Consider the following 144,179-nt stretch of genomic DNA (forward strand, 5'->3'; position numbering starts at 1 on the left):
CATATAATAGCTTAATAAACAAATTATGGTAAATATTCTGCAGTTCAGCCATTTCCCAATGATGGCGCTACAATCTAATATGGCAGAACTGTTACCCCCCCCCCCCTTGGGAAAACATTGGATAAATCTATCTATCAAGCGTGATTTTCATACATTCTCAAATAGCGCCATCATCTGAAAATGCCTGAATTAGATTATTTACCTCTTGGGGAAAGATTGGATCATATATCAATCTTAAAAGTGTGATTTTATTATGATTGTAGCACCATCATCGGGAAATGGCTGTACTGCAGATTATTTACCTCCCTTGTGGAAAGATTGGATATCTCAATCTTAAAAGCGTGATTTTAATATATTCGATTACAGCGCAGTCATCGGGAAATGGCTGAACTGCAGATTATCTCCCTTCGAGAAATGGATATCTCCATCTTAAAAAAAGTGATTTTAATGTATTCGATTGTAGCGCCATCATCGGAAAATAGCTGAACTGTTTTCTAGAGGGAAGATGTAGTTCAGACATTTCCCGATGTTGGCGCTACAATCGAGTAAATCTTAAGAGCGTGATTTTAATAGAGAGATGCAATCTCTCCCCAAGGGAGGTAAATAATCTGTAGTTCATCCATTTCCCGATGATGGCGCTTCAATCGAATATTTTAAAATCACGCTTTTAAGATATAGGTATCCAATCTTTCCCCAAGCGAGAAAATGATCTGTAGGTCAGCTATTTCCCGATGATGGTGCTACGATCGACTGTATTAAAATCACGCTTTTAAGATGGAGATATCCAATATTTTCCAAAGTAGCATATGCAGGATTTTATCAAGAGGGGCTTATTTCTAAAACTTTCTCCAAATTCACACTACCATTGTTTTATTATGCTTTAATTAAATAATACTCATAATTAATTAATAATAATTAGTTAATTAGCTGAATTACTACTAATAATACTACTAATACGGTGTAATACCACTACTACTATTAAATAGTAGAGATCTACGTAAATTTAGTATTTATGAAAGCAATAGATCGATTTTTATCAAATTCTGGGAGCATCTTTTTGTTTCTTTGTTACGAAATAATTGTCTGGTTAACGAGGTGAGACATTGTAAGTGTGAAGAAAATCCACAAAAAGAAGAAAATATATTAAAATAAATTGAAATAATCAAAGTATGGAACTCATCCAAGGAGCTGCGGTGGTCTGGTCGGTATAGGGTGTCCAGACACACACATTCAAAAAAGAGGACAGAGCATGACGAAAAAGGAGGATAAAGCCATAAAAAAAGAGGACACCGCAAAAATCACAACACATTTGCCATTATTCTTAATTAATCAATATAAAAAAAATCTTACCAACACTTTGCTCACAGATACTTTTCAGATGATCTCTTTCAATAACTTCCTCTTACCTTTAAGCAAAGAAAGCAATCTTCTAATATGCTACTCCCTCTGTCCCATAATTATAGTCCGGTATGCCAAAATGGTAACTTTTTATTTATGTTCTTTTGGATACTTGATCGGCCAATTTGTACTGATCCTTGAGTAATAACGTTGTATGACTCATTCCCGTGTTTCATTTTCTTCTTCTGTATACACAAGTGTGACAGTTTGAATATCGGACAAGTATTTTGTGACGACAAACAAAAGTGTACCGGACAATAATTATGGGACAGAGGGAGTATTTAACAAATGACAAGGAATATCTACAATTTGAAGCACATAATTTTACTCCTTTTCTAATTCTTGGATATTAGAATGAAATTCGCTTTAAATTATTTAAAAAAAAAACGAATTAAAATATTAGGCAGTTTAGATTGGGTAGAGAAATATGATTTTAATGCCACGAATATTTCTAGCATTATTTCAAGAGCAGGGAAAGGTGACAGCCACCTTATGCACTTTACCTCATATTCGTTTCTTCCATCTTTTAAAAGCTGGACATTTTCTTGCAAGATCATTGATGAATTTACACTTTCGCTTCGTTATTTCATGAAAGTAAATATCACTTAATAATCGAAATTCTCACTATGCGTATCTGTATCGCGTATGCATAACTCGAAAAGAAACTTGTCGACCTCCCAACGCCAGCGGTCCAGGATTCGAACCCGGCCTGGACATGATGTTCTTTGTGAGTGTCCCTTCATGAAAATCATCATATCATCGCTCATACACCTTCGCGATTAGCCAAAAGTGGCAGGAAAGCGATGTAAAGTAAAGCAAATAAATCAATCAATCAATCGAAAAGGAAGTGAACAGACCACATGCGTTCCAGCAGTCTCAGAGGGCGAAGCATCGAGTTAGAATAATACTAATGACTAGGGTGATAGGCGGAAATTTGCCTTTTCTATTTCTTTGTAGTAAAACATAGGCTTTAATGTTTATAGTTAGTTTCATGGTGTTTCTAGTCCAAAAACGCATTCTTGTAGTGCCTATATATGCCTATTTTGCTTAATTGTGCCAAAAAAATTGTTATTCTGCATTTTTTGCATACTTAAGGTTTCTTTACGTGCCTTTGCCTTTCCCTATATTAAAGGCCGTAATGCTTTGTTGATGTTGTACTGACTGAAATCTGGTATTCGCCAGATTTGAGAGTCTCAATTGGAACATTGGTATAAGTATGTTTGCGACAATAGTGCAAATTGTTTATTGATAATATGTGCAAATTCGCACAGTCGTTAGCACAAGCTCTTTTTGTGAGAACTACTTTGATGATTCCCCGCAAATGTGAATTTCGATCAAAAGAGTATTAATAGTTTGTTAATCGTTAGCGCACTTTTATGTAAGTGCTAATACAGTATAACTAAGAAAATTGAAATAAGTTCACATTCATTGCCTATTTTAATGTCTTCTTTTAATTTTAGGGTGCCTTTTAAGTGTCTATTTTTATGTCTCTTCTTAATGTATACAGCGCCTATTTTAATCATTTTGGTGCCTATTTCAGAGGTTTTTAGTGCCTATAAATCTGCACCCTACTAATGACTCAGTCGGGAAAGTGACCGTGTTCAGCTCCCAGAAGCTAGGTGAGCATTGCTCGAATACTTAACGCACCCCAAGTGATATGCTATAAATGATGATCGTTATGCGTTCAAGCATTCTCCACGCAACACATTTGCTATGGTCAATGCTATACTCTTTCCATAAGAGGAGGACATTTACCGATGTATAAGAAATCCGCCCGGACGCTGGACAGACACCTAAAAAGGAGGACATGTCCGGATAAAAGAGGATGTCTGGTCACCCTAGGTCGGTAGAGCGTCTGACAACCACGTGGAAGATCCGGGTTAGATTCCCGGAATTGGAATTTTTCCGGCTTCTTCCCCACATAAATGTTCCCGATAATTCACATCTGGATTGTCTCGCTGTTCTTACCAACAAAACATTTTCAAATAGTTAAGCTTATTGTTGTTTGAATAATTGTCTAGTCAACAAGGTGAGACATTTTAAAGAGACACATTCAAACGTGTTGCGGTAAACAATGGGAAGGTGGACTGGTGACTATTCTTATCCGCCTAGCCTTTGTCTATACATTACAACGAACCAAGAACTTTCTTTAGTTAATTCTCATTGTTCACACAAAAATTACCTGTTCATTGAACACTGGCGTGCGTAGAGGGGTGGCTGATGGGGTTACAGCCCCTACTGAAATTTTGAGAAAATCAAAATTTTCAAATAAAGATCCGTTAAGAACTTTAAAAAATCAAAATGTGTAAATGCAAAACCTCTTTTCAAGTGAGTCCCGATTACCATTTTTGTCTTTGAATACAATTTTTATAGACTGAAAAGCTCCAAAAATATGAAATATTTTATTATGCATCCTGCCCTCCAAAACGAAGCCATGTACTATCAACATTTACTATTCCAGCCCCTCCCGAAAAAAAATCCTGCGTACGCTAGTGTATTGAACATTGTCGCAACTGAGATACAAAACAACTTTCTCTTAAATCATAGTTGCTCTCATATTTTATTTTCAAGAATTTGTGTTTATTTTCAAGGCATTCACTCTGAAAGACGCGTGTGTTTGGAATGATGTGCATTTCTCCGGGCTGCATGGAAATAATAATTCAAATTATTATTATTAGTAGTAATAGTAATTGCATTGTCGCAGATCTTTGACTGTGATAAATTGGCCATTTTGAATTTTTCCACAGCATTTTTCATAATATTTTACAAGCTCAAGGGGGCACTGCATTTTTCTGTGGTTTAGTTAATTCCCGATGATTGTATTAGCAAAAATTCACGTTTTAAGTTTGATATTTCCCTTTTCTCCCAAAAGGAGGTAAATCTGTAGTTCAGTCATTTCCCGATGATGACGCTACACTCGAATATATTAAAATGACTGATTTAAGATGGAAATTTCTAATCGTTCCCCACCAAGGGAGGTAAATAATCTGTAGTTCAGCCATTTTCCGATGATTGCGCCACAATCGTATATATCAAAGTCTCGCTTTTACGAGGGTCACTATTTATATTTTGAGCCTTGGCAACACTGATTGAAGTTAGGCGCGATGTGACGTTTGCACGGAATCGTCTGGCATTATTGACCATAACGTACTTCAAATGTTTTGTCAATAGCTTCATTTGTGTTGTTTATGTTGCCTCGGAAATTACGCGACAACAATAAAATGGAATTAACTCGTGAACATTTTCGTGCGATGAGTTTTTACGATTTTAGACGTGGATTATCAAGACAAGAGTGCATCGATCAACTTACTTCCACATTTGGCGATGAAGCCCCATCCTTTGCCACTGTGAAACGCTGGTATAACGAATTTAATCGTGGCCGCCATTCGCTCACCGACGAGATTCGCGAAGGTCGTCCAAAATCAAGAAAACATTGATGCTGTGCAAAACCTAATACTGCAAGATCGTCATGTGACATACTGTGAGATTGAGGCAACCATAGGCATTAGTTCCACCAGCATATATAAAATATTACATGATCATTTAGCTGTGAGAAAGGTATGTTCTCGTTGGGTCCCACACAATTTGACAAAAACTCAAAAAGACGCTCGCGTCAATTGGTGCAAACAAATGCTCAATAAATACAATCGTGGTGCTTCAAAAGACGTATATAAGATTGTAACAGGTGACGAATCATGGATATATGCATATGAGCCGGAACGTAAACAGCAGTCGACTGTATGGGTGTTTCAAGATGAACCCAATCCAACAAAAGTTGTTCGCGCTCGAAGCACATCGAAACAAATGGTCGCCTGTTTTTTCGGGAAAACTGGTCATGTGGCAACTGTGCCTTTAGAGGAACGTAGAACGGTCAACTCTGAATGGTACACAACAATTTGTTTGCCAGAGGTCTTCGGTCAAATATGGAAAACAAACAAACGCCGTCGGATCATTCTTCATCAAGACAATGCCAGCTGTCACACATCTCGTCTAACAACCGACTTTATGAACAGTCAAAAAATCGAATTGATGGGTCATCCGCCGTACAGTCCTGATTTGGCACCCAATGACTACTTCTTGTTCCCGAATGTCAAGAATAAATTTCGTGGACAACGATTTTCGTCGGCGGAAGACGCCGTTGATGCGTTCAAAAACCATATTATGGAGGTGTCTCAAGAAGATTGGAAAAACTGCTTTGACAAATGGTTCGAACGAATTCAAAAGTGTATTGACCATAAAGGAGAATACTTCGAAAAACAATAAAGCAGTTTTCAATGCCAAATTCCTGTTTTTTCATTGTTAGGCTCAAAATATAAATAGTGACCCTCGTAAGCTTGAGATATCCAATCTTTCCTTAAGGGAGGTAAATCTGTAGTTCACCCATTTCCCGATGATGGCGCTAAAATCGTATATATTAAACTCACGCTTTTCAGCTTGAGATCCAATCTTTCCCCAAGGGAAGTAAATAATCTGTAGTTCACCCATTTCCCGATGATGGTGCTGCAATCGGATCTATTAAAGTCGCGCTTTTAAGATGGAAATATCTAATATTTTTCAAAGGGGGATACACACTCTGTACTTCAGTTAATTCCTGATGATGGCACTAAGCAAAAATTCAAGTTTTAATTTGGATATTTCCTTTGTTTCCCAAAAGGAGTTAATAATCTGTACTTTTCAATTGTCATTTCCCGATGATGGCACTACAATTAAATCCATTTATATAACGCTTTTAAGATTGGGAATATACCATCTTTCCCCAAAGGAGGCAGATAATCTGTAGTTCAGAAATTTTCCGATGTTGGCGCTGCAATCGAATTTATTAAATCACGTTTTTAAGCTTGAGATATCCAATCAGTACTCTGCATGTCAGCTGTTTCGTAGTAATAGCAATAGAATATAATGACGGAGGGGGGTCCGAGGTCCTCAGTTTTCGTTTTGGCCCCTCCGTATGGCTTTGAACATAATTACATATTGAAAAAAATATCTGATGAAAATTTTATAAATTAATTGATAATTCTATGTGAGAACATTGTAGGTTTTTTTCTGAAATTTCTAACATTAATTGTTTATTTTTATTTAAGATTACAAAACTACTGCACACAGCTTTCCATACAAAGAGGCGGAAAATTACACACCCTAATCAAGAAATTAACAATGTGGAGTCTTATCGCCAGTTTATTTGCCTGTGCTTTTACTATATTTCATTATTTCTCCTTTCGAGCGTACATTAAGAAAAACAAATAGTTTCTTATGATTTTAAAATACAACATAGCATAGCCTTCTTGTGGTGACCCTACATCCAATATTAAATACATGTATATATTGACCAAAAAAAGATTGCTAGTCTCGCCTATTTTAAGGAAAATACAGCAATATGGATTTGTTCTATCTGCTCTTGAATTTATGACGAAATAGTCCAGAAGCAGCTCTGTTGCCCTGCGGGAATGTTTCATAGACATTGGCTTGAGAATGCTATGGATGTTTTCAGTTCTTTGTAAAATCTTAACCGGAGTGTGCAAGGTAAGCAGAAAAACACTTCAGGTACACTTTCAGGTACTGAAGCTGTACATTTATTGTTTCAAGGAGTAAGAAAAGATGATTATTTCGAACACAGCTTCCCTTCACGCAGCTTTCCATGATCTTGGCTCGATGTAGTCTCCCACAAAAAAAACAACCACCGAAGTGATAGTAATGCCGAGTGTTTCTTTCAGGTTGACCAGAAATACTATTTTAGAATTCAGTGTGTATAGAAAATCATACGTGGAAAAGTTATTTACTTTTATTCTCATTTTACGTCGCTTTTCTAGCTCTTTTGATTAATCACGACGATGAAGATGAACGATGATGAAATAAAATTGATGAAAGGAAAACATGTCCAGGGTGGGACTGGAATCCAGAGCATTCAGAGGGGAGAACGCGAGTAGTTTGCTCAATGCATGTCAAAGTAGTCTTACGTATACCAGGGTGGTATTTGTAGGGAGATGAGTAGGGTTTCCCCCCTCTGGGTACTTCTGTCCCCCTCTGCTTGATAAATTTTATCCATGGGGGGAAATGTTACATGGCATAAAATCATTATCTCATGCTGTCCTTAGACAATCATTAGAATTTACCCCTCACTGGAAACTTCTTAAACACCACATCAAAGTTTGGTATTTGTACAAACTTTATTAACATTATAGCTTTAAAATTATAATTCTTAAACTTTGAGCCAAGAATATACAAGCATTAACATGTCACTACCTCTTGAAAGAAAAATTACGTTTCGGATGAAAGGTAGTAGTAAGGTGAAGTATTTTGTCCACTATTTCATTTGTAAAGTCTAATAACACTGTTCTACAAATTTTCACTTTTTTTTCTGTTACAGAAAGGAAAGTAGCTGTTTCTTACTGAAATTGACCTCCTGAACACGAGTATGCACTTAGTTTTCTAAGATTGGCTCTTAATTTGAAGTTACGGCATAATTAATTTTAAAAATAAGCAATACATGGGCTCTTATTTTCAAGATAAGCATAATTCATGTTACATAACAATTAATCATAAGCAATGTAGGCATAACTTGATAAAATATACTAAGATCGCCTGCAAAATGAGGTCAAGGGTGCACTTGTTCCCACTCCCAAGAGATATCTGGGAAGAATTAATACAAATTAAATTTTGAAATTATGGCGTGAAAACATAGATGAGAGGTGGCGTGAAAGACAGATTAAGCGTCTATGCAAATTAACTTAGTGCTGGTGATGCTTTATGATAATTGTCTTAACTGGCAGAAAGAATAAAGCTTGTCGCGCACTGAGACTGAAAAAATCCGGCAACAGAACCTCTGTTGTCTGCTTCTATTGAAATCAAGTGGTGTAATGCCCACTACAGCGAAAAGCGCGGACCCGAAGTCGCAATTTCCTGACGGAAGTACCCCAGGCCCCTGATTCCAAGGGACCCCCACAGCTCTCAACGTTTTCTTAGTTTCCACAAAAGTTGCTTATGTAAGAAAGTAGAAAACATTTCTAAAAAGAGAAATTCTGTAGTCATAAGAGCTAAGGGGTCTCCCAGTTTTGTATTTTATCTTATGTTCTACAGTTCTGACATTCTGAACACATCACTTCCACTGTGAGCGACATCGATAATGTGTGGAGCCCTACCCCCAACACCCCCTGTATGCCTGCAAAGCATGGTGAAATGCACAGACGATAACTTATTTTTACCCTTGTTACCTTTAGTCGTGAGTGAGAAGGTTGTTTTGTAATAATAATGTACATCTGTTTAATGAAAGTTAGTTGCTTTCCTTGTTTTGTTTTTGTTGTTTAGAAGAAAAATAATTAAGTTCCATGAAGTTTAAAGAAAAATTGTTTTAAAAAAATAAAGAACGTTTGCATGGCACAAACATCTATATATTTTTTAATTGTCTGAACTCATAAGACCGATTCCAACACTTCCCAGTTTATAGTATATCTATATATATATATATATATATATATATATATATATATATATATATATAAAAAGAGAAATAACTTAACTGAGACATACAGCAAATCTTTCTTCTCTAGGTTCACAAGTTCGTACAATTTTTATTGGGACATTCGAAAGTAGTAAAAAAATCTCGTACGATCTTGGAATAGATCAGGAACAAAATTATGGAACTCTCCGTAAATTTCTCTTTTTTCATTTATTTTATGAACCCAAACTTGTCTTTTGCACTTTTCTTCTTCACTAGCAAGGATTGCAGCAGCAAACAACAAGTCTTCGTCTGACTTCGTTCTCATCCTGGTTCGGCGCGGTACATGTGCGGAGTTCCCTCTGAAAGGAAAAACTTAAGTTTCCACTCGTAGTAGGTTTCGGGTAGCGCGGTTCCGGCGTCTCAGTGCGCGACAAGCTTTACTCTGTTTCCTCCACTTTAAACACTGCCGCCCTCCACAAAATATCCTGCGGGCGGCCTCTAAATAAATTGTTACTGAATCCTCGACAAGATTGTTTTTCTGTTGTGTAGGAGAAAGTACCCTTTCTTTACTGAAATAGCTCCCTTGAACAGTAAAAACTACTAACAGAAAAGCACTAATAAAGAGAAGTAATTAAGCGATACTATGAATGTTGAATTCCCACCCAGTCTTCTCGTAAGACGTCAGAAGATTCTCCACGAGTTGCTCATAGCTCTTTGCTCTCCTGTTCCGCAGAAAACTATGACACTTGTCGAAATGCATTCCATACAGTTCTCACAATCACCGAATAATTTATTTCATGTTTTCATAAGTTCCTTTAATGTCAACTACATGGACAACAGGAATTGAAGTTAGAACATAACGGTTGTGCAGCAAAACTGCTTTAAGAGAGAACTTGGAGGAATCAATCTAGTTGGCTGCACTTTTTGACTGACTCTTTGCACAGAGGCGTCTAGTTGGTTACACGGTGCAACACCGAGTCGTCTAGTTCGTTGATTTGGAGTCAAGTAGTATATTTGGTGTCTGCACAGTTTGCACTACCTTCCGGACCGGTGTTGTGTGGTGTATGGTCACGTGGTGAGTACTAACTAATCAAATGACCGTTTAAAGCAGCAGACAGGCATTTGTTGAATCTTCTGAACTTTAACATCGCTTTCCGTCTAGTTGGTTGAACGTCATTTCCTTGCACCACCCTGACACTGGATACACCTGTAATGCACCGAGTGTCAAAAAGTGCAGCGAACTAGACGGGGCTATAAAGTCTCCAGTATGTGATATATTAATCTATGCAAAGCAGCCTTTGTTATGGCATACAGTCAGGTCCCTTTTTGTTTAGAAAAACTGAAGAAATTCTTTGTCTGTAGGGAGTAGTAACTTCACATCATTCGCCAGGTGATTCCATTATTGCAGCCGTAAGGCCAACAATTCGGCTTTATTTTTGGGAAGTTTTAAGCCCCTGATTAGGTTATTTAATTCGGCCTGTGTTCTCATGGTTTACAGGATAATTGTTGGGAAACCCTATAGGCCTCTTGCCATCAGAAGGCCAAGGCAAAGATTGAGGGATAGCGTTGATATGGACCTAAAGGAAATCGGTAAAGAATGGAAAAGATTGGATTGATCTTGCCCAGGATAGGGACAGATGGAAGCTTGTGTTGCTGCAGCCATAAACCTTCGGTTTAAGAAGGCTAGAGAGTTAGTTAGTTATCTTGTGGGGTTCGCTAGCAGCCAAAGGTGGTGAAATACTTCCCTGAATACATAACATGTCGGAATGAAGTGCTGTTGTTGGGTGGGATGCTACGTTGCCAAACAGCCACCAGTGCTGCCACGTCGCTGTAGTATATACAGCATATACGAAATCTAACAATACTCTGGAAACTCTGCACAACTGAATACAAACTGGCCAATGTTGAGAGGGATCTGAAACAGCAAATGATATACTGGAATGCCACGTGCCATACCGTCAGCAGTGTTGCCATATATACTCTGTTACGCCAAAACGAAAGCCAATCGAACTTTTTTAATGTCATTTTCGTGTTCAGCATCCTCAAATTAGTAAAGAATTTGGTACTCTCATTTCTGTAACAAAATATGTGTAGGACAGTGTAATTAAAATATTTACAAGTAGCATAAGTTATCTCCATCCTAAATTAGTGATTTTAATGTATTTGATTCTAGCTCAATCGGGAAATTGCTGAACTACAGATTATTTACCTCCCTTGAGATATATTCATCTTAAAAACAGGATTTTAATGTATTTGATTCTAGCACCATCACCAGGAAACACATGAACTACAGATTATGTATGTCCCTTTGAAAAAGATTGCGTATCTCCATTCTAAAATCGTAAATATAATGTATTTTTTTTAAAGCCATCATCGGGAAATTGCTAAACTAGCGATTATATACCTCCCGTTGGGAAAGATTGGATATCGCCATCTTAAAACGTGAATTTAATGTATTTGCTTCTAGTGCCATCATCGGGAAACAGCTGAACTACAGATACCTCCTTTGTAGAAGGATTGCAGATCTCCATCTTAAAAGACTGATTTTAATTAGATTTATTAGATTCCGATATTTGCGGGACCTTAAAGTAAAGCATAAAATGTCATAAAAAGCTATTCTCAGCTTCACTTTCAAAAAGAATTGCAATATTAGAATTAGTCTTTCCCTTCTTGCTACAAAATTGAAAATAATATATATTATATATATAATATCGGTTATTTTAATATTCCTATGCATACTAACACATTTCTTGAGAATCTCATATTGAATTTCGAATACATTATTTCAAGGTTCAGTGTTGAAAACAATCTCTGGTGTTCTAGTTGAAACTGGCAGTTTAGCCAAGTCACCAACAATTTGTGCAAATTTGGGTAGAAGAGCTCGTCACAATTTTCTACTATCTATAATGCACACCCTGGATCTGACCTTTCAATTACTGTTTGCCACTTCTTTTGCCACATTTGTCATTCAGATTTAAAAATTTAAAAATTATCAACCAGGCCATCCAACATTTTGACACTGATCCAATGAATGAGGTATAGCCATTTCACATTTTTGGAAGAAGTTGTTGCAATTTTCCAATGTGTTGACTGTTCAGAGAAACGGGAGTTCATTTCTATTACAAATGGTCCAAAAATGAACGACAGAGGTTTAGCTTGTAATATTATTTTGTGCTCTCAGTTTGCGAATTGTTTCCTCAGATTTGACGTCTGCGTGTTCTAGGTCTCTACATTTCTTCATCATGGTTTCTAAGTAGTTTCTCTGTTTTGGAATAAATTTAATTAAAATTCTAGCGAACTTGTTTCACACAAGAGAGCGTATGCCGACTAAAGGACAAGCTTTTACAATCACATGCCAGTCCATCCTCTTGATTTAATCTTTTCTTTATCCTCCCCGATTATGAAATGAACATTATATGAAAGGAAATCAGTAAAAAGTTGGGAGTCTCCAACTTTTTCAAGCACACAATACTGAACCCCTCTTTCCCAACCAGACAAACAATCAGTAACACAATGACTTACAGATCAAGGTTGTCACACAAGTACAGTTTGGTGCTTCTTATTTACACTCAATTCTTGGAAGTATCCGAATAGTGCCGTATTCCGCAAATTACAAAGTTTTCAAATTTCCTATAATTTTCTTGACGGCCCCCGTGGCGGAGTGGTTAGCACATCGCGCTACGACGTTAGGGATCCCGGGTTCGAATCCCGGCCTGGGTGTGGATGTTTGCGAGTGTCCATTCATCAATTTCATCATGTCTTCACTCATCTCCATCTTCGCAAATTAGCCAAAAGTGGCACAAAAAGCGAAGTAGAATAAAGCAAATCAATATGAAAAAAATCAAAACCTTTCATTTATCATTGAGCAGCCATGAAAATTCGGGTATCGGGACGTCTGGTAGCCTTCCGTCAATGGTCATAAACAGCGGTGGCGATTGGGTCCCAAAACCGGGGAAGGACAAGGTGCCAAAACTGGGAGGGGCAGACATATTTTCTTTGGTAGATAAAGTTTAGCATAGTGCGGGGAGAAAAGTGACGAAAAGTGGGGGTAACTGCCCCCATCGCCCCCTCCTGTTCATAAAATTAAAACGACCAAAAACTGCAGACTGCAGACTTCTGGAGCTTACCTATCTCTACAAACAACCCATTCATTCACTAAAGAGAGAAATCTAAATTCTATCACAATCTGAAAAATTGTAAATTTTATTTTGGTATGTATTTTTAAGATCGAATATAAATATTTTTCATTGTAAGAGGGGCATGGCCCCCTTGAGTACAGGCTTGTAGCTAATATTCTAAATGCAATGGATAGTACAAGTGACCCGTGGGCCTGTTTAATTGAACGCACTTTCGAAGCCTTCCTCGGTCTGTTTACTATAACTTCCTACACCTAAAAAAAGACACCGAGTCGCCACTGCTTTTGAGGTGTACAACATAATCTTGTACTGCATGAAAACAATTTGGTTAGAACAAGTGAAGATGTTTCAAACTCCCCACAGGTTACACAGTGAAGAAACTGAAGAGCTTGCTGAAATATTTCTCTTCTGGGGCGGCGCCAGAAATTTTCGACCGGGTGGGCAGAAGCTGTATATTGATAGATATATAATATATATATATTGTAGCGTGACGTCGGGTAAGGTACGGGATCGAGTCACGCCGGGACGTAGCTCAGATAAATACAATAGGTCTTAAGTTTGACTTGGCTAACCACCTCTACCCTTAAGGAGGCTGATGAAGGATTGTTGGGAGCCTGTGTTGTTGAACGCTACTCACCCCTTGCTGTTGGTCTGGCCCTCGGCTTCTGGCGTCGGCGACGGTGACAGGTGTCCGCTGGAGAGATCGAAGATGACGATAAGAGACGGCAGGCAATTCGGCGACTTGTTTTATTCTTGCAGATTCTTCGGTTGGCTTAATCCGGACTGCTTATGGACTTCTCGCTTGTTGCCGCCTCGCAGTGTCGCGATCTCTCAGCAGGCCGTCGTCCTCTTCTCGTCGATCAGTTTGGTGGTGATATTGGAGCGAAGTGAGAGATCGATTTACTGTCTCCAGCGGTTTTATACATTGGATTTGAGTCATAGGTTGGAGGACTTTGCACCTCCACTGTGCACCTGGGGTATCCCTGGATGCAGATGGAAATTTACAGTGGAGGTGCACTCACCGCTGGCGAGGGCCGTTGCCTTGCTGACTGTGCAGAGCCGAGTGGAAAATTCTTGTTGCTCGGCTCTGCATCCGGTGGAATGTGGGGTGAATGAGCGTTCAACTTGCGAGCTTCTGAGCGATGTTTGAGGCAAATTAATGTTTCGACTTTTATGCTCCCAATTCCTTCATCAATATATAAGGCACATACATGCATATGTTTCCCCTTCTCTCTTATACTCACGATTTCCCTTCACTTCTTTTCCCTTTCCTTTTCATCTCTTCTATTTTACTCCCTAATGCCTTTTTATATCATCTTTCTTTCTCAGCTTGTTACCTCTTTCTACCTTTCACTTTCTCTCGTTCCATTCTTCAAATGTTTCTCTTAACTACCATGCACACACACATTACATGTATGTCTGTTTGGAGTCTTTCCTCTTCCTTTTCTAATCTATTCTAGCTTTTTTTTTCCACTTTTCTGTCACCGATGGACACAATTATTCCAAGGTAAGTGTTTGTGTGTGTGCAGCCATACATTCTAATCAGTAATCACATTCTTTCCTTCATGTCAATGTAGTAAAATAAATGTGAATTGGTTGCGTCACATTTTGTCCTTCAAGTGCAAAAATACAAGGCACGTACCCACTCCACTTTATACATATTAGGCGACAGTGATAGTGGTGAAGGATTAAATTACTTTTTCGTAATTTAAATGCATGTTCCTGATCATATTAATTTCATCATATCTGAATGTTTGCAGTAATGGCTATCGGGTACCAAAACTTGGGGACAGTTCACTTTCTTGGTAGAAAAGTCAAAGCATTAAGCCATAGTGCGGGTGAAACAGTGGCAAAATGTGGTGGGAGAGGGGGATCTACCCCTTTGCTCCTCCTAACCACCGCCACTGGATATTTGGATTAAAATTAATGTCTTATTGGGAATGCAAACACACACTCACGGAGAAACCAATTCTTTGTTCATTCTGCATAAAGTATCCCCAGCCTTATGAGAGGCTATTTTGACAAAATATCGCCCAAAAGTAATAATCAAGTAATATTGAAAAATCCGTTAGTTAAGTTGTTATTCGTTTTCTGAAGTAAGTCTTTGTTACTCATGCGGGAGAAGTAACGCACGTATGGTTAGATGAACACATGCACTGAGCATCGTCGCCTTGTAATCAAGGGATCCCTGGTTCGATGCCCGGTGGAGGCACATAGTGGTTCGGATCCCACTTTAAACTGTAGGTCCAGTTCCAATTAGCCTTACTGTGCATAAAGTGGACTTACACACCAAATCAATCAATCAATCAAAAACATGCACTGAGGTAACAAATAGTTTACATTTTGTAGAATGTGATTTTGGACACAAGGAATTCATAGAGACTGATCACCATACCCGATAATTTGTCTTTTTCACAGACGACTTGGCTTGATGATGATATGTGAACATTTCTAGTATAGATAATATTCATTAGTACATGTAATGAACACCAGAATACACTTATTTATTGGAACATTCACATATGTCTAAGTATATGTACTTAGTGAATTTGATTGGGTGGGCAATCGGGTGGGCACAGAAAATTTTGGGTGGGCGCTTGCCCACCCGTGCCCACCCCTGTCGCCGTCCCTGACTACTATTAAATTGTAATGTCTGTAAAGTTTCTACAATTAGTGAATACAATATCACACGTCACGCTACTTAGTATTGATACTTTTCTGTCCATCTTGTGTCAAACAACTTGAGAATGTTACGGCGTGGCGTTTCCCTGGTTTTCTTGCACTGCGTTTTTTAAAACCAAAGTCCCAATGCAGTTTCTTGTTGCAGAAATTTCAAACTATCAAGAAATTTCAGACATTTGCTCTGCAATCCAATCTTGTGTGTGGAATTGATTTCTTTCCCACCTGTATCCCGTTCTGGGCGCTTCTAATTTAGAACAAAATAAGTCCGAATAAGTTTTTACTAACAAGTCACTCCGTATTGCGGATAGAACAGGTAATCTAGTAATTTTACTAAGCCAAAGGTAGAGTTGGACCCGTTGAACCCCCTTTAAATATGCCCATGATTATAAGCATACCTAATATAAGTAATAAAGATAGTGCATGCCAGGTTTAAATTAATGGAAACCTGTGTTTTGGGGAACTATTGCTAAACCTCTAAGCTTATGGTGGTAATAAACCTACTAAGATCATTCCTTCCTTTCATAAAATTGTTTTAATGTCTATGTTCACTGCTCCATTTCAATTAGTAATGGTATCGAGATGAGACGAGTCGAGACTTGTCACAGCCTCGTATCGTCTTAGTAAACAATATAAACTATTTGTGTTGAGGTATTAGAAAATAGGGTAACTGTTCAGATTGTTTTCCTGGTACTAGTTTACTATCCTTCGGACACATTTATTTATTTTTACAGAAGAAACTACTTACCGTAATAAGTTCCTGTAGCATTGTCGAACATCGGGAAAGTGTTTTGTGTGATGTGGGAATGTTTCATAGCTGAAATTCATGTTGTTCGTTGAAAATTAATTCTCCGACGGAGAATAGCTAGCCCCACGAACCATTGGCGCGTGGATAGGTTAGTTCTGTTAGGTTAGGAAACATAGTTAAAATTTGGTGTCGTGTTAGTATCAGGATCTAGAAATTGGAAATAATTGCGAACCATTGGCGCTGGCCCCACGAACCATTGGCGCGTGGTTAGGTTAGTTCTGTTAGGTTAGGAAACATAGTTCAAATTTCATCAAAACAACGTTGATACACCTTCAGGAATGTTCCGCGAAGCAGATACGTAAGTACGAATGTCAAAAATTGACGAAACGAAAAAATTAGAGGTGTCCGAAGGATAGTAAATTTTTACCGTTACCCCACTGTGAATACTAAATAAAAACACTCGGTGTTAACTATGCCGAAGGTAACCGTAGGCATAGGAGGAAAGTTTGCCCTCACAGTCAGTCATTACACAATTACAGCAATACCTATGTGTATCTACACTACTTACCGCCTCGTTTGACGCCCTTAGAACTCAGCAGCAGAAACCACAGACACCTGCTTCCTCAGCCTGTTCTGTTTCAGTTGCGTTTTCTCCGTGCAATTACGCCACACCCCCCTCCTACCTGAATAACTATATTCCTTGAACTGAAACGACAAGCGAGAGCCGAGCCTGGCCGAGCGCTGTACATACCAGCAACTGACGTTATTGCAGAGGAAAGCAGACGAATGCTAACATTTCGATGAAAATTACAGCGAGGAAAAATATTACTTTGATGAGTTATACGTATATGGTTGTACTCCGGGATGGTATTGAGACTTTCTTTTAATGAAAAGTAACATAGAAAGCGCGTTAATTTTAAGAGTACAATACACACTTGTAATAATAATAATAAAAAAAGACGTGAAAATCCATGTTTCTGAAGCTTTCTTAGCGATGTGCTCCTTAGAAAGTTAACCATATTTTAATTTGGCATCAGATCATTTGGTAACTCTTACCATCACTTTCAGCAAAAATGGTCACATCCCAAACAAACATTACACAAATGAAACGTTTGATAAGAGTACAAGCAACAAATTCCAATCATGTGACAACCGATCCTTTTGAGCGCAGGAAACCTTACGAGAAAATTATCGGAGTAAAATGAACATTCAATGTCAGCTTTTACTATGTAATAGAAATCTTTCCCAGAAAGGAGTAAATGATCTCTAGTTCAGGTGATGGCCTAAAATATGAAAATTAACAACATTGCATTTAGTCTATTAACAAATTCAACTTCCCAAACTTTCCCCGAAGGGACTAAATGACGAGCAGTTAGCGACAGCCTTAGCAACTTGGGAGATGTACGCTAATAGCACCAAACCTAGCCTCCTGTCCTAACCTATCCATGCAGGCATATAATAGAAGAAATATGCATGTAAATAGGAGTCAGGTTAAGTTATGTTTGTTTAAGCTATTATATGCATACGTGCATTGGTTAGGCAGGTTACCAAGTTGCTAATGATGTCGTTAGCCGTTCGTAGTATCGTAGTAAATTATCATAGTTCAGCTTGTCCCTTGGCGTAAAATATTCAAAATATCGACATTGAATTCAGTCTTTAAACATATATCTTCCAAACTTTCCCCGAATGAAGTAAATAGTTCAACTGGTCCCCGATGATAGCGTAAAAAATTAAAATGATCGACATTGAATTTAGACCATTAACATAATCTTCCCAAAGTTTCCCCGAAGGGAGTAGGCTAAATGGTTCCCGATGATGACATAAAATCCATCAAAACCATGCGATTCCATCTTTTAGCACATGCACAGCACAGCAGTACCTTTACCTTAGAAAGGAGTAAATTATCTGTAGTTAACTAGTCCCCGATGATGGCGTGAAACCAGAAACATTCAATTCCATCGTTTAACATGCACATTAGAACGCTTTCCTCGAAGGGAGTAAATGACGAGGGACTAGCGAGAGCTTTAACAAGTTTGGAAATGATTAAATTTTTGTTATTTAGCGTTTATTTTCTGCCACTTTTGGCTAATCGCTAAGATAAGAATGAACGTTGATATGATTAAATTGATGAAGACGGGTCACCTGGCGTCGTATTGCGATATACTAATTCCTCCGCCACGGAGGGCGGCAGCAAGTTGGGAAATATACTATCATCAGTGATGTTATGAGGTCAGATACTATTTATTGTGTGCTGAGAAAGCACTAAAAGCGTTAAGAGCATTAAACCTAACCTGCCTAACCTATTCACATATTCATTTCTGCTATCATATGAGAGGCGTGGGGGGTAGATGTCCCCATCCACGTTTTGCCACTTTGCCCCCCCCCCTACTATGCTAAACCTTATATACCAAAGAAAAGTAAAATTTCCTTGCTCCCTCCCGTTTTGGAATCCAATCGCCGCCACTGATTATATGCATACATGAGTTGGTTATATGCTGTTAGAATATATCTTCAAGTTGTTAAAGCTGTCACTATAGTCGCTCGTGAGTAAGTGATATGTAGTCCGGCCTGTTCCATATGGTGGCGTAACAAAAATTGAAATTGAAATCAGTTTATCAAACATATTTTATCAATTCCTCCCGAAAGGCAGTAAAGGACGAGCGGCTAGGGACAGCATTAGCAACTTGGAAATACATGCTAACAGAACCAAACCTGACCTGCCTAACCTATCCACGCAGGCAGTCAGATCTACAAATTTTGCCCCCCCCCCCCCCGCAAAATATTACCAAGGGGCCCCTCTACATAACTACCTTCACACACACACACACATATTATATAGACGTACATATATAATGAATGTGTGTGTGTGTATGTAATTTTTTATCTCATGTTGACAAAATCACATACAAGGACCTACAGGGTGATTCAAAAGTCCCTTAACACCCCCTATGATATGTGAAGGAGTTAGGCTGGGTACAATTGGTCATGGCAGAAACAAGTTAGGCTTAGAGGGAACTTCATTGGTGTGTTCCAAGCATTTGCTTCCAAGAGCACGTCCGCCCTATTGGTGGTCGGCATATTGAATTCAACTCAAAATGTCTAAGTGGAAAGGGGGTGATGTGCATAGACGCCGATTTCTTCAGTTATTTGAGGGAAGGCAAAGCTAAATAAAGCATAAATACCGTTTTCTTTCTGTTTTCGAGGGGTGCAAAGTTTTTTTGATTGTTTTTTTAATATAGTTGGGACCTAATACACTTGAGCTAACCTTTGAAAAATTGTAATTACAAAACTAGTTTTGATCAGTGGCGTAGCATGAGCATTTCGGATGGGAACGCCAAGTTAGAAGGAAGGGTAGGCCTTTTTTTTTTTTTTTTTTTTTGCTTAAGAGTTTACTTATGGAATTAGCCGACATATGTATTGTCTATTTAAAATCACAATCTCCTTGTGTTTATTACATTAAGTCAGCCGGGTTCCGATAAAACATGATCCATGCTTGTTTTATGTAGAAAATAAGATGCCTTAGTGTGCAATAAATGCTTGGAGCACTGGTGTTTTATACCATTTTTAATTAGATTGCTCAAGTCAGAAACACCGCACACCATTCGGAGTATTTTGCTCCACACGTAACACATGTGTAGCAAAACAGTATTTTATAATCAAGGAAACCTTTCGGCATGACGCAAGTAATTAAAAAACCTACCTCAATCACAAGCACCTTTAGAACAACAGTAGACTTCATTGTTGTGGATGATACAACTATTGAATGATTTGGTTTATTTTACTTCGCTTTCTATCACTTTTGGCTAATTGCAAATATGAATATGAGTGATGATATTGATAAAGTTGATGAAGGGACACTCACAAAGAACAAACATGCGTAGGCTCGGGATTCGAACCGGAAACCTCTCGCGCTGTGCAAAATACACTGACACGAAGGGGGGTGGATGATCCAACAATCGTACACTCTACTGACGTAACAGTGCTTATTAGTAGTAATTCAGAGTTTCAGACCACTGTTTATTGTATCTTGAGAATGCTGATAAACATTTTAAAATAATTTTGTCAAGAGATCATACAATGTTAAGAGTTTTGTAACGAATACTAAACATTTCCACTGGCACAATATTAGGCAGTTAGATACTAACGAAAACATATTTTTTTAAATAAATAGTTTTGTGGGTTAGGTGGTAGAGCAGCCATAGGCTGAACTTCTACCACGAGGACTTTATCAACTTGTTTGACAAAAACTTTTTTGTTATTTTAGTTTTTAATGCACTTCACTGTTCTTGCGATAAATTACACGATGCAGTGGTCATTAAAGAAAGATACGTCAGTCAATATTGCTTATTGTAGCATCACACAGCATGAGCAGAGGCACGAGCGCGAAAAACCGGGTAGGAATTCACTTCTGTCGTCTGCATCGGAAGTACAGCGCCTTGAATCGGAAGGCAGGAAAGGTCACACGTCCCCTAGAACCAATCAGGTCTCCGTACGCCCGCGTATGGCGAGAGCATTTCGCCCGTGCTGTAGAGATCCAAGCCACAAGCTTTCCCTCCTTCTCTCTGCCTACAGGCAGGCATGGTCCTGTACAGTCGGAGAAAGAATTACGTGGGCCACGGGACCTAAAATTTCGTAACGTCTTAAAGCCTGTTGTTGATGCAACCCAAATAACAAAATATTCCCTTAAGTTTGCCTGGAGGATCTGAGTTCTCGGGGAGGATTGAGCATTGATAGCATGAGTCACGTGACTCATGCCCCAGCCACAACAAACAGCATCTGTTTGCTACGTGGCCTCAAGAAGAACATTTCAGCAATTGGTTTCTTAACAAGAGCTTCTCGTAAGGAAATATTCTTTTGAGTGATACTAGTCATTGTCAAGAAGGTTTACTGAAATGATGGTTCTCATCACCGACCACATGCCACACGTTAAATGTTTAAGTCTAGTTTATGCACTGAACCTACAGATTAAAGTGGGATCCGAACCAAATGTTCCTCTATCTGGTATTCAATTCGGAAGCCTTTGATTACATGTCGAAGACGTTACCACTACGCCATCGGAGAGGCAATAAAACGCCTTGAGAAAGAGAAGAGTGAATCCATATTTGGCGTAAATTTTAAAAATAATACAATATTTTGTGGTGACTGTTTCGAACCGTGGGAGAGGCATAGATATTTTTGTCCCATCGTCCAATTTACGAGTTTATAATTTTTCCTCACCGACACGATTAACAGGAGTGGTAGAAGAAAAGCGAAGTAAAATAAGTGAAACAGAAATAAAAGGAGAAAGCGAAACAAATTTTATCCATAATATTCTGCAGTAGCTTCAGTCGTATTCACGGAATGTTACCTTTAAAGAGAGCCGTGGTCTTTAACTTGTCTTTTCCCCTTCCTTTGAGCTCTCGATTCCCTCTGTCACGATTGGTCTAAAACTAATTAATGCGACGTTCATTAAACAATCCAAACAACGAAACAATGCACAATCAACTGCTCAACATTCCATTTGTTTTCGAACCGGAAAACAATTGAGATGCTGTAAAATTAAGCAAGATGCAGTAATAAAGTGGGAATTTGGTACGGTATAGAATTAAATCGGTGAAGATGTTCGATTTCATTGGATGTTTGTTATTTAGTGTCGATATTCTTTCACTTTTGACAAATAGCGACGATGAAGATGAGTAATGAGTGATGATATGATGACATTGATTAAGGGACACTCACCAAGAACACCCATGGCCAAGCCGAAATTCGAACCAGGGGCCCATGCTGTCGTAGAGTGCTGTGCTAACCACTCCCACACGGAGGTCGGTTGGGAGTGGACATTATAGCATATTTTGTGTGCGCAATTGGGATCAATGAATGGAATGACTAGGCTATTCTATTACGTATTAATATATTCATATCATAATATCACGTCATATTATTCGGCACGAAGTAACATCAGAGACATTCAATCTTACATTTTTGCCTTTCAACTAATTCTTCGACTTCAGGTTAATCACATCAATAAGATAAATTATGAAACAAATGATAATGAATGTGGGATATTGACAGTTATTATGAATTACCAGACACAAGCAACATTAAGCAGACTCGGTGGGCAAGCTCATTAAGTGGTCGACATTCGACCTCGTCAACAAAGTTCCCGGGTTTGAGTAGCGTCCTTGTAACACGTGTTTGACTATTTCGTCATTAATTTCATGTAATGGCCACTCGTCCAAGGCTGGGAAGAAAAGTGATGTTACGTAACAAAAATAATAAAAATAAACATGATCGAAGAGTACTTATTTCATCTCTCACGAAATCTCCTACAAAACCGGGATATATGAAATATATGTATCTTCACATACGTTTTCGATTTCTAAATTTAACTAGTCGAGACCGAGAACGGGAGAGCAATTTTCAATTCGAGAAACCGAGAGGCGGAGACACTGTCAAGTTTTGTTTCTTTCTTGACATCTCCCTAATAGAGTTGTTGTTCTGTTTGTTATTGGCTGTGTATTGGTAATTATTGTCATGATTCTTCCCCTGTAGGTAAACCATTACGATGATTTATGATGAAATAGAGCAGATAAAAGGGCAAGAACAAGAGAGGCATGCCTGCCCGGGACTTCAACCCAGAACCTTACGTAACGAGATTTCAAATTCTGGAGAAGGAATCCGTGTTTCGCTTGGCTTTCTCTTTCCTTTACTTCTGTTATTTTATCATACACGTATAATTAAAATGGATCTGAGAAAATATGTTGCGATCCATTATTGTGTTGGTTGCTACAGATGTGAATTCCAACACGGAATTGTTTGTTTTTTTCGTATTTTGTTGAACATGAAATTTTCTTACACTGTGACAGTTTATTATTTTAGTTTTTGTTTTGTGCACTGATAAGCTAATCGGAACTGGATCTTCAGTTTAAAAAGGGATACAAACCACTACGTGCCTCTACTGTGTATCGAACCCGGGATTCCTTGATTACAAGGTGATGACATTATCATTACTCCACGGGGAGGCCCCGTGACAGAATGTTATTCATTCAATCTATACAATAATTTATTTCTTCTTTCTTTTTTGTTAACTACTCTTATACATGCAGGCTGTATACCACCCCCCCCCCTCCGTGCAAATAGATAGAAAGCTCACTCTCGAGAACTAATTTATAAATAACGTAACCATTAGGAAACTATTCGAACATTAACTGATATAACTGCAGATGAAACAATACTTACAGACGCTAACGAAATATCTATTTTTGTATAAGCTCACAGGCAACAGGTATCTGTTGAGTCATTCACTCTTGCTAACTACGAGCGAAGGTCACTGAATCAAACGGTAGCAAAAAGGCGTCTGCTCTACGAAACTAGGGTTAGCAGACGAGGCCCGTCTTCCTGTTATCAATGACGTACGAAATAAGGAGGAACACAGCTTTCATATCAAACTAGACGTATGTTTGGTCCCGTCGTGGCCTTGAAGGCCTACGTAAAGGCTTCTCTGCAAGAAGTATAGCTTACCATTGAGGGGAGGAAAAGTGTGTGTGTGTGTGTGTGTGTGTGTGTCGAGGTCCTTCAACTTTCGTATTCTTTTTCATTTCAGAACGCGTGCTGTATCGTCGACTTAATCCAATCTATCCGTTGTAGGTTTTAAGTTCTGTTTTTGTTCGGTAATTTCACATTGTCTTCCTGCTTATGTTATTCGCGGCGAAGGTTCTGGATTCGATAATTTGGACAATAACGGGATTGTGTTGGTTGGTTGATTTGGTGTCTTAAGTTCACTTTATGCACAGTAAGACTAATCGGGAATGCACCTACAGTTTAAAGTGGGATCCGAACCACTATGTGTGCCTACACATTACTTTGCTACTAGATATTTGCATGCTAAGATGTAGGAAGTGCTACATTTTCAGTGTATGGAATAGAGAGTTATTTTGGATACGAAGGATCGGACAATGGAGTAGTGGGAAAAGGATCACCTCACATGTTTGAATTATACCCTCCCTTCCCCCCCCCCACACACAGCATATCGGCCGTGGTTTTTATAACGAAATATAACATGGATGAATTGTGTCAAGAAAAACTGGAGACTATTTACATCCCTACGGAACTTGCTTGTTTGATTGAATTGTTGTTTTAAGTCAACTTTTTGCACAGTAAGGCTAATTGGGACTGGACCTACAGTTTAAACCACTATGTGCCTCCACCGGGTATCGAACCCGAGACCCTTTGATTACAAGGCGACAACACTACCACTGCGCCATCGGAGAGGCCACCCTACGGAACTTGGAAGAAAGTTCAGGTAGAGATTAGAAAGTTCTGTTCCGACAAAATCTGACGTATAGTAAATGAAAAAGCAAAGTGCTAACTTGTGATTTGCACCAACTCATGAAGGCGTGTAGGGGGTGTGGATTTAGGGCCTCACACTTTCTTGTTACGGCCGAAGGATAATGTGATCAGCACCACGCTCCTGGTCCCTTTACGCCCCCTCCCCCCGAGTTTCCTACAGGTACCCACTTTGTACGAAGCTGGGTGGGCGCCGGAGCCACTTGAATAGGTGGACAAAATTCCAATTCTCCCCAGTCGGGGATCGAACTCAGATCTCTCGCCTGGTAATTAAACGCCCTAACGACCGAGCTACCGCGGCCCATATAATATAGTAGCCTTTGTAATTAAGGCAATAATTATTTTAGCGTTTCGTTCAACGCTTTTAGGTGAATCATTTTCGGACATGTAACGTGTAGCTCTTGTCGGTTCTGCGACTTGCATTGAGAACAGGCGATTTTCTGACGAACAACATTCCACCTAACAAGTCACGTGACTTTCCTACATTTCCTGTGTCTGTTGGCTATTGCATGAAAGACGAGTTGCTCCTTGAGACAGACAGAATCACCCGATCACCTAAAGGTGCAATGTGTGTTGCCTACCCTTCCGGCATTATTTACTGGCATTAAAGTCTTATGGGGAAGAACTTTTTTCCACCACTGTACACCAAACCTAGCCGGCGTCCGGCAATCAAAGACATTAGAGAAATGCTACAAGGAGAGCTGTTAGTGGAGCGTTGTAGACGGATCGCGAAAAATAGCTTTTATAATGCCATTATGCTCGAACATGTATATAATTAGTCACGTTTTACTTTATATTTACAGCATTTACGCATTTTTAAAATTTTAAATCAGGGAACGCCGGGCGTATGGGCGTATTAGGACGCTACGCTACTGGTTTTGATTGATTGATTTGCTTTATATTACTTCGCTTCTTGTGCCACTTTTGGCTAATTTGTGAACGAGTGATGATATGATGAAATTAATGAATGGACACTCACAAACATCCATGCCCAGGCCAGGATTCGAACCCGGGACCCCTGGCATCGTAGCGTGATGTGCTAACCACTCCGCCACGGGCGCCGGATTTGGCAACAAAATATTATCAGGGTACATTGAACTTTATTAAAATTAAAAATTCACTGTACTACTGTGATTATGTAATTATACAACATAATACTTTACATGTAACTTTTGACTGAGAATTTGATTATCATATTCGGTTTATAATATCTTCACAGACATTTACATAAAAAGGAAGGCCTAAGATAAAATTTTCACCCAGTCGAGGTCGATTTTTGGCACCCCAACTGTCCAACCTGTCACCCCCGCTTCAACTTTCTACCCTGATCCCACAACTTTCCACCTTCAGCCAATAAAAAACATGACCTTGTATATTTACGGTTTTAACGACGATAAATAATAAATATCCTTGTTTTTTCAATGCCTTAGTGTCAAAGAAAGTGTATATTGTAGGTTGATATCAAAAGAACAGTAGTCTCTTAGTTTAAATTACTACATGATTTTGCAATATATATTTGTCATTGAGAAGTAACTTCAATTAATTTTTCTCTACACAAATCCAACTTTTTATAAAACAAATATCGACATTTATGTAATCAGAAATAAGGATTTGGCTCTACTAAATCTGGATGCACGGTCTGACGCCGTCGAGGGCGGTGCCCCGGCCCGGGCAATCGCTTGGGTCTCCAAGCCCCTTGAGCCGCGCCCCTTCCCCCCCTCACACGTGTATTGCTTTGAACGTTGGTTAAGCATTGGTATAAATATGTAACACTGCAACTTTCAGCCACATTAATGCAGTATGAAGTAGCCCACACATGTTTACAGGTACATGTAAAAAAAAAAAAAAAAAAAAATACTAATCCTCATTATATAAAACAGTGGCATATTGAAAACAGAATATTTTCAACGTCTGCTTGACTTTTCCGAAGACAAAAAAGGTGCCTATTTTGCAATGGACTGAGCGTGAAGACTACAGTATTTCCACGCTTCTTCCTCTATTCTCGCACATATTCATTCAAAATATACCATGCGTTTCCTTAATTCATTGTCGGATTGAAAAAGGAAATACTGAAATAGTAAACGCACAAGCACAAGAAAGACACTCAAACTGAGTGATAGTTCCACATTATTGAATTGATTGATCAATTGAGACGTTGCGGATACGAAGGGCGAACTCAACAAACGTACATGGTGAGGGAAATGCGTTTCAAGTTGTCAGGCACAGTGCGAACTCCACAAAAACTTGGTAACAGTAGATCAGAATGTTTCATACGTGATTTCCAAAGTTTTTTGTGGAGTTTACACTGTGCCTGACAACTTGAAACGCATTTCCCTCACCATGTACGTTTGTTGAGTTCGCCCTTCGTATCCGCAACGCCTCAATTGAATTGTTGTTTTAAGTCCACTTTATGTATAGAAAGGCTAATCGGGACTGGCCTTACAGTCTAAAGTATGATCCGAACACTGTGTCATGTTCGTCCACCGGGTATCGAACCAGCGACCTCTTGATTACAAGGCGACGACGTTACCACTATCCCATCAGAGAGGCCTTCCTTCATATTATTGATTTTCTCCATTTCAGAGCAGAATACTTTGTAACTTCCGACCTGTTGTGTGGAAAGTTTCTGTGTGCAAAATTTATGGAACATGTTGAAAGATATACATTTGGGCCCCTTATAGATGAGAGCCAAACGAGAACTGGAGGGCCCCTGTCACCAAGCCCCCCCCCCCTCCCCGTTTCGGCGCCCGTGGTGAGGTGATATTTGTATATATATATGACAATCTTTTCTCACACCTGGAAAATGATACATTTGTTACAATCATGCAGTCATAACTTTTTCCTGATTAAAGATAGGTTGAAGAAACCTTCACCATTGCATTTCTAGTGAAATTCTAGCCTGATTTGATTCTGGTCTGACTACTACGTGGGAAACCCGGGGTGGGTGATCTAAGGTCGGAATTTTTCCGGCTTTGTCCCCGCATAAATCGGCTCCATGGTCCAATCAGTCTCAAAAAGGCGGCCGGAGAGTAGGACATCACCTCCAAGGTGTCCGATATCGAAAATATGTGGGGCCCTAGCCTCACATACCCTAAATGTGCCATCATTGCACGGAGCTGTATGCACAGGGAATTTTAAATTCACCTTTACCTGTACATATTGTATTCGTTTCTGTTCCCCTGAGTAACTACGTTTATTTTTTACATACGCATATACGAACCATCTACTATGCCGATGGCTGAGGGCCCCCTAAAGTCTTACTTCCCCCCCCCCCCCGCACTGCGGGAATTTGCGGCTTGTAGATCCGGCACTGCACGCACGTATATAATAGCTGAAATAAGCATGTAAAAATGTTACGTAGTTAAAATTTTGTATATTTAAGCTATTATATGCATACGTGGATACGTTAGGCAGGCCAGGTTTGGTGATGTTATAGCATGTATTTCCCAAGGTGCTAATGCTGTCCCCAGCCGCTCGTGAGTAAAGGATCCGTAGTTCAGGTGGTCGCCGATCATGGCGTAAAAAGAAAAGCAACTTTGAATTCAGTATATAACGTAAATCTGTTCTAAGAGGAGCATAAACACTTTCATAATTATGAAAAATTTATTATGTCTATGTACCTCATGTTTTTATTTGACCACTATCCTGAACGTCAAATTTAAATGACGCAACACAATTCACAGACACGGGACACGTCGTCACAACGAACTTGACATTCCTCACCATTCGACTACGCTATATACATCATCCTTTTCTATATCTGCCCCGAAAGCATGGAATGCGCTATCAACAAATGTTAAATCCATAAAACTCAATAAGAGTTTCAAAATTAAATTGAAAGAAATGCTTCTACAGGAGCAGCAGCAGAACAGTAGCACATACTACAAGTGAACTGGCACTCAACAAACGACAAAACACTCATATTCTATAACTGTAACTATTGGAATTTTATTAATATCTTCAAATTATTATTATTATTATTTACTTAAATGCAGCCTTATGTTAACATTTACATTTATATTTTTTTCTTTTCACATTTGTATTTTTTTTAAATATTTTCTTGTTCTTTCACATTTATATCATCCTATGACTAATATTACTGAAATGAGAATATTCGTAATTGTAGGTAATGTGAATTTTTATTTCTCTTTAGTGTAATCAAGCTTTCCATCTGTATTCATATGTTACCATATTATACTATATATACTTATATTTTCTTATGTAGCTCATGACAAGGGTTAGGTGGCAGAGCAGCCTACGGCTGAACCTCGCCCGCTAAATAAAGGAATTATTATTATTATTATTATTAAATGATAAACTATGAATAAGGCTGAGCCGTTACCGATGGTTAGCGTCGTCGCCTTGTAATCAAGGGGTCCCGGGTTCGATACCCGGTAGAGGCACAAGTGGTTCAGATTCCACTTTAAACTGTAGGTCCAGTCCCGATTACCCTTACTGTGCATAAAGTGGACTTGAAACACCAAATCAACCAACGTTACCGATGGCGAGATATCGGTATCGGCTGAAACCAGTGATATCGGTATCGGAAAGTGCCGGTTGGAATTCATCTACCGATACCATCCAATTCTTTCCGGTATATTGGTCTTCCAAGGGTCCACAAAAAATGCTACGTGACATTTTCACAGTCTAATTATCCTGGAACTTATGCAAAATTCAAACTTTCTTTTTATTTTGCATAAATTTTGCACAAAAAATTGTATTTTTTATTACATAACGTCTATTTTAATATTTTGATGTAATTTTTGAATATTCTAAAGCAAATTTCTTGGTAAATTGATACGTATAATTGGAGAATATTTACACACCAATATTTATCAATATTTTGAACAAATTTTAAATATTGCAATTTTCAAGTATCGGCATCGGTGGGAATCGGTAAGAGTATCGGTATCGATTCAGCCCTAACAACGAATCATATAAGTGACATGTAAATCAGTGTGCGATTATTACTATTAATCAAATCAATATAGGCTTATAAGAAATTCGGACTGAACCATAGTTACATTCGATATCCTCCAACACAACGTGTATATACACATCATTGTCAGCCACGATGATAAAGGTAAGTCGCTATTCTTTGTTTCAAACAAACTTTTGTTTTAGTCAGTTCTGAATTTAGTGAGGTAACACAAGTAATTGTCATTACCTTTGAAAAAAAACTAAGGCGTCATCGTTACTGGTACGTACAAACCAAGTAACGTGCTGTACTTGCATTAAGTTAGTCTCCCGCTCTGGTAGAGGGCAATGTACTGTCCCCGTGATGAAATCTAAATCTTTTACGACAAACAGGGACGTTGACATGTACACATGTACATGTAAGAGAAACCTGAGGTTAATCATAAACACTCATCAAGAACGATAAACGGTCCATTGCCCTCTACATGGTGTCCCATTTTCAATTGTCACGAGTCAAGGTTGCTTGAGGAAGAAGAACAAGAGATCCATATTGATTAATATTGAAGACTTGTTATCAGTAGTTTCAGGATATTACGTCAATTCAGAGAATACCATGAGACCATGATATATGACTATTCGCGACATTACAGCTGTTACATAAATGAGATAAATCATGGGGCATCGACAGAAGTGTGAGTGATAGATAACTTAACTTTGAAGGTAGATGAACCTCAATTAGCACGATCGTTATTAATACCCGTATATAGGCTGAGAATGGATAGGTAGCCTACTATAACTGTCAAAATGAACAGGTAAAAGCGCACAAAAATGACGAAATAGGCACTTAAAAGGGCACTAAAACTGACGGGCGTGAGCAGAAGAATGAAAAGAAAATGGAAGCCCAATCAAAATATGTAAATATTCAACCGAATCGATTCCCATTTCAGGCACTCCAAAGGCATTTATCTTCGAAACAGGCAAAAGTAGGCACTAATCCGCACTATAAAACTTATTCTGTTCAAAAATGGATTTATTTTTTAAATACTAAAGGAACTGCACGAAGAACATAAACGCAAAAGAAGAAAGCCTGAAGAAGAACTGGCTTGCAAAAAATGTCAAAACATTACTCTGATTAGAGAAAACTTTAATTTGAAGAGGGTACGCTTCTATAGAACGTGGGAAAGAGAAGCTAGAAGATGGACATTCTCTGGTTTCCCACCCCCTTGGAATTCGAATAATTTGTGTCACTATAACAAAATTACGGTGAAATTTTGTTAAATTAATATACTCATTAAATATTTATTTTATTGCATTTATTCTAAATGAGCAAGTGAAGCATGTTAACTTTGTCTGCCTCCAGAGATAATATATTTACACGAAACATTTAATTTCGGTATAATTATATCACAAACTTTGCATCGCAATTTGTTATAGGCATTATTCTCCAACATTGCTTTGTTCTGTTGCTATATTTTCATTTCATAGTTATTTATTTACACATTTAAATTTTGAAATATCTATTTCACTGTGAATTTTTTAGCCGCGAATTCTCCTTTACAACCTCCACAAATATACTTAAACTTCCCAGTTAAAAATTCTTGGTACAGCCTATGGCTTCATATAATGGTCTAAATTACAAAGTTTGCAAAGCGACAAAGATTAATTTCTTGGTATCGGCATGAAATGTAATCAAAAGAAGATGAATAGATTTCTCTCGGTCCATCGATATGTAGCTATGACGTAGCGTTCCAGCCTGAACGCGGGGATCTTAAAATAGGGATGTAACTTGCCCCTCCCAATTAATACTTGTTGATGGTAGAGACAGGTACAAATATCTAACTTATCATTAAAATAGACTTATGATTCGGTTTAGACTGAAGTGAGCAATGCGAACACTGCGAACACTGAAAAACACGAGTTCTTAAAGGTCAACAAACTTCAGATTCAAGGATACATCTTCCCGGATCATTTGGCAGTCAAGGAATAACACCTATCTTAATAGTTGTTATCTAACTGATAAGGAGGTGGCATGTACTGATCTGTCAAATCGAGCGACTATAAAATTGGCCAGTTCCAGACACTTTCACTACATCACTGAACTTGCAAACATCGACGCAGATTCACATATCACGGCATGCTTCACATATCCTTTATTCTCTTCCTCTCGGCCAATCTTCAGTTGATCGAGGTATCTTCTCGCCGTCCAGATTTCGAATCATCCTTTCTCGATGGATCTCCGATGCAGTCCATCGTTGATCTCCCGACAGAAGATCACAGAATGCTACTCGATTCGCCACTCCTGGATTTAGTCTTGAAGATGTCAATGGAATGGTACGCACCTATTCAAGCAAAAGGCGAGCTATGTAGAAATCACAGTAAGATATACATTGACTCTGTCATTAGGAAGAAGATGTGGGCCTTGCGAAGTAAGTATTGAGAAAAAGCAATTTCTCTTCGTTATGTTAAGATCATGACGTGCTTTTAGAAAGGATCTTTCCCATTCTGTGTAACTTGCTTTGAAATGAAATACTTGAGGATATTTTCCCACTAAAAGCAGTGCTTAAAGTGGAAATTGTTAGTTCCGGGGATGATTGTTCGAGAGGAGGGGGGCAGCTGTGGGATGCTCCTAGGGTTTAACATAGTGACAATGAGACAGCTAGACTATTCTTTGCGAAACTTTTGCTAGCTCCACCTTCACCTTCGAGTACTGACTCCTTCAGCTGTATTCAGCACAGTGACGACCAGGCACACACTGATAATCAGTTGATAATTTGCAAACTTGATTCCTATTTTTTTTTATATATATATAGTGCCGAAGAAAGTCAAAAGACGTTGAAATTTCAGACCGATACAGTAAAATATGGACTGTGTGCTTCTCAAGACATCGAAGAAAAGCGAATCTATAACCCAACCATATTTCATACATGTCGTGCTTACAGGTTTAAGATGTGGCGGGGAGAAACGGGTGTGGGGTGATAGGTTACTGAACCTTATGCCAAGTTCTTTTTGATTAACTACATCGGGTGTGTAATGGTCTACCTAAGACTCTAATTTTAAAGACCAAAACGACAGCTAAGATCAACTGTGTAAGCCTAAGCATGAACTGTTTTTATTTCTTAGAAAAAATAATTTGTCTTGACAAGTTGAAAGATACGTGTATATTATTGTCTAGGAATAAAATTTGTGCGAGTATGGATGGATGGAATAGAGCCCAATGAAGTGCCGACTGTGTATAACATGACTCATGCTTACGGCATGGCTCAACATCAACACACACTCACACACACATTACGGTGTCAGAAACATTGTTAATTGTGATGAAATGGGTAAGACATCAGCATCGACTCGTTAGCCGGTTCTAACCCAGGGCTCGTGAGTTAGCATTACAACAACCACACCACACCAATAATAGCATCACAGAACACTATGAAATTTTGTGGAGCTATGGTTAAGTACTTTCCTATCCGCATCTTCCCTTCTTTCAGTGTTCGATGCCTCAACTAAAATTCCCAGCGGCCTCCTGGAAGGAAACATCAGACAGCTTGGAGATTTCGACGAGTGCTTGAAAGTTGACATTGAACTGGACAAGACGTTCGAACTGGAGAATCACCATCTTACAGGGCAACACTGCCTGGCTCACTTTACTGCAGAACTCACGAGCGTCGGAGCAGCGGGAAATATCTTGAGTTCAATGATCGGGAACGCTGCTCAAAACAGAGTAAGTGGTGATATTTCAAACAAACAAAACCGATCAAAAACAGATTACTTCATTGAATATATTTTCGAAAGTACTTCACGTATCATGGTATCTTCTGTTCTTTAGCTCATCTCACACTCTCATCAAGTGATTCCCCGTTTTACTTGTGTTCGGGTGTAGATGCCTAACATTGCCATGGTCTTCTGTACAGTTACTCTGCGGCCCTCTTAAGCACTGCACTTGTTCTTTCTCCTTTATTATCCTCATCATTCCTTCTAAAATAATTCCATACACTGTCCTCTCTAGTTATCTCTCTCCCACGCACCTCACTTCACATCATATCACACATATTTTGCTCTAATATACTTACCTAGCCAATATTCTGAGGGTTGATATTGCAGTTTCCATATGTATCCACCGTGGTCCGAGTCCTTCAAAATTGAATTTGGCGCATATGATTTAATATGTTTATTTTTTTAAAACTTGAATAATCAAGATGGGGGCTCAATGTACAAACTTCACTAAAGTCGTTATTTGTTCAACAGTTCTGATAATTCGTTCAACCTCAGGTTATCTTTACTTGTGATAACTGTTATGAACCCTTGTCTTATATTGTTACTGTCTAGAAAACAATTCTAACACACTGACACACTTTTTCAAAACTGTGAGAGATATGCAGGTAACTTCTGCACAGATAAGTGCAACATAGGTCATTGTACGAAGGTATTTTTGTTTTGTGATAACGTATTTCTTATCTTCACAATTCTCTTAGAGGCCTCGAGGTTGATTGGATTTCAGCTTGAGGTAGATATTGATTTGTGATAGACGTATTTCGTGTATATATCAAAACGTATTAAAAATTTTGCCTTTCAACATTTCCTCTTAACTGATCCAATCAGAGTATTAGTTCTAATTGCCAATGTTGTAAGAGTGATATGTTATTTCGATTATATACTTTACTTTTGTATGAGACAGTTACTTCGCTAGATTAATTCTGTGGCGGAGTTGTTAGCACAGCGCGCTACAATGTTCCAGGGTTCGAATCCCAACTTGGGCACGGGTGTTCTTTCTGAGTATCCTTCATCACTTTCATCATATCAAGACTCATATTCAGCCATAGAGGTCGGCTACATGATGAAGCGATCGAAGAAGAATGCTGTTGCAAAAATTACATTATATAGCCATGTCTTTTTTATAGGAAATAACCAATGTACAGCGAAAAAGGCATCTAGAATAAATCTATGTGGGGCATCAGGTCAACTTTGGCATTTGATTTTATTGATTTGCTTTATTATACTTCGCTTCTTGTGCTACTTTTGGCTAATTTGTGAAGATGGGGATGAGTAATGATTTGATGAAATTGATGAATGGACACTCACAAACATCCATGCCCAGGTCAGGATTCGAACCCGGAACCCTTGGCGTCATAGCGCGCTGTGCTAACCACTCCGCCACTGGGGCCGGCAACTTTGGCATTTGGTTGGGCGATTGGAAATAATTTTAAATTTACGGTCTCAAACGTAAAACAGCTTAAGAATATCATTCATCTATTGGTGGAACTTTTCCTTACAAATCAAATAAATATTTAGGAAATTACTATTTTCATTAAAAAAGAACCATGTCAAAGATTTTGACAAAAGTACACGAATACATTAGTCTTAATATTAGATTGGTAAGTAACGTGTTGATTGTTAGCAAACGACATCAGTTTGTTGTGCCTTCAGTCATTTACAGTATATACTGAATCAATGTATAACATCCTGTGAATGACAAACAATGATTCTCTTGCTTTAGGATGCCAGCGTGAATAAACACCTCTCCAGCACAGCTCTTGGTACCTCAGGCGTCCAGTTGGCATTCTGCATTCCGTCGTCCTGTTCGGCCGAAGAACTGCAGGCGCATTGGCAAAATAAATTAGGGCCCAGCATTAATGTTGAAGTTGATCCCAGAACGTGCAATCTTCGAAAGGAAATTGCCTTTGAAGCAAAAGATTGGAATATGGTGTAAGTAGTAGCGTATGTTGAAAGTTTGGGTGATTGTGGGTGCGAGAGCCTGGAGAAAAATACTGTTTTTATTTTTTAATGATGAAGCTTTATGAATCTGTGATGATATTTAAGGCAGTTCAAAGATCGCTTTGTATAATAATTTTATGAAGAAAGAATAAAGAAACAAGCGGAAAATATTTAATACATTTTATGAATTCCTTCATACTTAAACCAGTGACACATTCACGCTTTCATTTCTTTTGGTAGTAAGATTTGTCGGGTTTGTGAATGAGTATGTCTTCACTAAGAACATCCCACAATTACATGTTAGTCACAATACAATGGATAGGGCTTTTACAGAATAATTATTTGCAAGGCAACGAGTGATAGCAACAACAATAATGCTTTGGTTCAAGAAAAATTTCAGAGGGTCTTAACTCGGATATACACCTAACATATTGTAGCGATTCAGCTTTGTACAAATATTTGTGATAAACATCCATCATAATGCTATTTATGAATTACATTAACATTCTGAGTACTGACAATTACAGTTATCTGTTACTTTCTTTCAGGATGTTCCTTGCAGTGTTAGCTGTGCTAATCATTGGAAGCACTGGGTATGATCTACTGATCTACCAAACAACTAACAAAGAAGGTAAATTTTCCTAATGTTCTGAATGGACTGGTATTTTTCAGTCGCGTATGTGTAATGTAGTAACATAAAACTATCTCAGCTAACTGACGAACATTAAACTAGAAGATTTATTATTGGAAGAACATAACACAATTACCCTATTGTGTATTTTGACATGTAGAACTAATGACAAAATCATCATTCATTATAGCAAACAATATTTTATAGCATCCTACTTTTAATAAGACGTACGCTCATTCTGTACACTTGAAAAATCACATCTTTTCATGGTTTCTTATTTTCAGATCAGCTATCCTCAGCCTTGATTGCGTTTTCAATTTACTCAAACGGCAAACGGTTGTTGAGTACCACATCGTCTGCGCAAACTATGGGTTGCCTCAATGGACTGAGATTCCTGAGTATGGCATGGGTCATCATTGGCCACAAGTATTACTCAATCGTCTCGAGTCCTGTCTCTAACTCCAAAGTTTTTCTTGATGTAAGTATTATCCAAGTTCACCATTGTTAGATGGCCATTGTGTATTCCTCGCAAATGGTTCTTTACACAAATCTACGAGGGCCATTTGAAAAGTTTTCGAAATGATCCTTAGATTACACAGCCCCCGATCTGTCCTAGAAACGACAGCACAATGTTTTTTTTTTCTGAAAAGCTTTTGTGCTTACAGCTACTTGGTGCAGTTCAGATGCCATGTGCACTCGAAAACGTGAAAAAATTAACCATTCTCTCATTGTAGCAATTAATGTAGAGATAGTTTTTAAATATATATAGGAAAATAGTTTCTCCTGGTGTGTGTGTATGTAACTTTTCCTAGAATGTATTTTACCATTGGATTTGCTAATTGTCTATGTCACCTGTGCAACTGTAACTTCTTTCTATTTACAGCTACCAAACCATTGGTATAACATGACTTTGATGAACGCTTTTGTGTCTGTGGATACATTCCTGTTCCTAAGTGGCTTTCTTCTCACCTTCATGTTCTTCAAGGAAACTGAAAGAACGAGGACATTCAATATTATTCGCTTCTACGTCTATCGTTACTTAAGGTAAGGATGACACTCGTAATGCACCCACGTGCACATATAAAATGAAGCCCACACTATAACTACTATTGAGATATTAATCATAAGTTAAACACTTAGATGCCATGCTAAATTATATATTTTTACCACTTCTTTCTCTCTCTTTCTGATACAATGTCATTAAATATTATGCAAGCATGCTTGAACATAACTTTGCATAATCATACGTGAATCGCATGTTTGTATGTGCAAAACTAAAACTGTTTAGCGAAAGAAATAGTACGAGGTGTGTTTGATAAGTTCCCGGTTTAAGATGGAAGGAATCTCAGTAGCATCACTTGTTCTCAGTCTGCTACCACTTCCATCGTGATCTGAAAAACTTATCAATCTCTCTCTCGTACACATGAGTGTCTTATTTCCAGGTTAACACCAGCTTTTGCGTTCGTGATGGGAATATACGCCACTCTGTTCTACTACGTTGGGGATGGGCCCATGTGGGAGTCAGTGGTTGGGACCATCAGAGGCAACTGCTCGCTGTCCTGGTGGAAGAGCCTCACCTACTTAAACAACTACCCGTTCATGGCCAATATTGATTCTTCTCAAGAGGTATATGAAACTCAACCTTAGATGATGTAATGTGGTAAATTTTAATAACTTTTTCACTCACAATATTCTGGTTGATATTTGAAGGGGGTGATGGAAATTTCCCCTTTTGGTTGCGGAAATTGTGAATGTAATTCTTTGGATAATAATTTATGTAATATTCCGATGTAAATGTAATATAAAGGGGGTATGTGATTTAATTGTCAGTAGTCATATTTTCTTGTCAATATATGGCTTGACAAAGGGAAGTTATAAATCCACACCGTAAAGGCCAAGAATTAAAACAATGTCAATAATATGTGTTAAAAGTTATTCAAACACCATTACTTTTTGTAAGGGTAATTTATGAAAAAGCCCTATATAATTCATATACATTTAAATTTTTTTAGTACATATACAATATTATTTTCGGGATACTAAAGAGTTAAATAATATTACAATTTGACAAAATACAAACTTAGAAAAAAAATATGTACGCACTGGACACACACATACACACACGCACGATGGAAATGGGGTAGATAATGGCACACACACGCATGCACATTTAAAAGTTAAAGCTACTCCATGCACATGCCAAAAAGGCATATGGGGACCCCAGACACTAACAATCTCGGTCATTTGTGCAGGTTTGCCCTCAGGTACCCGTTTACTATTCGCTGGATGAACCGCAGAGCTGCTCTACGCAGGGATATTGCGCTAAATATTCCCACCTGAAGTCACCAACCCGGGAATCAGACTACTACTAATGGGCTACCCCAGACGTGTGTGTGTGGACATATTTTTAGTGTTCTAATATTCAACACAGATGAACAGTATGGGCGATGTTTACTAGTCGATGGACCTTGCCTAGTTAATATTTTAACGAGAATTATAATGGGTAACATGCCATATAACACGCATTCTCAATATTGTTTTCCTTTCATTTCTGTAGTGTGTAGTCCAGGCCTGGTACCTGTACGTGGATATGCAACTCTATTGGCTCTCCCCGCTGTTCCTGTATCCTCTATGGAGATGGCCCAAGTACGGGTTAGTTGCTCTCTCAGTTGCCATAGTTGGCTCCATTGCTATTCCCTTCACGCTAACCCTGGAGAAGAACCTACCATGGACCGTCGATTACTTCAGGTAAGACTTGCTGAACAGTAATTCAAGTTTATTTCTGCAGTAATGTGCGTGTTTCGAGTTCCTGTCGAGAGAAGTAACTCTTCTTTCAGGATGCTTTGTAAAGCTATGCAGCTTGGTGAGGAGAATATTATGTGTAAAGATATTGCACAAAGTATTAATTGCTTGTAATTTCAATGTTTTAATGCGTCGTTCCAACTTCCTTTTATCCTATTTTAATAGTTTGACTTTCATTATTCATCTATCGTTCGTTTCCACATATCTTCTTGTCACTTCACAAATCATTTTTATTTTTTTGTTGTTATTTAATTTTTTTTTTAGTTATTTTCTCTTTATTTTGTTTCACTTCCTTGATGGAGTGGTTATAATAGAACGCTGTGACACCAGTTATCTTAGATTCCAATTCCCTGTAAGGTGCATACGAATGAGCTTATTTCTTAAAATACCTATATTTATCAATTCATCATTCGCGCTCATTGTCGAAATTAACCTAAGAAGATTGAAAGAGATGTGAGGAAAAAAAACATTGTATATACTTTTCCTGTTATTATTTTCTTTCCACGCACATTTTTCGATTTATATTATTTTTGGTTTTTATTATGCAATTAAAGTAACGTATCTTTAGTTAAATGCATCAGAATGCTCGAGGACTTACACGAGTATGTGAATGGTAAAACAGTGGCTGATGTAAAATTGTACACATCAACTTGAAAAGTTTACATTTATGTCCCGAAATGACAATTACCTTACATGAAACATACAAATTCGGCCTCTATCTTACCTATACAACTGGCTACTACCAACCACTAACATGTATTTAATTTCTGTTTTGTTCTTTAGTGCTGCCAATTTCTACGAATTTATGAAGTACATATATGTTGCAACATACTCTAGAGCAACGCCATACCTCGTGGGTGCCTTATCTGGCTACATGCTGCACGGATATAGAAAACGGCCTTTTAGGATATTCAAGGTAAATCCCAGAACGACTTCAACAAAATTTATGATTAGGAATACCATACACAGCATTTGTAAGACCTCTGCTTGCGATATGCATTAGTTCAGCAAGAACTTGACATATTTTTAGTCTTTTGTTGCTTATTTTGTGTTTCAATGCTCTTTACCGTATAAACGTTCATACGTTAAAGGTTTAGCAAGTATTTCAATTACTAAAACAACTGTGTGAATGTGGATGTGCGAAATAATAATTCAAATTAAGAAAATGTATCTATTTTCTTACCACTATATAGTTTGTAAATAACATGTTTGTAATAATAGAATAAGTAGCTTAATTATATTTATTCTCCTTTCTTCTAGTTTGTTATCTACGGCGGGTGGACGCTGTGCACGGCTGTGTGCCTGACGGTCGTCTACAGCCTGAGCATCTACTACAACGAAGGACACGAATACAACGCTCTGGAAGCCGCTTTCTACGCTGCTTTCCATCGTTTTGCGTGGGCCGTCGGTATTGGCTGGTTGGTGTTTGCTTGCGTCACTGGCCACGGTGGTAAGCTAGCGTGTATCTCTATTTTTACAATATATTGTAATTAATGAAAATAATGTAAAGTTTAAGTCCGGTTTATGCTCAGATGAACTAATCAAGACTGAAATATACAGTTTAAAGTGAGGTCGGAACCATTGTCCAATGTTCCTCCTTGGCGATCGAACCCGGAACCCTTGATTTTATGGTGATAGCATTGCTACTACCTCACTGCGGTCGATTTGTTTTTCTTTTTAAAAAATAATCCTTAGGAAATTTCCATAATTTCTTATTACATGATGCAATGGCATGTGTCCTCCCTGAGATCTTTGTACGCATGTGTGTATCTCATACATGAACTCGCAATGTGTTTTGCCATGGTGTTTGATTTTTGTTATTTAGCGTCGCATTTCTGCCACTTTTGGTGGCGATCGTGACGATGAGGATGAGTGATAATGCGATGAAATCGATGAAGGGACACCCGCAAATAACTTGTTTAAAACCGAGTGCAAGCAGTGCAGGGATTCAAACCCGGGATCCCTGTTTTGCCATTATGTGTACGCATATACTCTAGTACGTATATGCATCTCGAATACATTAGATAGTTCGTGTCTAACGTTCTCTTCTGGTACCACATTGCCTTAAACTAGCTATACAGGTTCATATGAGCCAACCTCAGTGGCGACGTGGCTAGAACACCGCTCGACGACGCCAGATATCCCGCGTTCGAATCCTAGCCTGGGCATGGGTGTCCTATGTGAGTGTCCGTTCACCAATTTTATCATATCATCACTAGTCATCATCTTCGCGATTAGCCAAAATCATCAGAAAAGCGAAGTAAAATAACCAATCAATCAATAACAAGTTCAAATGAAGTGGATACATACCTTGAACATTCAGACCATTACATGTGACCAATTCACTTTAGAATGACACCTAAACTATCATCCCATACATGATAAAAACTTTGCATCAACCTGACCTCATAGGTAAACTTTTAAAACAATATTGATGAAGAAAACGAACTGATAAGTGACAAATAGAAAAATGTTATTCCTAAGACGATTGCCCTGTTCACACATCTACCATTGGTGATGGTTTCGTTTTACAGGTCCCGTAGATACGTTCCTGTCTTGGAAAGGCTTCCAACCATTGAGTAGACTAACGTACTGTGGATACCTGACCCACTTCATGGTTTTCTACTACGAAATGGCCACTGCAAGGGCGCCAGTGCACTATTCTTTTTATTCTGTGGTAAGTTGAAAACGTTCACCTCATTTAACAAATTTAACCAACCAGTCTTTTCATCTTGCAGCACAACGTGTCAGGAGCCGACACTAGGTGGTGTTGGGTGGCCTCATTGATCTAAGTAAAGGCTTAGCAAAATCGAGCAAAATATCCAGTTTTCATTCATATTTTTGACATATTTTTCTGTTTCCGCACAATATGTGATCCTAAGTGTCACACGTCCACCTCTCCTAACTCGCTGACAACGCAGGCCACCACTCGGTGGCGTCTCATATAACAGGAGTATTATCAGAAATGAGTCTATTTCGTTATTGCATTATATTGGAACCGGTATCCAAAAGCGTTTTCTGCACGCTTACTTGAACTTGCTAATCGCCACTATAGTAGTTCAAGATTATGATGATGACTTCTTAAGTGGCCATATCATGGGCAGCAGAAAACAGAGCTTCATTCGAAACACTTTTTCTCGAAAAACCATTTGAGACATTTGAATCAACTTTGTGGTAAATTGATTAGACAGGATGTATCTTAACAGTGAATATTTTTCTCACTTATATATTTTAAAAGATATTAGCTGTCAAATATCTCAGTTTTTGAATCGACGTATAAAGCCCGATTCTAAGTTACTGTAAAAATTTAATTTTTCAAGACTTTCTTGCATCCTTCCTGAGTAAACTGGTTGTTCTTTTATTCAAATTGAGTGGCCGATTATGACAATATGACATAGCAAGTATTGATATGAATTTTGAAAAACCACGAAATTCCAGTAAAATGTCCTGTAAAAATCGCTTGATTCAAGTCCAACAAGTGAAGAGACTTATTGAATGTCAATGATCCTTCCTTGGTGACAAGGCTGAGAGTGAGAATCTAATGGATGAGATCAAATTGTGTGGAGAGATGTTGTTGAAGACGGCTGCTCAAGACACCTTTGGAAACAGTGATAGAATGGGATGCTGTCTTCGAGTGTTTTGTCACACTCCCTGTGAGTGTTGCTAGGGATGGAAGGAACTTTTGTAACCTCCAATGTCTCAAAACTTGGTTAAGATCCCGCACAGGCGAAGAGCGACTCACAGAACTGGTTCTACTGGACATTCATTTTTATATAATTCTAATTTTAAGTCCATTTTATGTACAGACAGTTTAAACAGGACTGTCCGATTGCGTAGCGGTAACGTCGTTGCCTTGTATTCAAGCGGTCCCGGGTTCGATTCACGCTGGAGGCACATGGAACAGTGGTTCGGATCCCACTTTAAACTGTAGGTCCAGTCCAGCTCAGCCTTCTGTGCATAGTAGACTTGAAACAACAATTCAATCAATCAATCAATCAGTTTAAAGTGGGATCCCAACCAATATGTACCTCCACCGGGTATCGAACGTCGGAACTCCTTGATTACACTAAGCCATCGGGGAGGCAATATTTAATTCCAAGTGTTGACGAAATAATCCAGAGGTTTTCAAAGGACAATAAGAGGAGATTAGGCTTTCTTCTCTAGATGTAAGGCTGTGTTTTTTTGTCAAGATCCAGAAATGTTAATTCTTGGTTTATGTTAATTAAATAGATGACCGATTTAATATCGCTATACTAAAATATTAGAAAGAGAGTTTGAAGAATGGAAATAACCAGTGCTTAAAGTAGCCCAGCATTTGTATTAGAAATGTTTGTAATTCGCTACTTAGCGACACTTTTGTACCTTGCTCGGTTAATGATCTTGACGATAAGAATGAATGATGATTATGTGAAATTAGGGAACGGAAAAACACAACAGCCCTCCCCGATGACGCAGTGGTAGCGTCGTCGCCTTTTATTCAAGTGGTCCCGGGTTCGATACCCGGTGGAGCCGCATACTGTTTCGGATCCCAGTGTAAAATGTAGGTCCAGTCCTGGTTTGCCTTTCTGCGCATAAAGTTGACTTAAAACAACGAATCAAAAGGAAAACACAACACATTCTTGGAATCGAGAACAGAGATTATGAGTGTCTAACATCCTACGCTGTCCGGTACAGAGGCAACTCAAACGCCATATAAATTTGTGACATTATGTTTAGGCTATATATACCAAATACACATCTGTTCAAGTGAGCAATATGCACATATCAAGAGAATAATGGAAATATAGTGGGTTCCTTGTTGTTTTGTCCACACAATTTTCTGGAACATTTTCACATACATCATTAACGCTTTTCTGGACACTGAGTGTCACATTATTAAAAACAGAATGGGAGGAAATACATACAAACAGACACGTACACACTTTAAGACATAAAAATACAAATGGCTCATTTACAGATTTTATTAATTACCGGTAGAATGATTAAAATTAAGTCAAAATATTACTCAAAACGTGATATTATCTACAAAATATTAAATTATTTTCCAGATCAATTCATATCTTGGGAATATGGTACTGATTCTTGTTTTGGCTGCCATCATGTCGCTGACGTTCGAGTCACCTATTCTTGTAATTGAGAGAGCATTACTGGGGAAAGGCAAGTCTTTTTGTAATTGAACTTCACAGTACTCACTGCTTCAATGTGAACATAAGTACAATACATCAAACCTCGATTTTACGTTTTTCAGGAGACAAAGGTGTAAATATTTAAAACTCTGTAAAATGTAATAACTGGGAAAATGTTTATTTTATTTTAAAAACTGAGTGTATAATGTGTGGAAAATGTAAAATCCAGGAACGTAAAATCGGGATTCCACTGTATATAGTTTGAAGTGTAGCAACAGCCTGAAAGATTTCTAGCGTTTGTTCAAATATTATCTTAAGGAAAGCCAAGTATAAAGATGAAATCTAAAATGTATTTGTGTTCAATTTTTTTTATTTATTTTTCATTTTAATTTTATTTATTTATTTTTTGTAACAGTCCCCCAGAGTCTTCCGAAAGCGCCGCGGGTCAAGACCGGACACCAAGAGGGGCATGACAATGTTGCTTTCACCACCGACAGCCTTCTACAATCAGAAGAAGAAAATTTGTTGAACCAAACTCACTAAAACCCCCCAAAACGCAAGCATTTTTTATATTTGTTCCTTAATTTGTAAAAGAGGAAGCAATTTTATGACTTTATGACAATAAAAACTTAAATTATTCAATTCCTTACATTTAGTTTTATTAAGGTGATATCGAGATGAGACGTTCTCGTCTCGATTTATAATTATCGTGTCGTTCTCGGCACGATCTCGAAGGATAAGTCTCAATTTCGTCTCCACCCTCCAAATTTGTAGTCTTTAAGAGGTCTTTAAGCTAAACAACTTATTTCAAAATACTTTCTATTTATAAACTATGCACAGCGCTACAATTCATTGATTTATTTGGTTTATTTTACTTCGCAACCACTCCGCCACAGAGGACGGCCTCGACGCTACAAGCTCTCGAAAACTTACCTTTATCCTGAATATATGCAACCACGTCGAACAGGCTCACAATTTCCATTAATGGACTGACTTTACTATTACTTTAAACAAAATGTATAGCTTTTGGATATGCGATTGGCATGTCGAAAGAAATTTCATGGTAAAGTAATTTTGATTTTGGTATTTTTTTTTCCAAATATTATACCAAATTATCTGAGACCGACACTTTAGAATGTCTCATCTCGATTTTGCAAAGATCTGTCTCGTCTCGACAAATATCGAAGGTCTCATCTCGCTCTCTTCTCGATTATAATTATCGTTAGGTCTTTCTGAGCCAACCAAAACCATTCTGTTCTCTTGTTGTAAGAATTACTAAAATAAAATAGGTAATTAAAAAGCGCACTAATATTATTCAGATGAAAGAAAAACAAATAGTAAGGATAATGTAAGAAATACCTAGTTACGCGTATAATGTTAAAATTTGCATAATGACACACGAGAAGTGTGTGTACATAGGAGAAACAAAAAAGAGGCTGAAAGACAGATTGAAACAACATAGAGATGATGTACGACTTAAGAGAGAGAGAAATGCGATATTGAAACACACGAGAGAAACAGGACATGACATAGAGTGGGATGAGGCTAAGCAGATAAAAAGGGAGAAGAGAGTACTAGTGAGAAAATGGAAGGAGGCCAAGGAAATAGAGAAGAAAGGAGAAGAAAACACAATGAACTGGAATGGGGGACTCAAGATAAACAAAGAATGGAAGAAGGTGTTAGAGAGAGTGGAAAGAACAAGAGCGAAAGAGGAGAGAAGAAGGAAGCGGAATGAAGTAAGAAGGGATAATGAAAAAGAGCATGAGATAAAGAGTCCAACCACTTTCCAGATGAAAGGAAATGTTTAGCTAAATCGCCTGTCAGGTGAAAGTACAGTTGGCAAGGGAAGGCCACCTGCTGGAATGTTCCAGAAACAACTTTCTAATAATCTTGTGTCTGAAGGGGAGTGAGTTTTGTGTATATATATCTTCCTGTTTTGTACCTTGTTTCATTCGTACTTGGTACAGAGTCTGAAGAAGACCTTGCTAGAAGATTGAAACGTTACGTTTAGTTTATGTTTTAAAATAAAATGAATTTCTGCCTTGGTCAGCATATTGAATTTTTTATATCATGGAAACAAGGCTTAATGGTGTTATAATCAAGACAGCATAGTAACGTGTACATATTTAAGAAACCAATTTTGTCAACTATTAATAACTTTTCACATCGCAAATTATTGTAGAATATGTAAATATGTAAGAGAGCTTTTTGTAACTTTCGAAAGAAATTGTAAAAAAAAAAGCGTCTACAGAAAGAATAATCGAATGAAAATACATAGCTACTTTTTTACTTTTTGTACAAGGGAACATACTATGTAACTCGCTACGTACAGGAAAGCAGATTTCTTGTCCACCGATGCCAATTTCTAGGTGCTTTGCCTAAACCTAAAAACGTAACGAAAATATGTAACCAGAAAAGGGAGGGGGGACAAACTTCAGCATATTTCGATAAATAACAGTTGTTTTTTGTCTTCAGTCTGAATTTCGACTTGGCAGTCAATTTTAGGTGACCATAAGCATTTTGCATCTCATTGATTAGAAAATATGACATCACGTGAGCTACAAATTTTCTTCTTCATGTTTCAGAGATGTAAAATGTAGGAAAAAGGATCAAGATAGGAAAGAATTACCAAAATATGTTGCTTTATGTAAAGTAGCCAATATGTAAAATATGTGATATCCAGGCAAATATGTAAAAGTATATAACTTAAAACTTACGCAAAATGATGTTGACATTTTCCTGTTCAAGGTATGTATCTAGAAAGGAATAGAATATGTAATTACATTCAAATCCGGGCTCTACTCATCGTATGTCAAATAACATCACCTTCGTACAAAAGTAAAGAACTTCCATCAAGAGTATTTTTTTCAAAATAGCGACAAATTTTCACAATGGCCGTCCTTCCTAATCTTCATTTTGCCTGTTTTGTGCAACAAATATGCAGGGTGTCTAGAAATGATTGAAGCGGTTTCATGATCTTGTATTATTGAACGTATCACGAAGTAACTTTGCAGTTTTGTAGAGAAACTCAACAAGTCTTGTGACACATTACAAGTTATGGGGGTTTTCTATTCCCGTTGAGCTTATTCGTGACTTTCCGAAACTCAATGCTATTTGTGCAATCTCAAAATTTAGAGTTTACGGCCCATTCTTATTCAGCGAACAACCATTACAGAAGACATGTTAGAAAATTGGCTCATGCCACAGTTGGGGACAGACAGTAAGAGCTTTATCCACCAGATGGATGGTGCTCCGCCCCAGTTCCATCACGATGCCCATTTCTTAACCACCGGACTGTGAAACCGATCGATCGGTCGTTGTGGAAATGATGATCAACAACTGCTGTCATTACCTCACGCTGCTCTGACTTAACTCCGTGTGACTTTTTTGTGTGGGGAGTTATGTTTAGGATTTAGTGTTTATGCCTCCATTACCGAATGATCTAGCAGAACTGTGGGCTTGTATCATCAGTGTTCTTGATCGAATTTATAGGGACATGCTGCATCGCGTTTGGGAAGAACTTGATTTTGAAGTTCATGTTTGCAGAAAAACGAAGAGGGGACATATCGAACACTTGTAATGTGTCACAAAACTTGTTGAGTTTCTCTACAAGACTGTAAAGTTACTTGACGATATGTTCAATAATACACGTACAGTAACATCGTAAAACCGCTAAATAGATTTTGTTAATGACTGAAGAGCACTGTGCGAACTAAGCTTTCTGCTTTGGGGGGAATGCCCATCAGTGGCATATTTGAGATTTCATTCCGGGAGGATTGTATGCAAATTTGTATATGTTACCAGTCAGTAAACTAAACTATTGCCTTGCGATTATAAGTACCTTAGAAAATTGGTCCTAACTAAGGCCATTAGATTTTATAATAACATTATAACGTAATTTAGAAACACTTACAATATTTACATTCTAAGAAAACCCAAACTCATACACAAAAAGAGCTATCGAACTAGTAACACCGAAAACTTGATCAAATTTCTATTGCCAAGTTAGAACTTAATGTCCATGTAATCTGATAGACACATGACAGAAAGAATAATAATAATTTGTATTTATAGCATGTTATTTATTAGTTGTCATGGTATCAATGTGTTACATGTATGCAGTGTGGTATTTCAGAAATTTACAGTGGCGGGGGAAGGGGGTGAATTCTACTGACTGTCTAGGACAGCATGAGATAATGACTTTATGCCATATAACATTTCTCCCCCATGGATAAAATTTATCAAGCAGAGGGGGGCACAAGTACCCAGAGGGGGCGGGAAATAGCCCCCATCCCCCCTACAAATACCACTCTGCATGTATGTGAATGGCTTCCAGACATTAAAGTTATGTTGTTATAATTTGAACCTAGGTATTTTATGCGTCTTGTGCAAGTATAGATAGAAATCACACATACAAGGCTTACATAATCTATCTACAAGTTTCTTGTGAACACTTTAATACATGTAAAATATTAGTACTGTTCCATGTAAACTTAATGGAAAACGCGTGCTATTGTCTCGGCTTGGTAAAGTTGGTCAGTTGTAGAATGGTGTCCTCCTTTAATCCACAAGGTTGCTTACTTTTGGGCAGGGAATTTTTTTTATGACTGGACTAGTAGTGGACACGAATGAATTTATTTGCTTGTCTGTTACATATTTAAGAAATGGTAAACTATATGCTTTCAATCCCATTTTCATTGAGGGGGATAGAAACATCCCTAGCAGGCCTAAAAATAATCTTATTTTGCCAGGGATACAATTTTCTGTGGGGAGATATCCCTGGCATCCCTCCGTTAATTCGCACACTGCTGAAGAGTTATCCGTTTTTTGTTCTGAAGTTAATTTACTTGTTTCCATTGCGTAATTCATCTCGCGGAGAAACCAATGAACTACTGAAAATGGATGCGCTCTCATCAAGTGCGAGTCACTGTACCTTGGCGTCCTTGATCACGGTCTACCCAGGCACAACGACATCTTATCTCGATACCAGAGACTCTTGAAAACACCTATCAGATATGACCGTCCTTCACACATACGGTGGCAAAGGTTGGTGCATTTGATGCAAAACAGTTACTAATGATAATCATGATACTGCAAGATCGTTTTTGTCCTTTCCAATTTGAAGATTAATAAGGTTCAAAAACCTTAAAAGTAGAGCAACGAGATAATGTGGAAAGAGTTAGAATCATGCACGACAGTAATGTTAATCACCTCAACGAGGTGAATAACAATATTTATGAAGTAAGAGATTGACGTGAACACTTAAAAGTTGAATGCCATTTGTCCGTAAAAGTTTATTTATTACTCTATCCCCAAACCACAGGTGAAAATCTTATTTTTTACAACTATGTCTCAGTGTTTCTTCTCATTCCCAGCAGGCAAATGTTGAAGAACGTGGTCCACGGGTCATTAGCAGGGAGTAAACGTCTCTCTTTGATTCTCCTGTAAAGGGGGCAACTCGGGCTCCGGCGAGCCCTCGCTAGATAATAATATTTTTTTCTGTGCGGTTCATTATGAGTTTATAGGATACTGGTGCTTCCATTCTCCTGACTTCATGGATTGTTTTGACATTCTTAAAAATATCCAAAATTACTGAAATCATATACTAAACAAAGTGTTGCTTAAAAATAGTATGCACGTTTGATTGATTTGCTTGATTTTACTTCGCTTCTTGTGCCACTTTTGGCTAATTTGCGAATATGGGGATGAGTGATGACATGATGAAATTGATGAATGGACACTCACAAACATCCATGCCCAGGCCGGGATTCGAACCCAGGACCTCATGCGTAGTAGCGTGATGTGCTAACCACTCCGCTAGTATGCACGTATTCCAATCATAAATAATATGCACTATATTCACTATTCGTTTAATTATAGCATGGAATCTTGAAGTGAAAATATTATTTTATATGAAACCATATAAATTCACTACAACCTCAGAATTCAATAGAAAGAAACAAAAGAGAATTATGATACAAAATGTTCATGAATATCAAAAATTGCCACTTTTATAACTTGATATAGAACTCACTCAGTTTTGTAATTAAATGTAATGAACATCACACCTTGGCACATCGGGAATGGAAATAAATACTATTTTACAAAGCATCCCATAATAATTGGTTTTCACCTTCAACATGTTTCTCTTATAACACGAGGGCCTCCCGATGGCGTAGCGCTAACGTCGTCGCCTTGTAATCACCTGGTTCGATACCTGGTGGAGGCACATGGCATGGCACAGTGGTTCGGATCCCACTTTAAACTGTAGGTCCAGTCCCGATTGGCCTTCCTGTGCATTAAGTGGACTAAAAACAACAAATCAATCAATCAATCAATCAATCTTATAACACGAAATACGTATAAATTAATTATTTATTCATTGTAATAATGTTGAACCGCAGTAGCTTACCGTCGGCACCCGTGGCGGAGTGGTTAGCTCAGTGCGCTACGACGCCAAGGGTCCCGAGTTCGATTCCCGGTTAGGACATGGATGTTTGTGTTTGTCGGGGGATAATACCGCATAGGGGTATTCCTTTTTTAAAAAAAAAGTCGTTAAGGCATCTCACTACCAAGCGAGAGACCCGGGTTCGATCCCTGGCGGAGGAGAACCGGAACTTTTCCACCTGTTCAAGCAGCTCCGACGTCCACCTGGAAGAAACTCTGGGGGGGTAATGGCGGTCAGGGGCGTGGTGCTGATCATATCACCCTCAACCTTCGCCCGTGATCAAGAAACTCCACACCCCCTATACACCATCATGGCGTGGTACAAAGCACAGGGCAGCATTTTTCTTTAATAATGTTGATATTATGATTATATGAAGCATCTGTACATGAGACTAAGGAACAAAAATTGTTTCTTTTTTTTTTTTTTTTTTACTTACAAAACTTTTGTCTACGGGCCCAGCGTGTCGTATATGCCACATGGCCCGCAACCAACTAGGCCCTGCATATTACAGTGGACTGAAAACATTCGTTCCCGGATCGAGAACTGTCTTTCTAGCCAAGGGTGAATGAACTATGAAGTGCGTTATTATAACTACGGGACATTCACGCACATCGTCAGAAAGGATTGATAAGAGTCATTGATCCTACTCATTGTTATCGGAAATCTGATAAAGTGGCATACATATAAAAGGACCAGTGGAATAGACTTCCAGCAAAACCATCACGATACTGCATCACAGCTACAAGATGATTCGCAAAGTGTCCGCTATCGTCCTCTTATGTTCTGTTCTCCTTCTGGTAAGGGATTCTTCGCAGCGGCCTATGGATTTCCGGTCACCTTCGCTCGACCCAAGGGGACCAGAATCCACTCTGTACCTTCCAATTGGAGATGGAAGTAAAGATTTGCCAATTCTCGATACCCTTCTCCGAATGCTTATGCGGTGGTATTCACCTGTGCAGGCAAAGGGCGAGTTATGCAGAAATCACAGCAATGCCTATCTGGAAGCTGTGTTGGCGAAGGATATGTGGGGTTTACAGAGTAAGTAAAAAGTGAATATATTTTTGTTTATTCTATTTTGTGAAGCCGTTTAATGTACTCGATTTCATAAAAAAATGTAATGTTTCAAATAGGGTTCGCCGTGCATATTGCACTGTGTCATGAAGACACATTTAGGAGATGTGGGGGTAGGACCCCACACATTCTCGATCACGGCCATTTTGGAGGTGATGAGATCGCCACTACGCTCCGGCCGCCTTTATCCCCCAGGGTTGTCCACATGTATCCATTTATTTGAGGCTGGGAAACCTCAGAGCCCCTTTACGCAGGGACAAGGCTGGAAAAGTTACGACCTTAGATCACCCACCACGGGAATCGAGCCCGGGTTTCCACCGTGGCAGTCAACCCAGCCTGGGTTCATAGTGAAAAAAGTTTGATACAGCTTTTCACGTTCACTACAACTACTGAAGATCTCCACTTTTTTGTGCCTTCAGAAGAATATCTGCAGGTGCCCCAAGCTTCTATGATAAATGGATAATGGTAATTTATAACTCACTCATTGAAAAGTTGTTGAAAATATAAATTTCTGCTAGAGTAATAAAAGTTACAAGCTAAATTTTTAATACAATATAAAATTTGACAAGATTTCGTGCTAGAGCGTCAGAATTATTCAGAAATGTATAAAATATATGAATATATAAATACAATAAGGGCATGTGTATTACATATATGTTCATTTTAAATTCTTTCAGTGTTCGATGCCTCAACGAAAATTCCTAACAGCTTAATTGAAGGGAACATAAGACACCTTGGAGATTTCGACGAATGTTTGAAAATCGAAGTGAAATTAAACGATACCTTTGAGTTCGAAAGTCAAAGTTTCAAAGGAAAACACTGCCTGGTTAACTTTGCCGCAGCATCATCAAGCACCACTTCAAATAATTTTATAATGAGTTTACTGTCAAGGCATTTAGCTCGACGAGAAGTAAGTATTATAGAATGGACACCGTATGTTGTTATAACAACCCCATGAGCAGAAATATTCAAAGTTTCGACAAACTTGTATTGTGAATAGTGACGATACCTTAAGTACCTTAAACAAAGAAGTCATTTGGCCCTCTGTGGAGTAAGAGAAGATTGCCTACATGTTTTTCTTCCTCCCTTTTTATTTGTGTCTCTATTCTCCTCTTTATTTCTTGTATCCTCTTTCAAGTCATGTCTCCTACTTTCTTGGTCTTAGAATCTTCTTTCTGTCCTTACTCCCTCTGTTCTTGATATTTTCATTTATTCTCTCTCTCTCTTTCTCTCTCTCTCTCTCTCTGTCTGGGTTCCATATTACCATCCTATCTTTGTATCTCTGTCTAGTTTCATTATCTCTTTTTTCCTGTTATTTATACCTAACTAGTGGGTTTAAGCATTGTAGTCATTGGAGGAATGAACTGTGAGCGAGCTGCCATGTTGGAAAATGGCGACTAGAACGAGTTTTAAGGTTGAATCTTTAGAATGGATGATTTGATTTTAATTCTTCTTCTTTTGTTCTAAGGCTCATTTTTAGACAAAACATTCATGTCATTACATAATTTTCTATACACCGTAAAGGTTCCACGCAATCTTCCAAAAAAATCGAAAATATGGTACTGGAAAAATTATCCATTCAATAATTTTCTATTACTTTCCAGCCCAAAATAAAACAAGAGAATTTTGTAAGTATTCCACTCATATACATTGGATTGTATTCTGAATTAGAGATTGCTCAAGATTTCATCAAAATATATATCCCAGTTGCACAAAGTGCTTTCCGTCGATGTCTATAACGCATAAAATCACTAATTAGGTATAAATATCAAACATACCAAGCTTCATAGTTTTACATATAAAGTAGATACAAAATTCTATTAAGATTCAGACCTTATATGCATGTCTTCCTTTCTCTTTCTCTACCAATAGAAAACACAACTTTCTGATTTCGAGTCCCTTCGGGAAATTGTCTGTAGACACCCAACTATCTATGTACAATAAACAAATTTAGTACAAAATACACAATTTAGGACGAAATTTTAATATAAATATTAGCAAAACTGATATTAAAAATTGAAAATCACACTAAGAAGAATGATGATGTAGATGCCACAATAATAACTTATTTTTTGAATATCACAATTTTTCTATTAACTTTTACTTACGTTGTACGCTTCAAAATCACAGCAGTTTTCTTCGCTTTCTCTTGGGCAAAAGGAGCGGCCACATCGGCATTATCTTTTGTTCCTGACAATTTGTTATGCATGCATATGTAAACGGTCCTCGGATAAAGGTGACGAAACACTGAAACAAGAATTATTCATATTATTATATGGTATTTCATTGCATTGAACTTACAATCAGCTTTTCTGCTCTTTAATATTGTGCTAACAAAATATAGAACATTGTAATAACTTCCAAACAGATAAGACCGATGCCTCTGTTTAAAATACTTTCTATGTTATTATCACTGTTTGAAATAACTTGCATTTCTCTTGCGCTTCGTGTTTATAGGAATTATTTGATCAAATACTCGTATTCACAAAACAACTTAATAATTAGATTATCAAGATCCAGTTTTGTGTTAAAAAAAGTAGATAGATCTTACTGTACAAATGTTGTAGAACCAAGGATATCATTGCAAGTCGATAGAAATGTATATTAAAAGTTGATTTTATGTTAAAATGCTTGAATAAAGAATCATACGAAAAGATGAAAACTTTTCCAATTATTATATATTTGGCACTATTAACAAGTAACTAATAAGGAACTATCATTTGTTAGACTATCGATGAAATGGTCAGTAATAAAGCATATAATTGAATGTCCACGCAGTACACTAAAAACATTGGTCGAACAAACGACAACGATTGTTCTTTATGACAGATAATAGAAGTATACTTTCTCAGTTACCCCATAACTCAATCTGTATCTACCTTATCTGGAAGTGCACTAGTTTATCTCGTATCGCGATAACTATGACACATTTTTATAGTATTTTCGTATTATCTTCAATGATATGATCTACAGCAACACTGACATACTTTTCTAACGCCAGAGTGGCATGGATGATTAGATATCATAGGTTAGTGATAATGTTACTACGTTACATGTTACGTTACATATACTAAGTTGTGATTGAAACTAATATTCGTTCAGAATTTTCTGCATAGTTCACTCGCGTCCACTTTGTAAAGAACACTTGTGAAACATTTACAGGTACGTATAGCTATATTAATATTCAAGTCTCTCATTGGAGTTAATATGCAGTGGTAGTGCGTGTTCAGGTCACTTTCACTTACCGAACGATCAAATCTACTTGAGGCGTTGTTGAGAATTCATAGGTGTTTATGTACCTTGATGCTAATGTCTTCTTAATCAAAGTCCCCTTAAACAATGATTAATCAAAAAAATGTAAGTGTAACATTTGAAATGCTATGTACGTATAACATACTACTAATTTGTAGAGCTAAGCCCTAATTTGCACGTTTAAAGTTATCTTATTCAAGTGCATTAATATACGTAGCAACTTAGCGTTGCACACATACTTTCAAATTTACGTTTTTACACAAATCAATGGTACGCAAATCTTTAGAGATTATAATAACTTTCCCAGAAAGGCTATACAGCCAACAAAACATTCCGCGAAAGAGTAGCAAATCAAATGTAGTACACGAGGCTGTAGAACACAATCAGATCCACAATGAATCATTGAGAAATGTACACCTTTTAGAAGTTGTTTAATATGGAATATACACACGAGGATGCACATTTAAAAAAAATACTTTACACAAACTTGCTGAATTAGAGTCCGATGAAAACAATAAAATACAATTGCTCTCACTGTGTGAAAATAAATCACACAGATAATAAGGGTGGCACTGTCGAACAGCAAGAATGCAAAGTCGTGTAGGAGGAAATTGATAGATATCGTTGTTTGATTGATTGATTTGATTTATTTCACTTCGCTTTTCTGCAACTTTTGGCTAATCACAATGATGAGGATGAATGCTAATGAAATAAGATGAGCTGTATGAAGGGACAATCACAAACATATATGGACGACACATCACAAGCCCCACAGAGGATTATACTGGTTGTGAGTCCACACGCCAGATCCTCGTTAGTCTGCAAGATGCAGTCCAGGGTGTACTACGTTGAAGGGATATTGGCATTTGGGTGTCTTTGCAAAGGGTCACTCCCTTCCACCCTGAAACTGATGATATGAAACAATCACTGCCTGAACCCTGAACCGCAGTCGTTTAATTGTGTCACACCTATACTATCTCACGAATGTATCTCAGTAGGGAAGCATTCCCACCCTTACGTGCATAGGGTTGTTTCTTATCGATATCATGTGTAGAATCGTACTAGCAACCACCAACAACGATATACTGTGCTTTATGAATATGTCAATACATATGTATTACTTTTTATGGCGTCACCGTTAAACCATGCTGTATCTCTTTGTGAACTCTATTTTCATATATAATATATTTATTGCAGGATGAACGCAATAACGGGCAGCTCTCAGACACAATCCTTGGCACTATGGGTGCCCAGTGGGCCTTCTGCATCCCGTCTTCCTGTTCGGCTAAAGACTTGCAGACTCACTGGCAAAATACGCTGGGACCCAACATTTCTGCCTTTGTCAATCCAATGACGTGCAGCGTGCGAGAGGAAATTATTTTTGAGTCGAAGGATTGGGGAATGACGTAAGTGTCATGAATATAATTAGTTTTGTAACTTGATAACAGTTTTGAAACTGATATTTCACGCAATGCAAGTTCATGAATTGAAACAAAATCCTATCATTTTATCAGCATCCGCACAGAAGTTAAAAGAGAAGAATGGGTGAAAATCGTTGTCTGGAAGTAACTAGTTTCTTGTAACGAAGTTAAAAGGAACAATTACTGTCTTTGAGAAACTAGATACTTTGAAAAGTAACTAACTGTAACTGACTTACTTTTTGCAATAGAAGTAACGTTATGAACGCTTAATTTTACACTTACTTTACGACACTTAAATTATTAAATTGAAAATTTTTTGGGTAGAGATAAATTTGGTAACACTATTTCCAACTATGCATCTTCCTTGGATGCTAAGGTGAAAGGATTTTCGCAGAATCGTTTAAGACCAGGAATCTTGACTTCGTTACATGCTAAATTTACAACATCCACATTTAGGTCGTCATTTCTAATTGCGAGTGAAGGACTTCAGTGTTTTGGCTGGATTGTTGCATTCATTTGAATTATCATAAAACGGAGGAGACAGTGCATACAATCCATACTTGAAGAAACCTAGAATGATTTCTAAATGAATGAAACCTATAATAATTTTTAAAAAGTATTTTCTGAAATAAACCAGGCATACAGCTGACTCTAAAAGGCAGTTTTAGTTATAGTTGATAAAATATTGTTGTATTTTTCATTTATAATTTTATTATAAAGTAATTTTTCTATCAGTAACCATTACAAAATGTTGTTAAATACATTAAAATATTCATAATATTTTAATATAAATTATAAAAAATAGATAGTCGATAGAAGAACAGGGTCTATCTTATTCTTATTAATTTGTTACATGAAAAGTATAATGATATGAAAATTGTTATTTTTCTTAATTTTCCAATACAATATTGTTCACCTAGCAAATATTACTCGTATTTTTTTCAGAGCGTTCTTGATTTTCTTCGCAGTCTTGATCGTAGGGAGTACTGGATACGATCTGATTTTTCACAGGAATAGTAAAGGTAAGTCTTCATGATTGTTCCAATTCGTGAAATTTCAAAATGCCATAATCAAGCCTGAAAAAGAGCAGAAAAAAATTCTTGTGTTCCCTAATATCCCTTAAGATAACATAGCCCGTGGCTCTACAGCCCTTGAAGGGCCTTGGCCTATCCCCCTCCCACAATCCTACCTACACTAGAGTGAAGCCAGGAACCGGTGTGCAATTACAGCGCAGAAAGTTTATTTTGACAAAATCCTCTTTCCCTGTTCGCTGCTTCGGGGATGAGAATTTCAAAGGCTGCAGCTTGTTGCCCAAAGAGGGAATCAGCTGTAGTCTAATAGGTTGTTTGACCGCGAGTTCCTTCGTATAGTGCAACCACAAGCAAAACAACCTGCGCAGACCCGCAACTCCTGTGCACCGTACTCCCGCGAGGAGGGGAGGGGGAGAGTGGACCATGCTTCCTTATGGCCCGAGGTGAAGGGAAGAAGGGAAAGCTGCGCGGGGACTTTTCGTCCCAAGGTTTTTTCCTTGTGGTCGATCTATAGGTGGACGAGGCAACAGAGGGTCACTGCAATAAAGGCGGCCGGCCTCCGCTCCAGATGTAAGCGCGTCCTCACTATCGAGGTGTGGAGATCTTCAACCGGTAATGGGGTGACGTTGGGTAAGCACGTCGAACCATCAGACGTTACAGAAGATTTCCCAGCCCGTGTCACGCTACTCACTCGTAGCTCCCAAATTTTCTCACGATGGTGGGTTGCCACCGGTCCTATACACAGGCCGAAAATCCAGAGACTGAACTCAGGCGAACTCGAACCCATGCCGTCCCGCAGTGGGAGTCCAAAGCACAGCGCATTAGACCGCACGGCTACGGAGGAGGACTAATATTCCTTCAATTTTTTATTATCCTCTGCAAGGTATACACACTATATTGCACAACAAATGTTTGATGTTTTACGTTTGTTACTGGGTTATATAGTGAAAAGAAATAACGAAAATATTTAAACAACTGCAGTTCTTTTGTGTGTTCTTCACTTATTGCATCTTTCTGTTGTATTCTAAGGAAAAATGAGATTGCACCAATTGTTTAGTGCTTGATATAATGTGAAGTTAAATTTAACATTAACAAGTGAAGAAGATTACATCATTCTCAAGCTGGGTGTTTCAAATTAGTTCTCTTTATACACTGCATACATCCATTGCTTGTAAACCGCACAATGAGTCTCTTCAAATGAAATATTACATCTCTAATAAGCTGAAGATAAAAAGCAACTTGCTAATGTTGAAATCAGAGATATTGAAAGAAGTCTGCAAATGAGTAACAAAATATTCAGAAAAATTGTTTGGATAGTCTTCTCCTCCAGTAACTAGTCAATTGCATAATTATTGTGATTGGTTCATTAATCTCTCTTGAGTTGATGACTTAAGCCAACTTTATGCACAGATAGGGTAATCGGGACTGAACCTACGGTATAAAGTTGGATTCGAACCACATGGCCTCCTCCGACTATCCTTGATTACAAGACGGACGCTTCACCAATTTCATCTTCTTATTTTTTAAAATAACATTCATCAGTTTAAAAAATGATCATTCCACTTTTGTCTTTTTGTTTTCAGGTCAACCCTCGTCAATCCTGCTTGCGTTTTCCGTTTACTCAAACGGCAAACGATTATTGAGTACCACATCGTCTGCGCAAACTATGAGTTGCCTCAATGGACTGAGATTCCTGAGTATGGCATGGGTCATCATTGGTCACAAGTATTACTCTGTCATCTTCAGTCCTGTGTCTAACGCTATTGACTTGTTGGATGTAAGTACAGCAAAATTTAACGTGGGCATAATGATTTTTTCATAGACATCACCACTTAACAATAATCTCAAAAACACTATTTAAGCGAGAACTGCAGGCTTGACTAGGGCTCAAACTTGGTCTCTGGTATACTACGCCTGGATTTTTCCCTTCGAACTTACCTTCTAATATCTACAGGAACCTCATAGTCATCTTTTTATTGTTTCAAGATCATTTGATAGGCCAATTTTGCAGAATTTTTAGGTCATCAATTTCCGAGCTCTCTCCAATTTTCCTACTATATTTTTTGCACTGGCAGTACCATTCAATAAACGACCGTTTTCACTTCTATGTCCTCCTCCGTAGCCGAGCGGGTTAAGACGTTCACTCGTCTTGAGATCGTTTGCTGTGGGACGGCGTAGGTTCGAATCCGGCTCTGGTCGGAATTTATTCGGCCTACGTATAGGGTCGGTGGCAACCCACCATCGTGAGGAAATTGGGGAGCCTCGAATGAGTAAACGTAATCCAGACCCGGAAACCTACTATAACGGCTGGGGATACGTCGGGCTGACCCCCCGACTATTCCAATACTGGTTGCAGATCTCCACGCTTTGAGGTGACGAAGGAAAGCGTGGGAGGGAGACCGGCAGTCGGTAGGTAAGCCAAGGACCTTCAGGGCTGTTGCGCAAAGGATTATTATATTATTTCACTTCTATAATAATAGCCAGTGAAGATGTTCTAGATTCGTACAAACAAAATAGTAATTTGGGACACATAATTAACAACAATAACAACAATAGCGCACAACAAAAGGTTATTTTATGTACAGTCACGGACAATGCTGGGTTGTAACGATCCCACTGAAAGTCAATGTATTCATTATAACCCGGCAGTGTCCGTTACTGTACATAAAAGCTGCTTTGAATTAAGGAACCGTAAAAATATTTTAATAGAAACAGTTAATTAATGCAATTTTAGTTTTAGCTTTATTTTTAATTTTAATTTTGTCGAGCTCGATTAAATTACAAAATGAGAATTTGTTTCAATTGCAAACATAAAGTAAATATAGTGTTAGCGTCATTCTGGTTTTCTGATTGAAAATTTCTTCTTCTTCTTTCAGTTGCCGAAACACTGGTTGAACATGACTTTGATGAATGCTTTTCTCTCTGTGGACACATTCCTTTTCCTGAGTGGATTTCTACTTGTCTACGTGTTTCTAAACGAAGTCCAGCGCACAAAAAGATTCAATGTTATTTTCTTCTATGTTTATCGCTATTTAAGGTAAGTATCAGAACGGAAAATGTAAATAATAATTGGAATTTAAAACTGATATAATAATCAGTCACAACGTAATTTAGTAGCGTCTCTCTCTCCTTTTTTATTAGTTACCTCGATGGCCGATCGCGTTGAGTACCGAACTGACTACCTCAGCATAGGCGCGGGCAGACCCTCTGATTAAGAGGGGCAAATGCCTTGATGAAAGTTCAGTCGGGGAGAGAAAAACCTCATTCCATCTCACTGTTTTATTGTAATGATGGACACTAAACAGGGGTGTATAGTGTGTTCGGACCCAACGAAAATCACTCTATTAGAAGTCCAGCTTCCGTGGCGCAAAAGTTCTCTGTTCCCCTCCCCCATTATTTTCTTTCCCTGTGGTTCAGACTAATTTGCACACAAACATGATTTCGTACAGCAGATTCAAAACGACTACTCGTAATTTATTCATTTCCAATGTGAGACCAATATATTCTGCGACCACTTACGGGTAGGTGTAACACAACTAGATTAACGAATAAAATGCGCGAGTCTTAATAACAAGTAATTTGCTGGAGAACGAAGTGAGATGATCCAATTATAGAAAATAACCCCGCAGTGGTTGCTTGGAACTTTCGTCGGCTTGAAAATACTTTATTCTTTAAAGAGATTAATATTGTTTAAGTCGCCACCAGCGGTCCCAGGTTTGAGTCCTATGTTTCCTTGTGAATGTGATTTCATGAATTTCATCTAATCATCAGTCTTCCTTTTTGTAGTTATTAACCAATATTGGAGGAAAAGCTACGAAAAATACAATAATATACAAAACGTCTTTTTCATAATGTTTCTTTACCATCCTTGTATAGTAGTTCTTGTAAGCACTGTCCGACGATGGGACTCTATGCGTTGATAACTTTGTAGGCTTTTGTCCTCAAGGGTATTGCAGAGGCGTTAGAACGAATTTCGTAGAGAGGAAATAATTTCTTATGTATTTTTACACTTCTTAGTGCTGCCTTGCTTTTATTATTCATATATTTTTCTGTCTTTTATCTTTATTTTTCCTGTCTTATTTTTATTGTATACTTGGTTTATACTCTATTCCTAGTAAATATATGAAAGTCGGTTAGGTGGGAGAATAGCATGTGCCGTTCCTCGCTGGCCTAATGAAGATATTATTGTTATTATAAATTTAGTTGTGACATGTTTTCTTCCCATTTTCTGAGGGGTGTAAGGGGTGACCTTCCACATAGTACACCCAAATGTCAACCTCACTTCCACGTTAGTGCACCCTGGACTGAAGACTAACGAGGCTCTGGCGACTGGCCCCATGGCCAGTATAATTTTGTTTGTGTTGTCCTGTTCTTTTGTCCTTATGTGTGCTGAGTGCCCCTTTACAGCCTCATCTTTTAACAGAAGTCAGAACATTTTAAATTTTTTAGTTATTCAACGTTAGAATTGTTATTTGTAATGGTAAGGGGCTGGCCCCCGTATACTGTGACGGGAGCAAAATAGCCTAAGTGCTGACGCTCCCAAAATTTTAAATTCAAATCAAATCAAATCAACCCATTTTCTGAGTATCCTATTCTTTTGTAGACAATCTGGATCAAGGGTAGTTAACTTGCACCAATAGCATCTCTCTTGGACTGCCACTGATCTTGCTTCAAGCAGGAGGCTTCAATTAAGAAACTATTTTTGAGAAAAAGTATGATCACTGAAAATTATTAATGGAACGTTCTTTTCAGATTAACCCCTGCTTTTGCGGTAGTGATTGGAATATACGCCACTTTGTTCTACTACGTTGGAGATGGGCCCATGTGGGAGTCAGTGGTTGGGACCATCAGAGGCAACTGCTCGCTGTCCTGGTGGAAGAGCCTCACCTACTTAAACAACTACCCGTTCATGGCCAATATTGATTCTTCTCAGGAGGTATACTTATAATTAGCATAAGTATAAAATTAATATTATAAGTTAGACCAAATTTGAGAAACTAATCCGGGCCTCTCCGAAGGCGTAGTTGTAACTCTGTCGCCTTGTAATCAAAGGTTCCCGTCTTCGACCTCCTTGAGGGTACATCGCACAGTAGTTGTATCTCGCTTTAAACTGTAGGTCCAGTCCGGACTAACCTTTTTGAGCGCAAGTAAAAAGAATTCTTGAGAGCTAGTTCTTGACATTAAAAATAGTATAGTTGTATTTTTAGATCATATGATTCAAACAACGGTATATAATCAAGTTATAAATTATTTTCGTGGTATTGATGCATCAAAATACAAGGGTATTTTTATCAACTACTGTTTCGTGTGGTGAAAAAAATGCATCAATGGAGAAGATCAGACACATTCGTTTCAGAGACACCAAAATTACACGCTTAAATGTAGGTGCATCAGTCTCGATTTGATGCATTTAGAGTTCTGTGTTATGATCATAAGTTCGACTTGATTATCAAGGCTCCTACGACAATATTGAATTAGCTACCATTTTTTCAGTTTCCACCTAGGGTCATCATCGATTTTTTTCTTCAGATCAGGTCATTTCCTAATTTTGAATTGAATTCCCATGATCACTTAACTTCTGATGTGACATAATATCGTTAATATTTTAGACTTATTTTGAAAGCTTGGTCTTTGGAAGTTTAGGGATATAGATATATCTCATCAAAGAGCTTATATATATATAAGCTTTGATATATGGTTTTTTCGACAAATGAGGACTCTTGTTATATACGGTGAGTCACATAATTATTCGGACAGATAAGATTTCTGAATATTTACTGACGTAGTCGTGATATAATACGATGATAAATGTTTAATATTTATTTAACAAGCAAAACACAATATGAGCACAATGTTAATTATCTTCAATTATGATTAATATAATATATTAGTAAAATATTTTCATTAAACAAAACAAACATTTTTTGTAGGTTAAACAAAATTATTCGGACACATGGAAGGAGAAACAGGAAAACACGCTTGAAAAGCAACGAACAGAAATGTCAGTATCTGGTAGGCATCCCATTCATTTTTAACACCTCGGATAAACGATTTGGCATACTTTCTACCAATTTTCTGGTGTACACTGGCGATATGTTGGCCCATTCATGTTGAAGTCTCTTCTTGAGGTCTGCCTTCGAGGTTATAGGTGTTTTCCTCAATTCTTTTTCCAACTTACACCAGAGGTGCTCAATGACGTTCAAGTCTGGAGACTGCGGTGGAGGATGGAGCACTTTTGGGCAGTTGTACAATAACCATTCTTGTACTACGCGGGTAGTGTTCTTCGGGTCATTATCTTGATAAAACATAAAGTTACAAAGAATGCCCATCATTTCAGCACTGGTCTTTAGATTTGACTTCAGAATGTCAAGGTAACGGTACCTGTTCATTGTCTGTTCGATGAAAGCCAATTTACCAATGCCTTGGGCCGACATGCAGCCCCAAACCATTACGTGACCACCCCCGTGCTTCACTGTTGCTTGCAAATTTTTCCCTCGGAGCTCCTCATTCGGTTTACGCCACACTGTTACCCTCCCATCTGACTCACAAATATTGAATTTACTCTCGTCAGTGAAAATTACCCGATTCCACCATGTCTGAACCTTGCCTAAGTGTTCCTTTGCGAACACCAGTCTTTTTGTCCTGTTTGGCTTACTTACAAATGGCTTTCTCATGTCTACACGGCCATGATAGTTTGCCCTTCTGAGCGCTCTTCGTATAGTTTCAGGATGACCATGCTTTCCACACTCCTCAGCTACCTCAGCACACACCATTTGAGCACTCATCTTTGGTTTCTTTTTAAATTTTCCTCACGATTACTGTATTTTCTCTGGGGGAAAAATTTCTTGGTCTCCCTGTATGACCGTGGAACTTGATCCTGTCTTCATCTTTAAATCGCTTAACTGTACTTTTTTCATTTTCAAATTTGAGGCAATTGCACAGTAAGTTTTACCCTTAGCGTGGTGCCATATCACCAACTGACGTTGTTCAAATGAACTTTCCTTTCCTCTTCGCCCCATTTCTACATAGAAAATGTTCTTATATCACAACTTTGTTAAACAAAACGCGATCGTAATTGCTATAGAAACCTACAGGAAACCAGAGTAAATATATATGAACAGAGTCTGTACATACATAAACCAATCCGTAAATCGAAATTGTCACTGTATCGCAAACTTACGCTAACATTTACTGTGTGTCCGAATAATTTTGTGGCACTATTTTTGCAACGGTAGGGATTCATCCTTCGTTATATTCTTGCTGATGTTCTTTTTTAAACTTTTTATCCTCCAATTTAGTGCTAAACATGACATTTTTTAAAAGAAAATCAACTTCAACGCTGTACACAGATTTCACTCCCTTCCCGCTCTTAAACGTTAGAAATTTACTGTGTGTCCGAATAATTATGTGACTCACTGTACGCTCCTTGTATCTCAGTATATGGAGTTTCCATAACGATATGCCAATTTTCTTTCGAATATTTAATCTCGTTACTCTTAGATCAAGATTATATAAATGCGAACTCAGTGTTCTTCAACTTGACTCATTTTGGGAAAAAAAAATGATTTACTTACGAAGTACTTAGAAACATGTACTGCGTTATTAAGTATATGTAACATTGCCTTGTATTCGAATTTGAATATTTGAAATGAAGCCGATCCTTGTTATTTCTTTTTAAAATATTGAAAAAGTAATTCATATCTCATACTTGTGTTTAGATTAAGGTTCGGCGTCCATACATGAACAAAATGGGAAAATGAACAAAACGAAAGGTGATATTTTTAACAGTATGCCTTTATACATGGACCAAACTAGCAATGGTAATTTGAAACACCTTTAACGACTTACAACGGCAATTGCGAACATTGCCATGTCATATGATACGAAATTAATCGCGACAGCCCTCAGGACAGAGTGGTTAGGGTAGTTCTACGAAATCATGACTTCAATGTTCGTGTCCTGGGCAAGTAACAGACGCTTTATTGTGTTCATCCTCTCTATCTCATCCTCATTGTCGCAATTAGCCTAGCTAACGTCAAATTATTAAAAATGCAAAATGTAAATTCTATTGGTTAACCTCGTCTCTCTTTTTGTGTTCTAGTGTGTAATGCAGGCCTGGTACCTGTACGTGGATATGCAACTCTATTGGCTCTCTCCGCTGTTCCTGTATCCTCTATGGAGATGGCCCAAGTATGGGTTAGTTGCTCTCTCAGTTGCCATAGTTGGCTCCATTGCTATTCCCTTCACGCTAACCCTGGAGAAAAGCCTACCATGGACCGTCGATTACTTCAAGTGAGTTAAACTTTATAAGTATCTGAAATTATAGCCGAATAGAATTTCTGACTTAGTATTTTAATGTGGTTATTTTACTAAAACGACATTAAACTTATTTCCTAATGTCTTAATGTTATGTTTTCTCTCAATATTGAAGAATCTTTTATTAATTTACTTTTGTTTACTTGTAGCTATACGTTTATATTTTATTTTATTTTATATACAAATGTTCTGAATATAAATAATGACTCTTATCATTCTGTTTATCGTTCGTACATTTTCACTTCTCGCATATTTATTCTTTCGATGGGATATAAACTTTTATGTGTAATCATTGGGTGATACTTCCTATACCAATCTTTAAATATTGGCACACAACGGAATAGAATATTAACTCACTATAAATATGATGTGTACAAGTGCCAAATAAAGACGCCACAATGATCAATATTTATATTACAATTAAGTAATATTCTGAGAATAACGGTAACAATATATGAAGATAAAAAGTGAAATATAGTGCTTTTGCACCGTGTCATAAAGTGAAGCAGAATTTTTGGGGCAGAGTTTCACACATTCTCTTCCCGCTCATTATGGGGATGGTGGTTTGATTAGCACCACGCTCCAGCCGCCTTTACCCCTAGAATCGCCTCCAAACAAGTAATGATGAGAGCCTTGAAGTCAACTACAAAATTATTTAAATTAAACTAACTCAGATCACATGAAGGCGCTTGAGAAGAAACACAAAAACAACTTTAAATATTTCCTTTTCCATTTCAGTATGAAGAATTTTTTCGAATTTATGGAATATATTTACAACCCAACCTACTCAAGAGCAACTCCTTACTTCGTGGGAATTCTAGCGGGGTACATTTTGCACAAGCATAGACAAAGCCCATACAATCTGACAAAGGTAAGTGACAGAATATCACACATTTTGTACCACTTCACAATTATTAATCCTTGAGATGTATCCTATATTTTGTTTTTCTTCATTGCACGTAAATTTGACTTTTGACCACGGACACACACGCACGAGCCTGACATGGTAACAAAAGAGATTTCGGCAATTTAAGCGAGTGTCTCTTCCTATGAATTTATCCAGAAATGTCCTGAACAACATATAGTAGTTCCTGAAATATCTATGTCACCTGATACTGATTTTCTCGTAAAGACAGACAGGTGAAGCAATATAAATACCTGATATTGCATTAAAATTATATATATATATATAAACTGCTCACAAAAAGTTTTGCATCACCCAAGAAATGATAGAAAGAACACTCGCAACATGTCCCACTGGGCCAGCTGTGAGAAAGCACACTGTGCTGTGCAAGATACCCATTCAACCCCGCATAACTCGCTCTTCAGACGACAGCCACGGCCAGCTAAGCATATTTGTGTGTTCGAACATCTCAGTATTGTGGGTGGTAATGGTCAAGGCTATATCTCCCACTTACGTAGAGAGACTCAAGTAGTGAAGGTGCGTTGTAGACATGCCCAGGCGTACAATATCGCAGTTCGATCGGGCAAGGGTTATCGCCTTCGTGCAGAGTGGGATGTCACAACGGGCGGTAGCCTCGACGATGGGAATCGCACAGAGCGATGTCAGCAGAACATGGAGAAGGTACACAGACAGTGGGACAGTAGCAGATCGCCACCGTTCAGGTCGACCACGGGTAACAACACCAGCCCAGGACCGTTTGCTAGGAATCACAGCCCTGTGGCACAATACCAGGACCGCAAATGAGTTGCGAAATGACCTCCAACAAGCCTCAGGCGTACGTGTTTCGACCCAGACTGTTCGCAATAGACTGAGAGCAAGAGGCTTACGTTGCCGAAGACCCATGCGTCGGCAACCTCTAAGTGCAAACCAACAGCGTGATCGTTTGGTGTGGGCACGCGAACATGTGCATTGGGGACTTGCAGATTGGTCGTGTGTACTCTTTACAGATGAATGTAGGCTTTGTCTGAGGCCTGATTCGAGACGTGTGAGAGTGTGGAGAGGCGTAGGACCGCGGGAGAGACTTCGTCATGTGCAACCTGTTTATCCATTCCAAGGAGGTGGCATTATGGTTTGGGCAGGGATTATGCACGGCCACCGAACGCCCCTAATTGCAATTCAAGGGACACTGACAGGACCGCGTTACATCAGAGACATCCTACAAACAACTGTGGAACCATACCGTCAGAACATTGGTCCAACTCTTGTGTTCATGGATGATAATGCCCGGCCACATCGTGCACGGGTGGTGCAAGATTATCTGCAGCAGGCCCAAATTAACAGAATGCCCTGGCCGCCAGGAAGCCCAGACATAAATTGTATCGAGCATGCTTGGGCCATGTTGAGGAATGCAATGGCACACCGTCCTGTGCTCCCAGACTCTCCACGTGAGCTTCTTTTGGCAGCACAGGAGGAATGGGATCGTTTACCACAGGATGACCTTGATCATCTCATTGCAATCATGCCCCAGCGTGTTGAAGACCTCATTGCAGCTCGAGGGGGACATACCGGGTGGTAAGCATTCTGTCTGACATAACAAATAGGCAGATAGCATTGTTGTGCCATTTGTTTCCCTTTGCTACTTCAGCAGTGTGTCATTTTTTATTTTTTTTTGGATTAGTGTGAACGTTATTTTTCATGCCATTCCCATGTTTTCCACGTTTTATTCTTTCTTGTACTGATTGAACAATTGTATGTTTATTTTCTTCCCAGGAATACAGTTTTTGTTGGTGATGCAAAATTTTTTGTGAGCAGTTTATATATTTTCCACCGCTAATAGTTTCAGAGATATTCCTACTTGATACTTTCTTCTGATCAATAACCCAACATAATAAGGGACTGAAAAATTGAAGCAGAGGCCAAATGTTTCAAGAACGGTTTGTGCTTTTTTTTTTGCTTGCTTTTTCGAGTATCCCACAATGATTGATTTACCTAGGTCTGAAAATTTCTTCGTTCCTTCTAGTTTGTTATCTACGGCGGTTGGACGCTGTGCACGGCTGTGTGCCTGACGGTCGTCTACAGTCTGAGCATCTACTACAACGAAGGCCACGAATACAACGCTGTGGAAGCCGCATTCTACGCTGCTTTCCATCGTTTTGCGTGGGCAGTCGGGATTGGCTGGTTGGTGTTCGCTTGCATTACTGGCCACGGTGGTAAGTAAGCGGGTCTCTATTATGTTGCTTCTCTAACTCCGACACAGACGTCTATCTCTAAAACTTACAACTAACCCAACAAATTCTACCGAACAAACCAAACCCAATATCCAAATAACACCTTGAGTTCTTTCTCAGGCACGACTTGGCGAGTCAACGGAAGCTGAGTATGTAGAAAACTCCCCCCACTAACACAGCCAAATTAGCTTGAAATAAGTAGAATCATTCTTCATAGGATACCTCGAAATACCAAAACCTACCCCAACCAGAGGAAACCCGCTGTGGTAAAAAATCTGGTACCAAGCACCACTCACCCTCAAACGAAACTAACCATATAACTCCACTGTCAATGTAGTGATAAGGTTTTCCCCACTTCTTCGAGTTCTTTGTACTGGGATAAATAATTTAAGAGTATACCCCGCACACGTATGTTGCGCAAAGTTAAGTTTGGAGGTTTTTACTGCCAATTTATGCATGCGGTAGTTTTTTCCTCTGTTACGCAAAAATCTTATCTTTCTTCTCTTCTACCTTCGCCTTTATCTTCGCCTTCTAATTATACTTCCGGTAAGTGCTACAAAGGCAGACACCGTTTGATCTACATATACTAGGTGTGCTTTATAGGTATTCCCTAAAAAGCATGCTATGGAGGGCCCCGAAGGGGAAGGGTACTCTTCGGAGAACCAAGAACCTTAGGGGGACGCTTACAAGATTAGGCGTTGCCGCAGACCTATGCTGGACCCCACTCATCCCGACGGGCCCTTTGGGGGCTGAGATTACTTAACATTTCTGATTTCTGTTATATTTTCATGAAAAGAGAACTGTTCCCCCAAATTCAATGCCTTAAAAGACATTGAATTAAGGAATTTTCCTCCGTAGGTTTCAATATTTTTAAGTTGCAAATTTCAATCAGGAGATAGTGAGGAGACAGTATATAAATACAATTACCTAAGTGGGACATTCCAGCGTTACGTGTGTGTCATTTTATACACAAAATTTAAGGTTGTATACAAGAGATTGGATTAAAATATTCATAATGAACTGATTTCATAGAAGAAAGACGTACTGGTATCTGCTAACAAATAAAAAAAAACTCTAGTATGATGGCATAGGCTGAATGCATGAAATGCATTAACAAAAGTGTGTGACGTGTGTAACTAAAAATTTAGCAGATTTTGACTTCATTTGTCTGTGAAGCATATAGGCTGCAGATGCTAGTAACTTTTATTGGTGAAATGTGTAAATTATATGTATTTACAAACATCTAAAGCTTAATGCAATTAGAAACCATAATAATTTCCATATTAATTATTTTGTTATTACATGGAGTAAGATCACTTTTCGTGGAATGCCCCAAATGGTTTTGGCGAACAAGGCAAACTTTGAAGATTGTTCGTAAAGTTGGTATATTCGTAACATATGATTTACAGCTAACATATTTTTTCCATTGAAACATTATAAATGTCTGATAACAATAACTAAGGACAAAGAGATGAAATGTCGAATAAGAACAATATTCTGATTGTTCACTAACATCCTTGTAGATATCAGTAATAAAAGACAGCATACATAATTATGATAAATGCTTCTATTATTTCCCAGGACCTATCGATGCAATTCTATCCTGGAAAGTCTTTCAACCACTGAGCAGATTAACATACTGTGCATATCTCACTCACTTTATGGTACTCAACTACGAGATGGGCACCGCAAGAGTACCAACTCACTATTCGTCTTATACTGTGGTAAGTTAAATTGCAAAATCCGGTCAACTACATCTTGTTCTGTGGCATGTTCTATCAAAAAGCACTTTTCTTCTTTCATATTATACAATTTCTAAGAATATTGTTGCGTTAGGGGAGAATGCTACTACTGTATATTAAACTTGAATATTTATATCACTAGTTTAATCTCAAGAAGGACGATACATTATGAAAATATAAATGGGAAAATTATCTTAAATCATTTTCTTCCTGTCTACCAATACTCAAATAGGTCACTAGAAACAATGCAAACGCCCACACTGAATAAAGAACAAACACAAAACACCACACATGAATAATATACGTATATATGTAATATTTTCACGCATTTTTAAATGTAACTGCTCCTCTACAATATTCTCTCGCCTCCCTTCCGCTCCCCAGTCACTTTGCCTCTTAGACGCCGAGGCTGATTTTCCAGGTATTTGCACTAACACCGAGCGTGTTTTCAGCGGGAAATTTGAAATTCTGCATGCTTCTAAATGAAATTTGTAATTCCGAAACTATTTGCATATATAGGTTGGCGAGCCTTTGGCTAAATTAATTAACGATTGTTTGGAAAATGGCAGCTTTCCAGACTGTCTAAAATATCAAAAGTAATATCTTTACATAAAAAAGGAAATAGATCAAAAATTGAAAACTACAGACCAATTTCCTTATTGTCAATTTTTTCAAAAAATTTCGAAAAAATTAATTTATAATAGTATAATAAAGTATGTAGAAGATAAGAAGATACTCATAAAGCAACAACATGGGTTTGTGAAATCGAAAACAAAAAAATGACATTTTTAATGTAACTGATAATATTCTTTCCGCCATAAACAAAATGTATTCTGTTGTTGGATTTTTTTTGTGATTGTGTGATTCATCACATACTACTAGAGAAATTAAAATACTACGGAATCCGCGGGCTACAAATTAATATAATCCTATTTATTGAATAGAAAACAGAGCTTTGCAATAAATAGCTTATCCAATAATGAGACACAAACAACATATTACTCGGAATTGAAAGATGTGGTTATTGGAATCCCCAAGGATCGATACTAGGACCTCTATTGTTTTTATTGTTCATAAATGACCTTCCAGCAAACGTTAAAACCGCCCAAGGTACTCTTTTCGCTGCTTTACTACGGCTTTAGTAGATTCTGTTAACGGGGTAACCTTAATTCAAAAAAAGGAAAAAGCTCTTACTGAACTACAAAGCTGGTTTTCAGCAAACAAACTTTCTATGAACAACGAAAAAACGAATATAATAAAATTTGTTGTATCTAGAGCCAAAAACTCTTCTATTATGCAAGATAATTTCACAGTAGGGAATGCCGTTATAACAGCTACTTGCAATACAAAATTTCTTGGAATATTTATAGACGGGTGTCTAAACTAGAAAGTTCACATATGTAATTTATGCAAGAGGATAAACACTGTATGTTACCAATTAAGAACTCTAAAAAATAGTTTTAATACGGTGTGTATGCTAAATATCTATTTCTCAAACTTCGAAAGTATTTTGAGATATGGTATCTAATTTTGGGGAAACTCGGCACAATCGCAGAGGATTTTTAAAATTCAAAAAAGAGCATTGCGTATTTTGGCAAATTCACACAAAACTGATACATGTAAGCATATTTTTAAAAAATTTCGCATATTAACACTTCCAAGTTTATACGTACTTGAAACACTTACTTTCATACACGAAACAAAATCCAACTATCCAAAGAACATAGACACTCACAATTAAAATACCAGACCAAAAATAACTTCCACATTCCCAAAGTGTGGCTAACTGCATACCAAACAGGACCTTTTTACACAGGCATCCAGTTATACAATATGTTGCCAAATAGTTACAAAAATTTTGAAAGAACCACGGCCTTTAAAAGTAAGGTGAAGAATTGCTATTGGAATATACATTATATTCAGTTAAAGAATTTCAGGAATTGAATACCTTTATAAAATAAATTTAGATTGTACACACTATATAATTTTGTACTTTTACAGCACTAGTCCACTTAAAGATATAATTTGTCGCTGTATGATTTTACTATTATATCATGTTATTATTATAAAAACATAATGCTCAATTGGTGTATAGATATATATTATGTGCGATGTCAACATCATGTATTTTATAATGTACATGCACCAGTGCTCCTCAGAGGTACTTTCTTTTTTAAAAATTCTCAATGAAATTTCTCAATAAGAACGTTAGAGGTACAGAAGATTATTCGTTTTGTTCAGATACTTTGGGCTATAATCCTGATAGACAAAAACATCCGTAGTCAGTTAGAAGAAGAAAAAAGGGAAAGTAATTAATTTTTTACACGAAATTTGAAATTCCAACCCTTTGTTGGCGGCTGGAGGCTTTTGACTTTCTTTCCCTGTCGCTTCCCCTACCCGTGTTTTTGGCACCAGGAATGTCGGAAGTTCGTACTTCTATTGCCAAAAGTGTGTTTTGAAACACCAAAATTGAGAAAGAAACGATGTTTTTGGAAAACCAAAGAAAATTAAACGCCAAAAAAAATCAGAATTTTTCGGACATCCCCCCCCCTTCCCGACCCAACCAAATAGTAGACCGCAGCAAATTAGAGCTATTATACTCACTGTTTGTTTGGAGGACAATCTGCACTGGGAGGAGTTTATCGAACCGGAGTAAATGCGTACTACAGTGCAAGGAGGATAATCTAGTATGTGGGACACAAATTCCAGGAACCATGGGACCTACGGTTTCAAACAAAAGGGTGGCCACTAGCCTAATAGACAAATTAGAAAACTAAAATCATGTTACAAATTATATAAGTATTATAAATTTTCAAATAATTGGTTTGACAAACTTTAATTTTATTTTGTTTTAATAATTCTACTGTAGCAAAATTTCCGCCCTCCCAAGTAGTAACATTTTCCCCTGAAAGTTTAGGCCTTATACAATGGCGAGATTCTTACAAAAATTGGTAAATATAAAATATCAAACGGAAAGGACATCCTTTGTATACGACTTACCTGGGAATACTAATGTTAATTCCTTTTGAATGGCCTGTTCTGTCCTTGTAAAATAAAATTAATTACATAACATTTTGTACATATAAATAAGATATGGTACATATAAAATTATAATATTTAGGGAATTAGCATGCAGGAAGCAGGCAACTATTAGGATGCTTCAAAATTTCTAATAAAGTTATATTTAGATATGTTATTTTAACAACTTATCATATTTGTTTCACAATTACGCATTCATAGGTAGACAGATATATATACACACAGATTATTAACTTCAATATCTTATTTATGCTTTCAGGTAATTTCATATCTTGGAAATCTGACACTGATTCTAGTTCTCGCCACCATATTGACGTTGACATTTGAGTCTCCGATTCTCATAATTGAAAAAGCTCTGCTGAAGAAAGGTATGTATACAAGTCACTGCAGAATTCGATAGATTATGAATGACAATTAGATTTGATTTGATATTTAGCATCGCCTTTTTAATCCAAGATTAATTTGTCATAATGAAATAGCATTTCATTTCACTACACATTGTTTTCGCAGCATTCATAGTCTCCTACATAGCCAAATCCATGTAACTAATATTTTATAAAATACATATTTTATCTGCATTTTACCGACAAAATTTATTTCTACTTTCATTTGTTATGGATTGGTCGCAATACTGACGATTGTTGTCCATTTTTTATTCCAGTGGCATGAGTACGGACAGAGCGATCGAGATATTAAATATTCAATTTAACTGTTACCTGGTATCTCTTTACTTATAGTGGTTCCGATAAATCAACAGATGTGAATTATTCGATTGTTGTTACGAACAGACAAATGGTCGAACCAATTGGGAACATTTTGTATATTAAATTGATATGTAAAAGGTTATAGACATATATTCTGTCAGAAAAGTACCGGGAATTGTTAAATAAAACGCACAATTTTCATTTATTCATCAATATTTATTTTGTCGCCTTCAAAGTAGGCCTCATTTGATGCAACGCACATATGCCAGCGTTTTTTCCAATCTTGGAAACACTTTTTATAGGCGCTTTCAGGTATGGCCTTCAGCTCCTTCCACGAATTTTGCGGAGCGGAGCGGAGCGGCAATTTTAGTTTTGGGAACATAAAGAAGTCACACAAGGCCAGATCTGGTGAATGCGGTGGTTGATCGATGGTATTTATTGTTTTTGGCCTTAAATTCGGTCACAACTGTCGCTATATGCGATGGCGCATTATCGTCGCGTAAAATCCACGAAATGTTCTTCCACAAATCTGGCCGTTTCTGACGGATTTTCTCACGCAAATGCTTCAATACGGCCAAATAGTAGAGGTAAAGGTGGTATTATGAGCCATTCATATATTATGAGCCCCCCCAATATCTGTTCATGTAGTGGCCTCAACCTGGCGGCGACGATTTTAACTGCTAATTTAGTAACGCCTTTTGCCGCCAGAGAGTTATCGTTCAGTTGCAGCTGATAGTTTATGAGTAAACGTGTTCTTTTTGTTTTCTCGATCTGAAAAACTTTGAAAGGTAAGTGTTTTGCTTTTAATTGCAGTACTTATTCATTTAAATTCATCCTAATGCATTATTGCATTGGATAAAGCATGTTTAAAAGATTGTTTTTGTGTAGATACTATGCAATTTTGCAAGTAACAAAGATTCGTTATGCATGTTCCAATTCCAATATGGCAAGGGTTGTAAAATGAGCCCCCATCGAGCTTGGTATATGAGCCCCCAAACTTTAAGGGGCTCATATTATATACACTACAGGAGTGGTTTCAACTTTGTCTTTTCAGATGTCACGAAAAGTGCTAGGTCCAAAAAACAAGACCAAAGGAAAAAAACTGGAATACTGAAGATATGGTTAAGGCGATGAAGACTGTGAGAAACAAAGATATGGGATTGAAAATGGCATCAAAAATGTTTCTTGTTCCAAGACCTACTCTTCAAAGGCTTGTTCGAGTTGACAAATCACCGGAAGAAGCCGCTTTAACAAAATTAGGGAGAAAACCTATAATGGGTGAGGAGCTGGAAACAGAGTTAGTCGAGTATTTACGTATCGTGGAAAGTAAATTCTATGGTCTTACGAGACAAGATGTTCGCAGGGTAGCTTACCAACTGTGTGAAAGAAATGGAATTAATCACCTATTCACAGAAGAGGGGTTAGCTGGTAGAGTTTGGTTCGACCACTTCATGAATCGTCATAACAGTGTTTTATCTCTTTCAAAACCTGCTGCGACATCGCTTTCAAAAGCAAATGGCTTTAACAAAAAGGCAGTCGACAATTTCTTTGATATCCTGGAAGTCGAGTACGCCAAAAACAACTACCCGGCAGACAGAGTATTTAATGTCGTTCAAAGCAAAATCCTTCGAATCATTGGGTTGGGTTGAGAGAATAAGACAAGTGGGAGTTCTAAGTTCTGCTGAACGGGGGTCTCTCGTGACAGTAGTCTGCTGCATGAGTGCAGGGGAAACTTTTGTACCTCCTATCTTCATTTTTCTTAGGAAAAATATGTCTGAGCTTCTCGTGAAAGGCGCTCCACCTGGGGCAATTGGTGGATGTCACCCGTCCGGATGGATACAAGCAAACATTTTCACAGACTGACTAACGCACTTTATTGACAAAATTAAACCCTCAAAAAATTACCCTGTGCTCCTTATTCTAGATGGCCACAACTCCCACACCAAAAACATTGACATTGTGAATCTTGCTCGAGAAAATGGCATATCCATTGTAAGTTTACCCCCATGCACATCGCATAAACTGCAGCCTCTTAACTGCGCTTTGAAACATCACTACAGTGAAAACATACGCAAGTGAGAGACCAGTTGGACCCTATGATATTGCCGAACTATTGGGAAAGGCTTATTTGACTTGCCAGACCGGATCCATTGCTGTGATTGGGTTTCAGGTTACAGGATTATATCCATGTAACCAGAATGTTTTTTCTGCTGTGGATTTTGCACCTTCCTCTCAAGAGGCACTGGATTTGGAAACCCTGCAAAAAGGCAAAGGGAAAATACCTAAATCCTCCAACAATGCAGTAAGAGGACAAAACACAGGTACTGAAACTCCACAAGAAGATGGTCAAAATGCATCTGGGACGACAATTGTAGAATCAAACCGCGCTGGAACTGCAAATTTACCAGTTTTGGAGAATGTGCAAGTAACAAGATTGCAACCAGCTGCTACAGATTTGGCATGGGCAGTTCCGGTCTGTGTAAAGATAAGGAGAAGAAGATTTCCGGACACACTGTGTCTCCAAAAGATATCTGGCCTGTTCCCGATCCAAAGAGGAAAGTGACTAACAAAGGTCCTAAACCCTCCAAGGTAGCTTTGATTACATCGTCTCCGTGCAAAGATGCTCTGTTGGCTACTGGAGAAAAAGAAAGAAGTCAGATTCAGCTGAAAGGAAAATAAAACTGAAGGATAAAAAGCAAAAAGATGATCAACAGCCTACTGAAAAAAACACAAACTAAAACAAAGCATGCAGTGAAACCGAAGCTTCATAAAGATTCAGATGAGGAATTCTGTGAATCAGATATCGATTCTGGGGAAAATGTCTTAGAAACACCAATCGGAGTGGAAAGTCCCGGTGATGAAGAAGCAGTTTGTCTGTTCTGCGAGGGTCTATTTTCGGCAGATGACCGAGAAGAACTGTAGGTGAAATGTCTCATCTGTGAAATGTGGGCACACAACGACTGCGCTGGATGCGAGAAGGATATTTACATTTGCTACTTTTGTAAATATACATTACAAAGAATCAAAATAAAACTTTTCAAATGGTTTCTTAATGATCCTTTCAATTCATTTTTAATTACCCTTACAATTGGTTTTGTAATGATTTTTTCAATGATCTTGTTATGAACTCTTTTATGGCATTTCACATCATAATATCTTTTTTAAGGTTTTGTAATGAATAAAATGTTGTTTGTATGATTTAATTTGCGGCCTACCCAGCGTCGAATAACATGGGTACCTGGGGGAAACCCTGGGGGGTAAAGGCGGTCAGGGGCGTGATGCTGATCACATCACCCCCACTCACGACCGGATCAAGAAAGTGTGGGGAGTAACCCCCACACCCCCTATACGCCTTCATGGCGTGGTGCTATGCACAGGGGAACACTTTTTTATGATTTAATTTGTCATACACTTTTCTAAACCAGTCATTCTATTATTTTTTTCCTAGGGGCTCATATTACCAGCACAAAACTTTTTTTTCCACAAATTGACTTGTTTTGTATTTTATTTTTTTTCATATCCTTAAAGTTGCTCAAATTGGTTTATATTTTAACAGTAGTTGTATGAAATGTTGTAGTTAAAGTTAGCGTAAGTATCTGAACAAAAAAGTTAAAAATCAAATTTTAAAAAATACAAAACAAAATGGGGGCTCATAATACCACCTTTACCTCTATTCTTTATTGACCGTCTGTCCCTCTGGAACGAATTCATGATGCACCAAACCACGAATATCGAAGAAAACAATGAGCATCATCTTGACTGTTGAGCGCCTTTGGCGTGTTTTTTTTCGGTTTCGGCTCGTCATTTGTCCTCCATTCTGATGACTGTTGACTTGTTTGCATGTCAAACTCGTAGACCCATGTCTCGTCACCAGTTATGATGCGTTCCATGAATGTGGGATGAGAATTGGCGCGATCCAGCATGTCTAAAGAGACCTGCTCACGGTACTGTTTTTGAAGAAAATTCAGCTCTTTTGGAACAAGCCGTGCGGCGACGCTTCTCGTGCCCAAAATATCCACCAAAATCAAACGAACAGACTCGTGAGATATGTTAAGGTCACTAGCTATCTCTCTTAAGCTGAAATGGCGATTATCGAGCACAATTTCCTTCACTTTTTCGATGTTTTCATCTGTTGAAGAGGTCGAAGGTCGTCCAGAACGAGGCATGTCTTCGACGATCTCTCGGCCCTCCTTGAACGCTTTGTACCACTTGTAAACCCGTGTTTTTGATAAAACTGATTCACCATAAGTCTTTTCTAACATTTTTAGCGAGTCAGCACACGAAATTCCGTTCGCAACACAAAATTTAAGGCAAACTCTTTGTTCAATAATTTCGTTCATTGTAAAAATCGTGATGCACTACTGAAGTGGACTGATTCATCCAGCTGCTGTAAACAAACTGGTTGACAGTTCGCGCTCATGTATGGCATAGTAATTAAGTACAGTGCTACCAACTTACAGAAAAAAATATATTTAAAAGATCATTAGCGCGGGCCTTTTAAATTACACATTCCCGGTACTTTTTTGACCGAAGGTATATCGATTGCTGATCTAGGTTGTTTGGCAGTTTGGTAGACGCTTTGACGGATATCCTTTTGATTGTTGATTTAAAACAGACGTAAAGGATGGTTATCAGTTCTTTCAAGGGTATCATCCTAATTGCGAAGACATACTGCCTGAACAGGAATAACCTGGGAGGGTTGTGTCCAAATTGGGAACAAATTTTTCTGCCTTGGGACCTACAATTTCTCACACTTCCTGTGCTTTTTTAACGATTTTTTTAAAGGGACTCAGTTCCACACTTGAGACTGGTCAGTGTCTCGTGGGTCATAGTTGGAACATAGAAAATTCGACAGGATTAGAGTCGTCGTCGAAGTATACATAATTTAATAATAAATGTATGACTTATTTTTATACCACTACATACTGCACAATTCTTAACTGGAAAGAGCTTCATCAATTAATAATACAATTATTAACTTTACCTAAATTTCGAAACATATAACACTGTTCTTAAAAATTGAAGAATATCGTCAGTTTCCTTACACACGTTAGTGCTCCTGGCTATCCTTTCGTCCGATAAAACATATTTCTTCTTCCATATTAGACCTTCCAGGTTCACTTCCATGCTAAGAATCATGTCATTAGACTTTCCTGCCTCAGTCTTTAAGCTTTTTATGAGGTATTCTACTCTTGGATGTGGCTTACCTAGCTCACCGTTGATTTTGTAGTTACATACCTTCACTGCATTATTTGTCCGGTGTATTCTGTTGAAGCAGTTCCACATCTCTTTTGGCACTAAGAGGTTTTCGAGACATTAACACACGAATGGAAGTCTGATTATGTTGGCAGACTGAAAGGCTTAAATGACCTTGGAGAGATTTACAGAGTACAATACCATGATAAGTAAATGAGATTCGCTATTTTTACTAGTCAAGCCGGTTGTCTGGGTCACTACCCTTATTTGTTTTTGAAAACAGGTTTATCAGCTCCATGTGTTCGCAATTAGAACATGGAATTATTTCTCGCTCTTATGTGTTCGCAATTAGACGATTTAGGAGTTGTTCGCAATTAGGATTTGAAAGACTCCAAAGTTCATATATATAGCTCAAATTGTTTCGGAGTATCATGACGTGGAAAAAAAATTATCCACTATTGACTTCAATTGGTTTACCCCAACAGACAAAATAATTTATGTCACATCAAATTCATATTAGTGGCCCAGCCGTGTAATGAAGAACATAGGATGGGAGTGGGGTAAGGCTCCAGACATTCTCGATCTCTGCTATATTCTATGTATATTGTATGTTATGTTGTTGAATTGGTATTTTATGTCCATTTTATGCACAGATAGGCTAATCGGGACTGTGCAATGTGCCTCCACCGGATATCGAACCCATTGGTTAGAGGTTGAGTAAGCCCTAGAGCCCCTTTATGTGGAACATAGTTGGGAAAATTTTACATCTGAGTTCATACATTATCGGACTCGAATATAAATTACAGCTTTGTAACTGGTACCTTTATTATTGCAGGATCTCAGGGACGTCCTGGAGGACAGGAGAGCAACAATGGCAAGAAGAATGGACACACAAACGAGGCATTCACTGAGGACAACAGTCCACAAACAGAAGAAAAGAAGTAGGTTTATGAGGAATCGAAGTCGATGATGCATATGTTGTCCCTGTATTGAACATTTTACGTACATTTACGTACTTTCGACAAAAGGGGAATGCATTAAGTAACAAAGCAAATAATATTTATAATGCTCGTAGTAACTCAGGAAAATCAGAAATGAAATATTTGACTAGCGACAAACGAAGAGTTGTAAAGTATTGACTTGCAGAAACATCTACCAATTCACTATTTATTTCTATTTACATCCATGCATATTATGTAATTTGTAATTTACGTTCAGTATGTAGTATTTACTTTGTAATTCCATGACATTACATATTTATTTTTAAAAGCATGTTTTATTATTCTATTATACGTAGTAGTTTCTCTACATGAATGATTGCTTCATGGTGCACTGGATCTGTATCCTAAATCTAAAAAAACGTTATTTAAGACTTGCTTCCTTCTGTTCTTGCCGACGTGGAAAAATCATAAAATACCGCTCTTTATAACAAGGAAAATAATAAATACTGATAAAATAGCATGCAATATAAGACGGAGCATTTTAAGCTCCCAGAAACATGCCACCCTGGACTATGGTCCGGCATGACCCATACATAAAGACGGACCTGTTCCCTACATTGCGGTGGAAATCTAAGCCTACTTATTGTGAACAAGAACTACGCATAGTTACACTTCGCATTTTCTTACACAAATTTCTATTGAACTAGATTAAAGGCAAAATAAAGCCCATCGATTTTTTTGAGCTATAAATTCGCGACGCTCTTCTGACTTCGTACGCTTTTCACAAGAAGTGTTCCATCTATAACGGATATAAAGAAACAAATACAAATTGCATCTGGAATATTTCGTAGAAACTAGCGGAAGATTTGAAGAAAGTATACACGTTCAATTATAAAATCCACTACAACTTTTGTATTAAGATATCCTGTAAATTTATATTGGTTTTCTACGTATATGCATTTAATATTTCAGGATACAAAGATACACTGTCTCTCATGTAATAAATTGATATCAAAAAGGACCTGAAGAAGATGCTTCGGACATAGTTCCACTTGCGATTAACCTCCGATCAAGACACGATCATGCCGATGGATAAATATTTTGATTACTAATCTCATCATCTATTTCTAACTTTCCATTACAGCTCAATATATATTCATTCCTTACGCACAGGATTCCGTTTTCTATTGAAAGAGTGACGAAACATGAGCTTACATATACAAAATACAAAAGCTCATCTATAAATGTAAATAAACTGGACCTTAATCCAGGCAACAGTACAAGAAAGACTCGAAACAAGTGATTTTTAGAGAGAGAGGCACTTTTTTGCATCGTTTGTACGTACCTCTTTTCGAGTATGTACACTTTTTGAAAGGGTCACACGGTTTACTTGCTGGTGCAATATTAAAGTACTGGGTGGGCCAAGATAAACCTAACCCGACATGGGAGAAGATATTCCATGTAGCAACACGCAATAATAATAATATTTCGTTTTCAACGTAAGGTGCTGTGAACGACGCACATTGACATTGACCTGACCTTGATCGTGAACGGAGAGAGGGAAGGGCGCGGGGTGAGGTAAACCTACACGTGTGAAGTCAACAATCGAGGTATAGCTAATCACCAGTGTAGACACAAAAATGAAGCTGACGAAGGAGGCCAGAATATTCATCGTAAAGGAGTATTACTCACAGGGCATATCAGTGAAAGGGATACAAGGAAAATTCCGTGCCGAATTCAACAGGACACACCCGCCAAATCATCCATACACGAACTCATAAAGACGTTTGAGGCAACACGATCCGTGGTTGATAAGAAGCATGAATATCCGCGTTTGAAAAGGACCGAGGCAAAGAAGGAAGATATTCGCCAGCAGATGTTGCAGAGCCCCACTAAGCCCACGAGGCGGCTGTCACAGCAGGCGGGAGTGTCGCGAACAACATGCCGGCGTATCCTAAAGGACCTTAAGCTGAAACCATACAAGATCATGGGCGTCCGGAAGGGGGGCAAGGGGGGGCCATGGCCCCCCCCTGGAAAATGAAAGTCAACCAAAATATATGTATTTCACACATATAATTTCATTTTAGCCACAATAATATGTGTTAATTATAGCATGAGCACCATAAATTCAAATTTAAGCAATGTTTTTTAGGGAACAACATTATTTTTGGGGAAGATTTGCCTTCGTTTGCCCCCCCCCCCTGGAAAAAAAATACCTTCCTTGCCCTTCCCTGGAAGAAATCCTGCGGACGTCCATGTACAAGATCATCTCTTTGCAACAGTTAAAACCTGCAGACCATGCTAGACGTGTACAGTACTGCACATGGCTATTGTAGGAAATCGAAAGTGGCTTTCTCGATCCAAACCTCTACTTCATGACGGACGAGGCATGGTTTCACCTCAGTGGCTAAGTTAATTCGCAAAATACGCGGTATTGGTCTGTCGACAACCCACGACAAGTATTCGAGCTACCGCTGCATGATGCAAAGTTTGGAGTGTGGTGCGCTGTGTTGGCAACGAGAATCATTGGACCAATTTTCTTCGAAGACACAGTGAAATCAGCGCGTTACATTGCCGACATCTTCGAACCCTTCGCACATCAATTGACGCCACACGAACGACGTTTCGCGTATTTCCAGCAGGACGGCGCAACAGCACACACAGCACACGCCTCCTTGGAAGCAATGCTTTCTGTTTTCACACCTGACAGAACAGTCTCAAAGAATCTATGGGCTCCACGCTCACCTGATCTATCCAGTTGTGATTTTTATTTGTGGGGCAACCTGAAGGACAAGGTGTACCACAACAATCCACGAACTATTGACGCACTGAAAGAGAACATACGCAACGCCATCGCCGACATTCAACGGAACGAGTTACAGCAAGTCGCACTGAACGTGCCGCAGGCAGAACCTCGCCCTTTAATAAAGGAAAATTGAATTGAATTGAATTGAAATCCATCGGGCCACCCTATGCCTAGACCATGGTGGTCAACATTTCCAGCAGTATCTGTAGATACGGAGAAATGCATGTGAATAGATCTGTGATCTAATTGTATAAAAATATACAATAAAATAACCTTGCAGTTCATATGTTCATTACTTTATTGAGTTCGGTTTATCTTGGCCTACCCCGTATATGCGTAGGGCGTTAGATGAACTAATTTCATTCCACAATTACTATTTCACGTCTTTCCAAACAAGTAGTTCTTCAAATTCTACTTTGAGCTATACGTCAATTCCTGGAAGTATGAGAGTGAGTCTACCACAATCTTTTTACTTACGACAGGTGCTCCATTTCAATTTCTGGCACACTGAAACATGCTGTCTTCGACGAAAAACATGACAAAAATTAAGTTTGCACATATAGCAAATGGTCCGCATTGAATGCGAAATAACATAATCCTAATCCAAACATCAGAAGAAGAAACACACCAACCAAATGATTTTTAGAAAGAGATACATTTTGAACCTTGTGCATGCGATGTACAGTTTCGAAGAACATGTCACTCTGACACTTACGGCTTAAGCCAGATTCCAAAATTCTCCTCGATAGAAGTTGGAACCTGCCTGTGAACATGAATTCTTCCGAAGGAAGATTATTTTCGAGTACGCAAGGATTGTTTCCTCACCAGGATGCATGAGAGACAGGCCATGTTCGTTCGTCTCTATATTGCTGGTCAATCTCATACCTAAGACTGAGGGAGTTGAAGAGCATTATGAAATTCCTCTCTCCCGCTGTGCGACGTAGTGCATCCTGACGAGACTTGACAACGATGTAGTTTTCGTAGATGGACTTCGAAATGGCATCGTTGTCGTAGCTGAAGAGTTTTCTTGGAACTGATGTAGGCGTGTAGTAGGCTGTGCACATGATGAGAGAGTAGAAGAGCCAGTTAATAAGCAGGATTCTGAAGGAACTGATGCTCGACTGGTTAGACAGAGACTCGCAGAGTAGAGCCGCAAGCAAATACGTAGAGTACAACACACATATCGTTGCCGTTGCGTAGATACCAATTTTCGTTTCGTCTCCCTCTCTCTTAGCATCACGTGTTCTACCATGCTCGCCAACCTTCGCTATTGTTGGTATATTGTCATTCCATTCCTGGACACACTCGAGCAAACATAATTGAAAACAATTGAATAGCGCTCCAGCTCGCGGTTCACACCGTTCGGCAGGGACGGTAATGTGACAATATAGCACGGCGTAGTGGTTGCTTCTTTTATGCAGTGCATGTTCATTGGCTAGCTAGTAACTAGTGTTGCCAACTGTAATAATGAAGCACTATTTCTGTCACGGAAGGGGAAAGGCAGGTAAAGTGACGGTGAGTTTTGTTGGATTGGAAGCACCATATTTTTATTTTATACTAAGTATTTGACCGGTTTGACGTTGTGTGCGAGTGCTTCTGAACTGTAGACAATTTACCGAACCCATAGCTGTGTTCAATGTTATCTACTGGTTATAATCAGGGCTAGGTAAATACATACTTTTAGTTTGACGAAATATAGCTGAAATTTTGTGATATGTTTGCGAATAGTAATGTTTGTAGTGATTTAAGGTACATTTTATTGTCAATATTTTTCCATATTTCTAACTTTAATAAATACTTACTTTTACATATTTAAGGAAAATATACTTAATTTTACATATTTCAACAGGTTTAATTCACAAATTGTTCATATTTCATAATATTGGAATTGTTCAAAATAAATAAATTATGTGGCTCCAACAGCATTTCAACTCTTGGCTCCGGCACGTGTTCTTGTAGAAATGGCATAGAGGAGGCTGTCATTTTTGCTACTTAATGCGATGCATATTGTTTTCTGTGTTAAAATTGCCATGCTTTGATGGGTGACCAAGTTCATAGCAGGGCCGGCGGAAGGGGAGGGCGAACCGTGCCACCCTCCCCCCCCCCAGAGCGGCAAATTTGAATAGATAAGCCTATTGAGAACTGTGGTCGAGCGAGATATTCTTTTGCGCTTAATAGTATTGAAATAGCATAAGAAGTCTCATTATTTATTTTATATTTTGATGTTTTACTTAGGAATATATTGATTTTCAATTTCCCGTTCCTGCGTAATGGGGGGGTCGAAATGGAGCGGCATCTGCCGCCACCGCCCAGGGAGGCAAAATGACTAGCGCCAGCCCTGGTTCATAGCAAAAGAAAAAGCCGCGCAGCTTATCATCTAGTGGCAGTATATGTTGTTATTGTTTTGGAAGCCGGCATCGTTTGTAAATGTACAACAAAGGCAACCGACAGTCGCCGATCACAGAGAGGAAATAATAATACTGCTTGAGGCGGAGTGTTGTGGTCCAATTGTCGCGGTTTAACACGTTGGCATGTTATTATCTGCCGTTGCAGTTCCGTACCAGTGGATACGGGTTTTGGGAGTGAACAGTTAGAACGCCACCAGTGCAATAATGCAATGGAAGAGAATATTTTATTTTTATTTTGTTTGAAGTCACTCAAATAAGAAATCGTATGAAGAAGTCTTCTTTGCAGCATTTTTGGTAATTTTACGTATGTGTTAGTTCATATTTTGCGAATTTTTAGTCCATATGTATGTAGCTACATACAAAGCCACTTGTTAGTACATATTAATCCTAGTCCTGGTATAATGCATGACGTTTAAAACTCAACGTTAGATAGACCTGAATTCTCTAATTTTCTTGTACGTAACAGCTGTGCATCGGCGCACTGCAGCGATTTTTCTATCTGCTCCATTAGCAACACTGCTTCTTGAGTTGTGTCGCGCATCGCACGGCAGAAATATCTGTGCTGGACTATATATACAGGGATTTTTCATCACTACATGTTTCTCCCCTTTCCAAAACCTTCTTAAGAACAAAATAACACTCACAAAGAAAATTTAGATAAGGATATCTGATATCCAAACGTCAAACTTCAGTGGTAGAAGCAGGTTCTTGGATTGAGGAAAACGTTGGGATTTTAGAACACCTCAAAGTAAGGATAAGGTATCAGATACATCAAGTAAATCTAAAACTTGATATCTTTCCTGGGTTGGCATGAAGGAACCGCAGGCAAAGTCTGCCCTGCCGTATATCAAGTCTCCTACTACACCAACGTATGTGCCATTTTCGAGCCTGTACCCAAAGCTAACAACATCTTTAGGAAACTTTATAGCAAGCGAGAAATTCATGCTATCTGAAAACGTTTGAAGAAGATAACGTGCTATTACTTCAACTCCACCATCTAGGCGTAGAATTACATGCGGGGGATGATGGAATGTGCTAAACCTTAGAGGACACTGGTGCAGGTTCTTCAGCTTCTCAGGATATAGACTGACTTTTCTATGTTTGCAATTGCTCAACTCGATGACATGACTAACTTCACCGCACTTATCTGGAGGATATGGACTAAATGTGTAAAAATAAACATCGTCGACTGACTTGTAACTAATCACAACATTAATTGCATTCAGAGTTAACATCACATTAAATATTTGTTGTATCTGTTCTCTGTCTATAAGTTTGTTCTCGAGAAAGATAGGAATTCTTGGTCTTAGATTACAGTTGATCACAGAAGCCAGGATTTGTTGATTTTGGAAAAAATCCCCGAAGCTAGTGATACGGATATAGTTCTTTGCCGTATGCCCTTAAATTATTACTGATTATCATCTGCTGCTTCAACAGTACATCCTCTTCTAAAAGTTCTTTTATCAGCTCCCCATGCCATTGCTTTGATACAAAAATATTTTTTTTCCTGAAGAATATTTTCTGATTTCGTTAAGTAAGCATGTGGTGCTCGATCCTGAAGGAACAGAATTGAATAAGATGTCAATTTGAAATTTAGCTTCTACGAAAATCATCTTTGTAGCTATGAGAAAATATAGGAGAGCACTGCCCATTCCGGTAATTACCTGTAAGTAATAAGAGAACATTCACATCAGTCTAGTGAATTTCCACAGTACTTACTCTGCACATATAGATAATTTAATTTGATAGATAATATTAAAGTTGGAAATTAAAGCGAATAAATTGTGAAATATCATTCAGTTGATTAATATAGTGGTTCTTCCCTGAAATAAACTGGTGAATTATAAAATAAATCCCATTTTACGAGAACAGATGTTGCTATCAACTATAGATCACAAGTGGATTCAAGTTCCTTGAGCACAGGGGTGGTATTTGTTTCTTGATCTAGAGGGAACAATGAAGCAAAATAATTCTTCGACTGAGTTTGCTGATGCAAAACAATGAAAATTTACGATACATTTGCAGAAACAATAAAGAACAATGGTGCACTGGTGGATCTTGCAAACCTATTTCATTGAAAAGTATGACAATGGAATGCTGAACGCGGGGATCTTAAATATGGATACAACGTGCCCCTCCCGATTAGTACTATTGGTGGTAGAGACAGCCCTGAACGAGCCAGGTACAAATATCTAAGTTAACATTAATATAGACTCATGACTAGGTTCTATACTGAACTGAGCAATGCGAATGGCAGATAAGGGTATAGGATAGCTTACCCTGATCGGTTTAGAAAACAGACCAATAGCTTCTGCTTCTCCGATGATTCCAAGTAAAAAGACCTCGTGTCGCTCTCATGCGCACCTATTTAAGCCTTTGCTTGGCCTCCCGTCACCTCTAGCAAAGGCCAGTGATCTTACCATTTCCTGTAAAAGGCTTATCCTCCTACACATTTCTGAGCAGGAGCTGGCAAGGTCTGCCAGGGTCAATATTTCTTAAACCGAGCGGATATGCTACGATGTTACCCCCACTCCTACTTACCTTTTTAATGTTTAGTAAGAGAACTAACATGAACATCACTGTAACCAACATGATAATTACTGAGACATACATTGAACCATGTCTCATGGCCTAAGTTTAAACAATAAGCGTGCGTGATACAGGGTGTAAGGGTTATTTTTGTGAAGCAGCACTAGGATATTGATTACCTTGATGATCTCTATCTATAGTTCCAGCTTTCGTGTACAAATCAGATACCGTTATTCGTTTTGACTCATTTCGATAGGCACTCCAAACAAAAGAATCAAATATGTTTGTGTCTGTTCGTAGTTTCATGCTGTTCTGTATTGCATACAAAAATGGATACTTTCTGTAAGATTTAGGTAAGCTTGGTTTGTATAATAATATAATAACAATAACCTCACAACCATAATCCGATCATAAATACCCCAGGCGAACGAGATCCAAGAAGACGCAATCACAAAATGCCTAGACTTAATTAAGAAACAAATCTAATATGCCAGTTTATTAATGTATTCCAATTAAAAGGAAAATGAAGCAGTGTTATGTCTGGAAAGTACCTGAATGGGACATTGTCTAGTTTACCGAATAAAAACATTATAATTATTGTTAATTAAAAGTATACTACATAAAACTCTCATGTTCCTAGTAAATTCAATTAAGCCTATTGTCTCTATTACCTGGTCCTAAGGCAATACGTGGAAATAGAAATATAACTCTACAAAGTTTCAAGATTTCCATACCCAAGTAACACGACAGCCGTGAGAAAAGGAATAGAAGAGACAAAAATAAGAATTGCAACCAAGACAGAGATAAGGCCATAACATGACCTAGAACGCAGGACAACAAAGTTGTCGAAACTTCAAAATAAATTAACCTGCCATGATAAGTCGATCTCGATCTTATATTAATCAATATCGTCTCCAGCAATCATCTTACAGTGAATTCAACAAAAGAAGTATTCTATACAGGCTTCATACAACAAGAAGTTCACTTGTCACCAAGATTTTGTTTGTTTGAGTTGTGTTTTAAATCCACTTTTTGCATAAAAGCATCAGGACTGGACCTATAGTTTAAAGTGGGATCGAAACCAGTATGTGCCTCCATCCGGTATCGAACCTGGGACCCCTTGTTTACAAGGCGACGATGTTACCATTATACCATTTCTATATAAGTCCTTGTAAAATATTTGCATTCAAGTTTAAAGTATCAATCGCTCATTTATCACTACTGACTTAACGTTCTACATAGTTTTTATAACGGAGTAAGTGTGAAGATTTCAGAGGAAGGAAAACTATTTTTAAAGGGACATTTGTAGCTACAGACAAATGTCAATCTATTATTTTATGCACAAATAATTTTTATCAACACATTATTGTCCAATTGAATTGATCTAAGAGAGTGCTTAATTTATTAATGCGACAGTTGCGGGAGGGATCAATCAAATCATGTAATGAAAACAACAGAAAATCATGTAAAATTAATGTAATAATGAGATTTCAACAAAGTAAAGCATGAAGCTGATAAAGACCCAGCCCTGTCCACGAATAAAAAAAATCCATTTTTACATTCCCTGAAAATGAGAGCAATGTATGCCCTCGAAACGTAGGAAGCTAACTCCAATTTAACCTGGCTGGTAAACCGAGAACACCTGTTCAAATCACGTCGCCAGTAAAGCTACAATTCCGAAGTGAAATATGTAACGGACCAAGTGAGGTCTGTACATAGCATATTTTAAAATTGAGATTTTTAATTCTTTCCCACTTTAAATACGTGTATTTGTATTTTCAACTGAACGAAACAGGGGGTTTGATGAGACTGAAGTAGCCTTTAAAAAAAAAACTCTGATAAAGGTATGTCTGCGGAGAAGAAAATTTCACTCTTCAAATTTACTTCCTTATTAGCGGAGAGTCCACAGAGTATGGAAAGTTTAATTTCCATCGGAAAAGAGATGTCAATTAGTCATTGCTTTTGCTATTGGATATTTAAAATAATATCTCTTAATTGGATCAATGTTAGCACACCAGTATTTATTAAAGTAAAACCTAACCATATTTATAGTTTTCGATCCCCCGAACACGAATTCGTATTTTGTCTAGCAACCTTAGATTTTTAAATAATCAAGGGTGATATACGGCAATTACACATACAATGATGATATTGAACAAAGGTAAAATTTGTGAAAAGTGATGTCTTGCAAAGAGATAATATGTAATGCGACATGCTTTAAATACAGAGTAGAATAGTCAGAATTGAAGGAACGAAGATAACTTATAAGACACATCGAATCTCCTAATAATAAAATATTATCTAACATCGACATTGATATTTCAAAGTTCCTGCAGCTCCATAACCGTGGCCACTTGAAAAGAACACGGATGACAACACTGATACAACACAAACATAGTTCCAGAGCTCTAAATTTGAATCTGAGGACCAAAACAAGCATCTTATAACTCCAAGAGGATTAAAGGATGTTGAAAATTATTTAAAAGGCTTCAAGGAACAGGCGGGCTAAGCTTGTGGGATTTCGACTGAAACAGTAAAATTTATTGGAATAACATGTAAGTGTATGTTCATATGAACGCTGACATCTGTAACAACCTTTCCTTCCCCCTTGTAGATTCAAGGTTACTGCAATACTTACAGGTGTACCGCCTGAGTCCATGAAGTACTGACCAGTGTTTACAATACATTTCCAAACTTAAGTGAGGACAAACTTACAGGTATATTCGTGGGCCCACGAAATGAGATCCAGATTTTCACGGAGTTTTCATTAACTCAAATGTTGGACGTCTTTCAAAAACAAGTGTTAAGATGTCTTGGGTAACATAAGAAACATATGAAATCTTGATGTTCTCCTGAATGCAACATATCCCTGAATGCACTTTCTTCATTTAGAATGTAGGACAATGTGAGTGATAAGCACGGGGAACATTTTCATTAGATAATTTCAACACTGGAGAAACGTTACCATAGTCAATGGAAGCCTAGTGTGCTTACAGACCACTGCTAAATATTGATTCGAAATACCTCAGAGATCTACCGTAGGAAAATCAAACGTTATAGAATCAACTATTTCCTTTTATTGTCCTTAATGTTTAATAATGTCTGAGCGTAATGGTAATATTTCAAATGAGATTATATCAAAACAGAGTACACACAGTCTAATGTCAGAGTCTAAACCAGTTGCTTTAAATCTATAAGGAATAGGCAGGAGGCTCTGTTAAAGAACATTTTTCAAACAGTAACTATATTGTTCAGTGTAATTAGTAACAAAACCAGCATAAGTGTACATTTTACTATATCGACATCCTGCTTAAGTTATATGGACACTGTTACGCAAGAATAGACAAATATAGCTTTTAACATTAAGCCTATAATTTTGTGATTATTATTATTATGCTTTATATGCTGGTGTAAGTGAGGGAAATACACAAGTCATTAAGGATCAATATAGATAACCATCTGCATGATAACGCAGTAGTACTTGTTTCAAGTTCAATCTAAGTGGAACAAGGCTAATTAAAGAGCTCTACGTTAATGTTCCTTGTGACACACATATAAGATAACTCCTACTTAACTTTCGGTTCGAATGCTATTACAGATATAGAGGGTATAATGAATATTTTTACATTATAAAGTGTTATTTGTCCCTAACGTTTTCTTTTTATACTAATGTGTGTTGGTTGGTTGATTTGGTGTTTTAAGTCCACTTTATGCACAGTAAAGCTAATCGGGACTAGACCTACAGTTTAAAGTGGGATCCGAACCACTGTGTGCCTCCACGGGTATCGATCGAACTATACTAATGTGTGTGTTTTCGATTACAGGTACAGGCGATGTCACTAGCGTACGCAGGATATTTTTTCGGAGGGGGCTGGAATTGTAAGAGTGGATATCGTATAGCTGCGTTCAAAGTAGGAGCGGGATACACTGTAAAATATTTCTTAATTAGCATTTCATTTAGTTTTAAAAGTTGTTCAGACAAAAAGTGTAATCAGGGGACATTTTAAGGAGGGTTTACATTTATTACTTTAGTTTAATTTGATTTTTTTTTTATTTTCTCAAAGTTTTGGGAGGGACTGCAGCTCCATCAACTCCCTTCTGCGTACGCCAGTGCTGTAAGTAGTAGGATGGCAACAAAAATACTCTCACGTCAAGCTCTGGTGGGCACAGAGGAATAAACTATCAGAAACAATCAATAAATGTGCCGTGAATCTTTTGATCCTCGTCAAAATTTTCTCAGCATGCTGACACACTCTTCAGAGTCGCTCCCAAGAGCACTGTCGCAGGTGGCTGGAGGAGTGGGTTTGGTCCATAGACAAACCACGTTTGGTCCAGCAAGCAGGCAGGCAGGCAGGCAGATAGACGGAGAGAGAAAGTTGGTCTGTGAGTTGGGGGTCAATTCTCTGTGACTGCCTCATGTGTGTGCCTCTTGTGAGCTACGGCAATTCTCCGTGGTTGCTTCCTATGGGCAATTCTCCGTGGCTGCCTCCTTCGAGCTAGGGCAATTCTCCGTGGCTGCGTCCTGTGAGTTGGGGCACATTCTAGAGTATAGGAGCAGGTTTCTGGCATTTGAGTGTACTCGCAGGTACTATCTTCGATAACTCAATAAACCTGACATCTCTCACTGGACACCTAGCCTAACGCACAATGAATTAACTTAAAGGTCAAGAAACTCGACATTAACTAACCTACAATCGAATAGATATACGGGGAGTATCGTAAAGTTTTAATTATCACCATGAACTAAATGAAACAGAAACTTTATTTCAAGTTGTAGTCCTTAAGACTTCTCTACATAGTCGCCGATCTGTCGCACACATTTCTCCCATCGTTTCTTGACCATCCGCAGGCCGTCATTGTAGAAGTTCTCAGATTGCGTCAAAACCAGTGTTCCACCTCTTGCATGACATTATTTGTGTTGTCGAATCGTCGACCCCGCAGTGGATTTTTCATTTCAGGGAACAATAAAAGTCACTTGGGGCCAGATCAGAAGAATGGAGAGGATGGGGCAATATTTCATTACCGCATTGGCTTGTTTCCAAAGCAGCAGCTTGAGATGAGTGAGCTGGTGCATTATCGATAAGGAGACAGACCGCGGAACCGAGCGTGCTGTAACCTTAGACATACAGAGATCGTCGTGAATAATTTTCCACACACTGCTGTAACTAAGACCAGTTGTATGCATAATCATGTGGAGGGTTACACGTCGCTCTTCCGGGAGAGATCCTCTATTTTCTTCACTGTAGCCGCATCGTCCGTGAATGATGGTCGTCCACTTCTTGGCTCGTCTGTGAGGGACGTGTGGCCACTTTGGAAATTCTTCTTCCACCTCACAACGGTGTCTTATGACGGACAATCATCACCATCGGACAGCCTTTATTTCATCATGCATTCTCTGGACACTGTAACCCTTCAAATGCACGCTGCGAGCCTCACTCTTCTCCATCTTGCAGGTTACTGACATCTACCGCCATCTGTCAGAAAAGTAAACGACATACGAAGAACATTTTTACACCATCATGCACACAAGGACCAGTGATTACACTGGCGAAATTTCATTCACACAGGTCAATAACTTCCGGATGATCATTAAAACTTTACGATACCCCTCGTACAGACAAATGACACATTATTTTGGATATTTATGTTTTTTATAGACTATATATTTTCGGATTTCATTTAAAAAGTGCTAAAATGAACCATGACCAACAAAAGGGTTGTTTTGTTATCGCTCCCAATATATATTCTCAAAATGCGTCAATTTGTAGTCTGATTTTTCCTTATCTACCTTTAAGGATTGGGATTTCCATCACAATTAGAATTCCCAATTGATGTTTCTTCTCCGTGTCTCACTTCGACTCGTGACCGAACAAATACACTGCAGTTAGAGTATTTTGAACAGTTTTAGACCAACTGTTTATAAAATCAAATAACATCAAATAGGTGCTCATTCTCGAAATACCTTTTTGTCCGAGAAATTTACATAGGTGTAACTTTGGTGGGGCAAAGGAGACACTCATGCCCTCAAATTTTCAGGTTCATTAAAATTTACAAGTTAAGGGTAATTTTGTTTACCTTCTGAGACCAGAGATTCATGTTCTGCACAAGATATAGGTAAAAGTTCAATTCTATAAGCATTTTGATGCACTTTATGTAACAGAGATAACATTAATTCCTTGAATGATATGCAAGCTGATAAATCATCACCGCAGATCAAACAATCACTATTTCAAATATATACTCCGTTATAAAGCTGTCCAAATCATGACATGTAATTCTGCCCCTAACATTTATGGTCCAAAGCATGACAGAGGAATTTTTAATTTAAAGTGCCTAAAAATACTACCGCGCTATTAGCATATATTGAAATCTGTCGCGCGCCAAATTGGGAGTTATAGGGTCCAGACCCTCTTTATGCAGGTCAAACGTAGAGAGGAGGACTTCATAAATTTGTCTTCCCATATGTAGACTTTCGAAATGGTGCTATGAGATGCCTAATGAAAGTCTATTCAAATTATGTCACTTTGGAGCGACTTTCTTCCCCCATTTGGTTTGATTGATTGATTGAATATGGTTACGTCACTTTTCTTCCACTTTTGGCTAATCGCGACGATAAGAATGAGTAATGATATGATGGAATTGATGAAGGGACACTCACACAAGAACACTCATGCCCAACCGGGATTCGAACCCAGGATCCGTGGCGTCAAAGCGCAAATCCCTCCACCACGGAGTCGGCTGTTCCCCGTTGGAGATGTATTTGAAAATGCAGAGCTTGGGGAAAAAATATTCACCTTTAATTCGAGCAGTGCCTTTTGAACTTCATTTTCCTGATGTACGTAATTCCCTCGATGTTTCTATTAATAAACACATTCAAAATATTTTTCAGTAGTGGAATCCTTCTTAAATATTCCTAGATACATTTAGGATTGAAAGTTCTCTTTTCGCTTTCACATAAAAATTAAATTATTGTTTGAAAAAAATTACATCATGAATCTGACTAAATCCCTAAATATCGCCCTAAATTGTTCCTTCACTAGCTTCAATTATAGTTTGAGTCTATGGCCTCAAGAAGAACTTTCCTACATTTTGGCCTATGATTCTCGCCTGTCGGCAAGGACGCAAAGTAGGATAAATCGTCATAAAATTTGCCCTTCGACAACCGTAGGTGGTAATTTATAACGTCTTCGATAGGAATTTCTAAAAGTCACTGATATGAGTGTCTTAAGTTGTTTGAAAAGCCTTTTTATGAACCAATGTCATATCCTTTTCTTTTATTTCTCCTCGACGATAAAACAGGCCTTGCGACATACATTTCGATACAATGTCAATGGATGCTGCTTTTCTGATACTGACCAACGCAGATAACCATTTATCTCCTACACAATGTACGGTAGTAAGTAAACGTTAGCTGCATACCACAAGTACAGCTGCAATGTCCATTTCTTGAAAATGTCTGCTACCAAAAATTCTAAGTTATTATCCCACTTGGTAATTGTTCTTTGGAACTCTGACATGTCCCAATTGATTTAGTACCAATTACTCATAAAAGTTTAAATTTGCCACACGCCCCGGTTGAAATACTATACTGATAAGACATAGAATCGAAGATAAAAATATTTCTAAGGTTCTTGGCCTATTTGCAAGAGTAGGTAGAAGTACAGAATCACTTCCAAAACACTTGATGACATCACACACGATAGGAGGGGATTTATATATAAGGTGTCCAAGATCAAGGAATTGCCCATTTGTTTCGCAATTCTCTACCGGCACAAAATGGCGTCCGGTGCGTTTGTCCTATGTCTAGTGCTGACAGTAGTGACAGTGGCTACTTCGGATATGAGTTTATCCTCTGATGAAATTAGTGAACATAACGTGTCATCTATATTGACTGGAAATGCAATGAAGTTGTTTCAAGAGGCTGCTAGTGTTATTACGTCACAAATCCCAGAAAAACTTGCAACTGTCAAGACATCGAATACTCTATGTAGGGATCATAGTGTTATGTATCTGACAAACATCACAACGGAATATTGGGCTATGAAAAGTAAGTATTTCTTTATTCACTTGCACTACATGAAAGAGGATTTAGTGTATGTACCGTCACGTCTAGTTATTAGAATTAAATCCGGCGTATGAAACCTACTCACGTACGGTTCTTAGTTTCGTTATACAGCTTATTTGCAAACGTTTCGATTTAACCTATATTGTCGGACTGGATTTACATTTTATTACCTATTTCTTTCTTGTAATCTTTCAGTCTTCTTTTCAAATTTAAATATTTTGTAATCAGGGTTATTAAAACTCACCTCGAAAACGACAATCATAGGGAGACGCGTAAATCACTGTTTACACGACTTAAATTAACGGTAATCCGTTAGACATGGTGATCTTCACAGTTAACACAGCTGAGCACATTATGTAGTAGAATTAACGGAAGGGGCATGCCAGGATTCAACCTTAGCTGGGGGGAATGCTTGGTGTAGTTTAGGAACAGGTGGGAGGATGATTGTATGGGTCAACATGGAGGCAAATTATGCTAGCGGGGAAGATGCTTAATGAAAATTGTCCTAACTGGAGGGATAGTATCCCCCGCGTCCCCCCCCCCCTTCATACGACAAAGTATATCATGCAAACAAAGCTTAATTTTTCATATCTACAAGGAAAGCATTTGACCTCCCTTACAATATTGTATAAGAACGGGCTTTAAAAAAAATAGAGAAATTGTCAAATATTAAATGTCAATGCAATGCAAACGTTGACAATACATCTCCGAGTATTACTAAGCTATCGACAATATATATTAAGCTCACTGGAAGGTTATATCGTTATTATTGTTTGTTATTTAGAGAAATACAGAAATAAAACTTGATAGAGCAATAGTTCTCAACCTTCGTGATATCGTGGGACGGTAAAACGTTTTTAAAAAGTCGATGCCACGATCGCAACAACTTTACTCGAACATAGCTTTCTATGTTTTAACTACATTAATTAATTAATGCATACCATGGAATTACATATGAAACAAAAAATATTACATAATTTGTTTGAGTCTGTATTTAAGTTCACATTATGCACAGTAAGGATAAGCGGGATTGGACCTACAGTTTGAAATGGGGTCCGAAGCACTGAACGAACCACTGTGTGCCTCTACCGTGTATCAAACCCGGAACTTCTTGGTTGCCACTACGCCATCGGGGAGGCTTTTTAATAACATAATCATTAAGAGTAATGGTTCGATTATGTCTAGGCTTGTTGACATTATAATATTAGGTTTAAATTAGTTGTCAACCATCGGATCTAAACAACCGCTCGCAGCCCGGTATAATTGATACTATATGGCTCGGGCCCGGACAGCAGATCGGCGGCTGAGAAACACTGGAAACGCTCACAAAATCCAGTACAAAGATACTTGCTACAATATGTAGTTCGATTTCAAGAAGATGCAGAAAAATCCAATAACAAAGGAAAGAAATTTTAAAAAATATATTGCACAGGTAGACCAGAGAGTAATTGCAAAACCTCATCAATCTAGGAAGTAAATCCGCGAATGATGCTATTATTTAGGTTTTAATGTGTTTAAAGTCGCCACACCCAGTGCTGAAACATGAAGCCTTGGTCTTAGCGCCAAAACCTACTGGGAGGTGGGAGTAGTGTATGGACTGAAGACGGGAGTCTTCTTCCTATCATTATAGTGTTTCAGAAGTGACCAAGGAAGGACTTCAGTACCACGTGACAGGTTTAACCATATGAACCGACTGTTTCGGCCTGTACGATGAAAGGGCAACATTCTATATTTCATTTATACGTACGAGAGGACTTTACACATAATAACATAGTCACATACTTACTTATTCGAGTCTCCTAAACAATGAATATCGTTGTAAGTTTTTTTATGCTTTCTAACTTACGTTGTTCTTTTTTTCTCGAAATTTTCTCATACTTAGGCACTTTTCGGATGAGAATGAATGGTGATTCGATGACACTGAAACAAAGACATAGAATTTCAATCATAACTTTTAGGCCAAATTATGTCTGATGGTCAATTATATTATCTTTAATCTTTACCACGTTTCATTCTCATCGTCCCAAAACTCATCAACTTAGAGAGGCGAAAATATTTAAATTAAGGAAAATACGGGGGGACCAAAAGTCACGATCGGATAGTCTTTATAGAGCAAGAACATGTTATTCACAAGCAAAACTGACGTAAAAAGTGGTCATAGGTTGAGAGGAATGTTTATCATCCTCGCATAAGCTGAGTGTTGTCTGTTTTCCGGTAGAGTCATCCAATCCCAATACTGTGGTTGGGTGTCAGGTTTTCCGATAGAGGTCCAGAATTCATATAAATTCTATTGAGGAATTGAAAAGAGAATTTGCCCGTGTCTTCAGAATGATCACTCCCGAAATGCTGAAGAGGACTGCCGACGCACATGGTGGCAAATCAAGTTGTGCACCGATAATGAGGTTCAACATAACGAGAAGTTTGAGCATGGAGAGCTGCACCGACATTAATCGTATAGGTATTCTTGTCCCATTTCACCATTTAATGTATCTTGTTCAATTCAATATAGCTTCTGCATTGATTACCCCATTTTAATAATAATATCATATCAATATCCGATCGTGACTTTTGGTTCACCCTGTACAATAATAACGGGTAGTTATCCCCCCCCCCACTCCCAGAAATCAAATATTTAATGGGATAATGGCTATGTTCTAATTTGTGGTATTTATCTCTTGCAGTGTTCGACGCGACTGCAAAAATCCCTGCAGGCGTTCTGGAAGGGAACATTAGGTGGTTGGGGAACTACGATGAGTGCGTGAACGTCGAGGTTCCTGCGTTCAGTTCTCTTCCTGCCTTCAGCGGCAAGTACTGCCTCGCCACTCTCAGCCTCGCTTCTCCGACAGGTGGCAGCCCTATCAATATCGAGAACCTGAACCCAGAATTAAAGGCCATGCTTGACGAGGCATGTATAAATTTCTCCATCTTGTAATATGTACATAGTGGCAGCAGCAGAAACAGCACCAGAAGTTTTAATTTAGCTTTTCATGTATTACATATTAAAATTTTTGTTCTTTCTATGTTTATACAGAGTGCGGCAATGAATCGGGCGATTTTGCAACACTGGTTGTAACTAGGGAGGTTATTTCAGTCGTTTACCACCAGAGCGCCGGCCGCTCGGCGGCCCCTTCATGCAACAGGTCCCGGCAAATTGCGTTACAGGATGTCCGTAACAGAAACCGCTTGTTTTGTAATTTTTCCACTTTTTACAATTACAGTTACAATTACAATTGAAATAAGCACGTACCTTGTTGCAAGAATGCTGGAAAAGGTGTCCTCCAAAATACAAATATTTCTGGAATTATTTCTGACAACTAATCTTAGATTAGACATCACTACTTTATCCTCAGTTGATAGAAAGGGAAGACAGCATCCCGGCGCATAAAGCAAACCGAAAGCGTAAAATGATATTTAAAGTAATAATAACTATGATCACTAACCTCCTGTGTTATAAGAGACGTTGAAAATGACCTCCTTCAACAGCAATACAACACGTTTCTCAGGTTCAAGAGATCCTGTCTCTCGTAATTGCCTGGCCACTTTTCTGCTAGAATTCGTTTTCACGTAATATCGTGCATAAAAAACTCTTTGTTCAAGACTATATTTGTTTAGCGACATAACTAATGAATGAATAACAATTAACACACAATAAAGCACTAGCACTGAATAGCACAGTAACTCAATAACACAGTATAAACAACACGCGTACTGATAAACGCAAACAGAAGTGAACATGAACGTACACTGACTACGTCTGGTAGCCGACAGTGTTGCTAACCATTTTTCGGTAATGTCCCTACAGACGTAGTCAAAATGTCCTACAACTGACCAAATGTCCCTACGCCAAGTAAAGCGACTAAAAAAAAACAACACCTCATGAGCATGCAAAACAGAAGATAAAATATACACATTTACTTACCAAATCATTCTGCTCGGTGCTTCCACAATTAATGAAGGAGCGAATTTGCAATACACGACCCCTCCCCGATTTTTGTAATATTTCGCATACTCACTAATTGAGGCCTCCTAATCACGAATTTGAAGTCAAAATTTGGGGGTCACGTGTAGATATTGCAAAATAAGTTAAATTGAGTGGTCCGCGATCGGCACGATTGCTCATTATTTACCGGAAGATTTTGTGTTTCCATTACTTAAAAAACTAAATATACATTCCTGATATTACTACGACCTCAAATTTTAACTATGTTTGCCTATCCTCACCTAACCTAACCTTACCTGAATGGTTCGTGGGGCTATCCGTCAATGGTTTGTGGGGCTACCCGTGTATGGTTTTTCGATCCCAAATTTTAACTATCTTTGCCTTGCCTAACCTAACTTTACCGAGAATGGTCAGTGGGGCTATCCGTGAATGGTTTTGCAATTGTGATTACGAACCGATAAAAAATCTTACTTTCGTAGCACTTTAACGACAAACGTTCATCTCCGAAGACGCCATTTTCGTATCCTGCAATTTTACGGTCGATGCACTGTTGCCAAAATTACATGTAATCAAATCAGTCCACATTCCACATGTTCTTCTACATCGTGATTGTCACTGTCACATGTAAGCACCTTCTTTGGGCAAAATACTGAAATCCATAAGTTTATTAATTAGCCCATGGCCATCCTCCTGCACACTCCACCTAACAATCTGTACAACATTAACAACTTTTTTACTGTTCTCTTCCGCCATTCTTACACGATCCATGCTCTCCAAGTACGAAATCAACAGTGTGGCAACGCTGTAGACAGCGTAACTAATTGCGAACGTCAATTGTTCATATCAACAAATATGGCTACCATACTTGTATACCGAGAATCATTGCGAGAATTGAAAAGCTTATTTTACAACTTCTACACGTTAGTGAACAATTTTTTCACCTCACCCCAACATGTTAACTTGAGATAAAACATCACGACCAATTATTTCGTGAGTATAAGACGTAGCATAGAAATTACAGAAGGGTCCGGTATTGTAAATTCTTGCCTTAACGGGTGTGCGGGACAGAATTTTTTGGGTCGGGACGGATTTTTTTTTAAATCTCGACATTCGGGACGGAAAAATTTGCAATTTCCCGACCAAGTCGGGAAATTTTCGGGACGGGAAATGTTCGAAATTTTCCGAAGTTCTGGAAATCTCGAATTCTAGACGTAATTTTCACTTTAAGTGATTGTTTTTGCATTTCTAGAATAAAAACTTACAATTTCCGATAAGTTCCAGAAACTTACAATGCAGAAAACGTCGAGAATTAACGACTTTTTAAAGTGACCATTCGGTATTTCCCGACTGCTCGGTATCCCGAAAAGTCGGAAAGTCATTTTCCGAAGTTGGGATCGGGACGAGAATTTTTTTTTCCCCGATCCCGGCCCTGACCTTTCAGGATCCCACACACCCCTATTGAATAACGTTGAGTCGTTTACTGTTGATTATGTTATTTGAAGTCATACATGCTGCTGCTGTGAAGAGATAGATGTTGGTTGGTGATGCTGTATTTCCTGCAGTCTTTAACGATTCTGGTCCCATTTTATTTCTCTTTTTTGTTCTTGTATCACTTAACATTGAAAATATTCTTTCCGTTTCCGCGTTAGAATGTGGCAATGTTAGCACTATTTTCGCGAGAGTGGAAATGTTTTCAAAAAAGAACTTGCCTTGAAAGTTCTTGGTAACCGATAACATGTTCCAAAATTCTGATGGAGATTTGTTTAGTTAGTTCTTTTTTCTCCTCCTCGCTAAAGTATCCAGATAAACTAATCGATTCATTCCAAACAGAGCACGTAGAAAGTGCAACTGACTGGCGAGTAAGCTTTGCACCTTTGCACAATAAAATGTTATTTTCCAAGATTGAAAAAAGTCCCTACGTTTTCCCTCATTTTGCAAAATCTGTCCCTACGCGGGCGAAATATAGTGAAAAGTCCCTATGCGTCCCTACGGTTGGCATCACTGCCGACAGGTGTCGCATTTGTGCAGTATGAAGCGTCCTCTCGCGGCTGACAACTCCCCGATAAGCTGCCGGCTCTCTCGCGACAACTGAGGATAAAGTAGCGATGTCTAATCCAAGATTAGATGTCAGAAATAAGGTGCCAGAAATATTTGTATTTGGAAGACCACCTTTTCCAGCATACTTGCGACAAGGTACGTGCTTACTTCAATTGTAATTGTAACTGTAATTGTGAAAAGTGGGGAAATTAAAAAACGAGCGCTTTCTGTTACGGATTTTTTTTTAACGAAATTTGCCAGGACCTGTTGCATGAAGGGGCCGCCGAGCGGCCGACGATCTGACGGTAAATGACTGAAATAACCTCCCTGTAGTTGTTGTGTTAGATGTAACACGTGACTACCGCCATTTTGCAACTCTTGCTTTACCATTCAGTTATGATGGAGTCGTGGAACGGTGCACAGCGCAAAAACAATTACAGTTACGTGTCCGGGTAGGGTGCATTCCGGAAACATTTTAATATTGGGGGTATCTGAAAGGGAAAGTTTCCTACCACCACCCCTATGCACCCTCAATGAACTTAAAGATGGGATCCCGGAAGAGGTGGTTCAAATTTCTGTGTGTCATGCTGTGTAACCTACATGTGTATGTGTCATGTGTAACCTACCCAAAAGACAGAGTTCGTGGATCGAAATGGAGGTCATCTTGGTAATATTATTTTTAAATAAATAAAAATAAAAATGAACGGATTGTATTTTCTTTCGATTTTTCTTCTTCAATTAATAAAGTAGTTCTTGTTGTCCTAATTATGTATATTTTCTTTTGTATTATGGATCTTTTTATCATAAGTGTGGAGTATTTAAGACCACCATTCATTGCCGCACCCTGTATGTATCGCACATTCTTTTTGCAATTGAGGTACTTCCTTTTTACGTTTATTTTTATATTTTCTTCAATTTTGAGGTATTTAATTTATTTTTCTTTTGCGAACTTACTTTGACTTTATTTCCCATTTCCTTTTTCAACTTCTGCAGCTGCTAGCGATCAAGGGCAATGGTCAAGGGATGCTCTCACAAATCATCGGATTCCAAATTGGGTTCTGCGTCCCGTCGTCCTGCCAGTCGACCGACCTCCAAACGCCCCTTGACATGATGGTTAGGCCTTACAACCTTAAGGCCACTGTTGCACCCATAGCATGCTCTACAACCGAAACGCCAAGCTTCGAAGCCAAGGACTGGGGAATGCTGTGAGTATGGTTTGACTGTAAGAGTGCACGTTATTTGCATTTTTCGTGTTTGGCGCCACTTTTCACTAATCGTGACGATAACAATGAATGATAATTAGATTGAATTGATGTAAAATACGCGACGATACACCGATACCCAAGCCGGGACTCGAGCCTGGGAACTTTGGTGCCGAGATTGATAGTCGAACACTCAACACGCTTGACCACCGCATTTGCTACTATACATTTTAATTTAAATTCTTGTAAAATTATATTATGCGCACACATGCATTATATTATCATAAATTGAAAAAAAAACTTATTATTTCCTATGCTAATTGATTGATTTGGTTAGTTTTACTTAGCTATAGTATATCTATGTTATTGTTACACGGATTAAAATTAAGGCTTCATTACTTTATGTACTTGATACAAACTTGCGAGTTTTTTAGGGGTTAGAAGATTAACAATTCAATGTGTTCGTTCGTTCACATGTAAATACAAACTTGTCATAATTATCATACGTACTTAATAACAAATTATGGAAACATAATCTATAAATAGATAAAATAATGACTTCTTGTTTTCAGGAGTGTGCTGATTGTTTTCGGTGTTCTGATTGTGCTGGGAACTGCAAACGATCTATGGGTGTTGTATAGAAAAAGAGGTATGTGCATTACTGTGTGTGGGGGGGGGGGAAGGGTGTATATATACCGAGTGTTCCAAAAGTCGCTTGATCGAGAAATAAATATTTGTATTTATTTATTAAATTATTGTTGATTTAATGACACAAGTATTGTTTTCAAATACAAATATTTATTTCTCGGTCAAGTGACTTTTGGGACACCCGGTATATATATGTCGGGCCTCCATATCCTATGTTGGACCGGCTTATTTTGGTAAAAAAGAATGTTAAATGACCTAACTATTTCAGACTTAACGTCATGCATATGGAATCACCATTACTCAGTTGGAGTTTCGAAGTCGTGAGTGGAGCATAGTTTTTCAATTTCGTGATTCGTAATACTCTTTCAGAGTTCCTCTCTATATCGTCGTAACTCCAGTTTCTCACTAGTGATACGAAGAAATAGATGTGAAGTAGTTGTTGAACTGTTTACTGCGAGTATAGTCAAGTTCAGACATGTCATGCTCATTCACATTCGCAAAGAAAAAGTTGAAATGATAATGTAAAATGATCGCAATAAAACGTTAAGGGAGAAGCATTCTGTCTGAATGTTTACGAAGTTTCGAGGCTACTGGTTTGATCAAATATTGTAGATTATTCTTTCATATTATTTATTGCCATAAAGAACTATATTTAACAAATATCGAATTGGAAGTAAACAAACCAAGAGAAAAATACATAATATAGATTACAAATTATGGCTTATTAAATTTCATATTATATATTACATAGAAGACAGAAATCAATATACACAAGCATACACTCATAGATGTTTGTGTGTTTGTTTTCTTTAAGTCCACTTTGTGCATAAATAGGCTAATCGGGAAAGGACCTACAAGTTTAAAGTTGAGTTTATATATTTATAAATGCATTACACTTACAATTTGAATTTAAGTATTCCTAGAATACTATTGTTATGGTGATTAATTGATTGATTGATTTGCTTTATTTTACTTCGCTTTTTGTGCCACTTTTGGCTAATTTGCGAAGATTAGTATGAGTGATGATATGATGAAACTGATGAATGGACATTCACAATCATCAGTGCCCAAGCCGGGATTCGAACCCAGGACCCCTAGCGTCATAGCGCGATGTGATAACCACTCCGCCACGGGGGTCGGCTATTGTTATGGTGACTATCATAAAATGATTCATACTATGTAACCCATCTTCATTAATCCTAAAGGCTTCCGAGAAAAAATCATAAAATATACCACTGTTGGAGAACGACGACAGAGGTCGATAATTTGAATATTACGATTTATGCAACAACAATAATGATATACACTAATGTATCGAAAAAAAAGTAGACATTTAGCTACATATAAAAAATGTTTTATTCTGTTCTAGGGCGTAGATATCGCCTTCTGGTAGCCTTCTCTGTGTACTCAAACGGGAAAAGCCTCCTCAGCACCAATTCGTCCGCAGAAACAATGGGCTGCATCAATGGAATCAGGTTCCTTAGCATGGCGTGGGTAATTTTCGCTCACAAATTTATGGGGGAAGTCTCAACGCCACGAATGAACTTTATTCCTATGCTCGAGGTGAGTAAAACATGTCAAGTAAACTGTATTTACTGCAGTTCTTGTAAAGATATTATATGTACTGAACTTCCTTATGAACATAAACCAGTGGCGGAGCGTGACCTTTCCAACAGTGTAAGCCTAGCATGATGAAGGTTATTTCCCGTTGTGTTTATTTCTGGGCTGACATGGTTAGTGATTTATCCATACACATCTACCCCCGCCCCCCCCCCAATTTTTTTCAGAGCACTTCCCTGGAAGTTTTCACCAAATTAAAAATTCTGGATATCTGATAATTAAGTCAGTGTTATTCCTATCACAATGAGTAACGTAACGATAAAAAATATGCAAAAAATGAATAATAATAATAATAAACAAATCAAAACAGAAGGAAACAGAAAAGTGCTGAATACTTTTTACAACCGCATAACCAAGTATCAGCTCCGTATCATGAATCGCAAAATCGGCGCACTTTATTTTTCGTTTCTGTTACTATGTCTGCTAGAGAAGGAAGGGGTGGGCCTACCTATATCCACAAGTTTCTTCTTGGCAGCAAAATCCTTGCTGGACAACGGCGTCTTCAACAAGTTCTCCACCCCACCGCACAATCACAGTCATTTTATTCCATAATGCACTTCACTACTGTATTACACCACAGCACAGGGACGACAGTCCGCTTTTCAATAGATGGAATTCGCAAAAGCAATACCTCGAGACTTTAACAAACACACAGCAAGAAGGGGAAAACAAAAAGAAACCAGATCCAAAATCGGTCACTGCTCAAAGCAGTGATCTTTCGGACTGTGAGGGGAATATCCCTTTCGGATATAAATAAATTCCCTCTCTTGCCTTAAAATTCCCTATATTTAGTAAAAAAAAAATACAATATAAAATATAAAAGAAATGCTCACAAATTGTAGGGATATATCCAGAAATTTCTATCAAAGGACATGTAAGTGTTTTCTTAGGATAGTGTAAAAGCAAATCTAGCACCTAAAAGATCATAAACAGGCTTTTCGTACGTTGTTCGAAGAGTGTTTGAATCACGGACTATGTAATTAGTAATATTTGGTTCACATTTGACATGAAATTTGTAAAATTGGTTTAATCTTCAGTTTTCATTAACATTTATTTATTTATTTACTTATTTATTTCACTCTTTAGCTCAATTATTACCAGCTGAGTTCATACATAAACGGAAAACAGAGTCTTAATATGTCTAATGTTTATGCTCTCCTACAAGCGAAAAACAGAAACAACAAGAATTTAGCACATCAATGTGTATCTAGTTTTCCCGTATCCCGCTCATTTCTAGGTTTCTCCTTTTTCCCCTTCCTGTTAGTTTTTTGCTTCAGAATTCCCTGTTCGTGGTAAAAAAAAAACTCCTTGAAGCACCACCGGCTCAAATTTCCTTTACAGTCAACCATTCATACCCGACAACGCTGGAGCCCCTCCTCTTACAGGACCTGTGTCTCGCTGGCGCGTATTCAGTGAAGCCAACCCAAGCATAATGGTGCTAAATCTCGCACAAGTTTAAAAAGTAGTTTGTAAGTTGGAGATATAAATAAAACAACAGGGCCGCTTTTCGTTGTGGTTGAATTTTCTCAAACTTTTCACATAACGTGGAACCCATGTCGTTGGTTGAACCATTCAAATTTATATTTGTTTTTGTTATAAATTAATATTTATAATATGAAAATCCCAGAACAATTTAGTAGTATGTAGCATAATTTCGGAGTTTAAACGACACCATGGATGTCCAGAAGGGGCAAGGGGAGGAGGCACTTCCTGAAAAATGAATGTCAACCATTTTCACACATATAATTTCATTTCAGTCACATCAAATTGTTAATTATTGTAAGGGCGTTGCAGAAAAATGTTAACTTCAAATTGAATTAGTATATTTGAGAAGGGAAATATACCTAGTTTACCCCAACCCCTGAAAAATACTTTGCTTAATCCTCCCTGGTGGAAAGAAATACTGCGGACGTCCATGAACAACACTTTTTCTAAACATGAGGTTTGCAAGGCTGCTGTAAGCCTCTGCCCGTAGGTTTACACACCTAGGGTTTCGACGCGCTCTTCTCCCTATATTCCTTGTTCTTCTCCTTCCAGATACGGTGGGCGACGGTAGGCACTGCTCCTTCGCGGTCAGAAATTTGTAAGGCAACATTCAGACGGCTTACAACTTTCCCCAAGCAAAAGGCGGGAGTTCTCATGTGCCATCTGGTGTGAAGTGTTGCAATCTAACAAACAGGATCTCGAAGACTGGTATCAGGTCGAGATGAACTTTGAAGTTTTTACGAATTTTGCCATATAATTACATACATTTTACTAGAACTAATAAAGTGTAAGCCCGGCTTACACGGCTTACATGGACGCTCCGCGCCTGACATAAACATTAGCCTTGTCACTGTGAAGGACTTTTCATTTAATGGAAGCGTCACACTGTAATTGTTCGCGACAACCATTCATAATGCCAGTGGCGTAGCATGGACATTTCGGGTGGGAACGCCAAGTCCGAAGGAAGGGTCGGCCCTTTCTTGCTTAATAATTTACTTATGGTATTAGTCGCCACAGGTATTGTTTATTTGCCTGAAGTCAGCTGGGTTTTCAATAAAACATCATCCATGCATGTTTTAGCTAGAAAATCAGATGCGTCACTATGCCACAAATGTTTTGAACTCTGGTGTTTTATACCTTTTTTTATATCTTTGTGCATGACGCAAGTCATTAAAAACCTACCTGAATCACAAGCGCCTCTGCACAACAGTAGACGTCATTGTTGTGGGTGATCCAACTACTGATTGATTTGGTTTATTTTATTTCGCTTTTCTACCACTTTTGGTTAATTGCGAATATGAATATGAGTGATGATATTGATGAAGGGACACTGACAAAGAACACCCGTACTCACGCCGGGATTCGAACCAGGGACCTCTGTCGTCTTGGCGCACTGTGGAAAGCAGAGTGGATGATCCAAATATCGTACACTCTACTGACGTAACAGTGCCGATTAGTAATTCAGACCATGTTTATTACATCTTGAGAATGCTGATAAACATTTTAAAATAATTTTATCCAGAGACCATTCGATATTAAGAGTTTTCAAATGAATGCTAAACATTTCCATTGACACAATATTAAGTAGTTAGATAATAACGAAAAAAATACAATAAAAAAAATAATAGTTTTGCGGGTTAAGTGGTAGAGCATCCACAGGCTGAATTTCTACCACGAGGACTTCACCAACGTATTTGACAAAAACTGTGTTGATCTTTTAGTTTCTAATGCACATCGCTGTTCGTGCGATAAATTATACAATGCAGTGGCCATTAAGAAACAGTATATTTGAGATTGGTAAAGTTACGTCAGTCAATATTGCGTATTGTAGCATCACATAGCACAGTTGCATGAGCGCGAAGAGCGAAGAACCGGGTAGGAATTGTGCCGCTGTCGTCTGCTTCAGAAGGCAGGAAGAGTCACATGAACCAATCACGGTAGACCTCTCGTACGCTGGCGTAAGAGAGCCCATTTACGCGCGTGCTGTAGAAATGGAAGCTTTCCCTCCAGAAAGGCAGCAAGGAATATAGGAGTCCTGTACGCCGAACCTGCTCGGCGTCCGGCCGGGAAAGACGTTGAAAAGAGATGCTAGAACGAGTGTTGAGAGTGGAGCGTTGCAAGCGGATCGCGAAAAATAGCTATTATAATGCCATGAAGGTCAAACATTTATGAAATTAGTCACGTTTTACTTTATAATCACAGCATTTAAGCTTTTTTGAAATTTTTAAATCTGGGAACGCCGGGCGTACGGGCGTACTATAACGCTACGCCACTGCATAATGCGCAGCTTTTCATGGATGTATCCGATTAAAATCTTGTGGAATGGCATGCGAACTTCTCTCCCTAGACGTCACTTTGATCTCGATGTGTTACCGATGCGCTAAACAAATGTTAAGGCATTTTTCTAACACCCCGAAAAGGAGCAAATTGGTACAAGAATTCAGTCAAAACTTTTTACTGGTTAAAGATACATAAAAAAAAAAAAAACCTTCACCATTGCATTTCTCGTGAAATTCTAGTCTGATATACCATATCACCCCCTTCCCATTTAAAATTCTGAAGTTGATTTCAAGATGGCGGACATCAAGATGGCCGGCGACCGCGCGGGTGGCGTCAATGCGGTTCCCCCTTGGCTTGGCAGCGATTGGTCATCACCATTTCCACGTTGCGCGTTGCAGTGGCCTTGTACCGAGGGTGTTAAGTGACTTTTTGAGCCACTCTGTATATTCCTTTCTCATGCCTAATTTTCTCTTCAATTCTTCTTATTGTTTGCAATCGGTTGCTCATACTTTAAGATCCAGATCTCCCCCTCTCCTCTCAATTTTCCTCTTGTGGTAATGTCATCCTCTTGTAATTAAGAGATCCAAATTCGATACCTGGTGGAGCCACATAGTAGTTCGGATCCAACGTAAAACTGTAAGTCCATTCCCGATTAGTCTATCTACATATAAAATTAACTTACAACAAACTTTTCTGCATTTTTGCCCCTTTATCTTCCCTCTCTTATCACCCTGTTTCTCTACATTTTCTTTCTATTCCATTTTCTCGGCCCCCTAAAAAGAAAAGCTTCAAGTACGAAGAAGCATTAAATGTGTTTGTTACTTCTCAAAGTAACATATCGTAACTGACATGAACAAATTGTCCTTTAATTGAGTTGTATAGTGGGTTTTGGGTTTGTAGTTGTTTGGTCATTTAACTGTATCGATATGGTATTAAATAAGGGAACTTTTTAATTAATTATTCATTCTTCCTACAGCGCTAGCGTTTGTTTGAGCTTTGCTCAAGTCCACTTTAATCACAGATTGGCTAATCTGGACGGGATCTACAGTGTAATAAGTGGAATCTGAACAACTTTATTAGAGAGGCATATTTTCCCCCACATATCGTGATAGTACCTAGGTAGTTCATACTTCCTAATCCACAATGTGTATTTTCTAATGTTTTTCTAGTATAATATATAATATATTAGTCGAGTTTGGAATACCTAACAAGCTTGTTAACATGATAAAAGTATGAAAATAATGAAACAAAGAAAAATTCGTGTGGGTATTAATATGTCTGATAAATTTACAATTCAGAATGGGTTAAAACGAGGAGCATTATCTCCACTGCTCTTTAATTTTGCCTTAGAATATGCTGTAAGGAAGGTAAAGGACACTAATGAAGTACTAAAATTAAACGGTCTGACTCAGTTGTAAGCATATGCAGATGATGTGGTCTTACTAGGGGATGATATAAATACAATTAAGAATAATGCTAAAGTATTTTTAGAAGCAGCTATAAAGATTGGTTTGGAGGTGAGCAAAGAGAAAACGAAATATATGCCTGCAGGCCGAAACCAAGTGTTAGGTAACAATCAAAATTTAATTATTGATAACAACTCATTTGAATCAGTCTCCAAATTCAAGTACATCTGAGTAATACTGACAAATGATAATGATATTAAAGAGGAAATAAAAAGTATACTTAATTTAGGAAATGTGTGTTACTTTTCTCTTTATAAACTTTTATCTCCTCGTTTAATATCTAAGAAACTAAATGTTAAAATATATAAAACAGAAATTTTGCCTGTAGTATTATATGGATGCGAAAATTGGTCCCTTACTTTAAAAGGGGAACATAAATTAAGAATATTTGAAAATAAAATCTTTAGGAAAATATTTGGGCTTAAAAGGGATGAGGAGACAAGTGAGTGGAGAAGGTTACATAATTTGGAACTACATAATTTGTATTCATGTCCAGATATTATCGGAATAATTAAATCAAGAAGACTTAGATTGGCAGGCCATGTGGCACGAATGGGAGAGGAAAGAAGAGTTTACAGGATTCTTGTTGGGATGATGGTAAGAGACATGTAGGAAGGCCAAGGCGAAGATGGAGGGATGACCTTGAGATGGACCTAAAGGAAATCGGAAAGGATGGAAAAAATTGGATTGATCTTGCTTAGGATAGGGACAGATGGAAGGCTTGTGTTGCTGTAGCCATAAACCTTCGGGTTCAAGAAGGTAGATTGATTGATTTGGCGTTTAAAGTCCACTTTATGCACAGTAAGGCTAATCGGGACTGGACCTACAGTTTAAAGTGGGATACGAACCACTTGTGCTTGCACCAGGTATCGAACCTGGTACCCCTTGATTAAGAAAGTAGAGAGTTTTTATTGGTGGTCTTGTTTTTTTCAATAACCTTGCAATTTTCTTTATTGTTGTATTTTGTCTTTTACAGCTAAGACGTGACTGGCGAAAGATGGTCGTCCTCAACGCCTTTGTATCGGTTGACACTTTCTTCCTTCTAAGTGGAGTTCTCTTGGTCTATGTTTTCTTAAAGCAGGTTGAGAAAACGAGGAGATTCAATGGACCAGATTTACTTATGTTCTACTTGTATCGATACATAAGGTAATTATTTTGTAAGTACGAGGTACTAGGTGAAAACTAATCGACATGTTAATACGATATTTAACACTAAAAACACATAATAACAATAATGGTAAAAACTGAATGTCAGGAAAGAGAGTATTTGTCTTCATTTACCGGATTCAGGGTGATAGGGCCTGCCAAGTGACTTTTCATTGGACGATGCGTGATCAGATCCAGTGACGGCTTCTGCCTATTCGCACATGTGCACACAAATTGCATGCAATTAATTTTTATTACACTTATTTATTGAACGTCATCTCCATGAAAACATCAAATGTCTCAGTGGACTTTTCCAGGGTTCCCTTCACACAAAAGATTTGTCAGCAACTACGTACCTCTAGGTCTTCGCTGGCATGTAGTGTTGAAACCCCTTCCATTCGAGACCGAGTCGAGAGCAATCTACACATAACTGCTAATTCAAATTGAAGGAGTTTTTCCTTAGGAATGGGAAATTTCGATGGTATCTTGTTCCATCTCACCTTGTTCCAAGCATGACAGCATTGTAAAAATCCACGAATGCTTGGTGTATTACCTTGAAAACGGCGGAAGGGCTCTTTGCACTTTAATCCACCTGACGAGGCTTTAGTTTGCATGTAGTGTATCTCGAAAAAAAAATATATATATATATATAAGGTTTCCTGTTAAAAGAGTAAGTGAACAATAGAGGTCCCTTCCACATTGCCCATGTTAAGATTGAAAAGAACATGAGCACTTGGATCGACAATACAATTAGCATCATTATTTACGCAAATATGGATGTAAGCAATTCAGAAGGGTGATTGAGCTTCTTTTGGATACGAAGATAATGTGCACACTCAGTAAGTGTCGAGGCATCCAGTCATATTGTCAATGTGAAGTAACATTCTCTGCCGGAGTTCGCTGCTTCTTTTCAAGTGGTTCAATCTTTACGATTCTGGGTCAAAACTGATATTTTGGTACTCCTACCAGAGAGCGAACCCTCGCGCCAAAATAGAAAGTGTTTCGAAGTAATCAAATTCCTTAGAAAATAATAACCAAACCCATGCTTGCAATGCTTTCTAAATCTACGTTCCTACAATAAAGTATTGATTTACTAGAAATAGAGAAGAAAATTGAATAAGAGGAAACGTTCATTAAATTACGACATAATCTTAAATAAAATTTGAAGAGTTGCAATGCACAAAATGACATCTAAAATTTACAAATAACCATACCTTTCACTACAATCATATATCTTGTTTCTTTACAGATTAACTCCAGCATTAGCCATCGTCGTGGGGATTAATTCCACGCTCTTTTATCACCTGGGGACCGGCCCCATGTGGCCTGCATGGGCTGCGAACATTAGAAACAATTGCGCCATAAGTTGGTGGAAGACTTTGATTTACTTGAATAACTATAACTACATGGAGGCTATTTCTGGGGGAGAGGTTAGTTGTATTTTTTTTACTTTTTAATGTATATGACCTGGATGAACAAACTGCAGGGGCTCTACCTATGTACTGAATATGCATGGCCATTTAAAAACTTATAGCTTATAGATCAATACTCCACAAACACGCAACTTGTTCTGTCAACTGTGTGAATTAAGCGTAACTCTTCAAAAGCCCCCCCCCAAAAAAAAACTACTAAGAATTAAACGAACTTCCTAACAGTAACTCGCTCATATATATATACCATAGTACTAATAAGGCTATTACTATTTCAAGCAAACCAATATTGCTAACAACAATGCAAAAACTTCATAATATTGATTGACTGAATGATTGAATTAGCTTATTTTCTTATTATTAGCTCTTCTACCACTATTGGCTAATCGCGATGATGGGGATGAATGGTGGTACGATGAAATATTTAGATGGGGAGACGGTCACAAACACATACGAATGGCAACAAAATTCTATAGAGGATTATCCTGGCTGCATGTCCAGGCGCCAGATTCTTGTTAGCCTCCAATATTGCAGTTACCAGTGTACTACGTGGGAGCGAGGTTGGTTTTTGGGTGCCTTCAGCGAATGCCACCCATTACACCCATAAGACAATATTGCTAACAACAACACAAAAACGTGAAATAAGTTAATAATAAATCTACAGAATAAAAACAAAACTACAAAATGTACTGTAAGAATTCAAGCAAATCAATATATGAAATACTATAAAAATATCTAACGACATTACATGAGTATCATATTGTAGCGCTTGAGTACATTATGTTTGTTGAAAGATTGCTCCTTTCTGCACATGTAAATGGCCAAGAAGTAATCAGACTCTTCACATTTTCAGTGCGTTGGTCAGTCGTGGTACCTCCAGACTGACATGCAGCTGTACTGGCTGTCGCCTCTCTTCCTCATTCCGCTCTGGAAATGGCCAACCTTCGGACTGGGAATCCTCGGCGCCTTGATTGCAGTGTGCATCGTGGTTCCATTCTGGTTGACTCTGGATCTTGCCCTTCCCTGGGCTCCAACTGTCACGTGAGTGCCCCAGCATCGAGTATCAGAGTACAGAATTATTCATTTGAACATCATGGCTTTGCAAGGACCAACCAATAACGCTGGATGGAACATCAGAAGTTTTGTCACAGTTCGTTTTAACTTCACTTATGCTCAGACAGGCTAATCAGAACTGGAACTACAATTTATGTACAGTGATATATGAACCACGCACTGTGTAATGTGGCTCCATCTTGAATCGAACTCGAAAACCCCCGATAGAAGCACATTCATACTATAGTATACTATAATAACTATTATTGAGCAATTCCAGAGAAATGTTTGTTAACCTTGATTGCCAAAATAACGTATCAGTGAAGGGAAATGTGCTGTACATTTCTTTAAAAGAACATTTTTAGATTCTACATGTGTTTCTAAACTCTAAATTTTATCTGTAAAAAAACTACCCAATCAAGTACTATTTCACGAACTTTGATTCAGAAAATACAGATCCATAGGTTGCCAATTGTGTCACTCTGTTAATTTCAATTTTATGTAGTGCTAACAGAATACATTTGAAGAAATTTTGCTATGCAAGGAGACAGACTACTACTTGTAAATTTCCAGGGTTATATTTTTCATTATATGTTTAATGAATAATATAGAAAGAAATAAAATGAAAATAAAACTGCTTCTAAAGAATCAGTCTGTTACCTCTGGAATTGTTCTATTACAATTATTTTAATAGTAAACAACAACAGATAATATAGTTAATGAAAAAAATTGTGTCTTCAGTGCTCTTTGAACATGTAATAGGTCTCAGGCAGGATTTTTGATTTGTCGAGCGGGAAGTTTTTAATGTCCTCAGACAAACTTGTCTCAGAGACTCTTTGTCGTCCGACGACAGTGTTTTCATTAATGTTTTAGATTCTTGAGAGGCACCTGCCTTTTATGTTGTCTCTAAGAATAAATCCTTACTTTTTAATGTGTTTTGTGCGTTCCGTGCAGGCCCATTCTCAATTTAGCACTTTTAACTTTACTCGGGGGGCCTTTACATCCAGTTTTAAAATTTCATGAAAGCATTAGAGATATTGGGTTCTATTCCTGCATGGTATAAAGAGTGCAAATAGCCTCGATTGCCGATGCAACCAAAATTTTACCTTGGTCATTCATTTTTGATTGTTGCTAATACAAGCTATTTTATTTGCTCTGAAGGATCCTATTGTTTGTGCCTATCTTAAAATAGACAGAAGTTAAATAATCCTAAAAATGAGATCTAATACAGACTAATGTACTCTCCCTTGCTGAAACTCGGTCTTAGGAAGATTCTTTGCTTCAATTATGTGTACTTATTCATCTCTATATCGCTTCCTTGTATTACAATTGGACATCCCTTTATTCCTTTACAAGCGTATCAGTTTTGAAAAGTATACAATCAAATAATATAATTGTCTCTTTCAAACTGTATCAATCATGTAATCTGTTCTCTGCTTGTTTTATAGCCATCCAAAGATATTAGAATACATGAGATATGTCTACAAGCCACCGTACTACAGAGGAGGTGCATACTTTATTGGAGCCATGTTAGGTTTCTATCTCTACAGAACTCGTAACCGAAAAATCCACATGCCAAAGGTAAGGCGCTCTATTTGTTATATTTTTGTGGGAGCGGGTGGGCAACCACGCACACCCCCCAAAAAATAAGAAATACATACAAGGTGTACCAGAAGTTGATAGTTATAGCATGTTAACTCGATCATTTTTAAGGTATTTGAAAATAGTCAAGGAAGTTTAATGAAAGATAATGAACAGAGAAACAATGGAAAGTGAGAAGGATAAAATAAAAGAGGTAAAGCTCTCTCTTTCTCTCTCTCCCTGTGCATCGTATCGTGCCATAAAGGAAAATAGGAGTTGTGAATGGAGAAATCAGGCGTACGATGAACTGTTGACGTATTTGGAGAACGCTCTCGAATCAACGTGTGCACTGAAGAGCGAACAGCGATGCTGTAGCATTGTAGGAGGGAGTGAGCGAGGTAGAAGCTTCGTCAGACGCTTCGTAAAATGAGAGCCTCTCGTCATCTATTCAAAGTAACAGATCCGTCGTAACCATGGCAGAAGTAGTACTCTTTACTTCTCAACGCAAGCAGCTCCCCCACTGCTCTTCTGCTTACTGTCCTTAAGGAGCAGCATGCAGGTGGGAAGCTCGCACAGCACGGAGCACTCGCTAACATCGACAAGTGCAAGCAAGATGCTCAAGCCCGGTGGAAATGATTTTATCAGCACCACATTCCGGACACTTTACCCGTCAGAATTGCCTCCCTGTAGCGTAAACAAGATACGGCTACTAACGAAACAGGAGTAAAAGGATAGGACGACAAAAGAATAAAAGTTACGGAGCTGGGGGATGGAGAGAGAACGTGAGATCTTAATCTGAAACTTGTACAAATTATATTTTCACACCTTCCCGCTCTAACATACCCAGGAGCAGTCTTTCCAGAAAAGGCTCGCATACTGAATGTATCGTTCCCTCATTCGTTTCAGTGGCTGGTTCTTCTGGGATGGGTGGTGTCTGCAGTCACCTGCCTCGCAGTACTCTATGGCCTTGTCGTCGTCTACACCAAAGGATACGTTTACGATGCTGTGGAAGCAGCCTTCTACTCTAGCCTTCACAGACTTGCATGGGCCGTCGGTGTTGGATGGGTAGTATTCGCCTGCGTCAAAGGCTACGGAGGTGAGTGGTTATGAAGCTTATCGTTCTGTGGCATCGTGAGTGCGAATGGAGTCGTTTGACTGTTTGCACAGGTGGCTTATGGGTAACGCCTTCCTTTGACGACCAAGAGCATTATCTTCCTGGTTAAAATATTCTGTGTACGCAAACAAACAATATTCATTCCACTGCAGCCTCATACAGTCGAGGAGAAAAGAACCACACAGTCAAACTCAACACGCGTCTTGACCACCTACACATTGACTACGAACAGAGCAAACTTTGCTATCAGTCACTTCCTCGGCGACTCATAGCGAAATACATAGATGCCGGGCTGTGCACAAGAAGTGCTTCGTCAGTTCACGTAGAGCATTATGACGTCGCTCCACTCACGCGCAATATCGAAAGTCTCTATTTCTTGAAGTTCTCTCATTGATATGCCCTCACTTCAATACATATAAAAACATAGTGATCACAACTCTCCGCTCCTCATAGAAAAAAAATGTAGGTCAAATTTTTCCCGAACACCCTCTGGTAGTTTCACAACCTTTTTACAATACAATCGGTTCGATTTTCGTTTGAGATATAGTGGTTAGAATCCTACTCTAAACTGTGGTCCCAGTCCCGATTAGCTTGTCTGAGCATTTAAATCTAATCAGAAGAGATAACTAGCTCAATTTCCGTAAAATAAAAGAAGGACAATCACCACAAAAGTAAATGGCGACCCTTAGATTGAAAAGGCGATCACCTTCTTTGTTTTGAAAAGGCGATCGCTAACCCCTTTTTGCATCTAAAATCAACAATCATTCCGAGACATTCAAAACTAACAATGAAACGCCAATTAACATAAGAGTAAGTGGAGATCGACGCGTTAACATACATCTAATATCAGCCGATCACCCTCGCGGACATAGTCTAAAATTGACAATAAATTTTCGATGAGTCTTGAGAGCCCCTCCCGCAAGAAAAAGTCATTAATCCGCCACTCACTGTGTAAGTTTCTCTCATGCAATAATATTTGTTACATCCTCAGGTCCAGTGAATGCCTTTCTATCTTGGAGATTCTTCCAGCCGCTGAGTCGACTCACGTACTGCGCCTATCTTTGCCACGTAATCATCATCAACTACATGGTTGGGATCAGTAGAACTGCGGAGTTTTACACCGATCAAAGAACGGTGAGCATTACGATACAAATATACGTCTCAAAAGTGTAAAAAGAAGTTTAATTAATCTTGTGTTACATATAAACAGATAAGGTATTAATTAACACACGCATAAAATATTAATACATTCCACCAAAAATTTACAATGATTTTTAATACTGATATTTTTTGTAATATATATGAAGATGTACATATTATTATTATTATTATTATTATTAAATAATTAGCACATATATTACTTCAAATTTTACCTATACAATATTGCTCATAAAGAATATGGGTTTTTGTTTATATCTTTTGGACAAATAATTATGTTAATAGCAAAATATTAATTAATTAGGATATAAGTAAAATCATGGCCACAAATAAGCTGTACAAGATAAAATAAGCGGTGTTTTTGTACGGAAATATTTTTGAGAATAAATTGTATAAATATTGTATATTTTAATTATTTCACTTCGTTTATCAACCTGCTAGGTAAATGATGAACAATTAACATAGCGAGAAAATAGACATAACGCAACAAAGAAACTTTCGTGCTTTAATACGGATTTAAACCAAGATCATTGATTTAATCACTGACTGATAATTTATGATGGTAAAAGTAACTACTTCTGGTTTATAACTACTTTACTGTAATACCGTATTCTCGCGTCTATTAGCAGCACGCGTGTATAAGCCGCACCTCCTTTTTTGGCCTTAGATTTCAGGAAAATAAAATCTGTCGTGTATAAGCCGAACCTCGTGTATAACCCGCACGATTGACTTTTTTTTTGCGTAGGTAGCCAATTTCAAGTATGCATTTTAAAAGTATTTTAACCTTTATTTTAGCGCAATGATCTACATATTAATACCGTATCATTCAGTTTGAGTCCTCAAAGACCTTATTCACTGTCGTTGCTGCTACTCGTTGAAATATTTTCTGCACAAGAGGTATTGTCATCTCCATCCTACATCATTTCATCCTGGGTATTGGATATGCCGCACTTCAGAAAACCCCTCACAATTGTCTCCGACTTTAAACTTTCCCATGCTGCCAGAATCCATTCACACACTGCTTGACAGTCGGACGTTTGATCTTTCCTGTTGCTGTAAGCTCATGGTTTCCTGCACTAATCCAGTCATTATACAGACGCCGGAACGCAGCTTTAAACGAGTGAATTACACAAACGTCTAGGGGCTGCAGTACAGACGTTAGACCCCCAGGAATCACAGCTACATCCATTTCCAACTGTTGTAATTTTGTCTGTATTCTGTCTGTTAGGTGACCACGAAAGCTGTCCCACACCAGCAAACTCTTTTGCTTCAGCAATGAACCAGACCTTCAATTCCACACTTTGTCTATCCAGTCCAATACCAGTTCTTCTACCATCCATCCTTTCTGCTGGGCACGTATGATAATACCCGGCGGAAATGCCTCCTTTGGCACATTCTTACGCTTCAGCACAACATACGGTGCCATAAAACGCGAACACCATCCCGCACTAGCTCGGAAAACTTGACGACTGATGTCTAACTTTGAAGCTACTTCACGAGCTTGAAAACGTATCATGTCTACGGTTACAGCATAGCCAGCCAGCACTTCCTCTCTCATTTACGAATTTCCACGAAATGTCTTTCTCTTGCCACTTGTTGCAGCAAGTTGTTCCTTCTGATTTCTCCATCGACGAATGTTAGACTCGTCCACATCGTAATATCGCGCTGCAGATCTGTTGCGTTTCCTTCAGCAAATCATATCGCTTAAAGTTTAAAATGAGCATCGTAGCTGATTCTTCTGCCAGACATCCTCCCTTTGATAGTACCAACCTTGACCTCAGGCCTACAACCTTCTTTAACAACTTCACTTTACTGAATGGTTTCCAGATCAATACGACAGTAAGGATGATTCGTGTTCAAAGATAAGTTTATCATATTGTTGCAAAAAAAAAGTTTAAAGATATCATATTGTCGCAAAGCCTGCTACAGATGCATTGTTGTTGGATTTGCTGTTAATGAATCCGTTATGTGATAAAGATAACAAATCAACGTACGTATTTTAGTATCCTAGGAGTAGCTGCACTTTCATTCGCGTGTATAAGCCGCAAATGTTTTCTCAATCGTGTGTATAAGCCGCACATGCTTTTCTTATGATTCGCATGTATAAGCCGCAACTGTTTTCTCATTCTTGTGTATAAGCCGCACATGCTTTTCTTATCATTCGCGTGTATAAGCCGCACCCCATTCTTTGGTCCACTTTTCGGGGGAAAAAAGTCCCGTTATAGACGCGAGAATACTGTATTCTTGAAATTTACTTTAAGTGTGAATTGGTAACAAACATATCTGTATTGAAAAGGTTTTGATAGTAATTAGCTTAGAATGATCAAATATAATTTTGTGATTCTTGATGTGTCTCTTTTTCAGGCTGAGAAATATCTGGGAGATTTAGTTATTGCACTTCTTGTGGCTTTTATATTTTCCCTGACTTTTGAATCTCCGATACTCGTCATCGAAAAAGCATTATTCAAGAAGGGTAAGTCGTATGTATATCTATGATTTGGAGGGGGGAAAGGGGAGAAAATACCCTCAACTTAAAGCCAGGGGTAAATGAGAGAAATAATCCACAAAACGTTTGTATTTCCAGTATACGTCGGAAAGTATTTATTCATTTTTAGGAAATCAGTTGGTATATACGTCACTTTCTAATGGCTTTTTCTTTTAAATAAAGTGAATAAACATAGGTGAGAACACCCCGCCTCATACACATACTAATAGTAGAGGTTATGTCACATTTGTGGCATTATGTCGTTTTCTCATTCGTGAATATTGATATTGCTGTTATATTGGGGAGAGTACCTGAGTTTATATCGAGAAAAAATATTATTTTTCCCTCCTTATATTTATTAATGGCAAAAGCAAAAGTTCGTTTTAAGTCAACTTTATTCTCATATAGGCGAATTGGAACTGGGAGAGAGAGATTGGGAAAGAGAGAGAGGGGCACTTTAAACTATGTAAGGTACCTCCACCGGAGATCGAACCAGAAAACCATTGATTACAGGTATAGAGCGTTGCTCGCCACGCTTTCGGGGAAGCTGATTACAGGTAGAATCATTTGTGTTTTTATTTCTAATTTTGTTATCTGCACATTTCTGTCACTTTTGTCGAATCGTGACGAGGAAGATGAGTGATGGATGATAAGATGAAATTAATGACCAGGGAAGCATTTTTTAATGAAATGCTTGGATCGTTAAGTAAACTGTATACTTTAGGCTTTAGGAAAAATAGATATAAAACTTTCAATATGTATTGTAACTACTGAGATTTAAACAGCAGTTCAGAATGGTGATTGATTGATCTAGAGCTCAGCTCTATCAATAGGTTAACCGGGATGGTGTGATGATAGAAGGAAATGGGAAGAAGCGTACATGTGGTTTTCGCTTAAGGTAAGCTACCGTTCCAATAATTACCTAGGATGACAACGGAAACTCCATTCACAATTGGATATAGGCCTAGCCCTGTAGTTTTAGATATAGTAATCCCTTCAAAAGGGACGCTGAGTGAAAAATGGATTTGAACAAAAACAAAATGCTTCAAAGATACTTTAAACGTTTCTTTTCAATCTATTCATATTTCTCTCTGTAGGAGGATCAAACCGCCAACACAAGAAAGATGAACCTGTACCTGCGGACGCTGTGAATGACAAGATAAAGCCACTTTTCAATGGACACAAAAATGAATCATTTCTGGACGACGAAAAGACAAAGTCCCCTGAAGTAATTGTGATGAAACCGCTAGATAATGATGCTGGCAGGTAGCTTACACAGACGACCATCATAAGTTTGTACTCATACGAGCGGTATGAAAACCACTAAGTTATCTGCACAGTCCAATTTTTAGAAACGTTCACTAAAATGTTTTATGGTCGTTTTGACACTAAATTTACCTTTACACCTAGAAAAATGACCTCCCACTCAGATAAAAATTTCTGCACAAACTTCTGTGTGGGATATGGTCATGTGCACTAAAGGAAATTACTTCACACTATCATATCAGACTTGGCTTAACATAGCATGATAATGACAGAAAGCCGGTAAGTGTTACTGATTCATTATTACCTCATATTTTCAACATTATATTTATTCAAGATCATAAATAACTCGATAGGAAGGCATTCATTCCTTTTCTTCTCAGATTCTCGCTAAAATTCAGAATATAATAATCTGGAAAACTGAATTAACCTTCTGAAGATCATTAAATAAACGTAATGTCTGTAGAATTTGATAATTGCTCTAATGTTGATTTCCATCTACGTATATTTGCCAATCACGACGATAAGAAATTTAATAAATCATAAGTCAAACTATCAAATAAAATGTATTGATTATTGTCTTTAAAGGAGGCTTGGCAATACTAACCACAAACTGAAGAAGTAATGAAAAACTCATTTCATTATTCCATTGCCTTCCACTACCTAGTTCATAGGGGAAAATTCGTAGCTCTGCCTCCTTTATCTGGTTTGGTTTAGTGAACCTATTACATAATCTTAGTGGAAAATGTCAGCTCCAAATTTACAAAGGTGTTACATATGTACTACTAAATCCATCATATTTTTATTTGTCTGTATGCATATGAAATAATAATAATAATAGTGGGCTACATATACTTTTCTAACACAGTCGCACAAAGATCTGTATATTATGTACATAAAACAATTTTTGAAAAGAAAATATTGCTTTATTTAATTATATTGTGATCTGGGGAGCAGAGAAGCTGCGGACACAAGAGCAGCCAGTCAGTCTGAAGCTAATTCGGGACGAGTGACCGACATTACACCCCCGAATTTTCCTACTTTTTTGGTCTCAATCTACAGATTTCGATGTTCTACGATGCCTTAAAGTTAGGGCTTCTTTAACATACGGAAGCAATAAATGAGCTAGATATTTAGCCCCTAAATGTGACCAGGGCATATCCAATTCATTGCATCCGGGACCACTTTCATTATTTTTTAAAAGCAATTGTCGTTATACATGCACAAAAACACGTGGAAAATCGAATAATGACGTATAATTACTATCAGCATGAAATCTACAGCTCCTAACCTAACCAGAACGGCAAATCACCACTTGTTGTGAAGCAAATTTCGTTACATACGCACGAGGAAAAACACGTGCAAATTAAAAACAAAAAACAAAATTACTATCACTACCAAATCTCACACTCACTTGTATGATAAGGGCACAGGTGGGTGGCTGACGTCACAAACCATACCACATAAAGTTGCTAATTTATAACGCATCTCTGAGAGCTAAAAACGACGACAAACGTTCACAAGAAACACAATCTTCCCAGTCTACTCTAAATTTTCAACTTTCTCGAGGGTGTACGGAGGGTCACTTAAACTTTAGCTAATAGCCTTGTTATGTTGGTGCTAAATGATTAATTTTCATTATTCAAACCTCCCTATACTGCCAACACAAACATGGCAGATCGACAATACAAAATTCAGTACTTACCAAATACAGGAAAGGTACAATACGTTGTTACAAATCGAATGAATCCTTGCGATCGCTTCACTCCTACATCATCACCAAGGTTATTAGAAGTATATCATCACGGTCATTATTTTATCACTGACATTATTCTTCCTTGTCTAATACGCTTATACGCGTATCAAATCTTCATGTAAAATTTTACACTCGGTTAAGTAATCCAAACCAAGCACGTATTCCAATGTCACACAATTAAAGTAAAGACTCGCTGCCAACAGACTACTGAGCATGCACGTAAGTATTGCCAGATCGACTTTCGGTGTGTTGTGCTCAAATGTAGCCCCTCATTCAGACGAACGAGCGATCGTCAGATTGTCGTCTGCTGGAATGTGGAACTCGAAAAAATTACGCTCAAATGAGACTAAAAGCTGTCACGTAAAATATATATAAATCAATGACCAAGACAGTATTTCGTTTCGCCTTGAAACATAAACATGGACAAATTGTGACTTTTCTTTTGACCATTCTCTCATAGCAAGAACAGACACACACAAAACGGAAAACTAATACAACATTCGAAGAACCCAATGGACGGGACAGCATTGAAGTCACCGATCGAGTCGTGAGGCATTTAAACACCTCGCTCTATGCATGCGGGCATACGTATGGTTAACCACTCCGCTATGGAGGTCGGAGTGTTCCTCTTGCATCCTACGTGTTTCTAAGGAATGAACCTTTACGTATGCTGGTGCAGAGGTTGTCAACAGCCTGTTGGCGTGTTGTTTATATTCTTGAAGCTCACTTTGCGTAAAATAAAGACAGTAACCATGATAGTACATTGAACAGTACATAAAAAATTGAAAAAAACTTTTCCTCACAAAACTATTAATTTATTCTGATACACCATTCTTTTGGCTACAAAAGTACACAATTGAAAATTAAATGTTTACATTTCTGATACTTGTAAAAATGCAAAAAGTGAAACACTACACATTGCAAGATTTTGCAAAATTACGGGGTAATTCCGATCATTGATGGGGCTATTCTGATCACTTGTAAAATCACATGTTTAGATACATTTCCCACAAATGAATTGTTTCTTACCAAAAGTCCCGACACATATTTCATGAAACCAAGTTGTGCATCGTTGACATCGTATCCAGTCACCTTTAAGAGCACTTTCGTCGGAGTAGTACAACTGACCGCAAAAACCGCAAGGGATATTGTCTGCATCGTTACCGAAATTCTTAGTTTTCTGTTGTTTTTTTCATTTTCTTCCCTACAGGCGTATGCTCGTCAGATGTTAAGTGGCATGCTCCCATTTTACGTCTACATCGTCTTGTCTTTTCTGGATGTTTGGTGGGAGATGGGATTATTTCAGAGAATGGTGAAGTAGAAGAGGATGTGGTTGGTAAATTTGTAGAGGCCCTGAGAGGGGAAGATGGTGCAGTAGAAGGGACAGATGTAGGGCTAGGCCTATCATTAGGTTGTGTAGGTACATTACAATGTTCATTGAGAATTACCGATGACAAAAACTTGTCCTGCGGAATGGCGTTTGGATTATAAGGGAATATCCCTGTACATTGGAACCCTTTGGTAGAATAAGCTGGTGTTGCACTCCTGTTCCAAGCGGCCGTAAATATTTTCCCAAACACAAATTTGTTGATTGTAGAATCAGGGTGGTTGTGAAGATATGATGTTGCAGCGTCATGGTAAAATGTTTTCATTGGTTTAAAAACTGCTCTATCTAACGGTTGCAAGGCGTGTGTGGTGTGCGGTGGGAGACAGAGCAGTTCTATGTTGTGTTCTTTGCAAAACTCCACGTATTGCAGAGAACAGTGTGAGGTATGCCCATCTAGAATCATGAGACACCTTCCTTGCACGCGGTTTCTCTGGAAATGCTGAAGCCATAGTAAAAAGACGTCTTCATTAATGTAGCCTGAGTCTGTCATTTCTACCATGGCACCTGGAGGAAGTTCCTTTTTGAACACCTCTTTGAATCGTTTGCCCTTGAAAATGATGAAAGGTGGAATGAAACTACCAGAAGCATTACAACACACTACTGCCGTTACATTCTCGCCTCTTTCTACACTGGAATCTTCATTACTTCCCGTTTTCCCTTTTCTGCTACAATTCTTGATGGTTTGTTGTTTAATGGAAAACCACTCTCATCGACATTGTATATTTTTTCTGGTGTATGAAGCATAGTAGGAACCGTGTCCATTGTAACTCTTCGATATAATTAAAAAAACTCCTGTACAACCCTTATCGTCATTCCCTCAGCCCTGGCCTTGGAAAGACCTTCTGGTTTCCTTAGCGAAAGGTCTGTATGTCGCTTCATAAAGCCAGAAAACCAATCCTCTTCAGCTGCCTTCTGAGTACCCCAAGGATGACAGATTTGATGTTTGTCTGCAAACATAAACGCAGCCTGTTTAACTACTGCAGGTGTGATTCCGAAGCCTCTGCTTGCCAAATCCTTCAACCTCTCCGCCAACTCTTTCTCTTGATCTTTCGACAGGATGGTTGGATGTCCAACTGCTTTTGGAATGCTGTTTTCTTCTTGTAAGACCTGGCTTCTTCTAGCACTGGAAATCCTATTCTGTAATGACGTGTATGCCACGTTGAAGAGGCCCGCCGCAGCACGTAAACTTACATCTCCAAGCAGTACGCTTGCAACAGCTCTGTTCATATTATCCTCCGACCAATTCATTCGAATTCCTTTCGACTGGTACGTGCGCACCATCTGTAACGATAACAAAAGTTATCGTAATTATTTTTTGGAGTGTAGTAGCACAAAATCTGCTGATCGATATAGCCCCGGAAAAAATGATCGTAAAAGCCCCAAAAGCCGATATTTCTTTCATTGGTTGGCTACACTGCGCTATACAACTTTGGCGCCCCGAACGTGTATGACTAACAACTAATATACCTATCCCATTGTTACATATATAGTTATTCACTTACTCACAATAATGTGGCTGGTACAGCTTACGTTCAAAAGCTTATCTGTTTAACTATGCGAAAATGCACATGCAGAGTACATACCTTGTTTCAAAAACCAATTTTTTCCAGGCAGATCACTTAACCAACAGCAGCAATGTCGTGCGCGTCTGATCCGTTTCGGTTCTCCTTCTCCACTGATGCCATGCAGTTTGCCAACCCGAGCATTAACAATGCGCTAGGATCGAATATTCTTTCGTCGATCGGAATAGCCCCATGGTCGAAATAGCCCCGGTCTATCCTATGCAATTTGCTTGGTAATGCTTATGCATTCCACTCTACTACAATGGGGTGCCAAAATATTGATTGGTAAATTGTCCATGACTATTTTCGTTCTTTTTCTTCTTCATTCTATGTACAATGAACAATTTGCCTACTATTATATTTTCCGTTGGCTGTACTTGCACCATTTCATGCCTATTCTAGAATATCAAGCACTACAAGTATATAGTAGCTACGATATCTCTTTTTGTGCGTGAAATAGTCCACAGATACTTTGTATTTATAATGTATTTGTCTTACTTTAAGTGGCTTCTTAACGCTAATCACGGAGATCAGGATGAAAAAAGGATTAGATGAAATTGATGAAGGAAGAGACACTCACAAGAAACATCTAGCGCCAGGCCATGTCTGGATTCTGGAGTTTCCTGATGATTTCACTTTGACAAGGCATGGGAATGATGTTATCTTGTGAAGTGTTAAAAAACCATTGACCCTAAATTTAAATTCCTTACATTCAGTTATTGCTTTGTGTAAGAATTCTTGATCGTTGAAGTTTATCTTGCTTCTAAGAACATGAGCTTTTATAATGTTGTTTGGTATCCAGGAGTTATAACACCTAGAAAGGTGCACGACTGCACTGAATGGCCTTAAGGAGTGTACCCATGTTGAAAATTCAAACGGTTTGCAGCTTAAATGTGCTCATATAGCTACATATCCAAATTCAAGATGGTATTATTTGTAGGAGGATTGAAAGGAAATTCTCTCCTCTCTGGTCGTTTCTTTTTTTTTTTCCTCTAGGGGTATGTTATGTGTAAATTCCATGTGTTATATAAGAAATTACTAGATGTTGCCCCATAGGAAATTTTACAAATACCGCGCTGTCTATATTTAGGAACTCCAACCAATCTGCAATCAATTTAGTAAAAAGATTACACTCGTCATATATGTTATGTCCATTGCGGAAATTCGGAAAACAGTGGAATCTGATCTTTGGTGTAGTTTTATTATGCTTCAATTTATGATTATCTTAATGTCGATAATATTTTAACATATTTGTGCTTCGACCATTCTGTTACGTTAAATAAAAATTAGTCAATAATTGACACAAAATTTTAATTCAAAACAACACATTTTATTATACAAAACAAATAATCGCAGTACAATAATAATAAATTAAATAGGTTATATACAAAAATAATGTATAAAATTCGACTCAAATACCTTTACAAAAGTGCTTTAAAGTTCTCACTAGCATGTGTATTTGGAATGTAGGATGTTTCACTTCAGTCATCATGAATCACTAAAATCGTAGTTCTTTTGAAGTATTATTATGAACAACAACTTCAGGCGAAATTTTATCATTGTCCTCAATAAAAGTTACATTGGTATGCTCATTGGAATTGGAACTACAATCCTTATGTGTTCCAAGAATCTTAGTGGTGTCCGGTTGTTGATTCTTTCTACTCCCACCTACACAGAAGAAACATAATGGAAAATGGAATAATACTATATATATTTATTATTCAGAAGAATGTCAGAATAAAAACAAAATTCTCCGTATTATCAATTTGCTTTGTTATACCTGCTTAACCACCTAAACCACAGGTATGTATGTGACACGTGTGACGTGTTTTCTTAAAAGTACTGTTCATTGTTGACGATATTTCCCCTTAAATTATATGTATGTTGACTTTGTCTTATTGAGAACGTGTGTATAATAGAACTGTTCTAAGAAATGAAGTGCATTAATGGGTTAAAGCGACGGTGGTTGTATAAACAGGCATATCGTTCAAATAGATACTTATACTTAATTTGTAGTACATGTTTGGCTCATCAAATTATCGTCTTACTTTCATACTAGAACTTTTTGTGTGTGGGGGAGGGTGCGTACATGTTTGTAAGGGTGCGTGTGGGTGCTATTTATTGGAGGAAATTAAGTTCTTTCGTGATTAGCCAAAAATGGCAGAAAAGCGAAATAGAATAAACCAAATCAATTGAATTCAGTTCTCACACATATTTAAGTTTATAATATTCAAATTTAATTAACGATTATTGTTTCGGCAATTGGATATGATGGTGGTCAAATGTATAGAGACGCATTGCTTTAAATAAAGAGCATTTATTATCCTTGTGAAATCAAAGGTTTTGGTTTTTAGAAGAGAAATTTTCCTCAAAGTTTATGACAGACGCAAAGCCAAAATGCCCAAAAGTCAAATATTTTTCATATCAATCAATCAAACAATCTATCCTACTTATTGCTGAATGTGTTTTGGATTATTACACTACTTTAAAAAATAGTGAGTATTTTCCACATCCATCTTTGTTAACTTTCCTTACCTTTTCGGAATATTTCCTTCTCTATGATAAGGATCGGGGATTCAAAGGATAATGAGAAAATTGTTGATAGCATCAGCGTAAGAACCAGGTCCCCAAGGAAGCTCTCAGCCTGAAAACAGAAACAAAGATTGTTTGTAGTATTACGTAAGATAATGTTTTGGCCTAGCGTAATGATTCAAACGAAGAATTAACAATATCGTAAAATATAGTGTATGACTTGCTTTAAATTCAAGAAAATGACAGAACTTCATATTGCTTCTCCCGAGCATCCTTAGAATACAAATGAGAATATGTTGAAAAGTCTTGAGTAAAGTTCGCAGCAGGCCTGCTACTGAAGAACACGAGAAGGCCCTCCTAGATCACCTAAATGGCATTTTTCCATGCGAACAAATACTTCAGCTGTTCCACTTCTTAATCAGGGGCGTTGCCACTGGGGGTTGATGGTGGGCTCTGACCCATCCTTCTGATCACCCAAAAGCTCTTCATAAGAAATTCCAGCAGTAGTTAAGAGAATAGGAAGAATCGCAGAGGGAATCAGAGACAGAAATAAAGAATGAGAAATGATAAAGAAACAAATGAAGAAGGGGAAAGGGCGGGGATGTAGCTAGGTCGATGTGCTTGAATATATCTATTGTTTTCTATGTATTAATAATATTCACTACTTAATATATTATCCATAAACACATACAGCTTCTGTGTCACATAAATTTTGATTAATATATAGTGGTAGTTTTTTTTAAAAAATAAATTAATATCTGTATTAAATTATTATTACTATTACATTTATATTTAACTTAGGCTATATCGCAACAAGTACAATGATGATCTACTTGCAAAGTTTTAAAAAATAATTTGGAGATTTATTTAAAATTTTAAAGTAAAAGCTTCTATAAACCACGGAAAATTTGGAGGGGGGGCATAGGGAAGCTGCAAGAAGACCAGTGGTCCCTGGACCCTCCCTTAACTATGTCCTTGAGAATGATAGGGAAAGAAAGTGATAGATAAAGAAATTGAGGAAGAGGGAGAGGAGGTGTAAAAGAGAAGACAGGAAGAGAGACAAAGAAACAAGAAATAACAGGTAGGAAGAGAAAGAGAGGAAGAAAGAAAGAGTAAAATAAGAAAATCTCTGTAGTCATGACTACAGATGCAGAACCTCATCTAAAAATATTTTGTCAACCCTAGAGTTCACCCAGAGGCGGTGCCACTGTTCTTAATACAGGTAAGACGACAGCAAACTTATCAGCTCCTGGTTACAGATAAAAAAAAAAACAATCTGGTTCTTTCTTAAGGCTGTTTGCAGTTTAAGGGTTCGAAATTTCTAAATAATGCCATACTTACTATTCTACTATCCGAGTAGAAGTCAGAAGTTTTCGTGCAACCGGCCAGATACTGTAGAATGAGGAGGTGTGTGAGATAGGCGCAATATGTAAGTCGACTCAGTGGTTGCAAGACCTTCCATGAGAGAATTGTGTTTACTGGACCTGAAAAAAAAATAAAAGATAGTTACGGATTTGTACAATTGAACAATTACTGCTCTATGCTTGTTTCTCTAATAGTTTGTCTATGAGAACCTACTCTGAGATACAACTTTGCTTTAAGCCCACTTTTTGCACAAATAGGTTTTTCGGAACTGGGCCTAAACCCCATTAATATGCGCTCGCTCCGAGTATGAGAATAATATATGCAAGTCTGTTCTTTTAATATTATAGCCAACTCGATCAACAAAAGTCGATCTCGGTGGCGGAGTGGTAAGCACTCGATGCCAGGGATCCCGGATTCGACTCCGGGTTTGGGAATGGGCGTTCTTTGTGAGTGTCCCGTCATCAATTTCATCACATATAATCACTCTTCCTCATCGTCGCGATTAGCCAAAAGTGCCATAAAAGCGACGCTAAATAACAAAAATCGCTCCCCAAATTACTCGATCAACAAAAGAGACACCTTCAAAAGCGTTATGGATAACTTTACGATCTTGTATTCTCCATCTGGCTTTGAGCAAACGTGGAGTTTGGTAAGTTATTAAACGTCTATAAGGTTTTATTTACCTTTATTACAGTGCTTTCATTAAAGTACCTGCCCAACAGTTGAATGGAGTGATTGACGACACGGATGGCGGATAGAGGAATTAGAACCTGCAAACTCCCGAATATAGGAAATATGGAAGGTTTAATAAAACAATCTTTAACGGCGCATAAGACATAATTTTTCTAATACCGTACTCACCTCCGTATCCTTTGACGCAGGCGAAGATTACCCATCCAAGACCAACAGCCCAGGCGTTCCTGTGAAGGCTGGAGTAGAAAGCTGCCTCTACCTCATTCTCTTTGTATCCATCCTGATAGACGATGACAAGACTGTAGAGAACAGTGAGACAGACGGTTGTTGAGAAGATCCAACCCAATAGAACTTGCCACTGGAAATCGAAAAGAACATATTTTTAATATGTTTGCAGCACTTACCCAAAAATATCCAACAAAATCGTTGACAATAAAAAGTCCTTTGTAAGTTCTGAGCTAATATGAAATAACTTCTAAAATAAATAAAAATATTAAGCTTAAACCAAAAACCATCTGCAATTTTCAATCAGTATCCCCACTATGTCCTCCCTTACAGAACAACTATGGAAATCTTACTACTAAAGGTCCTAGCACAGGATATTCAGAGAGATTTTTGGGGAGATATCTGAGCATCTTACCAAGAAAATCATTATTGAATTTATAATGCATTATGTATAGATATAAATGTATTAAATCTCAATGCTTACTTTTGGGATATGAACCCTCTGATTTCGTGTCTTGTAGAGATAATATCCGAACATTGCTCCAATGAAATAGACACCACCTCGGCAGTATACTGTTGGTTAGATGTAGGTCATGTAATCCCTGTATTTCAGGCCACTGAAATAAACAAATTATTTTGTTCATTACATATACGATTAGAACTTACAGGATACATTTGGAGGAAGATTACATCCAACTATGCTTTAAACATATTGAAATTAATAGAAGATTCATAAAAGAGCAAGTACTTCTTTTAGGCATTAACGATGCATTTTGCGATGATCTTGATGTCAAATAAAGTGTTCTATAAGAATGAAATTTTTATCCAGTCTTGTATAAAATAAGGGTGGCCCGGTAGGTTAGACATTTGGGAACAAGGTTCGATTCCTGGCACACAACCTCTAGCCAATGGGTGGTAAATGCAGCTTTAGTCAAAATAGAGAGTCCCACGGTAGGGTACGTTTTGTCTCATTGGTTAATAATAATAATATAAATAATAACTCGTGGCGCAGCAGACCTTGAAGCCCAGGGCCTACCTACTGACTGCGCGTCCCGTAGCCGAAGCCTAAAGCATGACGCCTTACACCGCACGGCAACGGTGCCTTATTGCCTATTGGTTACTAAATTCAATTTTGTCTTGATCTTATTGTTTGGCAAAAGGTACACTACACATGCATGACATAAATTAGATACTTACTTCAGAACGACCGTCCAAGAAAGTTCCAGATCCATCGTTAACCAAAATGGAACGACTATGCATACTATTGTGAGGATGACGAGAACTGCTAATCCTGCAACAGGCTTCCTCCACAGTGGGTACAGGAATAATGGTGACAACCAGTACAGCTGCATGTCTGTTTGAAGGTACCAACTTTGGGAAACACACTGCAAACAGAATTTTCTGTGTCAGTTTAATTGTTGTTAAATAACAATACAGTATTTTTTGTTGAACAGTAACATTTCCCTCTGGAGTAGGTTCTATTAAGTAGGTATTTCTCCGCCGATGGCCATTCATAAGCGGGTCTGTGGCTCACCAAGCCTCTCATTAGTAAGTGTCTGAGGCTTGCACGATCAAATTATCACGAACAACACGTTGAATAACCCGTTTGAAGGAAGTGACGTCAGATCAAATGTCATCCTTTTCTGTGAATTCAAGGCTAACATTCAAGCATTCTTGTATACACATTCTGGTCGGAATGTAGACCAACCACAGTACGTGGTACAGAAATAGAATTATGGAACAAAACATCGAAGTACAGAGTCTATTTATTTTCATTCCGTGGTAAAGTGACGCTGCAAAATATGAACCACAGACATCGAGACACATCAATACCATTAAAATAAAATTGAAGATCACATGAAAAATCCTTCCTGGTATCAATTGAATTCCGATTATAAAAGAAAGAATAAAATTACTGGAAGAAAGATGATGTAAAAGCTTCAAGCCAAGAAGCATTTATATGTCTACAGCAGTACACATTGATGGTAACGGAAATTTCGATTCGATGAAAAGTTTCAACCTCTGGCTGCTCTACTATTTAACCCGCAAAACTTGTACCATCAAACAAACAAAAAATCTTACTAACCTCTCCTCCAGAGAATTCTGATATGTATTTGTAATTGTCCACATATATCAGCGTCTTCCACCAACTGCGGGCGCAGTTTTCTCTCATTGGCGCAACCACTGATTCCCATATAGGCCCAGAACCAATGAAATAGAACAGCGTTGCGTTGATACCCACAATGATAGCCAACACTGGTGTCAACCTAAAACGAGAAATTATTGTAAACATGAGTAATTGGAATTGCACTATGTGTTAATTGTTAATGAACACGAAACACGTCTGTGTGCAATACCACAGGTTTCTTTGTATAGGTTCCTTGACTTTTAAGTCCGCTTTATGCACAGATAGGCTAGTCGGGACTACGTGCCTCCACCGGGTAGCGAATAAGGAATACCTAGATTACAAAGCGACAAAGTTACCTGTATGCTGTTTGAATGTGAATATATACATATACCTATGTGAGTATGTCTGTGTGTAATATTGTTTGCGTATATTTTTCTCCCCTTGTATTTCATTTCAATATTTTATGTGGGTGTGCTCATAATATTAGCTACACACGTGTTTCTTCTTTTGTATTTTTTTTTAAAAAATATGTATTATGTATGTGTGTTCGTGTGACTACAATATTGTATACGAATATTCTTCGTCCACACCCTTGCATCCATAACAATAAACTGTGCCTATGCAATCAGAAAACACTCCTCGAGCCGGCTCGGTGGCGAGAAGGTTGAATGGTCTACTTTTGATCTCGTCAGCGGTGTTCCCGGGTTCGACTCGCGGCCCTGGCATTGGGTTAATCATTGTGAGTGTTCCTTTATCAATTTCATCTAATCATCACATTCTCGGCGTCGCGATTAGCCCAAACTGGCAGAAGAGCTATGCTAAATAAACAAAACACAAATAAACACTACTCGACGTTTTTGTGCAAAAATATTCTCGTAAAGAACGGCAACTACAGAAATACAACTTTCTAGATGATAAATATAGTTTAGATGGCTTAAATTACCTTATGTATCTGTGGATATAGAAAACCAACAGATCTTTCACGTTGAATCTGTTTGTCTTTTCAACTTCCTTCAAAAACATATAAACTAATAGAATTCCACTGAGGAGAAAGAATGTGTCGACAGATAGCCAGCCATTCACAATCGCCATTTTCTGCCAATCTCCCACATGCTGCAAACAAGAAAGATGGTTATCAGTGACTAAGAAACAACTTGTAATGAATCGAAACAAAGAAAGAATGTGAGAAAATATATTGGAAAAGAATATAACTGGGGGAAACGATAAAAGTGTAAAAGGGAAGGAAAACCGCTTGAAGAGAGAATAAAATATGCAATAGAAATGAAATTAAAGGAAAAGTAAAAAAAACGTAGAAGAGAAAAGACATGTCTAAAAGAAGAAATAGCAAATGCCCTCCAGAGTTGGGAATCAACAATGACATTTTTAAAAAAAACTAGAAACAGATCATACAACAATGGGGAGAGTTAATCCATATTTGAGGTCTAAAAGAATTTACAGGACATTTTGCAAATTAGTTTGATGAAAAGAAGTAGGAAAATAAGAAATAACATAAGAGAGAAGATGGGTATGGAGAGAAATTGAAAGCTTTATTAGAACTACTTTCATAGAGAGAATCCTATACCTGACTCACTTCCCAAATAAATTCATTACTACGTAGTTGGATCTCAAGGAACTAATAGACTTTATTGAACATTAAAATATATGATATGCTTGAGTAAGTTTCAAAAATTTAGCATTACAATTGAACGGAAGCACTAGTTTTGATATTATGAACAGATTTTTAGTACAGAAAATTTGACGTAGCTCTTCATAAGCTTGCATCTATTTATAGGAGCTGAAATAATCACTCATTGTAAATCTTGTTTTCGATTTGAATACTTACGTCCATCATGTATTGTTGGTTTAAAATAGGGGTGGTGGCCATTGTCATAAATTTGTGGCAGAGGAGAACCCACGCCATACTGAAGAATCGTATTCCATGGATACAACCCATGGTATCTGAGGAAGAGGTCGTACTCAATAGACGCTTCCCATTGGAGTAGAAGGAGAAGGCGACGAGTAGATTTTGCCATCGTCCTTTGAGAAAAACAGTATAAATTAGGTAAGGTTTTACGTTCATTTTTTAGCAAGAAAAAGGCTACCATCACATCGTATTCCCGTATTTGCCGGCGTAAAAGAAGTACCGGCGTATAAGACTGGGAATAAACAAACAATTCCCCTTTTTTAGGAAAAATCTTTATCACTGAATTTATAACTGATTTGCAGTATTTCAAATATAAAATAATACGTAAGTCTACTTTCAACATATAACTTGCCTAATCTAAATAGGAAAGAATACATTTTAATCTTCTTCGTCGCACACCGCAAGAAAGCAAGAAAGAAATCGTCTAACTCAGAACAGAGAAAATATCCAGAAATGAAGGTAATCAAAAACTGAGTATCGCCGTTTAAGACGCACCCTGTTTTTCAGACCTATTTTTAAAGGTACAAACGTGAGTCTTATGTGTCTGCAAATGCGGTAATTGGAAAATTCAAGATAATGGCTATCGTTTTATTGTAATGAAGTTGAAGCTTAGAAACATAATATCCCTACAACTTTAACCAAATATCTGTTCAGATCGATGATTAAAACCCTATAACCATTTAACCATAACTTATCTTGTAATTAACTTAATAACTGACAAACAAACAGAGACATTATACCTGGGCGAATGTTGGCTATAATTTTAGACAACAATCAAAAAAGGTATCATGCATTTTTCATGCATGTAAAATTATGTAAACAACGGTTACATACCCGATCTATGCTGCTTTCCACTCCAGTTATTCCACAGATCATAGCCTGTACTTAATACTATCGCCGTGCCAAATATTATAAGGAGAGCTCTGAAAGAAGCGAGAGAGAATAGTTAACTTTCGTTAACAGTGAACTACTTAAGTACTTTTAAAAATCCTGTTAGCGGTACTATAAATATACTAAGTAAATCTTATCTACCTCATCAATAAATTGAAATATAAAGGAATAATCATAAAATTCCACTCCTCATACGTGAAACCATTCTTTAGTGCAACGATGGTACCGTGTATCATAGACCTCGTCTTCGACTCTTGATCAAAATACAGATCTAAGTCAAAATACAGTTATCACTCAATTTCTACTAAAGATAGTGTGCCATGCACTTTAATACGGGCAGAATAAATTGTGTTTATAAAGTTACGATTACATTCTTAGCGATATTGATTAGTTGGTTGATTGGTTCAAGTTGGTTCGTTTGTAGGTCTCTTATTTGTCATTTGGTTAAGGGGAAGCTGGGTCTTTATTAAGCAGTGGACCCAGCAGCAAAAGTAATAGTATGCAAATTGTCATTATCATTTCCATTCAGTCAGTTTTCCACAATATAATGATTATGAATTGAAATTGAAACGTCAATAAACAGAGGACAATATGTTTCGCATCAACAGAATTCCATTTCTTAAAACAACACAGGATGTTCAATAAAAGTAGGATGAAAATAGTGATGGATAATTTGCCTACTATTATATTTGTCTTTGACTGTACTTGTCAAGAAGGAAATAACTGGAGATAGATAATTGGGCATTTGCAACAATCCATTAATTCAAAGACATTTGCAAACATTAACAATACGGGTCATCTGCGAAGAATGAAGAAAATATATTTTATACTGTAAGGTAATATGGTCTTAAGTTACGTGACATTCGTTAATTTCTATTTTAATTGCAAACAATATCGCATTTGCACACAGAGATAGTGAATGTTCATTGAAAACGTGGTGAAGATTAACCAAGGTTCATAGTTCTAGGGGGAGATAGTTAGTCTGAGAGATTTTGTCCAGCAATTTAAAATGAGAGTTCGCTTTGAAACCTATTTCGTAGTTGTACTTACAGCATTCCCCAGTCCTTTGCTTCAAAGTCCCTGGGAACATCCGAGCAGGCGTTAGGGTCTACCGTGATTGTTATGTTGATCTTCTCTGTAGGAATGAACAATGGTTGCAGATCGTCTGCAGTACAAGACGACGGGACACAGATCCCGAACTGAATACCTCCCATTACTTCGAGGAACATTGAGAACATTATTGGCGACATCCCACCCTGAAAACAGAACAAAACACACATAATTGGAACCAGAGTTACGAAATTCAGCTCCGTTCGAGTAGTTCGGATGGAACTTACTCTAAAATGTACAGTCACGCACAATAAATATGTGGTGTCTAGATCCTGAAATACCCGATTCACTGCATTGCGTTATGTGTGTTGCCTAACTCTACGGCGATAAACGAACTTGCTATTAATAAGTTTCTATTGAAGGGATCGCTTACATACATAGCTCATGTAGTTACATACAAATGAATTTAAAAGCTTTCGTTTTTAATGATAGGGTGATTCTTGTATTTCATGTTGTCTCCAACAACATTTTTGATCTCTTTAGTGTTTATCATTACAAACGAAAATAGAGTCCGCAGAGGCTTCTTATCGGTTCATTTCCACCACGACATATGTCAAGACCTTCCTTGGTGGGTTTTCCCACAATTGGGAGTGTCATTACCGCCGCGCGCATGTGTGTTTATGACGTTGCCCAGCTATGGCTGTGTTTATCTTCGATTGAAAAGGAAGGTGATTGATAAATGAATGTAAGACGAAAGTATATATGAGGGATATACAATGAGAAATTATTGTTTATGTAAAACTGGGACTTGAGAGAGACGACAAGATGGCTGAGAATATGGAAATGAAAGAAACAACGCGTACAATGCCTTCGAGCATTTGCATACCTACAATAATTCAAATAACGTTTGTATTGTTGTTGTGCAAGTGTATCGAAATATTGTGTTTATATATACGTAGCTATTACGTATATAATGTTTGCAAAAAAATACACTGTATTTATAATTTTTTTGACGATTTTATGTAGTGTATAATAATTAAGTGTAATAGACTGGCACATTTATGTTGCTTCCAAAGTGTACATTTACGTAGTATTTGTAGAATGCTTTCAATATTTTAACAATACTGTATTTACAATGTTTTTTGACGATTAACGATAAAAGATTAATAGTTAATAGGCTTATACTGATTTATGTATTTTCTGTTGTGGAATAAAATTGATACAAGTAATCCTGTGTAACGTCTTTTGAAATAAGTAAAGAAAAGTCATATTTGACTCTCTGGATAGATTTAACATTTCAGTGTAAACACAGCTGTACATCGTCATAAACACACGTTTAATTTTATGTTTTAAGTCCACTATATGCACTATGCACCGTGTGCCCATAAACACACGTGCGCGCGGCGGTGATGACACTCTGGATTGTGGGAAAACCAGCCCAGGAAGGTCTTGACATATGTCACGGCGGAAATGAACCGATAAGAAGCCTCGGTGCAAATGATACAATGAATGGTCATTCAATTTTTAGCCGAAAAGTTTTCAAATTACACTCTGTTAACTTTATAATGCATGTCACTGACAGCTCACAGAAAATATAAAATTCACTATAAGCAAGTAAAATTGATGCAGAGAGGAAGATGGAGAGGATGCAAACAGTTCCGTAATCTAACAGTTGTGTGATGTGTAAGTGTATGTTAAATGTGATTATCCCTCCCAGAAATATTACCGCCCTTCCTCTACCCTCCCCACCCCATTTTTGCTCATGACTAGTAGATGACTTCTATTTTGACACTAGTTAATAATGCTAAAGATACGTACTTCTTTAAGAAAGTCCTGATTTCCTCCTGCCCTCAATGCAATATCTTCTCCAAGAAATCCAAAGTGTCTGGTTGGTGAAACTGAGGACTTGGTTTGTGATCCTGAATCCATTTCCAAATGAACTTTCGCCAAACAATACTTTCCATCAAACCCTTCGGTCACGTTGGCTGGTACCTTGATGCTCAAGCATTCATCGTAGTTGCCCAACCATTTAATATTCCCTGCCATTACGCCAGCTTCTAATTTTCCATAAGAATCTAGCACTGGATGAAAACAAAAACACAAATGTGTTAGATTACAAGGATACTGGACGAAAAAGGCATGTATGTCACTGTGCAGAAAAAAACCCACTAATATCTATAACAAAGCATCCAAAGAAAAATATTAATTTATTTATAGGTGTAAGATTAGATTCTCATTCTAGAGTAGCAATGTAGGAAAATGCATATTTCATTAGAGAAGAATCACAAACACTTGTTTTGAAAGGAATTCCATTGTGAAACTCGGGCGAGCGCGTTGAGTGATGGAATAATGACCTCGCTATCAAAGGTTCCGTATTCCAATCCCAGTCTTTGCATGAATGTACAGTTGCTGTGAGTGTATTTAATCAGTTTCATCTAATCATCACTAATCATCATCGTCGCGATTAGCCAAAAGAGAAAAGCGACGCGAATTAAGTGTACGCATGTCAAAAATAAATTGTCAGAATTCCAACATTTGATTTATGCCTACAAATTTCAAAAAACCTCCGGTAGCGAGTTTATGTTTCAGCCAATCAACATGATAAGCCTCCACGCAACGATATTCAAGATTTCATTAATAAATGTTCGGTGAAACTAATAACTACTACAGTATATATAATGTATAAGCACGCTCTTGCAATTTCAAAACCAAAGTTGAAGAATATGCATTTCTTATTATCGATAACTTCAATTTCATAAACCATGGGATATTTGATTTTCAAAGATCAAAATCCTAAAAGTCAACTTATAGAAATGAGAGAACTGAGAACTAAGATGTTTATCTTAATAAAGCGGCTACAAAGAACAACGGAATGACTTACTTAGCAAAGGCCAAGACGCAGTCTGAAGAGAATCCAAAAGTTGTTGGCTGTGGTTTCTACACAGATCGTTCTTCGACTCTTTTGGCAAAGCTTCTTGTGAAATGTATTGCGAGATCGCTTTACTGATGTCCTCAGGTGCTAACCCGTTTGCGTACAGGGATCGAAGAACTTCGGAACCGACCTCCATGTTGTCAAAGAATGGCTCCGACCGCACCAACACAAACATAAGAAGGAACACTAACATACTGAAAGCCATGGTTCCCTATGATCCTAACCAGTGACAGAAGTGTAATGAATTATCCATTCACAGCAGGTGTATTTTAAGTAAGAAGATAATTCATCAGTTGTCACGAGATTTTTCAAGAATTTCGTGGTCATTTCAAAGAATTATTATTAGTCATGGTCCAAGTGACAGTAAAGTACAATGATTCATAATTGATTATCGCGTTATCTTACACCTCACAGTACTGTGGTCCTGAATGCAGGTGGAAAAAATAGCAAACACTGTGCTGTTTCTGTGATTATTGATTTCGATTACGTCACTAGATAATATTTATCTGCAATTCTGTCTATCACTGAATGCCTTTCTGTCTATACCAAACGAAGACTCCGTAAACGCAAGTCCAAATTCTGAATAAAGACACCCTGACAATGACTCCAACAGTCGCTGACTTTACTCTGACACTGATGGCCGCACACTAGAATCCCAACAGGAAATGACGTAATGTCAGGTGATTCCACTCTTCTATATGTAGGGGAAACTCCAGCAGAAGTATTTTCCTCTACTGTTTTAAAGAATTTTTTAATACACACCTAACAAAGAGACGAAACGCATCACGTTAATCTAATGAACACTACGATCTTCGCTCTCCGCGGCTACATTTATTGATTTCCTTTTAAAATTATGGGTACCTCAGGAGATTTGTACCCGTCACACAATATCGGGATATGGCCCTTATCTAAAACAAAATTAAGGACATGAACCTAGCAAAAAATAAAATGTGTTAATTGCTAAAACTAATACTGACATCGACTACTTACCAATAAAAAAACTATATTGTCAACCGAGGATAAATATCCATCCAACGTCCATGGGTATATTGTATGGATATGGTCCTTTACACTAGGGATGGCCAAACGGATCCGGATCCAAAAGTTTCGAATCTGGATCCGGATCCAAAAGTTCCGGATCTGGATCCGGATCCGAGAGTTCCGGATCTGGATCCGGATCCGAAAGTTCCTGATCTGGATCCGGATCCGAAAGTTCCGGATCTGGATCCGGATCCGAGAGTTTCGTATCTCAATCCAATTATAATATTACCACACCTTAAAAGGTATTATGATCTTCGATTACAAAGAAATTTTTCGTTAGTCCTACAAGATTTTTTTCAAGTGTAGTTCCTAAAATACTTTGCTACGCATCGGCTAACACACTCGTGCACAAATGTCAGAGGTGATTTTGTAAATGCCATTCATTCGGATGTATTGGAAATGAAAACACACATAAATGTGACACATTCCATTCCAGGATGAAACCTTTAACACATATAACAAGATAGAAATGTTATACAAAAATTATACAATTGTTCTACAGTTACAGTTTTACAAATTAAAATAAAACATTATAATATGTACATGTTAAATAATTACAAAGTGTAAGACTAACAAGGGAGGTTATCTAAGTGTCCCCCTCCGAAACTTGGCAGTATAGTGGAGCCCAAAGGAAGAATTACGTGCTTTTTTGTTTCAGCTAAAAAACGGTTTTAGGGGGCAAAACCCCCTCAAATGTCAAGATGAGGACAAATTGAAGTGAGGATCTGACCCCTTTGTCCCTCCGATTTCCATGAAACTTGGCAGGTGTATAGTGGGGCCCAATGGAAGAAATACGTGTTTTTTTGTTTCAGCTAAAAAATGGTTTTAGGGGGCAAAACCCCCTCAAATGTCAAGATGAGGACAAATTGAAGTGTGGATCTGACCCCTGTGTCCCCCTCCGATTTCCATTATACTTGGCAGATGTGTGTATAAACGGGTCCAAATGAAGAAATACGTGTTTTTTTGTTTCAGCTAAAAAACGGTTTTAGGGGGCAAAACCCCCTCAAATGTCAAGATGAAGACAAATTGAAGTGAGGATCTGACCCCTGTGTCCCTCCGATTTCCATAAAACTTGGCAGGTGTATATTGGGGCCCAATGGAAGAAATACGTGTTCTTTTGTTTCAGCTAAAAAACTGTTTAGGGGGCAAAACCCCCCCAAATGTCAAGATGAGGACAAATTGAAGTGAGGATCTGACCCCTGTGTCCCCCTCCCATTTCCATGATACTTGGCAGGTGTGTGTGTATAAACGGGCACAAATGAAGAAATACGTGTTTTTTTTTGTTTCGGCTAAAAAACTGGTTTAGCGGGCAACCCCCCCCTCAAATGTCAATATGAGGACAAATTTAAGTGGGTATTTGACTTATGTGTCCCCCTCCGATTTCCATGAAACTTGGCAGGTGTGTGTGTATAAACGGGCCCAAAGGAAGAAATACGTGTTTTTTTTGTTTCAGCTAAAAAACGGTTTTACAGGGTGAAACCCACTCAATTGTCAAAATGAGGACAAATTCAAGTGGGGATCTGACTCCTGTGTTCCCCTCCGACTTCCATGAAACGTGGCAGGTGTATAGAGGGGCCCGAAGGAAGAATTACGTGTTTTTTTGTTTCAGCTAAAAACTGTTTTAGGGGGCAAAATCCCCTCAAATGTCAAGATGAAAACAAATTGAAGTAAGGATCTGACCCCTGTGTCCCCCTCCGATGTCCATGAAACTTGGCAGGTGTATAGAGGGGCCCAAAGGAAGATTTTTTTTTTTTTGTTTCGGCTAAAAAACTGTTTTAGGGGGCAAAACTCGCCTCAAATGTCAAGATGAGGACAAATTGACGTGGGGATCATCTGGCCCCTGTGTCCCCCTCCGATTCCCATGAAATTTGACAGGTGTATAGAGAGGCCCTATGCCCCCTGTTTCTTCCTATGCCATATTTACGTGGTTTCGGGGTAAGATCCCCACTTCAATTTCTCCTCATCTTGACATTTGAAGGGGAGGGGGGCTCTATACACCTGCGAAGTTTCATGGAAATCAGAGGGGGACTTAGACCTCACTTGTAAGTGTATTAATTAATTACAAATCGCGCACGCGCGCACACACACACACTATATATATATATATACACTGGCTGACAAAAAAAGTGAAGCACCCAGAAGGAGTGGTCGAAGATTACCCCATTTCGGTATACCTGCATACCATTGATGTGTGAGTAAATGATTAGATGTACAAGGATCTGTAATGTGTAGAACGCCCACCAGAGGGTATTTGTGACGTCACCTCCTGTTGCTGATAAGGTGGGACCAGTCACCTGCTGTGAGTCAGACAGTACAACACGAAGTTCAGAGAGGAAAACGAAGCACCGGCGATGCCTCGCAGACGCGTTAGACAGCCGATCCGGCAATTGACAGCATTTGACAGAGGCCGCATTGTGGGACTGCATGAGGCGGGTTGGTCGTATTGGGCAATTGCCAGGCATGTGGGCCATTCAGATGTCACAGTGGCCAGATGTTGGAATCAATGGGTACATGAGGGCACCCATGCACGTCGTGCAGGTTCAGGTCGACCAAGAAACACCACCCCGAGGGAGGACCGTCGTATGGCGCTCCAAGCAGTGCGGGATCCCACAACTTCGGCACCCGTCATCCGAGAACATGTACTGGACACTCTACAACATCCTGTGATTCCCGCACAGTGTCTCGACGACTCGCATCCGCCGGATTCGGGTCCTACCGCCCCATGCGCCGGTTGCCGTTGACACCACAACACCGACACCTGCGGTTGGTGTGGTGCCG

General features: G+C 38.1%; 4 protein-coding genes and 1 long non-coding RNA gene across 5 annotated transcripts in view; 3 read left to right on the forward strand and 2 right to left on the reverse strand.

The window, feature by feature from the left end:
- LOC145986157 (uncharacterized) overlaps positions 1-17,029 on the reverse strand; it is a 22,695-nt gene extending 5,666 nt beyond the window's left edge. Inside the window, exon 1 of the long non-coding RNA XR_014441586.1 lies at positions 16,965-17,029. This is a non-coding gene — a long non-coding RNA (uncharacterized LOC145986157). The remainder of the gene's footprint in view (positions 1-16,964) is intronic.
- Positions 17,030-31,772: 14,743 nt separating this feature from the next.
- LOC145984952 (nose resistant to fluoxetine protein 6-like) lies at positions 31,773-44,449 on the forward strand. The gene is made up of 13 exons (XM_083118386.1): positions 31,773-32,064; positions 33,124-33,356; positions 35,130-35,338; positions 35,896-35,978; positions 36,263-36,456; positions 36,862-37,022; positions 37,421-37,604; positions 38,536-38,726; positions 39,564-39,696; positions 40,041-40,230; positions 41,315-41,457; positions 42,304-42,433; positions 44,322-44,449. Exons 1-13 carry the CDS (start codon positions 31,773-31,775, stop codon positions 44,447-44,449), a joined length of 2,271 nt encoding a protein of 756 aa, XP_082974512.1.
- A 6,651-nt stretch (positions 44,450-51,100) lies between these two features.
- Positions 51,101-80,203, forward strand: LOC145984958 (nose resistant to fluoxetine protein 6-like). The gene is made up of 13 exons (XM_083118400.1): positions 51,101-51,392; positions 52,097-52,335; positions 55,875-56,083; positions 57,644-57,759; positions 58,713-58,906; positions 60,006-60,166; positions 61,882-62,065; positions 65,231-65,421; positions 66,184-66,316; positions 68,370-68,559; positions 70,159-70,301; positions 73,618-73,726; positions 80,094-80,203. Exons 1-13 carry the CDS (start codon positions 51,101-51,103, stop codon positions 80,201-80,203), a joined length of 2,271 nt encoding a protein of 756 aa, XP_082974526.1.
- A 15,499-nt stretch (positions 80,204-95,702) lies between these two features.
- On the forward strand, positions 95,703-122,521 carry LOC145999089 (nose resistant to fluoxetine protein 6-like). The gene is made up of 13 exons (XM_083136056.1): positions 95,703-95,989; positions 98,689-98,912; positions 102,978-103,189; positions 103,759-103,835; positions 105,204-105,397; positions 111,662-111,831; positions 113,081-113,261; positions 114,115-114,302; positions 115,763-115,895; positions 116,802-116,991; positions 118,001-118,143; positions 120,532-120,640; positions 121,750-122,521. Exons 1-13 carry the CDS (start codon positions 95,719-95,721, stop codon positions 121,920-121,922), a joined length of 2,265 nt encoding a protein of 754 aa, XP_082992182.1. The 5' UTR covers positions 95,703-95,718; the 3' UTR covers positions 121,923-122,521.
- Positions 122,522-125,838: 3,317 nt separating this feature from the next.
- Positions 125,839-140,565, reverse strand: LOC145984964 (O-acyltransferase like protein-like). Its single transcript, XM_083118412.1, has 13 exons — positions 140,310-140,565; positions 139,247-139,509; positions 137,429-137,634; positions 136,322-136,410; positions 135,407-135,600; positions 134,507-134,676; positions 133,522-133,702; positions 132,641-132,820; positions 131,379-131,568; positions 130,494-130,636; positions 129,156-129,264; positions 127,693-127,724; positions 125,839-126,339 (listed from the first exon to the last, which is right to left on the reverse strand). Exons 1-13 carry the CDS (start codon positions 140,563-140,565, stop codon positions 125,839-125,841), a joined length of 2,514 nt encoding a protein of 837 aa, XP_082974538.1.
- Positions 140,566-144,179: the final 3,614 nt, after the last annotated feature.

This window comes from Lepisma saccharinum, chromosome 1, assembly GCF_977018435.1.
Source record: "Lepisma saccharinum chromosome 1, izLepSacc3.1, whole genome shotgun sequence".
Taxonomy (NCBI): Eukaryota; Metazoa; Arthropoda; class Insecta; order Zygentoma; family Lepismatidae; genus Lepisma; species Lepisma saccharinum.

Excerpts from the sequence above, each read along its gene's own strand:
- LOC145984952 (XM_083118386.1), top strand. The coding sequence starts at position 31,773 with ATGCTTCACATATCCTTTATTCTCTTCCTCTCGGCCAATCTTCAGTTG. Across the intron at positions 38,727-39,563 it reads TGGACCGTCGATTACTTCAG|TGCTGCCAATTTCTACGAAT; the intron begins GTAAGACTTGCT and ends TTTGTTCTTTAG. Across the intron at positions 41,458-42,303 it reads ACTATTCTTTTTATTCTGTG|GCTGAGAGTGAGAATCTAAT; the intron begins GTAAGTTGAAAA and ends CTTGGTGACAAG.
- LOC145984958 (XM_083118400.1), top strand. The coding sequence starts at position 51,101 with ATGATTCGCAAAGTGTCCGCTATCGTCCTCTTATGTTCTGTTCTCCTT. Across the intron at positions 51,393-52,096 it reads GGATATGTGGGGTTTACAGA|TTTCAGTGTTCGATGCCTCA; the intron begins GTAAGTAAAAAG and ends CATTTTAAATTC. Across the intron at positions 65,422-66,183 it reads TGGACCGTCGATTACTTCAA|TATGAAGAATTTTTTCGAAT; the intron begins GTGAGTTAAACT and ends TTTCCATTTCAG.
- LOC145999089 (XM_083136056.1), top strand. The coding sequence starts at position 95,719 with ATGGCGTCCGGTGCGTTTGTCCTATGTCTAGTGCTGACAGTAGTGACA. Across the intron at positions 105,398-111,661 it reads ACTTTATTCCTATGCTCGAG|CTAAGACGTGACTGGCGAAA; the intron begins GTGAGTAAAACA and ends TGTCTTTTACAG. Across the intron at positions 111,832-113,080 it reads TACTTGTATCGATACATAAG|ATTAACTCCAGCATTAGCCA; the intron begins GTAATTATTTTG and ends GTTTCTTTACAG.
- LOC145984964 (XM_083118412.1), bottom strand. The coding sequence starts at position 140,565 with ATGGCTTTCAGTATGTTAGTGTTCCTTCTTATGTTTGTGTTGGTGCGG. Across the intron at positions 134,677-135,406 it reads ACCAACAATACATGATGGAC|CATGTGGGAGATTGGCAGAA; the intron begins GTAAGTATTCAA and ends TCTTGTTTGCAG. Across the intron at positions 131,569-132,640 it reads TGGAACTTTCTTGGACGGTC|TGGCAAGTTCTATTGGGTTG; the intron begins GTTCTGAAGTAA and ends TTCGATTTCCAG.